The 108,960-nt window shown below is 33.7% G+C and overlaps 2 protein-coding genes and 1 long non-coding RNA gene across 7 annotated transcripts; 1 reads left to right on the top strand and 2 right to left on the bottom strand.

Moving 5' to 3' along the window:
* Positions 1–8,424: 8,424 nt before the first annotated feature.
* Positions 8,425–91,658, top strand: LOC111044651 (odorant receptor 10a). 5 transcript variants are annotated; one of them, XM_039437105.1, is made up of 10 exons: positions 8,425–8,595; positions 11,667–11,884; positions 43,659–43,773; positions 46,865–46,983; positions 64,774–64,996; positions 74,544–75,422; positions 76,747–76,846; positions 77,901–78,002; positions 86,249–86,404; positions 91,240–91,658. In XM_039437105.1, the coding sequence occupies exons 6-10, from the start codon at positions 74,845–74,847 to the stop codon at positions 91,291–91,293; spliced, it is 990 nt and encodes a 329-aa protein (XP_039293039.1). In that variant the 5' UTR covers positions 8,425–8,595; positions 11,667–11,884; positions 43,659–43,773; positions 46,865–46,983; positions 64,774–64,996; positions 74,544–74,844; the 3' UTR covers positions 91,294–91,658. The 5 variants fall into 5 exon arrangements, with proteins under 5 accessions (XP_039293039.1, XP_039293040.1, XP_039293041.1 ...); XM_039437106.1 differs by lacking the exon at positions 64,774–64,996; XM_039437107.1 differs by lacking the exons at positions 8,425–8,595; positions 11,667–11,884; positions 43,659–43,773; positions 46,865–46,983; positions 64,774–64,996 and adding an exon at positions 70,815–70,876.
* LOC120353421 lies at positions 61,443–62,792 on the bottom strand. Its single transcript, XR_005572389.1, has 2 exons — positions 62,762–62,792; positions 61,443–61,549 (listed from the first exon to the last, which is right to left on the bottom strand). It is a non-coding gene; the product is annotated as an uncharacterized LOC120353421 (long non-coding RNA).
* A 1,600-nt stretch (positions 91,659–93,258) lies between the features above and the next one.
* Positions 93,259–97,919, bottom strand: LOC111044652. The gene is made up of 3 exons (XM_022329855.2): positions 97,371–97,919; positions 95,030–95,256; positions 93,259–93,632 (listed from the first exon to the last, which is right to left on the bottom strand). Exons 1-2 carry the CDS (start codon positions 97,515–97,517, stop codon positions 95,032–95,034), a joined length of 372 nt encoding a protein of 123 aa, XP_022185547.2. The 5' UTR covers positions 97,518–97,919; the 3' UTR covers positions 93,259–93,632; positions 95,030–95,031.
* Between the last annotated feature and the right edge of the window lie 11,041 nt (positions 97,920–108,960).

The following is a 108,960-nucleotide window of genomic DNA, read 5'->3' as shown; positions in this document are numbered from 1 at the left end:
TATGTACAATATCATAATTATAGGACTACGCATAAAGACAGGACATCGTCAGCAGTAACTTCTACACACGAGATATAGTCCACTTCCTCGCCAGTTCCAAGGTTAGTGCAAATTAAAGACTTACTTTTGGGGTTGTCGACGTTTTCGTGAATTAAATCTTAACTGTACCCCAATCCATAGGTTTGGGGACAGGACGGGATTACCACGAACAATGCACGTTTCAGCAATAAAATTCCCAGTTTCGATTACGACATCAAGCTTAAATTCCAAATTAGAAATTCTCCGAACAGATGAAAGGCAGGCGGCTTTTTATTTCTCATTTTTTCGTGAATCAGATACGAGTTCACGCACTGTGAAATCGCTGACTCGACTTTTATGACTTGCCAGTGAATCACAAATAAAGCTGATAAAGCTTGAAAAACGATATGTTCTTATCGTGTTACTAGCAGCTAGTGTGACGTCACAATACTGAGGTTCTTCAGTCGGTTTCAATAGCCAACTTTGAATTGAAATTCGTGAAGTCGCTTGCGTGCGCACGGTCTTTGTGTGTTTGAAATTGAATTCTCGCTTTGACAAGTGAGGGAGTAACTGCAGACTGCAGATGCCGTAAAGACAGACAGACAGATGAGTGTCAAAATGAATTGGATTTCTTCTCGATCATACTGTAAATTACAGTCGGGATTGTTCTTCACAACAATACTAGATTACAATCAGCGTACTCGATATCAGTAGTGTGTACTATACCACTACCACACACACACACACACGTTTGATTGTATACAATTACAGCATTCATATATCACTAGAAGCGTTTTATTAGGGTTGTACATACACTAGTACTGTTAAATTGGAAAAAGCTCGGAAAACTCATGAGTCCCAATTCGTTTTCAAATCTCCCAGATCCAGCTTGTGAAAACAATAGGACAATTGTTGAGCGTACTTTTGTTGTTTTGGAACTATCCAGTTCAGTGATGAAATGGAATAAGTGCATTGTCAATTTCAAGCTGTATTGTGAGATAGAGTGCTGCTGATACAACACTGTGATGTCGTTAGGTGATTCTTGGCAATGAATGATGTTGTGTTGCCATGATGATGATCAATGATTGTGGGAAAATTGAAATTGGAAATGTTTCAGTTTTTTTCGGGTATTACGTTTTTTGTCCCAGCTTTGATTCAGTTTTGAACAAACTCGTAATGAAATTGAAGTACGCAATACCCAGTAAAATTGAATTCTGTGTTGGTATTATTGTTTTGAATATTGTTCAAAACTAGATGAATTGATATAGGTATTTTAATTTTTCATCTATAGAATTTCAAAAATATTCTTTATGTATAAATGATTGATTCAAAACATACTGGGAATAAAAACGTGAGATACATTCAGTGAGAAAAATGTGTGGCAACTTTTCAATTTTCAACTCTTACTGCTTATTATGCTGCAACTTTACCATGTAACAGCTTGCAAGCTGTACAAGGACTTAGAATTGAGTTTCTCGAAATTACATAGGAAGTCAGTTTCATTTTCCTTGATTGATTGAATTGGATTATTCTCTATCCTAATCATTTTCATTTTCTACAGTAACAGTGTCACTGGATGAGAGAATTTTCTATTACTTCAAGTAAGTAATTATCAGTTCCCAGGGATTCTTCAATGGTGAATTTTCATCTATACAGTATGATACTATTTCTCCCAGAGTTTCACTTGTATATTCAATTCAGTCCTTAGATAAAGTAATATTGAAAACATTATATGAAGAAACAGATCAACCAGGCATAATCAATACACTGAATCTGAAATTGAATTGTATAATCTCAAAAAAATTAGCACTCTAATCTGAATTGATTGGAAGATTACTATCTTTACTACAAGCTGAAGCTCTCACATAATCAATACAGTTCAAATCGATTTGAATTTTGAATACCTCGTAAATGATTGTGTACTAGGGTACAATTTTGTATCACTATAGTTGATTCAAATCATGCATAGAACTGTGTGTTACTAACCAGGTCTTACTTAATAATTCGTTAGAGAACAAGGAATGATAACAAATAGCTCTAGAAGCTAGAGAGTTGGTTCAATTAACACATAGCATCTTCTAGGATTTCTCACAGGGCACAAGTTAACAGAAGTCATCTTTCTCAATCCAGGCATAGCGATCCAAAGCATGAACAAGCTTATAACGGCTCTAGAGATTCACAAGTTCTTGGTAGCTTGCAACCGAGTGTTGCAAATGATCTAGTAGGCTTCCAATATTAACGTGTGGATTACCATTGTGTTCATTTTCAGTCCTATGGGAATCAATATGAGATATTTGTAGTAAACCTGAGTCAGATACAGCTCGGAATAAAGTATGTTTTCTTATTGATGTTAATTATGGTTGAAGATGAATTATCGTTTGGTTATCTTTCATAATAATTCTCATGACAATATGAATGACTCTATGATAGATTACTTGACTCAATTTGAACCATTTGGCGAAATGTTCCACGAATAAGATTTATACTGGAAGCATATTGTTTCTTCAATTGATAAAGATGAATGAAGTATAAATTTTACTGTTAATTGATGAACACGTGATTTACGAACAAAAATATTACTTTGATGATAACAAAAAATCATTTTCCAGATTACAGTGATGTGTGTGGTTGGATTTCATGAATTCTAGGAAATGTAATCGGTTTCACATTAACACATCATCATTCGATAGTGAGATATGAGGTTGACTTCAAACGTTCATTAATTCACGACACTCTTATTATGCTGCAACTTTACCATGTAACAGCTTGCAAGCTGTACAAGGACTTAGAATTGAGTTTCTCGAAATTACATAGGAAGTCAGTTTCATTTTCCTTGATTGATTGAATTGGATTATTCTCTATCCTAATCATTTTCATTTTCTACAGTAACAGTGTCACTGGATGAGAGAATTTTCTATTACTTCAAGTAAGTAATTATCAGTTCCCAGGGATTCTTCAATGGTGAATTTTCATCTATACAGTATGATACTATTTCTCCCAGAGTTTCACTTGTATATTCAATTCAGTCCTTAGATAAAGTAATATTGAAAACATTATATGAAGGAACAGATCAACCAGGCATAATCAATACACTGAATCTGAAATTGAATTGTATAATCTCAAAAAAATTAGCACTCTAATCTGAATTGATTGGAAGATTACTATCTTTACTACAAGCTAAAGCTCACACATAATCAATACAGTTCAAATCAATTTGAATTTTGAATACGAATATACCTCGAAAATGATTGTGTACTAGGGTACAATTTTGTATCACTATAGTTGGTTCAAATCATGCATAGAACTGTCTGTTACTAACCAGGTCTTACTTAATAATTCGTAAGCGAACAAGGAATGATAACAAATAGCTCTAGAAGCTAGAGAGTTGGTTCAATTAACACATAGCATCTTCTAGGATTTCTCACAGGGCACAAGTTAACAGAAGTCATCTTTCTCAATCCAGGCATAGCGATCCAAAGCATGAACAAGCTAATAACGGCTCTGGAGATTCACAAGTTCTCGGTAGCTGGCAACCGTGTGTTGCAAATGATCTAGTGGGCTTCCAATATTAACGTGTGGATTACCATTGTGTTCACTTTCAGTCCTATGGGAATCAATATGAGATATTTGTAGTAAACCTGAGTCAGATACAGCTTGGAATAAAGTATGTTTTCTTATTGATGTTAATTATGGTTGAAGATGAATTATCGTTTGGTTATCTTTCATAATAATTCTCATGACAATATAAATGACTCTATGATAGATTACTTGACTTAATTTGAACCATTTGGCGAAATGTTCCACGAATAAGTTTTATACTGGAAGCATATTGTTTCTTCAATTGATAAAGATGAATGAAGTATAAATTTTACTGTTAATTGATGAACACGTGATTTACGAACAAAAATATTACTTTGATGATAACAAAAAATTATTTTCCAGATTACAGTGATGTGTGTGGTTGAATTTCATGAATTCTAGGAAATGTAATCGGTTTCACATTAACACATCATCATTCGATAGTGAGATATGAGGTTGACTTCAAACGTTCATTAATTCACGACACTCTTAATAAACAGCATAAAAACTTTCCTTCCATACAAACAAATCCTAACAGTTTGAAATGTATTTCACTATACTAGAGTCTAGTCACCCCAAACGTCCTAGAGACTCGAAATGCTATCCCGATTTCCTGTTTGTAGTTTATTTGTCGTTTGCGGTTAGTTTGTAGTTGCCACTTTGGTGTTTGACTTGTCTGAGTGTCGTAAATAAATTGGTCACCAGCAATCGACAGCACTGGCTCTAGGAGGCCCTGAAAAACTCGCGCTCAGTCACTTCTAACTGTCAGCATTGATTGAATGTGAAACGCTAGTGTATATTCATAAGGAATGCTGACAAAATAGAGTGAATCACACTATAACAGATCTCGCTTCTTCTGGGAAATTTAAACGGACCCCAAGTACTGCCGACAAGATAAGTCCAGAATCAAGTTGTTTGTGAGGACTTTGGGGGTGGTCGTCCCTTTTCTCAGAAGCAGCTATCTCTGTTCCGCCTGGCTTAGCTCAGCCTCAATAATTAACTGACTTTTCCGGCACTTACATTGCTCTAAAGTTCATTCACACGTGTACAAAGATATTGCACAATTGTACCCCATGTGGAACTGACCAATAACCACCATACTATATGAATGAAGGCAATGTTTGCTATTTGTTGACTGAGCGAAGTGAGGCACATCTACAGGCTGAATTAATTGAATTAGATTATCAATATTGGATTATTATATTGTACGATTGTATAGTGGCAGATGAGTTGGAAATAATGCTGGCTACTACTTTGCTTTTACGATTCATATCTTATTGAATTGAAAACATCTTTATTAACAATAATGTACAGATACATAGCAATAAAGTTTAATGAATATTGATTAAGACTATTCATTAAGACTAATAAAACATAGAAAAAACTATAATTGAGAACAATCATAAAACTTCATACAGTCAAATCTGTAAACTCTTGAATGGAGTATAGAGATAATAAAACGAAGTATTCCTTGAGTTATAATTTCATTGTTTTAACATTTTCTGTTGATTGGATAGCATTGCAAAGTATGAGTAGCATTGATAGCATTGATAGTATGGGTAGCATTGCAAAGTATTTTCTTCTCATGTATAGTGTTTTTTCATATAAAACTAATCTTATGAGTCTAAAGTTTGTGAATTCATGGTTTTATAAGTTAGGATTAAATCCTAGCTACAAATTTTGTATTATGAGGATCAATTATTTAATTTTTACTGTCAAGCAATATAATAGGACTTTATAGTAAGTAAATTGACCGAAGCGAAGCTGAGGTCTTAGTTTCGACTCGATCGGCTTTTGTCTGTCTGTTTGTTTGTACCGCAGTTACAGTCGCAGTTATTGTCCGATTTGGATGAAATTTGGTATGCAAGTTCTTTGAAACAAGGCGCAGAAACGTATGTGTAACGAGTTTTGGTAAGACCTCCGGTTTTCTTTTTAATATTTTTTGAAAAACCGTAGAATAACCTCAAAATTATCTTTGAAGATACAGTACCTCATGTCCCTACTTTTTCGCAACCACTGCTACTAGGGATTGGTGTCAAAGGCGGTTAGAGCGTAGTTTATCACACTGTGGGACCCAGGTTTAAATCTTGTTCAGACCAGATTTTTTTTGCAGACGATACTAATTGTTTTATCTTATTCTAATAACTAGTAGGTAACCCGTGCTTCACAAGGGTCTATTTTAAAACTTTGCAAAATGAAAACTTGACATAATAAAAAATTTGATATTCGAAAATAGGCCTATAACCATCCTCGGTTAATGAAGAATCTTTATGCAAAATTTCAAATCAATCAGTCTAGTAGTTCAGACGTGATGATGTGTTAAACATAATTTTCCTACATCACATAAGTGTATGTGCCAGCTCTTTCCATTATTATGGTAAAGATGATGGATAGACGCATGATTTATCAGTATCTTTGAATGAGAATAACTTTTGAACGGTTTAAGAAATCGGTACGGTTTTGATGTGACAGAAAATCAGTTATTTTTATTCGAATAGGATCCCCAATCATACCTATCATCTAATGTCCCTTTTAAATGAAATGTTCAGCTGCTTCTATACAACAACTGGAAGCATGACAAATATTGAAAACTTGATGTAATGAAATCTTGAAGAACTGAAAATAGGCATAAATAACCATCCTCGGTTAGTTAAGAATCTATATGCAGAATTTCAAATTAATCAGTTGAGTATATTTCAGACGTGATTATGCGTCAAACATAATTCCCTATTCCTTATGTGTATAAGCACAGAGGAAAGAAACACTATGTATGCTTATTCCGTGGTATAAGCCAGTTCTTTCCTTTATTATAGTATAGAAAACTGAAGAAGACATAATACTTGAAAACCTCACAGAATCATATCGATTTTTCCAATACATCAATAAATTTTAGTATCGATTAGATTCTCCTCAATTTGAATCAGGCAGCCTTTTGTTTTCCCAATTCTAAACAAAATACCTAAAATACTCGTTTCACTGCGAATTCGTGTCTAATAGTACATTATAACTGAAGAATATAAATTATTACTTATTTTATTGTGATCTATTCATGTTTTTCATATGAAATTCAATGATAGGCCTACAGCATGAAGACTATGTCCATTTCATTTGTACTGGTGACAAAATGTTACATTAAAAAAAAATTATTGATAAAATCCAAGTTCAATTGTAATGAAAACAAATTCCTTCAAAAAATAATTGATAATAATACGTTTCGAGGGAAAAATTAAGAACAAAAAAAACTTGGGAAGAATCGGGATTCGAACTGAGGATCCATTGCTCCGTGAGCCAGCCTTTTACCGTTACGCTAGACAGGCGTTCGAAAATATGAGTCTTGTAACAGCATTATAACCTCCTCATAAAAATCACACACTTCTGAGCTGCAACAATGTAGCCTATGGAGCTTCATGAACGGTAGCATAGATTTGAACATTAATTCTGAAAAATCTAGAAGGAAAATTGAAATTTGGGCTTCCAGGTGCACGAGATTGATATTTTTAGAATCTATGTGCAAAATTTGGAGAACTAAATCATTTCCGTTTTTCCGGTATGCAATCCACAAGTTGACATGTTTTGATGCGAACAAACGAACACACACAACCCTACTCTCTCTTATATAGATAGTCTATATCATTATAAAATTATCATTATGACTATATAGAATAATAATATTAAATCACCTTATTATTATTGAATTGAATTGTCAAATTAATCGGGTAAATTATTTTTGAAAAATCTTTAATATCAATACATAAATAACTATTACTATCTATGTTACAGATAACTGAACTATTTTAGTTGTGGACAATTTTTATAATCATAAAAATGAATCAACTAATAAATCAGCAACTATTTTAGTTGTAGACAATATTTAACATTCATTTAATCTCCAACTTCTTTTATTCATAACTATCAAATATTATTCAAGTTTTTTTCAACTGAATTTTCAGTTTATCAGGTACAATAATCATTGTATTGTATGCATTTTTTGTGCATTTTTGTGTCGCTCTACAGTGTCAAGTCTTTTGTTTTCCTTTTGATATGAGATCGGAAACCGATTTGTGAGCCATTGAATCCACTTTTCATGAAAAACATCATTAGCAACCTCCTGTCATTGTCACCAACAAACCCATCTTATTTAGAATAATTTTCCATCTCACCATCGTCTGCGAGACGATTCATCATCTAAATAATTGCCTACTGCATATTCAATTTTTCCGTCTGTTGACCGATTTCTTATGATTAATTATTAGAAAAGTTGTAATATATGTTTATATTGTGAATATGGAGATGATATAAAGGTACCTCCTTGATAAGTCCGGTGTCCCTGCAAACAGTGTCTCTATAGTGCGGTCCACGTTATAACGGCAGTATTTTATTAACTTTTGTGTTGCTATCCTTGTCTATCATTTGACAAAACACATACCACTATCGTTTTCTAGCTCCACAACGTTGCCAAATCCATTTTTAACGATGAAGGAATATAATTAATCAAGGCAGACAAACGGCAATCTACTGCCATTATAACGTGGATCTCACTATAGCACTTTCAATGGAGAAAATAATAGATGACATGGCTAAATCTTCACAATAATATACTGTACTTACTGGCCATACTCATTAGATTGAGAGTTGTATTCATGAGCGAGGTCTACTATTCGCAGAACTACTAGTTAATAGTAATAATTATTTTTATTTTCCTCATGTTCTTGCTAAAAATAAATACCCGTACATTTAAAAATCGAGCCACCCCGATCTCACTGCAAGCATTTCAAAGTCACGAAATCAAGTCAGCCGCGTTCTTCTTTGAAAAAGTGAGGTTATCTTTTCACTTGCTTCTTCACACATGGAAGGAAGATGGAGTTGTCAAAACTGCAAAAACAAGAACATAGCAAATCGAACTTCCTCTTATTACTTGAAAATGTGGTTGATAGTTGATTAAGTGATCTATAAGTGTTATTATGCTATTTTTAACACTTGCAATTATAAATAACTCCGGTAAGTTAACTAAAATCTTATTTGTCGTTGCTCCCGACGTCACATTCAGCTGCTTTGTTTAATCCTCATAAAGTTTGAAAGTAATTCGCTATTTTCAGATAAAATATGTTAGATAGATTTATTGTCACTGAGAGACCTGATTAGCATAAAATATATTTGTAGGCTATGAACAATTTTATTTTTCCATAACTTTTTTTTTGCAATCATAAAAATTGTTGAAAGCTGTACGTATGCTTAACGTGTGCTTAGTGTCTGTAAGCTGTTAAATCGGATGATTTGTTTATCAGCTATAGTGAGGTTTACGTTATAATAGCAGTGAAAAAAGATAGAGGAACAGTGTTGTCAATTTTCTGCCTTGCCACTTCCTTTTAGAGAGACTATAGAGTATAGTTAATACCGGTATTTTTTTGTTTACTGAGAGTGAAGCCCACATGAACTCCAGGCTTGTGCGTGGGTAATGATGCGTATGATAATAAGTGATGAAAGGACCTAAAGTTTCGAGTGTGTTCCGAACACCGATAAGCAATTCTACAAGTCATGTAACCTACCATATTCGGAGGAGTTGGCTGAAGAGGTCACCCTTCCAAAGGAAGTAGCAGGCGAATGATTCTTAACTTATCTAAGCGATAGCTTATCAGCGAGTAAAATCGCTCTCCAATATTGATTTTTAATTCTATATTAAAATAATCAATCATATTTAATTCGCGTCAAGAAAATGCATTTTTCAATGATTAAAATATAGGCTGCATAATAGTTTTCATAATTGAGATTAAATATTTCCTTGACTAATTATATTTCTACATTGTTGAAAAACGGTCTGGCGACGGTGCAAAGCTAGAAAAAGGTAGCACTATCTGCAATGCTAATCAAATACTACTAGTATTCACACTACTACAAGTACTAAATACTATTCCCAAATAATGCTATTCTTAAATACTACTAGTACTTTACCATTATAACGTGAACCTCATTATTGGACTAATTTAGGACAATGTTATTGATAGCTATCAAAATAATGCTTATTACTTGGTACTTAATAGGATTCTATACTTTGATTTGATAGTCTCTCTAATTTCTGAAGCAGACATTGTGAATTTACATGACATGTAATGTAGGCTAGTAGCGTATTCATTAGCCGCGGTTGCCTTTCTATTCATTTATATCGATTCCCTTAGCTGCCCAGTTCTTTCTTGGGTCTCATCTCGAAAACCGCAAGCCACGTCTGGAATAGCACAATGCTTTTTTAGCGCTGACAAAAAGAATCGATCATAAATTGGCAACGCAAAGAAGAGAAGCGTACGAGATCAAAGAGCACGGTGGGGGAACGAACGTTAGCGGAAAAAGAAAGGTAATTTCTGTAAAAGGGTATCTTTGCAGGGATGAGGAAACAGTAGTAAGGGAAGCAGTAGACCCATTTGATAAGGCTGAATGACTCTAATCCAGGATCGGACTCATGTGTTGGCGGATTCTGTTGGAGTGCTCTCTCCCACTCGCACAAGCGAATATCTCCAATTCAGCTCAAATTGAGTTCTTCTCTGTCTTTTGTTTCAATAAATTGGAAATCATCTACTTCTCACTCAACACGAACTTGTAGTAAGCATTTACACTTTCTATTGGTTCTCAGTTGTTATCTGATTTCTGATTCAATTGAATAAGAATTTTTCGCTTGATAGGTCTAAATGTTATGAAAATTATATATTTCTGTATCTTGACTAGTTGAGACACAGAAGCTACAGTTTTCACATTTTTGGAATCCAGCTATAAACTTTCCACTTAGAGTGAAAATGTAGAGTAAATGTCGTATTTTTGCTTCCTGACTATTTAAAACAGATAAGCTGTAGCTTTCACGTGTTTCAACATTCATAATTATTATTAAACTATAATAGTGATATGATAATTACTAAGTCATATTATTCCTTCCATCTTTGTTCCCAATTTTATATAGTACAGGCTAGATGCTTGCTGTCTTAATGTGTTATGTCATAATAATTTACATCTCCAAATCATATTATATTGTAATTGTGATTGTTAATGGAATAAATATTATGAATTTGAATTATTCGCTGTAATATGTGTTTTTCCATGTTAGAATGTTGATTTGTAAGGTGAGCTATTCTTTAAAATTATTAGCTCCAAAATTTAAAATACGTCTTGATTTCGTCCAGTCTATGAATGTTGTAATTTGTGACTTCTGCCACTTTAATATCTCACTTCAGGAGAAAAGTGAAGGGCCTCTTACAATACTTTTAATAATCTCATCTAAATGCACTTCCCTTATCGACGTATATTAACTGGCCTGCAAACTTATGACTGTAAATATTAACAAATATTGTTCTTCATTATTCTATAGAATTACTATTTTATCACAATTCTCTCTGTTGTCAATATTTGCAATCGCACAAATCTTCAGGGTGTTTCATGGCCACCCTGGAGACATGGCTTCAGTAGGACTTCAAACTTCTTTTGGGCTTCTCATAGTTTATAGTTTTCAATGCTATTTCATGCACATTATCATTCAGTTCATTTATTTTTCAATTCTGAATCTTTCTCTCTTTTCCTATAATTTGTAGGTCTATTGACGTAAATCAGTGAGTTAGCACTCAAATCTTCTAGCAGAAAAAAATGTCGAACCATTCTGTAGAAGAAAGAGTCCTTGAGAATTCGCAACCACTATTAAGTGGTTGAATTGAGATCTTAAGAAAGAAACTAAAAGGGATGACGGAAATAGGTACTTATGAAATAAAAGCAGTTACGACGACCATAGGGAAAGTATAAAATGATCGGAAGGGCTGGAAAAGGGTTGATGACTGGAATAAGGGAAATTGATGAAGAGGAAGTGAATGTAAAGTGAGAGGAAGAGGGGATTGGCTCGATATAATCGCAGAAATTTCTTTCACTTAGATGAGTGGAAATAGGGGAGGGAAGATTGAGGGTGGTCTAGAGTGAGAAGATGATTTTTGGGCAGTGAAAAAATAATATATAGTCGAAAGGCAGACAGGTTTCCTTCCCTATCTTAGATCGACTCGGACTGGCTGAACGATTTTTGAAGTGATCAATTTTCTTTTTTTCAGAGATAATATTCGAGCTCGTTCCGAATTGACGCTTGACTAGCGCTGGTGAAAAGATTTATCCAATGAACTCGGATTACTCAGCGCTCGGTGTTCCAGTCGCTGACAATATTCCTCGCCTCCGAATTCAATGTGAATCATCAGATCTGTATGGCGTTATGCGATCGGCTCTCTTCAAGGTTGGTTCATCAGTCTGGTGATTTTTTCATCTGTAACTTGAGGTAAGAGGTTTTACATTCATATTATCATTTATATTTTCCTAAAAGGCATCTACTTAGGATTTAGAAAAATATAGAGTTTTTAGAAATATAGAAAAAATGGACCTAGGGCTATATCTGATGTCTGAGGTTCATATTTCAATCTATTTATAATAGATCTTGAGCATTTATGTACCAGATTCAACATAAATCTATGCTGAAGACATATATACTTCATCATGTTTGAAAAGATTTGAAAACAAACATAAGTTTGAATTTCATATTTAATCTTTTACAATTTAGATTCTATGAATATCTCATTTTCAAAATGAAGAGGAAACAATTTATTTTTCTTAAGCTCTAATGGTAGGCACTCTCATATTTTTTGCGGACACGTATTTATTGTTATAATATGTCTGTGGGTATTTTTTCCTAAAATATAGAGAAATATAAAATAATGGTAAGAGAATAATAAATTCCATTTGAAACGTGGGCTTACCAGTTACTTGTAATGATTTTCCGTATGAAAGGCATTCATTATTTAAGAGATGGTGGGAGAATCTTGGAATGACAGTGTCGCTTTTGGCCAAAATATATTCATTTACTGAGTAAACGCAAATTCCAAGAATTCAGAGTGGGCCATGAATTTGGATACAAGACAAAGCACTTAATGAACAGCAGGTTGGTGCTTCACTGAGAGATTGTGGCAAAGTAATGTCAGAGAGGAATTTCACACGTCATTCAAGATTTTCGTACTCATTTCATAGGGTTTGGTTGGAAATCGGAAAGGGCGAAATCATGCCAAAAGCGACACTGTCATTTCAAGATTCTTCCACCATCTCTTAAATAATGAATGCCATTCATATGGAAAAGTGCAAGAGGTTAAAGGGTGGATGGTCGAAAGAGAGAATCATAAATAAATTACAATTTATAAGTTGGGAGTGGTAGAAACTTTTCATTGATTGACTTCGTCAGATATTTTCCATCACATATTAAGCTATTTCAGATGACATTAATTCAAAAACATGGCTGTATTATACAAATATTTCTCATGCGTACTCAAGATAACAGGTCAAAGAAGACTAGTGTGAAATTCAATAGAATATAACAAATATTTTCAAATTAGGTCAAAGAGTAAGAAATTCAGTTCTTTGTCCTTGTATAGGCCTAGCATCCATTGTACATTAAATCGTACAATAGGTCTAAGAATACTCAACTGATTCCATTACAATAGACTATGCAGCGGAATAAATAGTAATAGAATAATGACGTTTTCCCGTCCTAATTTTGTTATTTTCTCAATATTTGAGCAGTTTAATAGCACCTCTAAAAACGATCCGTTATTCATCCAATTTCGATTATTGAATTGTAGACATTTGAAACATGAATATTATTGGGAGTGGTTGAATTATTTACTTACACAAATGTGGGTGGGCTACTTAAATTCCTATATCATTCTCAAGTTTGGGTGAAGATACAGACCATTCAAGAAACACTCCTATTAAAGTCCAGCTTCTTCAATTGGGATCAATAAATTGATGTGATGATGAATATAAGTTTATAGATAATTAATGTCTATAAAATATCTTATAGGAATAGATAACAACATGATTCAAGAAAAAGACGAAAGACGAAAAAACATGCAGTGTAATGATATATAAATATTTTTTTTCAATCTCTTTGATAGATTCAGGCCATAATTTTACAGATATAAATTCCAATATGAACATACTAAATTATGGTAATAAGAGTGGTAAACTGAATGTTAAAGAAGAATTTCATATTTATAAAGCGGCAAAATTAAACAGAGATAAAATAATAAACTTAATCCAATTAGACACCAATAACCCCATTTTACTAAGAGCCATTTTACTAAGATTGACCTTGAGAGGTTGTGAATGAAAGTACTACATAATTTCGCTCCTGGGTTTTGGAAGATTTTGTGTTATAAATAGTCACAGATAAGTACAAATTTTGTGTTTATTTCATTATTAATTGTTTCTTGATCACGTTTTATCATTTTGTTTTAGATTTTAATTCTTAATTCTATTTTAAAAAGCCAAACACCGTTTAGAGGTTAGTTTGAGGTTAGGTTTTTGAGATTTAAAAATAAACATAGATAGTTTACTTGACTAAAATTATAACCAAATTAAAATCCTATCATTTATAAATCAATTATTATTATTGCAAGTAATATAATTTCTTAGATAGGAAGATGAGCTCAAGTAAAACACCGAAGGTTAATAATAGAAATGTAAACATAGCGAGAGTACTTACGCGTTCCCAAAACCAAAATTCAAAAACGCCAAAACCAAAAACCCCAGTTCTTCAAACTACTTTAGCCGAAAAAGTTGCTCAACTACAAAGTAGCCACACTAATTTAAAAAACCAATTAGAAGTAACTTAAAAACGTCTGAGGAAGAAAGGTTAGGGATGGTAGAAGAAATTAAATCTTTGGAACTGATTATAAAATTACAAGATGAAGACCATAAAAAAGAAATACTAAATCTAAAAAATCAATGTAGTCTAATGTCGGAGGAAATAAAGAAACTAAAATCTAAATTTGATAATACTAAATGTATGATAGAACCTCCGTCCAAATGCAAAAAAATAGAATCTAACCTAAATGATGGGAAATGCTCTGAAAATGGTCGAAATAAAACGTACAGTGAGGTTTTGAAGACAGCAACCAAAAATATAGCTGAGGGAAATAAAGATAGGAAAGGGAGAGTTCTGCTACTGACATCCAGTCATGGACGTGATTGCAGTGATCTCCTTGATAAAAGATTAAAAAATAAATTTGATGTCCAATGTTTTTTCAAGCCAAGTGCATCAATTAATGCAGTTGTAGAGTCAGCTAGGGAACAAACTAAAGACTTTGATGAAAATGACTATCTAATTGTACTGGGTGGCTCAAATAATATAAATGAACCTAACTTGAATCATCTTCCTCAAGTAACAGAAAAAATCAAGGAAATTGTGCCACTCAGCAAAAAAACAAACTTAATAATAAGTACTATTCCTAATAGCTTTGATAGGCCAGAATTAAATGAAGCAATCAATTCGACAAACAAATCAATCCATAATACAATCAACAGCCTGAAAAATAAGAATTCTAAACAACTGGGGATTTGTTTTCTAAATGAAAGGCTGAAAAGACATAACTTCACTAATCATGGGTTGCATCTAAATCGATCTGGCAAAGTAATCTTTTGTAATAGATTGGCAGAGCTGATTGAAAGCCGTTTGCAATCCTCTGGTTTAAAAACAGTCAAAAAAACAAATAACGATTTTTTAGTAAATTGGCTCAAAACAGGGAAAGGGAAATAGCTACAAATGCTAGAGATAGAGTAGCACAAGATGGTAAGGTTTTTAGTATTTATCATCAAAATATTCAGTATCTTCGCAACAAAATTGACAGATTAGAAGTATTTCTTAAACAGGAGGATCCTGACATTGTTATTTTCACAGAGCATGGCTTAAAATAAAGGAAATAAATCAAGTTAGGATTCCAGGCTATTCACTGAGATCAGAATTTTGTAGAATAGCTCATAGAAGTGGTGGTGTATGTATATTCACTAGCAATGCTAAACATACCCAAACTTATGAACTGGATTTTGTTAAGAGATTTTCTGTTGAGATGGATTTAGAGGTGACGGGACTAAGGTTAAAAATTGATGATCGATTTGAGGTAGTAGTGTTAGGTATCTATAGGTCACCAAATGGAGACTGGCAAAAATTTTGTGAGCTGCTCCATACACTTTTGGAAATTACAACCGCTCGTTTCACAAATGTTATAGTAGTAGGAGATTTCAATACCGATTTTGCCAGGCACGATAAAATGACAGAGGATATTAGAGATATTATTAATATGAATAATTTAGAAATTAAGGTCCACGAATATACAAGAGTAACTCGAACTTCACAGACAATTATTGATAATATCCTCACAAATATAGAAGGTTGTAATGTCAGGTTAGGTAGCTCAGATCTATCAGATCATAACTATCAAATTTTAGATGTTAAGTTGCAGGGCCAGAATCCAAGCAGAAAAAAAACTTTTGTGAAAGAAATTCAGCAATATGAGCTAGGAAATATAAATTGTTTGAAGCAGGAACTGCTTCAAGAAAATTGGAGTAGTGTTTATAACAGTTGTAACCTAAATTACAAATATAAGCAATTCATTGATACTCTAAGATTTCACATTAGTGTATGCTGTCCGATAAAAAAAGTCAAAGTAAAAAGTAAATTAAACAAAGTAGATGAATGGATAACTGAAGATATCCTTACTCAAAGAAATATTGTTAGGGAAGCTTATGAGGAATTTAAATTAGTGAGGGATGTTCCGAGTGAGGTCAAATACAAATGTCTAAAGAAAAACTATGCAAAAGAAGTGAGGAAAGCTAAGTGTAAGAAAACAGCTGAAATATTAACAACTAGTACCAATTTTAACTCTGCTGTTTGGGAGGTAATTAATAGAAATAGGAGAGCAGCTCAAAAGGATACAGTTACTAATGTCCCTAGGATAATCGATGAACATGGAAATTATATGGATGATAGTATAGACATTTGTAACTTTTTCAATAAATATTATCAACAGGTTGCATATAATCTCCAAAAGTCACCGAACACTAATACTTATAATACAACTACATTAAATGCTGAGCCAATTGAAAAGGTATTTAAATTTCATCCATTATCAAGAGATGAGTTGTCAAGAATAATAAAAAATTTGAATAACAAAAAAACAGTAGGATTGGATGGGGTCTCAAGCAAAATTTTAAAAGAATGTGAAAATGAATTAATGGACCCTTTATTGCATCTCCTTAATACTTCACTAGAGCAGGGTATTTTCCCTGATGATCTGAAACAAGGAAAAATTTTGCCAATTTTCAAGAGCGGTGATTCTGAAAGAGTTGAAAATTATAGACCCATTAGTATTCTAAATGTAATAAGTAAAATTTTTGAAAGAGTAGTTTTAAATAGGTTATTGATGCACCTGGAAGAAATTAATTTCATATGTGATGAACAGCATGGGTTCCAGAAAGGGAAATCTACTAAGACTGCAATAGTATCCCTTGTTGAAAGACTAATAGATATAATAGATTCAGGTGAGAAGGCAGCCGCAATATTTCTTGATTTATCCAAAGCTTTTGATTGTGTGAACCATAGAATATTATTGGAAATACTAAAAACTGTAGGTGTGAATGGTATAGAACTAAAATGGTTTGAATCATATCTCATAGGTAGAAACCAGTGTGTTGAGCTTACCAAGGTGGATGGGAATGAAATAGTAAAAATTAAATCTCAAAAACTGGAGGTCCAGGCTGGAGTACCTCAAGGCTCAATTCTGGGTCCCTTACTGTTTCTGTTGTATGTGAACCAATTACCAAAAGAGTTAAAAGATCACAGAGCTCTGTTGTTTGCTGATGACACATCGCTTATCTTTAACAATTATTTATTAGATAGTCTAGAAATAAATGCTTTTACTGGAGTACAGTCAATTGTCCAATTCTTGAAGCAAAGGCAATTAACAATAAATAGTAAGAAATGTCAATTCCTACAATTCAAAAGTAAATATAATTCAGTAGAGGATAGAGAAATAAATGTGTTTGTAGAGGAAAATGAATTAGACCAAGAAGAGAAAGTAGCATTCTTGGGAATTTTATTGGACAGGAAATTAACATGGCATCCTTACATTGAGAGGATATGTAATAAGATATCATCTGGGGTATTTGTCCTGCGGCAGCTTGCTAGGCTGAATGATAAAAAACTACTGTTAACTGCTTACCATGGACTTATACTATCTCATATTAGGTATGCTATTTTAGTATGGGGTAATTCATCTCAACAAAATATGGACAGAGTGTTTAAGATTCAAAAGAAGGCACTCAGATGTATAGAGAAAGTGAATAGGTTAGACTCTTGTAGGCCTTTATTTAAAAAGCTTGGTCTATTAACTGTGCCATCTTTGTATGTATATGAAGTTGTAATGCATGTGAAAAAGAGTGGTGTGATCCAGAATTCAGATGTTCATGAGTATAATACGCGAAACAGAGCAGATTATCATATAATGGGTCACAATAGTAGGTTATTTGAACAAAAACCAGATTATATTGGTAGGAAATTTTATAACAAGCTACCTCAAATCTTGAAAAGTAATGATGATTTGAAGATTTTCAAAAAACAAATGAAAAAATATTTAGTTGATAAAGCTTTTTATAGTGTACAAGAATTCCTTTCAAACCTAAACTAGGTTGAACTACTTAGTGTTAGAATTATTATGTAATAACATGACTTGTCTTATACTCCATGACTGGAGTCTTTAGGACGTAATCTAAAAAAAAAAAAAAAAAAAAAAAAAATTGATAGAATCATGCGAATTTAAATCTATATATATATATAAAAGCGAAATGGCACTCACTCACTGATTGACTGACTGACTCACTCACTCACTCACTCGCATAACTAAAAATCTACTGGACCAAAAACGTTCAAATTTGGTAGGTATGTTTAGTTGGCCCTTTAGAGGCGCACTAAGAAATCTTTTGGCAATATTTTAACTCTGAGGGTTGTTTTTAAGGGTCTAAAGTTCGTCTTTTAGCATGTATATTCTTCTTCTCCCAATCTCTTAATTATAATTGAAATTTCCATATCATATGTTACTATAGAACTATAATCTAGATAGAGTACCTCTTCGAAACAGTTGTAAACTGGCAACTAAATTAATAATTTTGTCAGGTTGGCATTAAGTTGAGTTGACTTTGTTAGATTGGCACCAAGTTGAAGATTCAAATGCATTTATCGCGGAAAAATTGATTGGGCACTGCTACTTCAATCCTGGGAATATTATATTACTAGCAGTCAGGCTCGCTTCGCTCGCCATATCCGTTTAGCCAGCCGTTTAGTCTGGACCCCCGACTGGATTGTCCTAACATATGATAAAAATGCAGGCGAGCGAAGCGAGCCTGCTGATCTCATTCTTGGACGATTCAGTCGGGGGTCCAGGGGGCGGAGCCCCCTGGCTAGACGGATATGGCAAGCGAAGCGAGCCTGACGGCTAGTCCACAATATTTATAGTTTTAGTTCATAAAATCATATGAATACACTAACATATGATCAAAATAAGAATCTTCTATCAGAATTTATTTATTCAATTCATATCAATTGAAAATGGCATCAATGTCCGAAACATGTTGTGATTAAATATTTCAAAAAGAGTACTAAGATTTTTATTTTTCTTTCTATTTATAATTATATAAATAATTATACTGGTTGAATGGCTGTCAGATAGAAAGCAGGCAGCGAAATAAGAATACAAGTGATGAGAAAAATGTAATTCATTAGCACTGAGTGTTTAAAACGTAACTCCTGAACAAGCTTCTATAACTCCTTATCATGCATTCCAACTCTTACAACATGCAACTCCTTGACATTCTTCAATAATATCTGGACATGATCCTATAACTTCTGGGCAAAAATCTGAAGTTAGAATACTGTAGTGCTCAATAGTCATGCAAAGCTTGTATATTATAACATACAAAATAATTTATATAATAATTCAAAAAAGGATACTGAGATTTTTATTTCTATTTATATTGCAAGTAGCCCTAAACAGAAAAGAGACTTGTATATTAGTATTGTATATATCATATACAATATATACACTTTACCTTAATTATACAATCTAATAAACAGAGTGTCCTTTGAGGTTCTAGACGAATATAATACGTTAGAATAGTATACAGAGTAGACTATATGTTTTTAGATGGTAGTATACAGAGTAGACTATATGTTTTTAGATGGACAATGAGACAGAGAAATGAAAGTACAAGTCGAGGGAAAAATACAGTGGGCCATGTAGACAATAGACACAGAGTGGCCCCAAAAAGGTTGGCTAAACCTGTACAAGTAAGAAGATCATTGCTGTGAGAATGTTGACAGATGACGTGTGGACCCTCTACATCACACACCCGCCATTTCATTTCAGAGAAGTAGAATTTAGAGTGCTCAGCTGGCTGGAGAGATTTGCATGCTGCGACCTTTTAAAGCTTTGTAGCCGAATTCCTCTGTAGTGACATTCACTTCAAACTGTCATCATTGGCCAAATATGGGTAGCATTAGTGTTATTCATGAGGAATGATGACAGTTGGAAATAACTCTTCTATAGTGTGATTTACTTGGGAATTGTCAGCATTCCTAATGAATAGCATGAATGCTTCTAATTTCAACAATACTGACAGTTGAAATGAATGTGACTATAGTATACATGTATCGAATCCATGTAAGTTGGAGAAGACCACAGAGCAGTCTGTAGGGGGATCAATGCACAACTGAGGCCGTGCTACACTAGACTAGATCAGGTGGTAGTGTATAGTGCGGCCTCGGTTTAACCCATATACTCTATCCTCCTTGGTTTAACCTGATTGGGATGGATACATTACACCGGTGCTGGATGATGAAAGTGACTGGGAATGATGGAGGAGTAGCAGGATCAACTAAAGGAGGTGGTCGAATGGAAAGAAGCAGGAAAAGTGGAGAGTATTTGTCCATTTAAAGGAATTACAATCATCATATGTCTGATGTGACTCGTAAAAAGTCTTGTGCACATCACTTCCAATCGCATGTTGACAATGGGAGCGGGAGAATGTAGTTCTCAATTTCAAGCCGTGGTCAAGTAAATCAATCAATCAAATGATCAATAAATTAATGGTTGAAATTGTCGGCTAAGCCATTGCCGTTTTAGGGTAATCGTCCACTGGAACCATATTCAACCGATCCGTTCGGCCGTAGGATCATACGAATCTGCCGGCCGTTAATTTGGCCGAATATATGGCCGTCCATTGGAACCGTTTACGTCAGTCTAGTTCAGTAGTTGGCTGAACTATTGAATATTGAAGTAACTATTATCATAGCCACCAACATTTTTTATAAACATTGATTATATTGAGATTTTGAAAATTTAAGGAACAAATATCCACTAAATTAGTTATTCATTACAATAATCTTACCTTCCGATCCTATTGTTCAGCAATCTTTGTCCACAGATTCCTTTGAACATCACGACGATGATATCTTTTGTCTCGCATATCTCACAATGGAACATACTCTTGAACCAAACTTATCAACTCATTGTTCATAGTTACAACTTTATAAAACAGGACAACTTCAAAAAAACAAAAACAAACAAGACTGTGAAACAGTTTCAGGTTAGGAACACTTTGTTGTGTTCCTACCTAACCAGCTCGACTGGTTAGTTCGGCCGGATAGAGCCGGAAAATCCCATTCAATTCGGATCGGAAAATTGATCGGCCGGAGACGGCCGTGCACGGCCGTATGAACCTGTTGCAATGGACGAGCATATTATATTCCTTTCTTTGTTGGGGGATCGTTCGGTAGTTTTCGGACGAAAACGGTTCTAGTGGACGGCCCACCTTAGGGTATGATAATATTGGGTGCGTATATGGTTTTATCGTTCTCATTTAGTTACTTATTATTACGTTTTGGATTGATATGTGCAAGTGCACGCGTGGTCATGCATGACCGAGCACTCAGATGAGAAACAAAATTTGGAAAGAGCGATAGGAACACTCACGATGAACGTGTGTATTTTCTGGTTGGAGCAGCTACAGACAAGTTACAACGTGCTAAATGACTTTGCAGATTTTGTTTCTCGGCTCATGCATGATCTGACGTGCACTTACGAATACACGAATCCATTGTGATCATACCCTTACGATTCGCAGTGTTGTGCACAAGGATCAAGGAAGAATAGTCTGTGAAGAATGTAGGAAAATAATAAAGAGGATGGTTGGGAAAACAAAAACAGTATCGATAAAAGTATTGATAAAACATAAAAGTTGAAGACAATAAATTCGTGGAGGATGGAAATTGATGAGAAATTTGAAGAAGATATAGAATAAAAGAGATAGATTTTGAGGAATTCTCTAATATTTCTAATTCACGATGATCCTGAACTAGAATCCAAACTAGCTTACAGCCTCTTTCTCTCTAATAGTTCCATCATTGATTTTATTTTGACATTTTCTATCTCTAGACTTTTCTCTTTTCATTCTTTAAGTTCCTTTTCCTTCTCACCTCTCTTCCCTCACTTTCCTTCTCATCTCCCTACAGTCTATTCCTTTTCTTACTGCTTACAAAATCAAATCTTTATTTTTCCCAAAAAACATAATTACAATGACAAAAATGGTTATTAAAAAAGTAAAATACAATATAAAATGAAAAAATAAAAATACCATTAAATGGGATTATACATAACTATATTAAAAACGGGAAGTCCTTGCGAGGTTCGAGGAACCTGAGCGCAGAGGCTGAGTGTTCAATGCTCAACAGTACAAGAAAATGATAATGGGATATTATTGAGAAATAGGGAAGAGAAAAAGTGAGTGAGGAAGGGAAGAAAAAGAGCAGAGTGAAGGCGTACGGGAAAGTAGAGAATAGTTGTTGAAAATTACATAAAAATCATGAGAATTCTTTATACTAAGCTATGAGGAAATTACATTGCCAAAACTACATTGTTCGAGATTATCCATGTATGAATTCCAATTAGCAGTTTTCTATTAAATTTACTAGTGATAAAATGGTTATGATTAACATTGATGAGCTTTGATACCTGATATAAAAATTGCTTTCTACAAATTGATAAAACATTATCTGTGATATGAAAAGTTATAGATGAGGGGCGGAGGCTGAACGGTGAAACACGCAGGTTGAAAAGATTCATATGTTTATTTATGTAGATGATTAAATATTTTATGTATAGATGCCTGACAGTTAAAACATCTAGCTCACTAAACAGGTACTCACTTTGATAGAGTCTGAGTTTTCCCAATAAGGTGTTTATAAGGTGTTTTTGAATTACAAAAAGTTTTTCCAAGTAGTTTGAGCATGTTCCACCCCAAATTGTTACTCCATAATTGCAGAAATGATTGCAAAAAGGCAAAATATATTAGTCTTGAGATTTTTTGTTACTGACGTGGCTGATATTACGAAATTTACTTATTCAATGTCTGAGTTTGTTACATGTACTATTTATGTGAACACCCAACGCAAATGTTGATCAATCATTACACCCATAATTTAACATGATGTTCTCTATTAAGCTTTGAGCATGTACAATTCATCCAATCAGAATCGTTGCAATTTACATTATGGATTTTGATGTAATCCAAACCTTGCGGCTGGCCTATAGAATTCGGGGAGAAAGACATGAAATTACTTTTTTATGTTCAATGTTATGCTCATCAAACCAGGATTTTACTATTTTAAGCCCAGATTCTGCTGCTTCTTTAGTATCCTCCCAATTGGCTTCACTGAATAACAATGAAGTGTCACCTGCAAAAGGGATTGAAACACCATCTTCTAATTCTAACTTGAGAAGATCATCTATGTAGATTAGGAAGATAATCGCGGTGACATGACTGTTCCACGTGGAAGACCGTAATCAGTGAGTTATCAGTGGGCTTTCTCAACTTTATTAAGATTGTTTTCAGATTATTTTTCCTCACTCGTTCTAACTTTGTGTGTTTTCCCCTCACTCCCAACTCTTATATTCTTTTCTCACAATCTCATCTCATTTCAACACTCTCTTTGTCGAACACACTTTTTCTCTCTCTGCACTCCTCACTCTTCACTTTTAATACGTCCTACTCTCATAGCCTCTTCTCTCGGCTTCTAGCATATCTGTCAGCAGAGCCTTTCAAGGTCCGGAGACAGCCATCGGAAATTCACTGTCATCCGATCAAGGGTCTGCAATGTGACTGCTATATAATACTTCAGTTCAGCTCACTCCAACCTGTCAGCAACCCACACAAAATGACATCAATGCTTCCCCTTCCACTCATGCTGACAGTTTACAGTGAATTCCACTTATAGTAGCTTCACTTCCATCTTTCAGCACTTTTTATAAATAGCACCAAAGCTCCCCACTCAACTAATGCTGACATTTGAAAGTGATATCGAATTATTAAGGAGATATGCGGTACTTGGAAGAGTCAGCATTGAGTATTGACAACATGAATGCCTCCCGTCCAGCAAATGCTGACAGTTGAAAGTGAGTTGAGTGGTGCATGTAATGTGTGACAAAGTAGTGAGGCGTTCTGCACCAGCCATTACTCTATGCTAGAAGCTATTAGGACATGAGCGCGCAGCGATGTGCAAAATGCTAGATCCCCCCCCCCCTGACTGGACGGACGGCTTGTCTTGTGGTTAATGGTCGCATCAACTCAGCCTATCAGAATTAACGTTGCAAACAGTGTAGGCTGCCTAACTGTTTATGGTCACTTTCATCGATTGTCCCAAACATGGACACTGTCCGGAAAGTTATAAGTTTGTCAGTTCCATTCATAAACAATGTGAGCTCCATTGAATGGATAGTCTGGACACACTTGTGATATAAATACGTGGATACCGTCTGTGGAGTCACAATCGTAATTTTGTAAGTTTCATTCATAAAATACAGTATAATGTGAGCTTCAGTAAACGGATCTTGAGGACACACTTGTAATACAAATATATGAATACTGTCTGTAAAATTACAGTTGTGGGTGCCTTATAATGAATCTTTGAATCATATGTATGTGTGCTCCATTGAATGTTATTTGTAGACAAGGGATCAATTCATCAAATTACTGCTATTCCAATCAACGTTGCAAACATCATTGCCAAATCGTTTCCATTGATTGTTGTCTGCATAAATACTGTCACTGAAACTACGGTATGCTTCATTTACGGTAAGATTCATTGAATAGATGTATTATCTTTCACAAATGTTATTTCTATCTAATAGACTTGTAGACTAGGGGAGGAATTCGTCTAAATTATAGCTTCAAGAAACAACATTGCAAACACCATCAATAAACGGTTACTTTATTTCGATTGTAGTCTCCATTAATACTGACTGGAAAGTTATGTTTGTGAATGGAACATTAATCTGTGACATCAAATGTCATATAGGGTTAGTACCTAACAGTTATTAATCGTATTTTACATGGAATGAAATTTTTGAACGAACTTAATCCGTGACTAACTAATCTGTTCTTTTTGAACTAAAAAATTAATCTGTGACGTCAAATGTCATATAGGGTTAATACCCAACAGATATTAATCATATTTATTCATTTATTCATTTATCTATTTATTCTCTTTCACAATGAAGCACAGATCGGGTGAGAAAAACTAAGAATACCTTGTACTATTTCTCACCCAAATTTAGGTAACATTAATAAGTCCGAAATGAGGTTATGTCTTCTAGATTTCCACAAAATATTACATAAAATGAAATTTTTGAACGAACTCATAGTACAAATTGATCAATAAACACTGTCAGTGAAAACTACAGTTTAAGCTCCATCAAATGAACCTGAGGTTTTTATAAATGTAAGTTCCATCTAATTGAATAGACTTTAAAATAGATTTGTCCATTTGAAACTTTCATACATACTACAAGTTCCATGAATTATTTATTGAATTTGGAATTTATTCTAAATTAGCAATGATATTTGGATTGAAATATGGAGAAAATGTTGGAATTTTAGTTGAAAGAATCAGTTTTCTACTAGATACTGCTTATTATATTTCACGAGTAGATTGCATTTCTAATCTACTCCGACTATTATTTCTGACTTCCGATCACTTTCTCCCAAAAAATAAAGCAATATCAAGATCAACTTATCCATAAACAAAAAAATAATTTACGTCGCCAATTTTGAATTTGCCTGAAAATCTTATTATTGACGTACGATTGCAAATCATTCCAGCAGGTCTTAGGAATCAATACGGATAGCAAGAAACAATAACTGCTTGAAACTGCAAACTGGCTCTGGAAGAGATAAATGGGGACGAGCTATCTGATGGGTTCACTTTGTTCCTGGGAAATCGAGAAGAAAAGTTAGTTATATCTTGTTGAAATTACAACATAATAATAGTTTAGGACGCATTCCAATGCTCCATCTTCTGCGTATAGGTAGTACATTGATACTCACTGGAAGTGAGTTTGATTTTCTGTCAGTTGACATCATCAAACATAAATTTTATAGGACTTCTTGTGAATGTATTTGTAGTACATCCAAATAATCTTTTAAATCGGAATATACTTCTTTTAGAATTAATTTCAAGAAGATATTCTCGATTCTGGTTTTCAAGTTAGTTATAGAAAAGTCGTCATCAACTGTTTGTTTACTTATGTTCGATTATGGGATCGATTGATTTCCAATATTCTAAAGAAAACATTTCTATGTTTTTGGTTTTGATATAGTTTGATTGGAATAATGTATATGTGTTCACATTGCTGCTTTCCTCCTGAAAGTAACTTTTGATATCAATTCCAGGACGAAAGTGTTTCCATAATGTATCATTCACATTCGTTACTCCATAACTCTCAACTCCACAACAATTATTAGCTTAGCGCTATTTTGCACTCCTTCTCATTCCACTATTGTCATTCTTCATCCACCAAGTTCACAATGTATCTTTGCCGAGTTGACTGCTAAATTTAATACTTTTCCCTGTTAGTGCACTCACTCTTGAAGATTCTATTACAGTTATAGTGCAGACCTACTCAACACATCAAGAAGTGCACTAGAGTCGACAAAACACAGGATGAGGATTCTGGTGGATGTGAAAATCCAGCCGTCCCTTCACCACCCTGAGCACGTCTAGCACTGTTAGTAGCACAGCTGATATCGCTAGGCTATGTTGTAAATCTTCCATTTTCGCCATGCCCCTTCATGCACGTATGACCCCTTAATTTATTATTACGCCGCGTTCAAGAGAGCCCGAGAGAACTTTTGCCGGAAGATTCATAACTCAGATACGCCTCTCTCTTACACTCTCTTCTTCCCCCAATTCTCTCCCACTCTCTCCCTCATTGCTTCATTCCCTCCTCCGTTTCATTACTTTTGATGCATTCCTTTTTTATGCTCTTATCAGCTGCCGTCTACAAATTTCATCGTTCTTATCTTGTGCACATTCTTTAAATTTTATTTGTATGTTGGCATTGAGTTCAGTATTGATTAGTTTTAAAAGCTCCTGTTCCTTCTAATAGGAATTGACTTTGATACAGATTGGACTGAGTCTTCGATTTTCTCTTAGAATATAAGCCTTGAATCGTCTGGAGTGAGAAACAGTTGTTTTCAAACTTTTCATCGTCACTTAATCTCTCGTTCAATGAAGTTGAGTATACAAAATATCACGTGTATGAAAGTACTTACATGCTTTATAGAATCCGGACGCGTTCCATGACACTTGATCCCATCGTTAGCGTATATAGGGAAGATTCATACTCGCGATGGGTTAATCGATACTTCTTAGAGTACCAAGAGTATTACTCAAGGATCACAGTCTGAAGAGTAGTAGAGTATCAATCACTTGTGTCACAATAATTAAAACAAGATGAGAAAGTCAAAATTCATTTTCTCCGTCCTAAATCAAAATCAAAAAAGCATTAAAACTTATTGGCCCATATGAATAAAACCAGAGCAAATGTTCATGAGCAAAAGCATGGAGCATAAGGTTTTGCTCACGAGCAAAAGGTAGAAGCAAAAGCATTTGCTCATTTTTATATGAATAAGCTTTACCTTATACTCTTACCTTATGCTCCTGAACTCTGGAGCAAATGCTCACGTATTTTAAAGATTTTTCATCAGCTGATTCGCTTTTGTAGCCTTAATTTGTTTTTATAGCTTACGGAAGCTCTAAATATGCAAGTAGGGTGCATCGATTGTGTTTGCGTCGTCTGCTTTGTTTTCTATTTATGAATAGAGTTTTAGGTTAGTTGAGTTTAGAATTTTGATATAATAGCGTGAAAAAATGTCATCTCTATAATAATCTTCAGCATATTCTTTTAATATCAATAGCCTTCTTATAATCGTCTATACTCTCATCTTCATGCCTATTTCCTATTTTGTGATGGCTATCTTTATAACAGGTAGCTTTTGTATTCATTCTTTTGTTGGAATAATGGTGATATATATATCATAGTTGAATCTAAAAAGAGTTTTATAGTTCTCAACTATTGGTTGTGAACTAATCTGGTATAGTTTCCTCTTCCTCATACGAATTAGTTGAGCCATTCTACTATGAGCAAAAGGTGATAAGCTGCTCTAGTCTAGACTCACCTTTTTTGAAGCATTTGCTTCAAAAGTTGAGCAAATGCTCTAGTTTATTCATACAATTTTGAGCAAAAGCTTTTACTTTTGAGCAAATGTTCATTAACTATTTTTTTGATGAGTATGGGCAAAAGGTTTTGCTCACGTTTATTCATAGAAAATGAAGCAAATGCTCCATATTTTAGAAGTATGAGCAAATGCTCAACTTTATTCATATGACCCAATGGCATGAAAGAATAACATTTAGTTTCTGGTTCTCAAATATCAATTTATAGTTTCAAAATACAAATTTAACATATTATAGATAATTTAGGAGAAAATCATATAGAAATTTACTAAGTGGATATGAAACTAATTGAAACAATATTGCGAGATATCCAAGATACACAATTGCTCTATCGGATACAAGTCCACAGTTTCTTCTATACAATCAATACACCTTAAGGTTGTTTTATAACTTGAGAAGGGCAGAAGTGAGCCCTTCCTTCCACAAAACTATAAAATATTGTATAAAACAGACTAGTGACACTATACAAACACAAACAATAGCGGAATCCATTAAATGTGCAAACTATCTTATTTCTTTTGAACCCTGAACCACGGTTTCTACAAACTTGCAACCGCTCAATGTATCTTACAACCTATGCACTCTAGTCTTGTCTTCCCACGTTCTAAGCTGGATAATAATTGTTGCTTCACAGTAATTATAATTAGCTCCCAGCTAAAATAAGCTATGATACAAGCTGGAGTGGTGTCTCCTAGCTGTTGCTGTGTTCTTCAAGAGATGAAGTTTGTGACATAGTTAAGCTGAAGCAAGGCAACGTACCACAGGAATAACAAGTGCAGTGTATGTTATATCTTGAGACACGCTCGTAAAATTGACTCTGGTGCATTAATGGAGTGTTGGGGTGGAAGGGGTGGGGTTGAATGGAAGAGGGGGAGATGGGTAAGGTAGATGAGAAGTGGGAGGGGTGCTGTGGTAATTACTGCTACCAGTTAAGCTTATTACAAGTTATGGCACAGCCATGTGCTAAGATGAGCAACAGCAAGTACTTGTAAGAAATATTGTTGAAAAACTCCGGTTACTTTGTTCGCGACTAGAATTAATCTTCTCCTACATTATCACCACTTGATCTTTATTATGAGCTGAACTAATAAATCAAAGTAATATCCACCTCCTAGTTTAATTGAAGAATGTTAGTTTATTAGTGTAGATTCTACTAATTGAAACAATACTCTACAGCCTGTAGATTATAGTAGATGTGTTGTAGCACAGAAAAGAGAACAAGAATTTCTTCTGTTTGGTTGTTGTCCTTGTTCAATAGTAAATTCAAAATAAGATATTTTATAAGATGATATAATTTTATAAATAGAATATTCATGAGAGTAAATAAAAGTAAATTTAAAATAAAAATATAAATTTTAATATTGCACAATAATTAAAAGGATTTGAGTGGTACAATAAAACTGAATTATATTGCGACTTGGACTTATTTGCATATGAGAGGCACTCACTTGATGTTTGTGAGGATGTTTTTAGAATAAACTGAACTAACTAATGATGTTCACTTATGTATATCCATTCGTTAGATCAAGCAGAAAATGGATTGAGTTCACCGTTGCTAGGAAGAAAAGAAGTTTCATTGATCACTTCATTCATTTATTTTCCAAGATGACATTCTCTTGTCAATAGAATTTCTAAAGAAAAGTAATGAAAATAGCACTAATAGAAATATAAAAATCATAGTTATTATATATGTTTACAGAGTTCTAATGTATACTGTTCACAAACCATACAAGTTATTCATTTTTTTATCTCTCTTTTTTCAGCTTGCTGAACTTTTGAACCTTGTCGAAACGCGAGACGAGTGAATTGACTACGAATTGGAGAAATGTGGATAAGTTTGTAGAACGAGATACTGAGTGTCTTTAATAGTTCCAAGTGAGTTCTCATTTCAAGTAATCCCAGTCACTTCTCATTCAACTAATGAAGATGGTTTAAAGTTAGTCTCATGTAGATCCCAGTACTCCTTTAAGGATTCCAATGACCCATCTTAAATATGATCTCAAACGATTTGTTGCAGTCAAGTAGAATAGAATAGAATATGTTCTTATCTCACATAATAAAATACGATAATAGTATATAGTAATTATTTATAAAACTTAGCACATAATGAAACTATGTTTAACTAATAGACTTCCTAGCCGTATTTATAACTACTATGTATTACATTGAATTATTGGTTCAAAAAAGATTTTGTTAAACCTAATTACAAATAATGACAGTTAATTATTGAAGGTAGTTTGTACTTTCTTACCAGATTAACAAAGTGGAAATGTTAAGCTGGCTAAGTGTAGTTCACAATAAAATTTTATCCTTGAAATCGTTCTTCATGTTCACAGTATTAGAATATCTTATAGGGGAAATTAGACGTTCCTATTTATAGAATTGTTTGAAATACTATCATCAATAATTCATGTACCATCAGCATATTATATCTCAATCAATTTCCAATATTCAAATTGAATCAGTAACTTACGTGACTACTAACTCTCAGGTATTATCATATAATATTATTATATCTCAATTAATTTTCAATATTAAAATTGAACCAGTAACTTACGTGACTAGTAAATCTCATCTGCCATCATATTATATCTAAATTGATTTCCAATATTCAAACTGAACCAGTAATTTACGTGATTAGTAACTCTCATGTATCATCAAATTATACCTCAATCAATTTTCAATATTAAAATTGAACCAGTAACTTACGTGACTAGTAACTCTCATCCACCATTAAACTATATCTCAATTAATTTTCAATATTTAAATTGAACCAGTAACTTATATGACTAGTAACTCTCATCTACCATCATAGTATATATCAATTGATTTCCAATATTCAAATTGTAACTTACTGGTGACATGGATTCCATGTGAAAAGTAGTAGTCAAGCTCCTACTTTCCACATGAAATCCATGTCACAAAATTAATTTATAATAAAGTTTTTACAAATACTACTCTGTGAAACTAATCCATCCAATCACATTGTGTGCCCATACCTGCACAAAAGCTATCACAAATTTCGGATCTTGGTAGGAACATGCTATCAGTATTAGCCGCCTGGCCTGTGATCTCTTATTCAATGGCCTTTAATCCAGTAACAGCAGCACAGCAGCAGCCTGGCTCAGTAACAGGTAACAGGTCACACTGCACCGGCACCGGCACAATAAACATCTATTATTCAGACTCCATCACAGCATCCTATGGAGTATAGAGGCTACTGCCTCTGTCCCGCCATGTTGACAACATACACTACAACTGCTCCTGCCCTGCCCTGCCCCCAGGGTATCGTTATTTTCATCATTTTGGATTGACTACATTCAACAATTACGTTCGATAATAAACCTAGATTGTTGTAGTGACATTAATAATACATTTTTATGAATTTAGTTAAAAGGGAATGGATAATCCGCACCAATCAAGAGCTGCAAGAAATTTATAATTCTCTAGACATTTTAGCTGAAATAAAGGTCAGGCCATGTAGAGCGGATGAGTGACTTGACGAGTGCAAAGAAAGTCTACTGGATGAATCCAGGTGGGAGGAGATTGAGAGGAGACCAACAATTCGATGGATCAATAGAGGCTGACCTGAGGCAGATGGAAATCAGAGGATGGAGAAGGAAGGCACAGGATCGGGATGAATGGAGAGTCGTATTACGGGAGGCCAAGAACCTCATCAATGGGTTGTAGAGGCAAGGAGTAAATAGTTGAAAGGGTTTTAGATACGAGAGTTTAAAATCAATGAGTGAAATTAAATCAATATCAATCAAATTTGGTAGAGGAGATGGACGACATGAAAATATTCTTCAAGGGCCTGGACACACAGAGAGTGATCTACGAACAGAGCTGTCTTAGGTATTCCATACCCTCCTAATGAATTCTGATCGCAGATCGCTCTCTGTGTGTTCAGGCTCCAAGAGTATAAACATAGCTGCATAAAAACTCCAAATGAAAGTCATTCATATCTGTAATGAAATGAAGGGAAGAATCGACTTAAACATGTACGGGATAAGAAATACACGAATGATGCATCATTACGTCTGAACTACTGAACTGAATCGCGTTTGCAAAATCAGTCGATAAGATTCATGTTGCAAGTCAGTACCTGATTAACTATTCTGAAGTATTGAATGAATAAACATTGGTTTGCTAATCTCATCTGTCACTAGCCAAAGTAGCTCTATCCTTTTCCAAGTCTGCACCGTTGCCAAATCGTATGCAGGCTTTGTAGTAATGTAATTATTCACGAGAATACTCTCTCTCAATTATGAAAGTCTATTAATAAGTCATGACGAGATATTTTCCTCATGAATATGATACATTTGAGATAGAAATTAAGAATTTAGAATTAGCAATTATATTAATTCACATGTACCGGAATGAAAGCCGGTATTGAACTAGCCTACGTTCTACCATAATATGAGGGCTCTGACAGTTATAGTCTACAAAAGAAAAACGCAAATTTTCAAAAATGGCGATTTATTTATCAACATATTCTCTTTTCAACTCTATACACTTGATCCAGTGATGCTTCAACTTCTTCAACCAGTCTGAAAAAAATACGTTTTCTGGAGGTCTGCAAAGTAGGCCTCTGTGGCGGCAATAACCTTCTCATTCGACTCAAATTTCTGCCCGTCGAGTTATATTCTCAAATTCGAAAACAAAGAGAAGTCAAAATCTGGAAAATACGGTAGTTGTTCGTATTGTAGTAATACGACCAATTTGGCCGAGACGACGGCGGAGGTGAGCCAGTGCGTTGTCATGGTGGAAGAACACTGGCCTTTTTCTTCGCCATATGGGTCCATTTTTTCTACAATTTTAGCATTGAATCAGCCCAACTGTTCGGCATGGAATAGCCTATGACCGTTCTACCATAGAAAAACAATAGCATATCCCATGGTATAGGGCGTTAATGTCGCAACTTTTACTGTTATCTCAAGCCGATAGTCCACGTAGTTCTTTTCCGTGAAGCTCCATGACGCTGGTAGTCTCTCATATTGTGCCGTTCATACACTCTTACCCTGTCAAAACAGTGAAAATCGACAATAATCAACAGTAATCGGCTTGAGATAACAGTAAAAGTTGCGACATAAACGCCCTATACCATGGGATATCTACTTATGCGATTGTTTCTCTATGATTTTATTCTTCTCCAGGACTATTGTCACGTTGTCTGTCCTCCATGTTAGCCGTTTTTGAGGTACTTTGGGCGTAGCTCATCCAAAACTGACTTGCGACCACGTTGAAACTCATTCAATCAATTTTTGACGGTCACCATTGAAGGAGAAGAGTATCCGAGTGCCTATACACAATTGCTGCCAGTTTAATTCTAAGAGAGAGATTCTTTGTAAAAAAAAAATTGTTATGCAAAAGGAGAATAAATTTCATTTTCATTTTCTTTGATTTCGCTGCGCGATTTCCCTTCCAAAAACAATAGGCTAATCTGACCGATATTGCTTTTCTTCAATTTTCCAAAAATCCGCGTACACGTTCGTTTCCAATAAATCAAAATGATACTCTGATAGTTGATGTAACCAGATATTCTTACAGAATACTTAACAAGAAGTATAACTAGACTAAGTAAGAAATTATGACGAATTAGAGTTATCAATAAAAACGTATTATGATTTGTGCACACGATGTTTATTGCGCTAACTTGTTCTAGTGCGCGTAATCCTAGTATCACAACAGAAGATAATGAATAAGAAGTTAATTGCAGTTGAATGTAGATTCAATCTTGAATAATTGATACTGATTGATATCTGATAAATATATCAAATAAATTGATGATAGAAATGATAAATTGATCAAAATATATTGAGAGCAATAAATTTTCTGAGTAGTGGAGAAATGTAATACTGAAGCTAATAGGCTTCTTGAATAGTAATGAAAAGTAGTAAATTATTATCAAAATAAATGTAGGATACTTTGTTAATGACAATATACAACAGCTACTGTGACTGTTGTCAACCAATGTAAAATAATTTCTGCTAATGACAATATACAACAGCTACTGTGACTGTTGTCAAGCGTAGAAGGCGGTGAAAGGAAACGTGTCAACTATGCCTTCCTATAATGTTCACTGAATTCAAAAGGTGGATCTCACTATAGACACATGATACAGGAATATAGTAGACTCATGTGAGGAATAACCTGCCTACACACTACACGTATGCATCTGTTCCATACTTGCACGACTTATGTGTGCACAGCTTATTCTTGCTGCAGGTATGCTTTATACCGGTACGTTTAGTGAGTGGGAGTGAGCAGCTTTCCCCTGTTGTATCATCTCACACGAGTATGTTATGAGTGTCTCAACAATCGTCTCTCCTTATAAGTCTTCTATGATCGTAGATGGAAAGAATAGCTTAGTTATTGTTTCATAATAGTCCAGTCAATATAGACATAAAAAAAGGGGTGTGCTTGCATTTTATATTGTAGTTATGATTTTTAATATATTATTTGAGTACATAGGAGAAGTCCAGAACCAATTTCTTCATGCAAAATTTCCTTGTGCTAGATACAGGTGGCCCAAAAACCTCTGATTTTCGGCTCATTTTTCAGTTTTGAGCTATTTCTACCAAATCTCGTAATCGGACAGAAAAATTTGCTCTTGCCTTTTTTATAGATTATAGAATTCTGAATAAGATGAGATCATTCGGAACTCTCTATCTCCAATGAGTGCTGAGTTATGATTTTTCAAAAATGAATGAAATTTGAAGAAAAAATCAATTTTGATGAATTTTAGTTTTTGATCAACAATATCTTCCGATTGTTACCATTTAGATATATAATTAAAAATCCCTCTGGGTGTATTTTTGTGCTCTACAACCTGAGATCAGGTACAGCGCTCTATCTCATATAGATTTCCAGGTACACCTGACAACAATGCTCCTTGTATTGTGAAAAACACCTAATTTTCAGCTTCAACCATCTTCACCAACTACATTGTCACATTGATATTTCGCACAAATGACATAAGTTCATGAGATTATGTTCTATGAGAATCACCCGTTAGATGCACTTCATTTCAGTATTTCCTAGTGGAGAGGCGCACTTAAGGAAAACCTCAAGGATCAAAATTTCAAACACTTATAACTTCTGACAGAGTGCTCAGATTTCATCGTACTACACTTCATTCTTCTCGGCTCGTCAAGGCGGTCCAAAATCATGCATCATGAGTCAAATTCGGTCGAAAAGTGGAAAATGTATTGTTGAGTGTACTAAAGCCCATAGTAAAATAAATTCGTATGGCTTTTGTTGGTGGGGAGTCCCTTGCGGGAAGACCCATATTCCAATACAATCCCATATCCCATTGGTGATTGGAATTTGACATTGGTATAAGTACAAATTATGTATTGTATGAGGTTGAGTAGATTGATTATTAGCTATGAAATTAGAGAAGAAAATGTCATGTGTTTACGAGTTTCTTGACAGAACCTGTAATAGATTTATTGGCAGTGAAGTTTTCGTGAGAAAGCATGTTTCAGGAATATAAATTTTACAAGAGTGTATAAATCCAACTGAAACAATGATAACTATTATACATTAACAATTGATAATCTTACGAATCACAATTTTTACTACTACTACTACCACTTTTAAAATTGTTGAATAAATCAATATTTCAAGTTAGGATCAGTATACCTCATATTACATCAACAATAATTGTTTACCAAAGCTCTCAGCATAATAGACATCTCCATTGTTGTGCTAGATTGATAAGCTTAAACACGTTGAACTCTGAAACATTCACGTGGAAGTAGATCCTATTGACCCAAAATAGTGATCCGCACACAATGTGTAAAATAAATTCCAATTCCCATCTCAAGGGTAGGTGATGCTCTCACATGTTGTGAAGGATTTAGATTGAAACAGCTCTGCAACAATATGGAAAGTTGGAAATACTATACACCAGCGAATGTACCTGAGTATCAGTCGGCCATCGAATAATATGATTTCTGTACGAAATGAAAATTTTAATTAGCAGCAACCGAGCCGCTACACCTGAAGTGGATCTTGGTTGAGCGAGAGTGACTCGAGGGCTTTTCAACCAGGTAATATCTTTGGGATTGTAGTGACTGGTTGTCTCTCACTGAAAATCAGTTTAGAAAGATGAAGTTTCACGCTTTGTGAACGTTGTGGATGGTTTTGATCCAGGCAAATAGATTCTACTCAACTTTGTTGTAATGGAGGGAAATATTTTCTTGTCGATGGTCCGTGATTAGGTTGCTGGTCAAATTTTATAAAGATGGATGAAATGCAATTCGAGAGTGAAATAATATATCAATTCAAATTTGAAAAATTAATGTTGATTCCAATAGGTGTAATTGAATCGTTGTATTGATTATTCTTCCCAATTCCAAGAGATACTTTAGTAGTAGTAGTAGATGTGATTGCTATAAAATTATTGTCAGGCTTGCCTTCATACATGTTCAGCAATGTATTTTGAATGAGTAAAAAATTCATTTATTGAGAAGTTCGTTTGAACCATAACTGGACTCTCTATTGCATCCACTGATGGAAAATTACTTTTTTTATTGCGGATGCCCGCCCACATGAGCTTTGCTTGTGCGTTGGTAATAGGAAGTGCGAGGGTGAATTATGAGATGATTAAACGTCCTTGCCTATTCGATGGGATTCGGTGGGACTCGAACCCGTGACCAGTTAGCACTAGCAGACTGAAGGGTGTAACACCTTAGTCAACTCGGCTATCTGGCCGGCAGGCAAGAACTCCTCATTTATTTTCTTTGAACATTCCCAAATCACTTCGTTTTATCAAATCTGGAAATTATTTCATTCCCATTGCATTTCTCATAATAACATTTTCTTTTAATAATCTTACCATTCCGTCTCTACTTATCAGAACCTCAATATCGCAGTTCAATGAAATTTTATTTATTCTCGTTATTACTGGATCAAGTCTCCATGTCAATGATTGAAATTATTGTCTGTGACTATCTTCATGTCTGACTATGTGATCAGATATGAGGGTTCTCCAAATACTCAAGTCGATCATTGCAAATGAAATTATCCATGTCCTGGTCCTATTCCACGAGTATTCTCCTATTAGTTAGTATACAACAAGTGATCAGTGTTTTGGTATTATCAGAGACAAACAACTTAAGCTTATCCTTTCTCTATGGTATTATAGACTGATGAGAAAACTTCAGGTAGTATGTATTCAATAGCTTCTGATTATATTTATTCAGTCCAAGCAATAGATTGTAGACTTTTGATAGTCTACACTCCCAACCTCAATAGCCTGTACTCTCCATCATTCTCACGGTAGTCTACAGTGTATAACTTCCGAATGATCTTGTTGATTTGCGCATTCCAATCATTTGCTGCTGCACAATCGTAAGCAATGAAATCCATTCATTTTCGGCGACTGCTGCCAGTCGGGAATGAGAGAAGCAATTTTGCGGAATAAGCGAAATGTGAGGCTGGCTCTGGCTCTGGTCTTATCATCATCAATTAATTCCATCCGTCGTCGTCCTTTGTCGGCCATTGTTCTGTTCCTTCTGTCTGTTGTTCTCTTTGCTTTGCTTGCTGCGCCTATTAATTGCGATATCACGCGCTGCCAGTTGAATTGAAGAAGGAGTCACCGCCATCTTGCAAATTAATTTATTAGGCGATTAGTCATATTGCGTCTCGAGACTGCTGCAGGATATTGCTTCTTCGTTCACTGCTATGAATGCTAATCACTTTTTGTAGATAAGGTTTCTGAAAGGATTATTCCTTGGGAGAGTTTGATTGGATTTTTACTAAAGGGAAACTGCTATCTGACGTTATTTTATGTAATTTGTCCCAGTTTTTTTACTGTGATAAGACACTCTGGACGCTTCAAGTGTCCAGGTGTAAATTCACGTTTACGTTCACGCTTCAACTGTGAACAACAGTTCACAACAAACGAATAAGTTAATATGTGATTCACTTCTTAAAAAAGAATTCAACACATCGTTGGAAATTTACGTCAATAGCTGCCATAAAAATGACATCAACCATGTCAATAATTATTCGTATAGTCTTGCACATGTCAACATGGAATGAATGTGGGACGGGAGGGCGGAAGGATTCAAAAGATAATTTCGTGATGAAAATTATCCCGCACTAATTCCACGTTGGTGTACGTAAGGCGTAAGGAAATTGAGATATACTCCAGTAAAACAATGTGCTGGTTTTGTAGGCACATGGAAAACCAGCTCATAGTTTGTATTTGTGGAGTAGGGAAATCCAAGTGCAAATTAATCTTCATATATTGCGTTTAAATGAATTCCACTTCATAAAAGGCAAATTAGAAGTAAAAGTTTAATTTCAAATTTGGAAATTTTCCAAAATTATCTTTAATTTGAATTAATTATCTATTTTTTATCTATATAGAAAAATGTCCAAATTTAAAGTTGATCATTCACCTCTAATTTGCCTTTTATGAAGTACATTGATATGAATATTAATTTGTACTTGGATTTCCCTACTCCACTTTGTGTTTGGCAAAAGATTGATTTTATTGGCACATTTTGTGCTTGACAAATTCATCATTAATAGAACACATTTTGGAAAATTGACAAGTGTTTCTTCTCAAACAAGTACAAAAAAATCACGCAACAATTAAAGTTTTTTCAGTCTCCCTTCAAACCTTCTCTCTTCATTGTTTCACCTGTTTTTAATATTCGAAGGAATCTTTGCTCAATCCCCACCTCACATTTTTGTTTCTTCCAGTTCCTTTGACATGCACCCCTCTCATGTTTCAGCAGTTACTCACTCTGTCACATGCGTATGATTTTAATACAGGCTGGCAATGAAAGCACGCGTATAACGGGCACCAAGAATGCAGCTATTTGGGTAGAAGAAGGGAAATAGAGGAAGATTTTGTGTGGAATGGGATGAAAAATGGTGAAAGAGCGAAAGGATTGAGTTAGGCGTGAGAGAATCAAGAGAACTTTGAGCATTCAACCCCTTCAAAGAATACGAATTTAATTAAATTTCTTATTTAATACGACACTCAGCTATTCGTGAATGTCCCACACTTTCTCTCCTTCCTTTCCTTCTCGTTTTCCTCCCTCTCACTCCTCCCCAGTCGTTAATTCCTACCGTATATGTTTATGTAAATTTGTTTGAACGTTTCAAATCATCATCTCCACCAGCTATGTTGAATGTTAATTAAAACAGTTAAATCCAGAGTCCCTTGCAATGCTGTAGCTCTCTTCCTTTCCTCATAATATTCTCTTCTTCATAGTACATTGCTGTCGCCAGTATTCATTGGCATAACTTACTACTATGTTGACTCAACATAGAGAACTTGTCGTTGTTGCAATGAATTAATTTTAACTAATGAATATAATGGATGATAGATTGATTAAATCAAATATTATTTCATTAAGAATTATGATCCTCAGCTTGTTCGGGAGGTGACGATGAAATTGATTGCAAGAGATATCTGCTACATTTGAGACAATCGGAAGAGATGTCGCCTTATAAAATTGTCTGCTTTTATCTTACCATATGTATTTATTTATTATTCAGATTTTAAATAAATTCTCACTAAAATTTGGATCAATTCTGATGATATAATTAGACTTCTTAGTGTAAGATTGAATAAGTTTGCATTATGAATGCCCCTGTACTACTAAATTGGTGAATTCTCTTTGCAAAAGATCCGCACCAAAAATTATGTAAACGTAACGCTCTTAATTCTACAGGTACAATCACACTTGATCATAACTCTTCCAAATTCAAACATAATCATTTCATAGTATTTATAACAATTTATTCTTACTTTTCTACAAATTTAACCACAATATTATTAAATTTAGAGTTTTCCTCGTTCATTTCATAATGTCTCAAAAACGACCTCATGCTTATTTCAGCAGCTACAACTATTTCAAAAACGGTGAGCGTGGAAACCGATTTAAAAAAAAATACCTCACTGTTTCTCCATCGCTGACTTTTCTGTCCGTGATTTTCCGTGACCGTTTGTGAATGACGGAAAAGTGTTTTCGTTTGTGACGTGACGCGACGTGCCCAGCTTTCCCGGGCTTTCTCATGACAGGAAAAACAGAAAAGAAGTGAGCGATAATTCTCGCAATCAGCTTATACAAACGGAATAGCAATGACTTGCAGCGGTAACCTGAGGAATAATGTAGGTTGCTTTTCTGCTGCCTGACATTGTGAATCGTCGATTTTATTTTCCCCGAAAACACACAAATCGAACTTGTTTATCACGCTGTGATGCTACTTGTTATTCTCGTATATGATTCGTGCTGTAGATTGCTCGCGTTATGGGAGAATTTCTTATTGATTTTTCTGGTTTGCACTTATAGAATTGGAGCTGAATTAGATAAGTATGAGTATGTGAACTCAATCTTGAGTGCTATTCAAAATTATTGAAACAGTACCGTATTTACTTTGATATCCCTTCTACTACCAAGCGGGGTAATTGGACTACCCCAACCCACATTTTGTCAATTTTTTGTAGATAATGGTGATGTATTTCATTGAAACGTTTAGTACTTGTTAAAAACATATCACTTTAGTTATTTTATCTCATAGAATCTTTTCATTCCCTATATTTTTGGAATTATTAGCAGATATATCCTGGGGGTAACTCTATTACCCCACTTGGTATTCCATGTCATGCTATTTTTTGGTGTATCTTATCCATTATCAGAATAAATAAGAAATCAATTTTATGTTCCATTTCTTTTTTATTGCCAAACCTGATTCATAATGATAACTTGAAATCTAAATTAGAAAAAATTGCTTCGCTATAACCATAATTTAATCATTTGACAACATTTCCCCTACAACAATATAATAGAATGCTCAATTTTGTTGGCATGTCAGTTTTTAATTGAAATCCTATTTATCAACAGGAGAAACTTATTTTTAATATTTTAATAGATTTTGTAATGCATTTGATTGCTGAATTAATAGGAAAAATATAAAATAATTATATAAAACTGAAATCTTTTTGGGGTAACCCAGTTACCCCACTTGGTATTTCGTGTATGTGAAAAACGTTGGTAGTAAAAGGGATATAAATAAAATTAATTGAATTGATATTGAATATAATATAGTTGTCATGTTGCCGATTGCTCTTTATCAATAAAGTCAGGGGTCTATAGAAAAATTAACTCTTATCTAATTTTAATTGTTGATTCTTGTTGATATCAATCAATTTAAACTCAGATAATATTTCATTCTTCAGGAAAAAATCCTTTTATAATATATTGCATAATGAAAAAAAAACATCTGAGAATAGGGAATCAAAATTTTTATTTTGAAAAATCCAGCTCAGTGATAAAATCTATTCTAGTCATCCCGACTTATTCTCAAATTCGTGATGGCAGTCAAGGTAACCAAATATTTTTCTATAACCTTCATAATCATACATTTTTTTTGTGCAATTTGTATTGCTTTATAAATTCTATTCAATGAAACAAGGTGACAAAGAAACAGTAATTAGTGTGTTGAAGAAAAATAAAAACGATCAGCAAAAGAAAATGATATTTCTCGTAATATTTATTGAGGTTGAGCGTGAATATTTTGTTAGTTCATTAAATATTTTTTCCATAGCGCACAAACGATTCGGCAACGGTGCAGATTTAGAAAATTATCGAGCTAGGTTTATGTGCTTTGTCCAATGATAGACATGGATAGCAAATCAATGTTAATCAGGTGCTGACTTAATAACATGGATCTTACAATAGGAACATTATCGGGAGTTTCTCCTTCAAATTAAAAAGTAGTTTATTGGTTCAATTACTTTGTAATTTATCTGTATAATATTATTACAAAAATATTATTAATCGGTACTGTTTATTCTTTTCAAGCAAGTTATATAAAATAATAATTAAAATTATAATTTTGATAGAGCTCATAATGTTTGTAAATCAGTAAGCTAGTACTAAATTCCATGTCTTCAATTCATGCTGGAGCAGTGGCTTAACCCAAACAAATTAGCAGCTTATTCCCTAATAACAGTGTTGTATTCCTTGCCGGAGAGTAATATTGTATCCAAATGGAGCAATTCCCAAGTGGTCAACTTTGTTTGCAAGCATTACTGCCAGATAATAACCCAGAGATGCAACTTGGAAGTAATAAGTTTGAAGCTCCCAGTCAGTGCACAGCTACAGTAACATTCACTTGAAAGTGGCAGCATTGGCTGAATGTGTTGCATTGATACTATTTAAGAGGAATGCTGAAAGTCTAGATTGAATCACTATAACAACGAATATCCTCGATTAGGGAGGCACTGATTCAGAGTGGTGTTAGAATTAGAATAGCAGTTCCATCAACGACATTCAGGGTGGTTTAGGTGAAGAGAAAAGACATTTCGTGAAAGGAGGAGAAAAGTTTGGGGAATTTGAAATAACTTGATGAAAGGTTGTTAAGGATTTTCAAATTCTGAGAAGTTGAAATGAAAATATTATTGCATAATAAGACAACTCATTTTCGAATATTTAGTTCATTCATTTTCACTACAGCAACGTTAATAAACCTCGTACATAGATCACTACAGCAACGTTAATTTTAATTTTTAGTTTTTAAAACGTTAATTTTAGTTTTTTTTTAATTTTCACTACAGCAACGTTAAAATATATCTATATATCGATCTATATATCGGGCTATCTACCTACCTATCTATAGAACATAGATAGGGTACATTATTTAAGCTACATCTAAATCAGACTTCTCCAACGTATTTATGAACTACTTTACAATTTTCTATCTCCATTGCAGCTGAACAAATGAGCAAAAAATTAGCCGACCGGCAAAAACTTCATCGGATAAAGTCGACTGAGTGAAAACCGCACCGCTAAAAAGAGAGAGAGAGTTAGAGGAAGAAAGAGAGTGTGTGAGAGAGAGAGAGAGATATGTTGAGCCTGCAGCAGGAGCCAGCGTGTGTGCTTTTGGTCCAAAGGGTGTTGGGGCCACAATTCAATTCTGCGGAGAGGAAAAAATTTGGCCAACACAGTACTGAGCGAGAAGGGAAATATCCCAAATAATTCTATCCCTTTGAGAGATGAAAGGGCCTCAGCCACCGACGTTTGACCACACATCCCCAGGGATAGAAAAAATATAGGAAAGAAAAATATAAAAAGGTTTGTGTGGTAGGTAAGGAGTGGGGGGGGGGTTGGAAGCTAAAGAGAATGTCTTTCCAACAGTGAACATCATGTGAAGGTCAAAGGCGTGTTTTTCGTTTTGTGGCTGTGGGAAAAGTGCACACTGTTTCGGTTGGTGTGAGAGCGCAATTTTATCATTTTTCAGACCAGAATTTCATCAACTTGTGAAGGCGACTAGAGAACCAGTTGTTAAGATTACAGTTAAATTAGTTAATGTTATGTAAAAACATAGAATTAGGTACTCTATTTTAATTCCTTGCACTCACTTCTCATTTGCAGCTCATGTAGTGATAGTTTTTACACAAAGTTATTTTATAATTCTAAACAAAGGTATTTTCACACAGACAAAGGACATTTACACAAAGAAAGACATTGCAGGTAAATGAACGGGTAGACTTGGAGTACGCATTTTTCAATTAGGTAATTTTTCGGTTGTAGTGAAACAGAAATTTTACTTTGATTTCCACTTGTTCCAGATTTTGAAAACGAGAAACCTGGGATCATCTTTGAAAGCACTCTTCCAAACAAGGAAGGAAGTGAGATATAGGGAGGAATCCGAACACGGTATGAAGCGATCTTGAAGTTTAACTGGTAAGATAATTTTAGTAAAATATGGTCCTTAAGTACTGATTTTTCATACAAATTTAGTTTTGTAGAATCCACTTACTAGAACATTGTTAATTAAATAGCTTATATAGGATGTAGCCTAATCTAAGCTCTCGGTTGAATTGACTAAATTCGAATAGGAAATTATTAGGGAAAGTTTTGGTATTCAGCCTGCTGTTATTTCTTTCTGGAAGTGTTGTGATTGTACTTTGATATTGAATGAAAACCTAAATAAATTAAAGTAGCCTAGCAGTTACAATTTCCTTCGCAGTTAACTTTACTACTCTAATTGTGATTGACTTTTCAATCGAATCTACTATTTCTTTATTATGCTATGCACTACCTCAATTTTTCCAATTCTGACTTTCTACGACAAATCTTATCTACTACTCCAATAACTCGTGGAACTTATAACTTTAATTTGAATATCACATTGTGAAAACAAAAAAAAAATGAAATAGTGAACTAGTGAAATAGTGTTAAAAGAAAATAGATAACTTTTCACAGTTTGGAAATTGATCAAGAACATTATTCTCGTCCTCTTTTGTAGTGACGGGCTGCTCGATTTCACGATGAAAGCCAAAAATAATACAAGTTTAAAAGCCTAAGGTTGTATCTCGGTAAGAGCCGGAAGTAATGGATGATGGGACTGAGAGGGGAAGTGGAGAAAGTATTTCTGAAGGAAGATAGAGGATAAGAGAAAATAAGTGTTAGGAGAGGAAGAGGGAGAGAGAGAAATAGAGCATGTAGAAGAGAAGTTGGAGTAGTGGACGACAAAAAGAGAAAGAGAACGTTCAAGGTGGGGAAGAAAAGGAAAATAGACATAAAGGTGAACAATAAGATGGTGATGATGAGGAAGAACAAGATGAAAAGTGGAATTAAGAAAAGAAGTCAAGAAAGAAAATTTTGTTGACGATGAAGAGTGTGAGAATATGGAGTAGGAATAAGATTATTGGAGGAAAATTGAAAAAATAACAAGAGGGTGGAGGACGATATCGGTAGAAGGAGATAAGAGATTAAAAGGAGATAATGAGGAAAACAAGAAAATGGACGGAAATGAAGGTGGTAAAGAAAGTGGATAAGGCGGAGGAAGAACAATAAAAAAAGAGAAGGTGGAAGAAAAGAAATGAGGAAAAATAGAATTTGGAAGGAAAGTAATAGTAGAAGGTGAGAGAAAAGGAATGGAGAACGTGGAATGAAAGGGAACGGAGGAATGAAAGGGAAGAGAATGAGAAGGTGTATGAAAAAGGTAAGGATAGAGGAAGGGAAATAGAAGGAGAAAGATGAGCAGAAAGTGGTGGAGAAGAAGAAGGAAGTTGAATTAGAGAAAAGGATGAAGAATATGAAGAGAAGGAAGGGAAAGGTGATACGGAGGAAGTGAAATGAAGAAATAATTTTATAAGAATAATAAGTTGTAGGAAAAAGGAGCAGATGAGGAGATGAGTAGGAGGGGAAGGAGAACAGAAAGAATTAGTCTCATATTGATGATTAGATAAAAGAAGTGAATAAAGTGAAGAATATGGAAGTTGAAATGAAGAAATGGGAGAAAATGGAGAGGAAGAAGAATAAGTAAAAAGAAAAAAGAATTACCAGAAAATGAAATTAAGTAGAATTGGAACAAAAATAGGAAGAGCAGGGAAAGGAGGAGGAGTATTATGAAGGGGAGTCGATGACGGAAAATAAAAAGAGTATTGAGAATGGATGTAGAAACAGTAAAAGAATAAGACTGCACTGAAGGACCAATATGAAGACGGTTGGGAACAATAGGCTTCAGCAGTCTTGAGAGTACGAAGTAAGTGAAAGGGTAAGTAGGTAAGGAGGGAAGAAGATGAGAAAGATGAAGAAAAAGGCCTTCACAGAATAGCAGGGGGCTTTTCCTTTTATAGATTACCATTCTGTTCGATATTCTCAGTGAATGTAGTGGTGAGGGGGAAGAGTTGGAGAGGAGAGGACTGAGCTCTCAGCGAAATTAAGATGCTGAAAATTGAATGCAGATTTGTCGACGAAAAGAATCGTACTGATCAATGGAAACGTCTAGCTGGAATTTCGCTGTGAAACTGAGCTCGGCTTTTATATTGTGAAACGGGTATTGTTGCCATTTGATACGGATTCAAAGTTGACTTTGTAAGTTTAGATGTCATGTGATGTGGTTTTGATGTACAGCATCCAAATAACTCTTCAAAAGAAGTTCGGAGTTGTTTTTGAGTAATTTACATTCTAATGAATGTCGTATTTTAAATCAATGGAAGTTTATAATTGATTGTTGCTTACTGATATTTCAATAAATGTTATTCTTACACTTAACAGAATGATATATTCCAATTTTTGGTGCATCTTTTATTATAATATTAATTTTAGTGTTCGAAAATATATATACTCAATGTGTGTTTACAGTGAATACCTACTAATGAATGAACTATGATACAATTCCTTTTTAAACTTAGTTTGGAAATCGATCGTTTTCTATTCTGAAGCTACCTTTGAAAATATATTAAATATATTAAACACAAGAGGTTGCCTTTACCAATAGATAAACTAAACTATATATACTAAACTATGCTTTTAATCATCATGAGTTGTATTGTCTTTGTACATGAGTATGAAAAAATTATGTGTCTCAGTTCCTTTATGAAACAATATTCTACAAATCTCTGATGAAACAGTGCATCAATATCAATTCAATATTATTTTATAGGTCTAATGGTAGTAGAATAGCTCCTAATCTTTGGTCCACTAAATAATGCGGAGCAATTTAGATTTGGAATCGAATATAGCTTATAACGTCCTATCAAGAAGAAATGAGAAAAGTATTTTTCAAGACTGAAGTATGGAAATTAGCATTTGTATTATTTGAGCGCACTTGAAAAAAGAAGAGTCCCAAGATGCAATTTGATATGTACACCCCTACGGCTATTCCACTTCCTTATTGCTTTTCCATTAGATCGTTTTGCTATTCTAATTATGATGAGTGGCTTTGAAATACATTCACTCAAAATTCCTTTTCCTGATTTATCTAGGCTCAACGGAATATCATTTCAAATGGAGATAGCTTGAAATTCTTCTTTCTATTTTTCAGAAATGAATTTTGTAGAATAGTAGTGGAATTCATAATAAGCTACCATAATAATTGTGATGAGACTAGAAAATTGAAGAATCCAATTTTGAAATTTTCTCTCATCATCTCATCCAATTAGAGTGAGTATCAGGGGGCGAATAATCTCTGAATTTAATAATTTTATGCATGAAAAGCTGATGAAGAACTCTCAGAATTTCCATTTTTTCAAGATATCAACTTCATTACTATTATTGGATGAATTGAATCCTCAAGAAACTATTGCATAAAGCACTGTCATTTGAGTAATGAAATGGAAACACAGTATGAATTCACAAGGGATGATGTTGCCTCCAACATCATGAAAATGTTGTTGTGTCAATAAAACTATCCAAGTAAAAAGTCATCCTGTGTTTTTATTTCATTAAAAAACAATCGTACAGCATGTCTGATAACAGTGTTGAATTTAGTGAAATGGATACTTCAAATATTCATTGTTCAACGTACGCTAGTTATTTTGTCATCAGTGAATGCTCTAACAGATATTTTTATTTGAACTTTCATTTTTAGAACACTTTTGAAGTGGAAACACATACTTTTTACTTACCTGTATCACGTACCGTACTTGTTTTGACCTGTTGCTGGTCATCTTTAGACTGAGAAAACTGATAGCTTAACTTGCTTCAAGGTTATTAATGGTAGGTATGGAGTATAGGTGGAGTAATTGGTGGAGATGATAGGGTGGACTGGTGGATGTGCTGGTTGGACAGTATCAATGAATTATTGTGAACTATTTTATCAAAAAGTGTGTAAAATGAGAAATTTATTTGGTCATCTAGGATACTGTTTGAGATACATTGCTTAGTATGTTTGTAGATTTCATATTATTCTAGTTTTCTGTTTTTATGTGATATTTATTAATTTATCTATACATTGATAGATACAATATCATTCTCAACCACCTATTTTTGATTGGGAAAGGAACAACAGGCTTGAAGCCCAAAACTGTTCCTTTCCCACATTTGGATAGAAATTGTCCAAAAATATTTATGTTCCATACACTTGAATTCAGGTCCAATTTTCAGTCCAAATATTTGCTATGGAGGATTTCAAGATTGGCGGCTATGTCAGTCTGTGGTCTGTTGCTGTGGTCAGCAAGGTTTGAATGGCTAATGGTTTATCTATAGCTTACATTATTTTGATTGTGACATTCAATTTGAGAAAAAACATCTATCCCCCTTCTCTGTGGTTGCATTAATTCAGAATAAACCTCTATCTATAAAACAGTTGCTTTATTTGATATAACTTGCTTGATTTCATTACATAATATATAATGACTTATCATAAATAAGAAAATTGAAGAATCCCATATTTATAGTCTTACATACAGCCCGAAAATGTAATTCGATAATTGCAATCCGTTGACTTTGACATTTCCTCATCTCCAACTTAAACACTGAAATAATTTTGTGTACAATGATATGTTTTGTAATATAAAGGATTGTTTTCTCATACTATCCACTGTGAATTAAGAATATTATTTTCTATACCCTGATACTATTAGTTTCAATTTTTTAACCACTTATTTTTAGTATCAAATGTCATAGTTAGATTAGGAAGCTACAGAATATTATTATTAAAAATATTATTTTAGTAAATTTTTATCCTGAGACAATTCTATTCATACTACCTACTTTTCTCCAATGCATTCAACCTAAAAAGTTCAGATGAAGTTGGATTAAAGATTGAATAACAATAGATAATAATGTCCTTATAGATAATAATTATCTTATGTCCAAGTGATTTTCAAGCATAAATTAATTCTATATTTTTCTTCCAATTGAAAGCATTGAAACAATCCAACTTTTAAATAAATTATTATTCTAATAAGTTATCTTTGCACAATCAATCACAATACTGAAATGAAAAAGTTTCAAATTAAAATCTACATTGCTTAAGTATGGAGGTCACGGATTCAGTTAGCATCATCGTTTTATTGAATTCCCTTGAGTTGTTCTACGGAAAAGGAGTAAACGCAAACGAACCAAATATTATTCTTCATTTTGAACACTCGCGCGCTCAATGTCTTTGTGCATTCAAATGAAATTTAATTTCGCGATTCATGGGAATTTTCTTGAGTTTTTACTGTTCTATTCTATTTTATAATGAAGCTTGCTAAGCAGGATGGCAGCGCAAGTTGAAAAGTCCAGAGAAGATGCTAATAACGTTTGAAAACTTGAGGAAAACATTTGTAGGACGAGGAAACTGTTATTGCTTCATTCAAACAGAATAAATTCGTCTGAGAGGATTTCGCAATTTCAGTCTTACAAATTCCGGTCATTCAATGCTGTGTCCCAACTTCTTCATTCATTTTGGTGTCGTTATGAATGATAAATAAATATTGCAATAAGTTCGACTCCGGTAGCAATGAAGCCTTGGCGGGGGCCGTAGCGTCTGTGTAATCACTGCAATTCTTCGAGTTCTAAAAGTTCTGTTTAGAATCTGCTTATTGGGAAATTATGGCGTGAAATATTGTAATTGTATTACAACTAGCTCAAACTTTAAAATTATTGTTTTTTATGAGAAATGTTGAATCTACTTTTTAGTATAAAATATTGTAACTAGCTCAAACTTTAATTAAATATGTTGAAGCATCTTTATTGAATTAATGTAATAAAATATTGTCATTCTACTGGAACTAGTCCAAGTTTTTAACATTGTTTTGATAAGATATCTGAGTCTATTAGCATTCTTGCAAATTATTGTCTCTTGTTTCTCTGGGAATGTTGTGTCCATACTCTAAGTTACCTGCATGAAATTTAGTCTATTAATTTTATAAAAGTTCTATAACTTTGTAACGGATGGAGGTATTAATAACACTACCTCACACCTGACATTATTGTAACGGGTGGGAGGACAGGGGGACTTTGTTAGCATCCCATTCTGTAAAACGGAAAAAAATATAATAATTGCTTTTAAAATCTCCACTCAACTATCAACCTGTTTGTCTTTACAACTGTTTATTCCATATTCCATATTAAAATTACTGCCTTACTGTAAATCTTATCGTAGACAATTCGCTTCTCACTTTTTTCAATTTGATAGCAGAAATTTGCGTTTATTTTTGTCCAAATTTCAGTACCGTAAAATAGAACTTTTCCAATTTTGAAAATAGAATAGAATATATATATATGTTTTATTGTAACCGCTTCTGAGGTATTCAGAAGAATTACCTTCGTCACACTATACAATAGATCTCCTACATACATTATACAAAAATTAAAAAAAAAAACTGTTCTAAAAACAGTGAAATATATCAAATATCAAGATCCACTTATGGAAATGTCCAGATTAAGAAAACAGTGATATAGAATATATGATATCCTGGTCCTGGGACACAGAAAAAACAGAAAGAAAAAGGACAAACAAACAGTAGTTGATAACATAATGGGCTTAACATGTTAAGCATTTCACAAAGTCCTCTAGCCAGTTCATAGAACTCCTGAAAAGTGTATACATAAGTGTATATAAAGTGAATAGCATTAGATCATCATATAGGTAGGTGTTGTAGACAATACTCGCTTCTCACTTTTTTCAATTTGATAGCTGACATTTGTATTTCTTTCCAAATTTCATTATTTAGAATAGGAATTTTCCAAAAATAGAATAGCATGAGATCACCTCATGGGACTTGTAGCACTACCTCCGTAAACAGATAATGTTTACGGAGGTAGTGTTTGTAGGTACACCTGGAATTTTATCGGTTTTGTTGGATGCAATTATTCCCTATTTTCATTTTTATCTTCAAATTATCTCCATTGCAATATTCTTCTCCTATCTTTCAGCCTTCACTCCATCTCATTGCATCTTTTTCCATCCATTTTTATTTTCTAATTTCGCAATTAAATAGTAATTTTTACAAATACAATAGGTTTTTGAAGTCCTGGCAGGGAATAAAGAATTCGGGCTTGGCAAACAGAAATCGAATCCACAAATTGACTTACCATTGAATAATATAAATGACCATTTCGTTTCACACTCTAACCAACACTACGAAGTTGTCATTGCTAATCATATCGATGATCTTGAAGAGCAGGTTACAAACTTAGATTTACCAATCACTGATCAATTTCATTTCCATCCAATCTCAGAAGAAGACACTTTCAGAGCAATTCAACGTATTCATAGTAATGCTACGGGTGTAGACAAAATTCCTATTAAATTAATCAAGAAGATGTTATTTGCTGTTTTACCAACCATTACATACATTTTCAGCAAGTCACTTGAAGAAGGCATTTTCCCTGAAAACTGGAAGTTTGCTCTGGTTCGCCCTCTGAATAAAGTTCCATCACCCAATAAAGTTGAGGATTTTAGACCAATCAGTATTTTACCTGCATTGTCCAAAGTGCTAGAAAGACTCATTCATGCTTAAGTTGTAAAATTTCTAGACAACAATAGTAAGCTTCATAACTTTCAATCAGGCTTTAGAAAATTCCATTCAACTGAGACAGCTCTGCTTCGTGTCACTGATGATATAAGGTTAGCTATGGACCAAAGAAAATGCACCATCCTCACCATATTTGATTTTTCTAAAGCATTCGATACTGTTGATCATACAGTCCTTCTGAATAAGTTGGCTATTCTTGGTTTCAGTCACAACTCGTTAGTTTGGTTTAAATCCTATCTATTAAGTAGGAAACAATGTGTATCTGTCGGTGACAAAAAGTCAACTTGGAAAAACGTTATGCATGGAGTACCACAAGGTTCAATTTTAGGCCCTCTCCTCTTCACTTTGTATGCTAATGACCTTTCTTCCATTATCAAATTCTCCAGTTTCCATACTTATGCAGACGACCTTCAAATCTATTTAAGCTGTCCCATAACAAAAATTAATGAAACAGTTGGAATAATGAATCAGGATATCAATTCGATAGTGGAATGGACAAAGAAAAATGGCCTTAAGATTAATCCCATCAAAACACAACCCATTATAATTGGATATTCTCGTCTTATAAACAATATTGACCTTTAATCGATTCACAAAATTAGTGTAGACGGTAATGACATTCCTTACTGTAGCTCAGTTAAAAATTTAGGCATTATTATGAATAATACTCTTGACTGGTCAGAACAAATGAACAAAACTTGTAAAAAGGTATTCTCAGCCATGCATGCATTGAAGAAAATTCACGATATCCTCCCTAGAAACATTAAATTATTATTAGTTCAATCTCTCATCTTCCCACATTTAATGTATTGTTATTCTGTTCTTAACGATATGCAAGTCACTCTGAATGATAAACTACAGCGTTGCCAAAATTATTGTCTACGTTTCGTCTACTCTCTCCAACGCCATGATCATATCACCCCAGCCCACATTGCTAGTTCAACATTAAAGCTTCCCGATCAGAGGCTTTTTCGAATAGTCAAGCTTGTTAGAGATATCTTGAAATACGGTAATCCGAACTATTTTAAAGATGATTTCAAATTTGTCTCTGAAGGTAGGAGGATAGATGCTTCACATACTAGAACCGGAGAAAGTACTTTAAGGATACCCAATCATCGAACTACTATTTTCACAAAATCCTTCTTAGTCAGTGCCTGTCGTGCATGGAATGCACTTTCTGTTTCTATCAGGTCCATCGAGAGCCGAGCGAGCTTCATCCTAACTTTAAAAAACATCTTTTGAACAAATGACTGAAACTGTCCGGCCCTAGAACGATCACATGACATCCATCCCCCACCCATCCCACAAATACAAACCTTTAAACCATATTATAGAACGAATTATATATATATATATATATATATATATAATATATATATATATATATATATTAACTCATGTTATTTCAATTATCCACTGCATACTGCTGTATATTACTGAAAGTTGATAACCCTGATCTACTTTCAGCCTACTTCATTTTATTAATCAATTATTTGATCTTATCTACCTATATAATTATTTTACTCTATCAATTTTCTGTTTTATTCACTTTAATATTCATATTGATTAAAACTTTTACAATATTTCCATTAATAAATAAATCCTTAGTTTAAATAACGAAATTAACGTTTTGGTAGAGAGTTAGTGGGGAGGATATTTTTAATATTCTTTCCGAAGAATGGACATTGATATGTCCAAAGCTCCGCCAATTTATGTAGATGCATAACAATATGATTATTATCTATAGTTATTATATTACAAACTACTTTTTCATATCATATACAGTTCAATTATTTTCTTAGTCTATATTATGTAAATTCATCTATAATTTTGCTGTATTGTAAGCTATTGTATATAAGTGTATAAGCCAGTATATATTGTAATCTACATAAATAAAGTACTCAATCAATCAATTCTCACTCACACTTGTTGATCTTTTATATCTCTAATACACAATATACGGATTCTCTCTCCCATCAAATCAACTATCTCTCTCACTCTTTATCAGGTCAGTTTACTATTCCCAGCCTTGGCCGCTAGAATAACTCATCCGTAGAATAAAATTAAATTATTCTACACTCTTATATACTTCTTATTGATGGCCAATTTCCCTATCGCCCTCATGAGAGCCAACATAGTCGAAAATGCCTACAATCAAGAACTTCTAAAAGTGGGTACCCGATCATAACAGATAACACCAGTTCACCTCACTGTGTTATCTCTCTCTCATTGAATTTCCCGAATTCAATCTCACCTCGGAATTCCCGATTCCAAGTCTCGCTCTCCGTTCCTCTGAGTGATAAAAAAATCATATCTAACTACATTTTACGTTATTTACCGATTTCTGCCCAGAATAAACCGAAAACCTCAAAAATACAACCTACTCGATCCAGCCATATAGTGAGTATCCAGTTCAAACGGGTGGAAATAATACAATTCATTCATCATTGCTCCATATATCACTTCTCAATCTCTCGCAAAATAACAGGTTTTACTCTAAATAAAACTATATCTGAAATCAACTCTACACCTCCTTGGACTCTCTCTCACAAAACATAATTTTAAAAAAATTCCACACAACATTTCCAATGAAAAATGCGATGAGAACAATGAAAATTAGAGTAAAACAGTAAATCGCGATTATAATATTTTGTCAAGACTACAGAGAAACGAAAGTAGAAATTAAACTAAAGAAAAATAAGAAGAAAATGGAAAGTACTATGGAATAAACAGTTGTATAGACAAACAGGTTAATAGTTGAGTGGAAATTCTAAAAGCAATTATTTTTTTCCGTGTTACAAAATGGGTTGCTAACAAAGTCCCCTTTGGTCTCCCTCCCGTTACAATAATGTCAGGTATGAGGTAGTGTTATTAATACCTCCATCCGTTACAACTTCACACATAAAATAAATTTTACCGCATCTTTACTCACATACAATAAATATATTCTCAACACTCATTCAACACTGTTTTCACATAATATAATAATTATTTGTCTAGTATTACGTAGCTGTCTTTAAAAGTAGAATCAAACAAAGTTTTGTGTGTTCATTTTAACACACATCTAGTTCAAGTTGTTTTATAGAAACTTTAATATTCATCTAAATTTAAATTCCATCCACTTTATCGAAATACTTAGTATTAATGTTGAAAATTATTGACCGATATTCCGCAATGTATCCCCAAGATTGAACCAAAATATCAAGTTTTGGGCACTGCCTTGATACTTTGAGGATGATAACTTTCCACCATTAATACATTGAGTATGTGTGATTTTGGTGGTAATCCGATGATTTGTATTTGATCTGATATTATTTTCGAATGAACGTAGATTATTACTGTTACAACACATGTAGGTCTACTCATGTACTATAGTGAGACCCACGTGTTGCAGTCAGCACTTTATTAAAACTGCCTTACTATAAAATTACTGCCTTACTGTAAATCTTATCATAGACAATTCGCTTCTCACTTTTTCAATTTGATAGAGGAAATTTACGTTTATTTTTGTCCAAAATCCAGTACCGTAGAGTAGGACTTTTCCAATGTTGAAAATAGAATGGAATAGGATATCTATATGTTTTATTGTAACCGCTTCTGAGGTCTTCAGAAGCATTACCTTCGTCACACTATACAATTAATTTCCTACATACATTATACAAAAATTGAAAAAAAAACTGTTCTAAAAACAGTAAAATATATCAAATATCAAGATGCACTTATGGAAATGCCCAGATTAGGAAAAAGTTATATAGAATATATAATATCCTGGTCCTGGGACACAGAAAAAACAGAAAGAAAAAAGTCAAACAAACAGTAGTTGATAACATAATGGGCTTAACATGTTGAGCATTTCTCAAAGTCCTAGCCAGTTCATAGAACTCCTGAAAAGTGTATATAAAGTGTGCCGTGCTACCAATTTTTCCTTAAACGGTTGGAATAGCATTTAACACCTATCAACCTAAGGATAGTTGTCAGCTCCAATGAAATAGATTCTTGATAAATTGTGAATGGATCTATTGCCTATGAATGAGAAATCCAGTTTTCAGAGCAAATTAACTTATAATCTTCAGATGAATTTATACAAATACACAAAGAAAATATATATCTTAAGCCTAATTATTTCAGAGTTATTACGAACTAAAATACTTATCTAGTTTACAGTTGAAACACAGTGGCTATTGGCTTGAAAATACAAACAGCTATTTAATAACAAACTAGTACACAATAAACTTGTATAAAACTCAATTTAAAACATTAATAAATTCACTTAAACAGACAATAATTCAGAGCACAAAATTACACACACAACAGCCAGCCATGTTTTCAGAAGAAGAAATAACAGGCAAAAACCTAAGTTGCAAGTCACAAAGCCAACGCCTAGTTCAGTATCGATTTTTACAGACACGTCACCAAAAAATTATAACTTACAAGTTTAGAATTCACATTCTACATCTGTTCTCAATAAAACTTTATTTTGAAACTGTTATTTTAAATTTTTATATATATATTCTATTTAAATAAACTATTTATCTAGTAATTTGTTAACCCTGCCTCGGTGACACCATGGAACAATGCAACAAACATTTACGATAATAAATTCTCCGTCAAAAGTTTGTCCGTCTATTGATGACTCTGATATTTACTATAAAGTTTCATAGATCTCGAATTGAAGATTCGATTCAAATGTGAGAAAAAATGTAATATTATAAATACCCCCCTCTTGACATAAAAAATTTTACTGTTTGAAAATTTAAAGAAAAAATTTACATTGACTCTAATGAAAATTGTTGAAATTTAAATTTGAGAACAGTAACAATTTTTTCTAGAAAAACATTACATGTCATCCAAAAATATTGAAAATTATTATAAAAATCATCAATAGCGTTTGTTATATGTTTCCAAACAATATCTCAAAATATAGAATATCAATATTACTTTTGATTTAGCTTTATAATTAAAGAAAAATATCTCAACAGAAAGTTTAATATGTAAAGAATAGTTTTTTGAAATTGCATATAAATTTAATAGAGAGAAAAATTTAATTTTTTTTTTTTTTATTGCATAAAAAAAATTTAGTATGTTGAATAAAAAATTTATTATTATTATTATATATTTTTATTTTTAAATGAATTGATGAATTGTTACATTTAATTTTCACATAAAATTTCAATAAATCAAAAAATGTTCATTTCTTTCACTATTGACACGGTTGATTTTATTGATGCACATTTTGGAAAACAGTCCGTTAAGGCACTCAGTATGATTTTCAGTTAAGTGTGACTCCAATGTGATGACGTTAAGTGTTGGGCTGATCTGGATGCACGTAGTGTTGGGCTGATACTTGTAGTCGACTGATGCATATCAAACTCGATACAGGTGACATCTCAGTTAGCATTGCCTCATGCTTGTAGTAGACGGCTGCATACCAAACTCGATACAGGTGACATCTCAGTTAGCATTGCTTCATGTTGTAGTAGACGGCTGCATTCCAAATTCAATACAGAGTCACATAAATTTTGTATCATATTGTAATTATACAATGTACATTCCAGGCTTGAAATGACAATGTAATTCGTTTTTTGGAAAAGAGATAGACGCTGCATACAGGATTAATTTAGGTGAGGATTAATTTAGGTAAGGTTTGGTTTTTTGATATTTTCAGCTTTCAAGGTTTAGAGTTCTGCATACAGGAATAATTTAGGAGAGGATTTTTTGAATCAATTCTTTCATGATACTGTGACTGTTCTTCTGAATTCAAAGTTGTGAATGTGAACATGGATGGCAATTACCTCCAGGTAATGCAGTAGTGTTGAAGTTTGAGATACAAAGTCAGCAATAAGCGTTGGCATTGGCATTGGCGTATGCTTTGGTGTCGGCATTGATTTTGGCATTGGCATCAGCATTGGCACAGGCATAGGCATTGGTATCAGCATTGGCGCAGATATTGGCATTGGCGCAGGCATCGGCGTTGATTTTTGTTGTTGGCATCAGCATTGGCGCAGGTTTTGGCATTGGCGCAGGCATTGACATCAGCACAGGCATCGGCGTAGATTTTGGCATTTTGGCGTAGTTATTAGTGTTGATATTGGCGTAGTTATTAGTGTAGGCATCAGCATTGATTTTGGCGTAGTTATTGGTGTTGATATTGGTGTTGACATTGGCATAGTTATTGGCGTTGGCATTGGTGCAGCATTGATATCAGCACAGGCATCGGCGTAGATTTTGGCATTTTGGCGTAGTTATTAGTGTTGATATTGTTGTAGGTATTAGTGTAGGCATCAGCATTGGCACAGATTTTGGCATCAGCATTGGCGCAGATATTGGCTTCGGCGCAGGCATTGGCGTAGATATTGGCGTTGGCATCAGCACAGGCATCGGCGTAGATTTTGGCGTAGATATTGGCGTAGTTATGTCACACTAGTTCGAAAATCACCCAAATGTTCTTAACACTCTTCATGGCGTTCACTTGTTACTGATTTCGAGATTCACATGATAACTATTTCAATGTTAATGTCTGTGCTGTACCTGTTATCTTAAAATGCTTATAAACTAAAAAGAAAAACTTGATTAGGCTATCAATACAATCTAATACACATGAAAATTATTTAAGTATCTATGAAATTGAAATTTGTTAACATCTTATTATACAGTCAGCAATACATAAATTGTGAAATATGGACATATCAATGATAAATTTAAAAAAAATTCATTTTCATCTATTCACTGTTCAAATATCAACATTTTAATCCATTCTTCAAAATAGAAATAGAATTTCATAACACCCTGTATCATTATCAAAATTGTAAAAAACATCAGATCATCACAACAAAATTTAATTTCAATACATATTTCAATAATTTCAGACAATTGGTCTTCTATTCACAATCATTTCATAATATATCTGCATTTCATTATCATTTAATATAACATTTCATTTATAGCAAGTTCATTTCACATTTATGATTTATCATTCAGGGTTTCAAAATTATTTAGTTTTAATTTTGTTCAAAATTTGTATAAAAAGCAAATTATTTAATATTGTTAATCATCGTTTGTTGGATACTATAGTTTATTTCAACTCTTCAATGTTCTAAACACAAACTACATTTCATGACAAAACTTTACTATCAATCATTAAACAAGAAATCATTCAAAACATCAATAATATTTTGCTTCAAAGGCAAACAATATTCATAATTAATCATCATTTTGCATCTATGGCAATCAACATAATTAAGTAATCAACACAAAAAATATTATCTCATTACTGCCTCTCTAAGTCATAACCTCTGTTATTCCTTCTTTAGGCAATAATGGGTTTCCATCTCAAAAAACAATCACATACCAGCAAAATTCTAATCAACAAACCCCACTAAAAATTCTACATACACTCCAGCATCCATTTCAAACGATAATCAATCATATCAAAATTTATAGAACAAACAGTTTAAAATTTTGAAAAAGATATCAATCACAAAAAACTTATTTCAATTAATAATATAACAAAACGTTTTAAATTGAACCATTTATTTTTTTAAAATAATTTAAAATTTAAAGACTGTATAATAAGTACAAACATTTCAAGATTATAATACAAAGATGATCAAGATGAATAATGGGTAAATAAGTTCCCTAAAAAATACAAAAAAGAGAAAAAGAAAACTGGGTAAATAAATTCCCTAAAACAACACACATTTCAAAATAAGTGATACATGATGAAAAACTATACCACAAGCAAACAATTCTTTACACTACAATGGATAGATTTTGGAAAAGTTAAGTTTTATCAACAAATTAAAGATTAGGAAAATAAGCTACTATTTCAACTTCTAATATTATTTCAGAAGAATACAAATTTAAATGACTATGGACAAGATTGGTTAAGATATGCATCATAGAAGAAATTTACTGAATATTACACAAAGACAGGAAAGAATCGAAAATTGAAAAGATTAAGGGCCAAGAAAATAGGCTACAGGAAAGAAAAAAGACACAATTATGGACTCTTACCATACACTGTGTAGCGATTATGCTATTCTGAATCCCGGCATAACACAGGATTCCTAATCATTGTGTACTGGGGAATACCCTTTCATCATGTGATTCACTGTCATCATCTTGTACGGTAAGTAAGCAACTTGAAACAACCTTTGAATACTAACACATCAATGGTGACTTTGTGTTTTGTTTTCTTCAATAGCATGATTTTATTCATGGGTTCATTTGTTTCAACAAAGCCGTTTTGCTTGCAAAAGTTGGTCATGTTCACTTGAGAATGCATAGCATACACCTTTTCAATTCTCAGTTGAAAGTTGAACTCATCAACTTGACTCAAAGCAACATTCATTTTGTTCACATTATTCCTAACTTCCACAGAAACCTGTCTCATGTAATCATTCACTTTGTTTATAGTTTTCCTAACCTTCAATGTATCAATATTACTTTCATGATAGTTGACTTTTAGTGAAGACAACTCCCTACCTACTTCTTTACTCAATTCTACTGTCTCACTATGGTTGACTTTTTCAACAACAGTAACTAGGCCTACATTGTCAGAAACTTGAATGAGTTGATCTTGTAACTTAACACTACTATCATCCTGCTTCAATTTGTTTCCATCTTTCAATGTTTCATGTGCATTTTTCAATAGAAGGTTTATACTAACCTGCTCTAGTCTAATGCTAGTACATTCTTGCTTCATATCATCAAACCTAGCATTTTGATTTTTAAACATTTGGTCTAACTTAGCATTTTGCTTATCAAATTTAGCATTTTGCTCATCAAACTTTTGTGTTAAGAATGCTATAAGATTCAGATCATTTTTAATGTTTGCCATTTTGTACCCAGGTAGCACAGAAACGTTGAAATAACGTTACAAACACGTAATACCTTAACGTTGAAAAGACGTTGAAATTCAACGTTGAAAACACGAAAAAATGTCCGCCGTTTCCACGTTATTTTCAACGTTGAATAATAGTTGAAAAAACATTGTAACAACCATCATTTTCAACTATAGATAGACGTTGAAAGCACGTCGTGACAACCATTATTTTCAACTATAAATAGACGTTGAATTAGCCCATACTTTCGAACCGGTACCTTATCAATTTACATGGTAATATTTCTAAAATCATTTGAAAAGAGATGAAAATACGAAATCATATTTCCATGTATTTACATATGATTTCATGTAACAGAAATATTACCGTGCAATGTGGTACATTGGTAAGGTGACATTAAAAACACACAATAAAAACCATATTACTTCATCTCTTTTCTGTATAGGGCTACTTTTTATAGAACTAGAAAGAAAAATAAAAATCTCAGTACCCTTTTGAATTATTTAATCACTATTATTAATCATTATTTAAATGATTCAAAAAGGGTACTGAGATTTTTATTTTTCTTTCTATTTCCATATTACTTCAATTTTGATCCACAAAAATTAGTATGATAAAAGTTTGTTTAAAAAACTGAGATGGTTACAACCAGATTACCATGGTAATTTAATATACTCTGCCAAGCTCAAAAACATTTTATGTCTGTAAGAAACATACCTAACTTAAAACTATTATTTCAAGAATTCAGCAGTTGTTTAAAAATCTTGAATTTTTAGTATGATAATTTCACCTGTGGTGAGTAAAAATAGCTCAATTCTTTCTAGCAAATAATATAGATCATCTAAATTTTTACTTGACATTTAAATATGCCAGGTTTAAACTATGCCAATTGGCAAAACAATAATAATTGTCTTCTTAAACCGTCAGCTGATGTTGTCAATTAGTTTTTATTTAGTCATGCCTAGATGATGGTTTTAGAATTAAAAGATTCAATTGATAATTCACACCAGCTGTACGGTACATTTCAGAAGACAATATTATTATTGGCATAGTATAAACCCCCCTACATTTTAGTTTTCAGGTATGATGATTGTTTGTGATTTATGCAATAGCCAAACAAATATTTTATTACAGTGTTTCAATAGAAAGGAACTTTCAAAATAACTTTCCACTTTCATTTCATAATACTTTAATATTTTATTAAATATTTGTGTAAAATAAATATAAATATAAACATAAATATTAATGTGTTTAAATATTTTATTTTATACCTTGATATTTTAATTACCGACAAAATTAGATTGTTTTTTTCCTCCACTCAAAATACTCTGACTGTCGCATATTTTAGCCAATCCTTAATAGCGTCTTCAATTTGGGTCTTAATGCCCACAGTCGACCCACAAGATTGTTTGATAGAATCTGAAACATAAGGTAATATAAATTTTAATGAGAAATTCTATAAATATGAAGGCAGATGAAATTTTGCCACCACATAGGAGTTATTATTTGATACAGGTGTTGCATGGTTAAAAGGGACAAAAGGGATAAAGGGACAAGTACAAAAATTTTTCTCAAGTGCACATCTAATATTTTGTTATACACATTGATATTTTGAATCACAAGGCGAGGTGATGACTGTTTTTTAGATATTCGTTCAAACATTCAAATTGACTAAGAATAAAGTAAGAGTATTGGGTTTCCAAATTTTGTAGCATAGACAAATTTTAACTTGAAATACTCCTCTTTCATTAGGACTATAGAACTAAACAAATAAGGCTCTATATAAAAACAGTAAAAAATTTACTTTTTAGATCTATGAGTAAAATGTAATAGGTACATAGGTACCTATGATGTAGGTACATACTTAGTTTTATGAAAAAAAACAGTTGTATACCGATATTTTAACCATTTTTTATTGGCCTACTAAATTTTGTAAACCTAGACCAAAAGTTAAAATCACAATGAAATTAATCAAAAATATTCTTGACATATGAGTTGTAAACATTCATAAATTAATTGGAAATTAAATTTTAAAATGAACAAGTTTAAGCTAAATTTCGTCACCATGGAATGACGATATTTGGAAAATGTTAATATTTATGAGGTGAACTCTGGGCACCCGTTTCCAATTTCTTGGATCACCAAGTTAATTACCGGTACTGAACTTGTTAAAAGCAATCACTTTGATGTTAGCCTACATAGACAATTTATTAGTGCCATAGCAACAGACTTCCATTGTTTGCAGGTTAAATTGGGTTATGTTTTAAAAATTTATATTTTCATTATATTATTAAGTTTCATTCAATTTCTCAACACAAGCAGTCCTGTGACAAAAACAATACATAGATAGCATAATGAAAATATTTGTGTAGAAATCAAAGTAATTGTAATTTATTTGGAAGTTAAGTAGTAGGCTACATGTACAATACTTAAAACCAAGCTTATTGTATTATATTAATTTTTAATAGATTAAATTAGAGCCCACTAATTTAACAAATATACCTAACCCTAACCTCGAATGTAAACAAGTGTATTTACACTTGTACACACAATATTTGTTTTCAAGTTTAGACAATAAATCACCAAACAATCTCATTTTTTAAATAAAAATAATAAATTAAAGAAACTTACCAAGTCAAAGTGGAATGGGTAGACACTTCTACCAGTTCACAGCTTTCATCAACGTGATGAAAATAATTCTAAAATGAAATGGCGTCGATCGGTCGTTGACGAAAGTTTTTGTAAGGACTACATACTGTAGCGCTGTGAGTGGTGGAATTGGAAGCTCGTTTTCAACGTGTTTTTAACAATAGATCAACCGTTGAAAACAACGTTGTATTTAAAACGTTGAAAAATTCAACCGCTAATGGTTATTCAACCTCAACAACCAAATTTCAACGTTGGAAACACGTAGGTGTGCTACCTGGGTAATATGCACAGATTCATTAAAACTTGATCTCTCTTGAACTGACTTCCCACTCAGCAACAAACCATTCATAACCTATCAAGATATCTATCTACTAATAATTTTCTATAACCAGGGATTTCATGGTGTACCATTTGGGACATATTTATTTTGTAATTCTGTCCCACCACAGGGGTAACATTTGCTGTGCTACCAATTTTTCCTTAAACGGTTGGAATAGCATTTAACACCTATCAACCTAAGGATAGTTGTCGGCTCCAATGAAATAGATTCTTGATAAATTGTGAATGGATCTATTGCCTATGAATGAGAAAATCCAGTTTTCAGAGCAAATTAACTTATAATCTTCAGATGAATTTATACAAATACACAAAGAAAATATATATCTTAAGCCTAATTATTTCAGAGTTATTACGAACTAAAATACTTATCTAGTTTACAGTTGAAACACAGTGGCTATTGGCTTGAAAATACAAACAGCTATTTAATAACAAACTAGTACACAATAAACTTGTATAAAACTCAATTTAAAACATTAATAAATTCACTTAAACAGACAATAATTCAGAGCACAAAAGGACAAACAAACAGTAGTTGATAACATAATGGGCTTAACATGTTAAGCATTTCACAAAGTCCTCTAGCCAGTTCATAGAACTCCTGAAAAGTGTATACATAAGTGTATATAAAGTGAATAGCATTAGATCATCATATAGGTAGGTGTTGTAGGCAATATTCGCTTCTCACTTTTTTCAATTTGATAGCTGACATTTGCGTTTCTTTCTGTTCAAATTTCATTATTTAGAATAGGACTTTTTCAAAAATAGAATAGCATGAGATCACCTCATGGGACTTGTAGGTACACCTGGAATTTTATCGGTTTTGTTGGATGCAATTATTCCCTATTTTCATTTTTATCTTCAAATTATCTTCATTGCAATATTCTTCTCCTATCTTTCAGCCTTCACTCCATCTTATTGCATCTTTTTCCATCCATTTTTATTTTCTAATTTCGCAATTAAATAGTAATTTTTACAAATACAATAGGTTTTTGAAGTCCTGGCTTGTAATAAATAAATCAATTAATCAATCTTCTATCTCTCAGTTTTTCATCTCATTGCAATATTATTCTCCTATCTGTCAGTCTTCACTCCATTTCTTGCAAGTAGGCCTACTTATTCAACATGCTCGAAGTAGGCTATTATACCTCAAACATGTGACACAGCAAATGTCTCCGAGAGTTTTCTGCCGAGTGATGTCCAACTCATTGTGGCCAGCCATCCGCAGAAAAGGCTGCAAATAGGTGAGAACCGAATCCCATTTCGTCATCACCTCGGGCTTGCTGTAGTCAGACCCTCTTCAAACTGTCAGCATTGTTCGAATCAGAAGCATTGACGTTATACATAAGTAATACTGACAGTTTAAAGGTTATCTCACCACAGTCCGCCATTCTTTCTACAGTCAGATTCACTTTTAACTGTCAGCATTTGTTATGAACAACATCAATTGCTCACATTCAATCAATTCTGTCAGAATGAAGTGTGAATCTCACTAGAACTTTATTCGCTTCTTTCCTGTCTTTCAATTCTCCGCTTGCCACCGCTTGCCACCTTCAAAGCAGCACAATCATATTGAAATGCCTTAGGCTAATGGACGACTCGCTACCAATTGCTTCCCTGAACGTTTTCAACACTTCTGCCTTTTATTTCTGTTGTAGGGCGTCTTCTGTGGTGAAGGAAGCCTACTATGTAATGAAGAGCTCTATATGGAGAGATTATACGCTTGGATATTCGCGCTGAGGAGTTGCATAGAGAGATGTACAAGATTCAGAAATGAAATCCGATAGAATGATGGAACGTGTTTACGATCAGCATATTACCAATTTTGCAATATTCATTGCATGATTGAACCTGTTTTTCAGCTGAAAAGTGAAAGTTATGGTGAGTTACATCAATATTTATCTTTAATATTTTTCAATCATTCACTTATTCATTTATAACTACAGAATACAATCGTAGAGAAGAGATAGCTTTTCTATGCTAGATAGGAGATAGCTTCTATGCTAGCTTCTCTCTATGATACAATGCAATGTGGATGATTTAACAGGCGTTTGCGAATTTTCACTAAAGTAAATCAAATATACAAGCAAGTATTTTTCTTTCCACTTCAAGGTAATCTTCCTCAAATTGCTCACTTAGAGCAATACATGAAACTATTAAAATCATTGTCCAATCCTGAGAAAATTCTATAATCCAGACCTATCCGGTATAGGATATTATTTATTTATTCATTGGATAGAGAAAACAATACAGTAGTCGGAAAAGAAAAAACAGGCTATTGCTCAATTTCCTAATTTTGTCTTAAATTGTCCAAATACTATGTAGGCTATGCCCATTTCAATTTATTCACTAAATCATCAATCTGAATATACAAATCATAATAATACTGATTACTTTATTCTGATTCATAGTTTCAGATTGAAGATTTGGTGTTGAAATTGAAGTAAACATAACCTACATAATATTTGGATAATTTGTGACAAAATCAGGAAATTGAAAAAGTTTTGGGCAATAGCATGGTTTTTCTTTTCCGACTATTGTATTGTTTGCTCTATCTAATAAATAAATAAATACAAATAATTCCAAATTTAGATATATTATTAATAAAACTCCCGTAAAAACATACAACAAACTTCATATTAGGCCTACTCTTAAAATAAATGTGTAGACAACGTTTTTAAAATGAAATAAAATTTATAAAATAGAATAAATGTGTAGACAACGTTTTTAAAATTAATAAAATTTATCGAGTGAATTCCAAATCAACAACGTCGTCCTAGTTCTGCCAGTTCAATGAATTAGAATTCAACTTTTTATCAATTAGGTATCCAATTATTATGAGCTTTATTGATTAGGCTTTTGAGTAGGCCTAGGCCTATTTTGAAATATTAAATCAAAAAATTATGTTTGAATTTCACATTGTTCATGTCCAATCAAAAAATTTACATAAGATCAACTACCTAGTTTTACTCTTAAAATGGAGTTTTTATTGTATTTTACTAGTTTTTATTGTTGGGGCATCTCTATTGTTGAATTTGAGTGGCGTTGTACCCAGTGAGGATAGAATGTAACATTAAGAATATTACATATAAAGTGTTACATTCTATACAGTTATGAGTTGGAAGTACGGAACGGAACGGTTGTGCTGGCGGGTGCTCCCTTATCTACAAGTGCGATTAGATAGTGCAGAGTCATCTCATAGTGAAGTTACCTCGCATTGTGATTCGTATCAAGTTGAAACAGTGACTTTGAAAATCGCATTCAATTTATTTACTAGAAATTCTCTTGTGATGCTCACTAATATTCGCTGTGATTCGTATCCAGTCAAGAACTTTGCATTCAATCTATCGAATAGAAATTCACTTTTCTATTTAATTTGTTCGTCACATATCATTAAATAAACTCTCTAATAATGCCACCAAAAACGCGAAATACGTCTGATAGTGTCGATGATAGCGCTGTTACACTGTCCGACATTGCAGCTATGTTGAAGGAGCAGTATTCACGGAGGAGCACAGTTGAAATTTTTGGGATACCGCAGGAAAAAGATGAAATCTTGGAAGATGTAGTTAGCAGGTTGGGAGCAGCTCTGGATATGAACATCGATGAATCGATGATTGATGCGTGTCACCGACTCGGAAAGCGACAAGGAGTTGAAAGCCCCCCTGGAATAGTCCTCAGATTCGTCAGTCGGCGTTCGAAACAACTACTGTTGAAGAAAAGGAGGGAGAAGAGGAATTTGACAACGGCGTCCATGGGTCTCTCTGTAAGTAATCCAATTTACATAAACGATAGTCTCACGATTCGTAGAAGAAAACTTCTCATTGCTGCGCGAGAAGAAAAGAAAAAGAAGAAATATGCCTTTGTTTGGGTCCAGGATGGAAGGATATTGATGAGAAGGGAATCGACTGGCCCTATCATTCCAATAAACTGTCTAGAAGATATAGTAAAAAAATAGAGGTAGCCTGGGATTACTAGATCTTTTCTTGTCTTTATCATGTAGCCTTATTCTCAGATGTGAAAAATTATTGAACTTTATTATGTTTGCGAAAAAGTTAAATAATTTAGTTATTAATATTTATTTAAATTTCTTCTACTTCTATTATGGGGGATAATCATTATATTAATTCGTTTCTAAATCTATGTGAAGTAAATATGGATAATCTGATTATTGTTCATCAAAATATACGTAGTATGCGAGAGAACTTCCAATCTTTCATGAGTGAGTTTCTTGATGAGAATGTTCGTCCGCATATTTTTATCTTCTCAGAAGTATGGATAAAGGAACATGAAATTGATTTTTATAAATTGGATGGTTATAATGCTTACTATAAATGTAATGAAAATCACAGGGCAGGCGGAGTAATTGTTTTCATTACCAATAAATTCAAAAGTGAGTTAACTCAAGCAGATACAAGTACATTTGATGTGTTAAATATTAGTGTAGAATTAACTCCTAGGATTAAGTTTGCTCTGTTAGCTGTATATAGATTACAATCTTATAGTGTCACTGCTTCCACTAATGAATTACAAACATTCATGGAAAATATAAACGATAAAAATTTAATTATTTGTGGAGATCTGAATATATGTGTTAAGGAAGTAACTCGTGAAAATTATGAATATCTAACACTTATGGCTAGTTTTGGCCTTGAACAGCTGATAAATGCACCAACCAGAGTTAATAGAATGAGCTCCTCATCAATTGATCACATTTTCTATAGAACTCGAGATAACATGACATGTTCTGCTGGTATCGTTAAGATTGATGTGACCGACCATTACCTAATATTTACTGTCTCCTGGATATAGGTGACATAATAAATCCTAGCTCCCAAAACTCTTCTAGCCTAGTCAATTCTATTTCTAAATCTAGCTATGAAATTTTTTATGAACATGTGAAATGTATTGATTGGATGATACTAATGATGTGGATGTTGCTTATCAATTATTTCTCAACAAATTAATAACGGCTGCAGGAAGATCAAAGGTAGAGGCTCCCAAAAAACGCAGTTATAAACCACTACAACCGTGGATAACATATAATTTGTATCGACGCATAACTAAACGAAATCAACTATATGAAAAGACAATAAAGCATCCAAATAATAATGACCTTCTTAGTTACTATAAAGCTTACAAATCAAGTTTGGCTGCAGATTTAAAGTTTACGAAAAATTCTTACTATTATTCTTTATTTGAGAATAAAGCAAAGGACACAGCTGCACAATGGAAGTTAATAAATGATTTAACCGGTTGCCAGAAAAATAAAAATAAAGATATTGTTTTAGCCGAAGAAAATAATGTTGTATCAGATCCTTGTATAGTTGCTGATAAATTTAATAATTATTTTGTGAATATAGTAGATAAATTGAAAAATAATTCCGCTAACTGTATAACAGAACGAAATGAATATAAAAATTGGTTTCCAGAAGGAAATTATTTAAATTCTTTTTTTTTAAACCCTGTTTGTACAGATGAAATAGTTAGAGTTCTGAAAAGTTTTGATGATTGTAAGTCGTCTGGAATTGATGGAATTTCGGCGAAAGCAATAAAATTGGTCAGCGTATTAATAGCTCCCGTTTTAGCATATATAATAAATCTTAGTTTTGAGTTGGGTGTTGTCCCTGAACAATTAAAACAGGCAGTGGTCGTCCCGATATTTAAGAGGGGAGATAGCAAACAAATGGGTAATTATAGGCCAATATCTTTATTGCCTATTTTTGCTAAACTCATTGAAAAAATTTACAAAAGCAGACTGATTTTGTATTATAAGTTCACTTCTTATTCTAGTTCTAACCAATATGGATTTTTGGAAGGTAAGAGCACTGAAGACGCGCTTTTGGCGGTTTGCAATGCATTACATGAGGGAACTAACACTAGCAATGGTGTTGCTGGATTATTTATAGATATTTGTAAGGCATTTGACTGTGTTTCTCACGAGATAATTCTGAATAAGTTGTGGTTATCAGGAGTGAGAGGTGTCACACATAAATGGTTCCAGAGTTACTTATCAAACATGAGTCAGAGGGTTAGAATAGCTGATAAAATAAGTGAGCCTTTGGTTTTATCTTGTGGAGTCCCACAAGGCTCTGTTCTGGGTTCCATTCTTTTTTTGGTATATGTGAACGACCTCTGTAATGGAAAATTCATTGGAAAACTAACAGCATTTGCGGACGATACTGCCCTGACATATAACTTGCCCAGAGAGATTGACATTAGTCAGTGTATTTGCGATGATCTGATAAAATTGAAGTATTGGTTTGAATTAAATGACATGACTATCAGCAACAAAACAAAATTCATATCGTTCAATTCGAGAGGGGGAGATCAGGCAATTCTTGATATATTATATAAGTGTAATGAATGTGTAGCCTCACCCATTCAGCAGTCATGTAACAGGTGCATGCAAATTGAACAGTGTGATTCTATAAAGTATCTTGGTGTTGTTATTGATAAAAATTTGAATTGGAAAGAACATATTAAAAAAATAAAAGGTGAACTAATATCTACCCTGAGAAAATTCTATTTTCTACGCTATATATGCCCAATTAACGTCTTAAGAATGCTGTATTTTTCTCTGGTGGAGTCCAGACTTCAATACGGGCTGGTATGCTGGGGAGGTACCTATATAACTACAGTGAAACCGTTAATAATATCACAGAAAAAGCTTTTAAGAGTGATAATTGCACTGAAAAAACTAATGTGAGCATCATCCGCAATAAAAATATCATAAATAATTTATGATTCACTGATTCACCTTTCTAAAGTGACATAGAATTCGGACATTTCCAAAACAAAAAGCATTATTCAGCATGTTGTGTCCAAGTTGCTCATCCTTATTCAAAGTATGAGCCATCTTCCTCCTCCTTGTACAGTTCGACTTCAACTGAACATCGTTTCAAGATGGCAGATTGGTCACGTGTCTGGCCACTTGACTGGTGAAGTGTCAAAAGATGCATCCGCATTCAGACCTGTACAAGTTGAGAGTGCCCGCATAAAGGGTGACAGAGTAGTTCTTCCGTTATGGACAAAATATGCGCATCATCCACTTCAGTTCTCAAATGCACCCCTCCAATTTTATTTTTATGGAATAATGATTTGGGTATTTTTAAATATACTATAACATAGACCTACTACTACATATTATATAGAAAGTATGCCTCATAGTATAGCACACCATATATAAGAGCTATAAAATCCTAGTACCCTTTTCAACTTTATATTTTATAGTTCACGAATATTTTATAGTTCATGTTTCGAATTTAAAGTCATTTTTAACTTAATGACCGAAACAAATAATGAATAATGTTTATTTTGTAGTAATATAAAGTCGAAACATGCCGTGAAAAATAAAATAAGTTGAAAAGGGCACCTACTTTGATTTTTAATTGTTATGTAAATATATAAGTATGGCCCTCAAGAAAGTGAACATAGCTTACTATGTATGCCCACATATTTCATTATCATTATTCAGTACGTTCCAATATTATTATGCTTTACTTATAAAGCGTTTATTATGCAGATAATGGCGAATGAGTTGAACTGAATGAATACATTTTCATTCATAATATAATTATAATTATTTTGATTCCATTGTTTAATAGTCTCATAGGGTCTTAAAGATTTTTATTATTGAGAAGGAATTGTGAAATGAAAACTAATTTTGTTGTAGATCTTCAAAATTACTGTTCTATTGCGGAAGGTTTGTGAGGACACATAAGTTATATAACGCACGATTTTCTCCCTTACCTTGCTGAGGTAGGTATTTGTTTTTGATAAAAATGTAAATATCCTAATTTGCGTGAAAAACTGTCAACTGAACTTTGTTTCATTTATTCATTATTATTTACTATCATACAGTTCGATATCAAGTATAGGCTACATTGCCATATAGCAGAGTTGGAGCATAATAATAATTGCGATACATCCGGCAGGTGCAAAATATATCAAAATCATACGTTTAAATAAGTCTATATGAAACTTCATTGAAAAATCAGAAATGTTATGTATAACAAGAATATTCATTCCATAATCAAGATAAGCTTATTCATATTCTCATCATTTTTATTTTTGTTCATCTCATAATTTTTTTCTCATTTGTATTTGTAGGATTTTTACTGTAAAGGAGACATATTTGGGGAAACCCGTTGTCTTCATTGTGAATAAATAAATGAATAATCAAGAGTTTTATTGAATTGCGTTAAATCAGAGAAGATACAACCTGTAATTTCTCTCTTGGCTACTTTTTAAATAGATTTTGTGAGAATAAATTTGTTCCATAAACTATGATATTTCTTGATATTTCTCTAGGTCACGGAATAATTAGCAATCTTTGTGGAAATGTAACTTATTCCTATTAAGTTCCTATTAGTCAGGGTAGAGTTATGTGTATAGGTAGGTATAGGAATAAGTAATAGTTGTAAAACTAGAGAGATTCTCGATTCTCGGTGTATTTATTTTAGGTCAGGGAAGCTCATATTCAAATAATGTCTCAAAATTATAACAAAAATTTATTCTCCAGTTTCAATTATTAGAAAAAATTATTCTCCAGTTCCAACTGAATATTATTATCCAGTTCCAACTGAATATTATTATACATTTCTAAAATTTGGAGATGAATCCCCACAGATTGACTTATCTTGTCTATTGCATTGAAATTGAGTAAATACTCTATTACATTTTGCTGTTAGATTCTCATATTTCATTATTCAAATCGAAAGTAAATCCGTAATAAAGCCACTTTTCATAAAACGTAGGAGTCTAGCCAGACTCAAAATGAACTTCTAACTTCAACAAAATTTTTAATCGTGCAGATTACACCACTTTGGCTAGCTTCAACTAGCGATATAGGTAGTTGATTTATAGAAGAAAATTTAGATGTGCTATATACCATCTAGTAGTAATAGCTCAATATCTAGAATGCTTCTCATAGTTTATTTGTCAGCGCGAAGCCTTTTAAATCTCTTCAACTACATCTAGTTACTATCGGATACTAGTTCTATAGCTGCTATGCTGTATAGAGATATAATATAGGCTAATCTTCAAGGAACTGAACTCATTTTCATAGTTTATTTGTTAGCGCGTGCAGCCAATAGATCAAACGAGACATTTAGCTTGATCGAAAGTTGATTAAATAATAAACTTCAAGGAGCACTCCACGCTAGATCATCCTTCAATAATGAACTCAGTTTTTGAATTGAGGTTTTCATGGTCTTGTCAACTAAAGTCGGCGAATTATGGGAAACCACTGATAAAAATTAGATTAATTCGCATAAACGAATAATTAAACAAGGACGATTAAAGGTGTTTAGTTTCTCATTGTCTACCAGTCTCGTACTAGTGAAAGGTCAGAGGCACTTGAAGATTTTTTTCTGTTAGTTGTTTGCTTAACCCTCATCATAATGTTAAAATTCTTTACAGTGCTGAATAGAATTCAGTGTTGAAAATAAGATTTTATAATCAATCAATTGATCTTCCATTTATATACTCCGTTTACTATGTGAGTTAGAGTCTTACTCAATCGTATATTGAAATGGTTTATCTTTTAGGAGGAAAATTTTCAATTATTATGTTTGAAAAGCATTCAATTTTCAATTATTAGATCAAATTAAAATTAATTGAAATTTTCACAACATAAAAAATACAAAATGAAACTTTAAAACTTCCAATATTATACCATCTACGAGGAAACATAATGTGTGCAGATGGAGTTGCTAATATTACACAGATAAAATCATAAATAATCAATTGCCAAGGAAATGTTCATATAAAACTAATTGATAAAGGAAATACCCAAAAACATAGTCAAAGTAGTTAATGATTTGAGAATAGTGAATAAAGTTGATTGTAAGAATTTAAAATTAAATTGACACTATCATTGCACAGTACTGTAACTGTAAATAAAAATTTCTAATTCACAGATGAAATGAGAATTGGGCATTGAGAATCAATAATATAACTCTCTTCTGTTGATATTTTGTGCCAGAGTCTAATAAAAAAGAATTTTAAATTCACTTTCAATTCATGTGGTTATTTTTATATTATATAAAATATCCTATATATGGAAATTAATATATTTATAAACATCTTCAACATTCAAAATGCATACTGTTGTTAGTTCTTCTTTATTGAACAACATTCTCCTGTGATAGGTAGCCTACATCAATCTATCAATTTATGATATAAATATTATAAATGTAAATTTTGCCTATAAATGAACATATCATGTTCATCATTATAGGCAATCCTTTCTATGAACAACTGGTTCGCTTCCCGTTTTTTATTAAAACGACATACTGTACTTCGACTTATAATGTCATTTCAAGTGTCCTAAATTATTTATTCAATTATTTCGGAAAATGTTTAGTAGCCCTAATCCCTATGAGTAATTCTACTTGTATCTAAAATCAAATCAAATTATTTCTTACGTCACAAAAATAAAAATAGAATGAATGTAGGTACCAAAAACATCACATAAAAAGTAACTCCTCGAATCATTTTTTTTTTTTTGAAAATGCATTATCATACACGGCCTAGGCTTGTGCACAACGGTGCAAACGCGAGACGATTTAACCACGATTTCAAAATCCTCCAGCTGCTGTTTTTACTAGTGTGCGCTAGGCTTTGGTCTGATAAAAATATTCGACAATATTTTATAATTAACATTTATGTCATGATTGATCCAAGTATATGGTAATAATTTTTGTTCTATACCAACTAACTCTACAAGAACTGGAAGAGCAATGCATCTAACTCCTACTGTTTCATGTTTATCGGTATATTTTCTTTTTTGAAGCTTGAAATTTCCTTGCCTCAAGGATGTAGTTCGATGAAATCAAATAATCAATTTCAAATCATATCATTTTTAAGGGTGACTGTAGTGGAATAAAAATCTCAAGTCTTCAATTATAGAAAATAACTGGGCCTAGTACTCTTGTAATATTTTTCAATTAATCAAAATATAAGACAGACATATATAAGTACCAAAAATTCAAATGTTCTTGTCATTTGATGTAAGTTAACCACATAAATTATAAATAGCTCTCAATTAGTGCAAAATATAAAAGACAATAAATAAATAACAGAAAGTGCAATTTTGTTTAAGCACAGATACAAGTGTTAAATTGAAAAATATTACAAGAGTACTACTAGTTATTTTCTCCAATTGAACATTCAAATAGCCCTCTAAATACTTCATATCAAGCTTTATTCACAACTGCTACCATCCCTCGCTTCTTGCTTTGAGTACCTTTGATTGTCAATGCATTTCTTATCTCTTAGTCCTCTGGCTTGTTTCAGGGATACAACTTCATTATTCGCGAATTTTTTGTATGGAAAATCAAATTTGTCTGAATCTAATTCTTGTTCTCTATCAGTTGAGGAAAATAGATGTGATACATTTTTTCTCATTTAATTTTTGTTCCAGGGACGAACTGTATGAGGACACCGAAGAGAATTGGGAGAGCACATACCGAGGACTACACAAAACCCAGTATCTCTCTCTTATCAAAGTTGCCATCCTCATTGCACCAAAAGGCAGAGACTACCACACATCCGGCCTGATTCTACTGGTCTACTCTCTACTCATACAATATATTCTTCTTTACTGTGGTTTTATATCGTTATTCAAGGCCTCCAATGATCTAATACTATTCATAGAAATCGCACACTACTACTCAATACTAGTAGCAGTTCATATATTGTTCGTGGAGCATTACATTTGTAAAATGAAGAAGAACCGTCAGATATTCCAAGTGATGGACATTGATATCTACGATTATGGAACTGAATTCGATAGAAATGAGATGGAAAATAGTAGATTGAAAACCATCTACTATATGTCGTACATTAAAGTTGGCGTGACGGTGTCTCTCTTTGTGACAGGGACTGTTCTATCCCTTCTACCTTTTGTGCAGATGTTGAGAGGAGTTGAGAGGATGCGAGACGATATCCTTGTGATTCTTCCTGTTCCTTTTTGGTTCCCATTCAACACAGAAACGGCTCTCGGTTTTGGTCTAGCCTATTTTATTGAGTTGAATATGATAGTTTTCGTGATTTTCTATTTGGGCACCTACATTCCGTTCATTATACATATGATGGTTGAAATTATAAGTCATTTTCAGGTGCTCAATCATTCTATTCTGATAATTGAAGAGCGAACTTTAGCCATGTATAACACTTTCAAGCCACTTGATAAGGACTCGCCAAGCACCAGTCAGTTGATGGATATGGAGGATAGTCTGTATGATCGCTGCTACTCAGAATGTCTGAGGAAGAATATTTTCCACCACAAAGCATTATTAGAGTAAGTAAGTAGAACTGCAAGTCAATTATACTTTCTTAAAACTACTTTCAGTTCTATAAAATTTATTCAGTATGCCTACTAATAAAGTACTGGTGTCTTTTTCACTGGTTGTAGCTTGAAGCAAGATTATAGGCTCATTTATTAAAACAAATTTTATCAATACACTATCATATCCGCTTTTTATTTCAGCACTGGACTAAAGAGTTTTAATTGTTTGTTCGTTACATGTTATCTATGTTCGCTCAACTTATATAGGTTTGATTACGGAATCTCTCCGGAATTATCAATCATTGCTGTAGTTTGAGTCAAAAATATAATCTTTCCTCAGATGAAAAATTGAAATTCTTTTCAAGGATTGTTGTATCAATACCAAGTTCAAGAACCTAGGTGGAAAAGGAAGACATTTTCAGTACGATTTAAACCATTATCAAACATGTCACTGAAGCCTCCAGAAACCCCCCCCCCGCTAACTTTGGCCCGCGATCCCTTTGAATATATTGAGAATGTGGCCCTTGATTGAAAAAGGTTGGGAAACCCCGGTTTAGATTATCAGTGATTCAGTCAATTCTAGTTCAATAATTTGTATGATAAATAACACACTGCATTATGAACTTGGGAATTTAGGACTCTCTTCTCCAGCTACTCTTTGATATTCTCAATTTACAGGGAAAGTGACAAGAACAAATTTTCTGTTCAAGGACAAATTAGTATATTCGAGTATTCCAATTGAAACTGATAGAATACTGTAGCCTACATATAGTTTCAATGATAGTTGAGCCAACTTCTTCAAAACATAGCCTACTTATCGATATACTATAATGTACATCACAATATGTATTCTTGGCTATTTTACTACATAATTTTAATTTTTCAATAAGATTACTTTTGTTGAGCAATTTAATAGTTCTATTATTATGAATAACACGGGCTACCCTACTTCTAGTGAAATATAAAATGGAAATAGTACTACCTTTATTATTATACATCAACCCTTATAGTTTATAATATTATTGAATAGTATCACTAATACCCTTGTAAATTTTTTGGGGCATTTGATGATGTGATGAATACCCAAAACCGGTCGTGTTAGCAAAGAAAATTGATGATTGATACTATAATAAAATACATTTTTATTTAATGAAAGTATTGATTATATTTGACCAATCATTTTATTTCAATTATTGAATTGAACTTATTTCTTCCATTTCAATTCGCTTAGTAGATTATTAATATAATACATATTATAATATAGTTATTTATTCAATTCATTTTCATTCAATTCTTTTAAATATTTGCAATTTTTATACCGTAATGGATTTTCCAGCTTCGTAGATTTGTTCCAAGATGTGCATTCAACATTATTTGGTGTACTACTTGGAGCGAACATGTTAGTCATAGCAGCTATCACTATAGTCATAACAAAGGTAAGTTATTGGCAAAGCAGCAACTATAATAGTTCACGTTAAAATCTTCATTCGTTTTGATATTACTGTTCTGTGTGATTAAAAATCACTATCTTCGTGGTTGTAAATATTTATTCTGTTTGAAAATAGCATATAACAGCATAGAGTAGCATATTAGTGCTCTTTTTTGCAGTGGAACTATTGTTATAACGTAATTTGAGGTACCACACATTTAATGACGCTATATCAGAGTGTCACTATAAAAGAGCTTTCAAAATCTCAATTTAAAACCAAGGGAAAATTAAAAATTTTAGTTTCTATATAGAAAACACACATTTAATAAAGTTGATTCGCGAAATACTTACTTTAACAAATTGTATCTCTGAATCTCATCTAAAAATCAAAATATTCGTCTGGCTATATTGCCTTCTCTGTTTCCGGCCCAAATTTGTTGGCGTTATTTATAAGAGGTTTTATAATTTACTGACGATTAATCCGCGGTTTCCACAATGTAAATCACTTATAGTGTTTGGCGGGACCTATAAATAATGACGTTATATTAATGCTAACGCTATGGCCTAGGCCGCAATAACCATGTTACACTGTACTGAAACCTGTAAAGGTGCCTACAGATATAAGCGCCGTGAACATGAGCAATTCACTTTTAATCAGCTGATTATATCTGTATTTTTACAGAAACGGTAAGATACAGATATCAAAAGCGTGGCATCAACTGATTGAAAGTGAATTGCTCATGTTCGCGGCGCGTATATCTGTACGCACCTTTAGATAACGTGTATTTAACCTGTAAGATTCAAAGTAGAGCTGAAAAACTAATTATTTCCTCAAAATAAGAAAATATACCATACACCAGACCTCAATTTAATTTATACTCCATTCCCACTTTTGGAAAACCTTTAATATTTGAGCCTCAAATTCTTACAAAAAGACAAAAAATAAAGTAAGCATCACAAATTATGATCTTGATCACCATATTCGTAAACAGTCTTGAATTAATTATATTGCCAACATAAATAATAAACCAATAATCTGGATAAAAATAATATCTTTTTAGGTCGAGATGTCCATGGAAACTTCGAAATTTTATTTTATGATGTTTATTGAACTTGTCAATGTATTTATCTACTGCCTTCTTGGAACTCTTATTACAGAAGAGGTGAGTTTACTACTCTTGCCACATTGTTTTACTACTCTTGTCTCCAGTCACTGTTTTTAAGAACTACATTATTCAAGAATAAAATTATTGTTGTTAAATTCAAGCTATCTTCAAAACTTACTACTATCATAAATATTCATTATCCTATTCCATAAATTCTTATAAATAGTATTGCTTTTACATTGTAAAATAAAAGTGTCTAAGTTTTGTCTTTCATAAATAACTATTTGAAGAATGTGTGTACCGCTTATGATATATTGAAGATCATTTTCAAGGGGAAAAGCAAATGAATTTCATTATAAACGAGAATTTTTTTAAAATGCAAGCCAAATTGAATTGTAAATTCAAATTCAGATTCATTTATCTGCATGAAATACACAGTTGAATATACATAAAAATTAGTACAATTTTAAATGAATCAACATGCACTGTATAAGAGTTGTAGTCAATCACACTTGAACAATATAAGTACCGTATTCTACAATGTAAAAATAATAATCACATTCTACTAAACTGTGAAGAGAGAAAAAAATATGCATCTCATCCACGAAGGCTTAAGCCTGTGTGTGGAGAGGAGTCTGTTCTTTGTTCATACAATATATTCTTCTTTACTGTGGTTTTATATCGTTATTCAAGGCCTCCAATGATCTAATACTATTCATAGAAATCGCACACTACTACTCAATACTAGTAGCAGTTCATATATTGTTCGTGGAGCATTACATTTGTAAAATGAAGAAGAACCGTCAGATATTCCAAGTGATGGACATTGATATCTACGATTATGGAACTGAATTCGATAGAAATGAGATGGAAAATAGTAGATTGAAAACCATCTACTATATGTCGTACATTAAAGTTGGCGTGACGGTGTCTCTCTTTGTGACAGGGACTGTTCTATCCCTTCTACCTTTGTGCAGATGTTGAGAGGAGTTGAGAGGATGCGAGACGATATCCTTGTGATTCTTCCTGTTCCTTTTTGGTTCCCATTCAACACAGAAACGGCTCTCGGTTTGGTCTAGCCTATTTTATTGAGTTGAATATGATAGTTTTCGTGATTTTCTATTGGGCACCTACATTCCGTTCATTATACATATGATGGTTGAAATTATAAGTCATTTTCAGGTGCTCAATCATTCTATTCTGATAATTGAAGAGCGAACTTTAGCCATGTATAACACTTTCAAGCCACTTGATAAGGACTCGCCAAGCACCAGTCAGTTGATGGATATGGAGGATAGTCTGTATGATCGCTGCTACTCAGAATGTCTGAGGAAGAATATTTTCCACCACAAAGCATTATTAGAGTAAGTAAGTAGAACTGCAAGTCAATTATACTTTCTTAAAACTACTTTCAGTTCTATAAAATTTATTCAGTATGCCTACTAATAAAGTACTGGTGTCTTTTTCACTGGTTGTAGCTTGAAGCAAGATTATAGGCTCATTTATTAAAACAAATTTTATCAATACACTATCATATCCGCTTTTTATTTCAGCACTGGACTAAAGAGTTTTAATTGTTTGTTCGTTACATGTTATCTATGTTCGCTCAACTTATATAGGTTTGATTACGGAATCTCTCCGGAATTATCAATCATTGCTGTAGTTTGAGTCAAAAATATAATCTTTCCTCAGATGAAAAATTGAAATTCTTTTCAAGGATTGTTGTATCAATACCAAGTTCAAGAACCTAGGTGGAAAAGGAAGACATTTTCAGTACGATTTAAACCATTATCAAACATGTCACTGAAGCCTCCAGAAACCCCCCCCCCGCTAACTTTGGCCCGCGATCCCTTTGAATATATTGAAAATGTGGCCCTTGATTGAAAAAGGTTGGGAAACCCCGGTTTAGATTATCAGTGATTCAGTCAATTCTAGTTCAATAATTTGTATGATAAATAACACACTGTATTATGAACTTGGGAATTTAGGACTCTCTTCTCCAGCTACTCTTTGATATTCTCAATTTACAGGGAAAGTGACAAGAACAAATTTTCTGTTCAAGGACAAATTAGTATATTCGAGTATTCCAATTGAAACTGATAGAATACTGTAGCCTACATATAGTTTCAATGATAGTTGAGCCAACTTCTTCAAAACATAGCCTACTTATCGATATACTATAATGTACATCACAATATGTATTCTTGGCTATTTTACTACATAATTTTAATTTTTCAATAAGATTACTTTTGTTGAGCAATTTAATAGTTCTATTACTATGAATAACACGGGCTACCCTACTTCTAGTGAAATATAAAATGGAAATAGTACTACCTTTATTATTATACATCAACCCTTATAGTTTATAATATTATTGAATAGTATCACTAATACCCTTGTAAATTTTTTGGGGCATTTGATGATGTGATGAATACCCAAAACCGGTCGTGTTAGCAAAGAAAATTGATGATTGATACTATAATAAAATACATTTTTATTAATGAAAGTATTGATTATATTTGACCAATCATTTTATTTCAATTATTGAATTGAACTTATTTCTTCCATTTCAATTCGCTTAGTAGATTATTAATATAATACATATTATAATATAGTTATTTATTCAATTCATTTTCATTCAATTCTTTTAAATATTTGCAATTTTTATACCGTAATGGATTTTCCAGCTTCGTAGATTTGTTCCAAGATGTGCATTCAACATTATTTGGTGTACTACTTGGAGCGAACATGTTAGTCATAGCAGCTATCACTATAGTCATAACAAAGGTAAGTTATTGGCAAAGCAGCAACTATAATAGTTCACGTTAAAATCTTCATTCGTTTTGATATTACTGTTCTGTGTGATTAAAAATCACTATCTTCGTGGTTGTAAATATTTATTCTGTTTGAAAATAGCATATAACAGCATAGAGTAGCATATTAGTGCTCTTTTTTGCAGTGGAACTATTGTTATAACGTAATTTGAGGTACCACACATTTAATGACGCTATATCAGAGTGTCACTATAAAAGAGCTTTCAAAATCTCAATTTAAAACCAAGGGAAAATTAAAAATTTTAGTTTCTATATAGAAAACACACATTTAATAAAGTTGATTCGCGAAATACTTACTTTAACAAATTGTATCTCTGAATCTCATCTAAAAATCAAAATATTCGTCTGGCTATATTGCCTTCTCTGTTTCCGGCCCAAATTTGTTGGCGTTATTTATAAGAGGTTTTATAATTTACTGACGATTAATCCGCGGTTTCCACAATGTAAATCACTTATAGTGTTTGGCGGGACCTATAAATAAATGACGTTATATTAATGCTAACGCTATGGCCTAGGCCGCAATAACCATGTTACACTGTACTGAAACCTGTAAAGGTGCCTACAGATATAAGCGCCGTGAACATGAGCAATTCACTTTTAATCAGCTGATTATATCTGTATTTTTACAGAAACGGTAAGATACAGATATCAAAAGCGTGGCATCAACTGATTGAAAGTGAATTGCTCATGTTCGCGGCGCGTATATCTGTACGCACCTTTAGATAACGTGTATTTAACCTGTAAGATTCAAAGTAGAGCTGAAAAACTAATTATTTCCTCAAAATAAGAAAATATACCATACACCAGACCTCAATTTAATTTATACTCCATTCCCACTTTTGGAAAACCTTTAATATTTGAGCCTCAAATTCTTACAAAAAGACAAAAAATAAAGTAAGCATCACAAATTATGATCTTGATCACCATATTCGTAAACAGTCTTGAATTAATTATATTGCCAACATAAATAATAAACCAATAATCTGGATAAAAATAATATCTTTTTTAGGTCGAGATGTCCATGGAAACTTCGAAATTTTATTTTATGATGTTTATTGAACTTGTCAATGTATTTATCTACTGCCTTCTTGGAACTCTTATTACAGAAGAGGTGAGTTTACTACTCTTGCCACATTGTTTTACTACTCTTGTCTCCAGTCACTGTTTTTAAGAACTACATTATTCAAGAATAAAATTATTGTTGTTAAATTCAAGCTATCTTCAAAACTTACTACTATCATAAATATTCATTATCCTATTCCATAAATTCTTATAAATAGTATTGCTTTTACATTGTAAAATAAAAGTGTCTAAGTTTTGTCTTTCATAAATAACTATTTGAAGAATGTGTGTACCGCTTATGATATATTGAAGATCATTTTCAAGGGGAAAAGCAAATGAATTTCATTATAAACGAGAATTTTTTTAAAATGCAAGCCAAATTGAATTGTAAATTCAAATTCAGATTCATTTATCTGCATGAAATACACAGTTGAATATACATAAAAATTAGTACAATTTTAAATGAATCAACATGCACTGTATAAGAGTTGTAGTCAATCACACTTGAACAATATAAGTACCGTATTCTACAATGTAAAAATAATAATCACATTCTACTAAACTGTGAAGAGAGAAAAAAATATGCATCTCATCCACGAAGGCTTAAGCCTGTGTGTGGAGAGGAGTCTGTTCTTTGTTCAGAAAATATATTTTTGTAGTTTGAGAAAGATAATTAATATTCTTGAATGATAATGGATTCAATCATTATTTGACCGAGCGGAGTGAGGTCTAAGATTTAAGTCGACGGTTTGGCATGTTTAAATGTTTATATGTTGCGCATTTACGGCGAAACGCGGTATTAGATTTTCATGAAATTTGACAGGTATGTTCCTTTTTTAATTGCGAGTCGACGTATATACAAGGTTTTTGGAAATTTTGCATTTCAAGGATAATATAAAAGGAAAAAGGAGCCTCCTTCATACGCCAATATTAGAGTAAAAATCAGACTATATAGAATTATTTATCATAAATCAGCTGATAAGTGATTACACAGATGTGTGGAGAAGCCAGTCTATTGCTGTATTTCCATAAGGTCTATAGTTTAAATCAGGTACTTGTGGATGAGAATACTGCGTGAGGTCTAATGTTCACAGAACTACTAGTGAATATTACTGAGAGGATGATACACCTCGAAAGCACTGATGCAACCCAATGGAGAACCTGTCACTGGAAAAGTATAAGTTTTAAACAATGTATTATACTTGAAACTTTAAAACATTATATAATTTTATTTAGCGTATAAAAATGATAAAATGTACAAAAAAAGAATAATAAAGAAGAAATAAATGGATAGATAAATACTGTAATATAATTTGGCAACTAAAACTTTTCAATAACAAAATTTGATGATGTTTGTTTCGGATCACTATGCAGAGTGAGTCATATAGCCTATGTATGGGAACCCTTCAATAAGTTGAAGACTGTTGTAGAGAATATACCTTATAGTGTAACTAGCAGGATAAGTTGGTCGAATACTCTACCTTTTCACGTACAACTGAATTTCAACCTCTCATAAGGGGTTGAAACTCGAATATTTTAAATGTAAACACCCATTGTGTGGTACATCATTTTGGATACAAGTATCATAGAACATTTTTATCGAAGACATCTTGTTCCAAAAAGACCAAAATGATGTAACACAATGGGTGTTTACATTTAATATATTCGAGTCACCCCCTTATAAGGGGTTGAAAATCAGTTGTGCGTCAAAAGGTAGAGTATTCGACCAATAACTTATCCTGAAAGTTACAGCATTGAGGAAGTAAATATTACTTATTTTGTCTGTGGTTACAGTATTATATCTACAACAGTCTCCAACTTATTGAGGGGTTCCCATACATATGACTCACTCTGTATTATTACATGGCTAAGACATTATTATAGTAAAGGTTTATTCACACTAAGTGCAGATCACGGGATCTGAAGTTGATAATAAATTAATTGTAATTAGGATGAATTATGGCTGCTATGTTTTTCCTACCAATCTCCCCCAACCATATTTTGGTGTCTTTTTTATACGCATAAGGTGAACAGTTATGAGCATTACGAAGTGTGGAAGGAATATTTCTGTATAAAATGAGTGCAATATAGTGACTGTTTGTTGTTGAGTGAATTTTAATAAGTCTCGGAATTTCAATGCCAATGGAAAATGCTAAAGGTTTCAGAATTTATTTATACACGCTCCTCCCTAGGCTAAAACTCCGGCAGTAATAACAGATTGAACTTAAGCAAAATATACATTTCTTAAATCATCTTTTGATAGAAATTGACGTAAATTTAAGAAAATGTAGATGGATCTGCGTATTTTGTTTTTCAATTGGGTTATTTATGTTCTGACGACTTTAATTCATCATGAACTATAAGCCTAAATATTTATAAGAGCTTACTCTCTCAATGAACTCTCAATGTCATTGGATAGGCCTATTATTAGGACTTGAGTAAGAAAAGCTATTGAATCGATAGGAGGCTCCTGACTTTTTCGCAGTGAGACTTCAAAAATTTGGATTTTCCTATATTGAGTGTCAATATGTTTTTATTGAACCACGCCTTTAGCATGTGGAGGCTGCGGGATGCTTTTTCATACATTTCCTCTTTTATTTCTGCCTGTAACATGCAGCGCTGTATCATCAACAAATGAAAATAGATTGCCAGAGGTAGTTTTGCCAAATTATTAATATAGATGAGGAATAATGATTGTCCCAATGTGCTTCCTTGCATGTTTTTCAAGATTGATTTTATATTCTATGCCCATATCTTGCCAGGTGAAAAATCGAATACGATTTTAGAATCCCTTCATAGCAGTATGCTAGTTCATTTCTTACTGTTATTTCAATACCGTACTGTATTTCCATCATCCCCTGGACAAAAATTATAAGTCAATATTCATCAGTAGCCTATGCCTATTAATTTGGCTTCATAAAATATTATCATTACTCTCAATTCACGAAATTTAGTTTATTGTAGCCTTTTATATTATGCCTATATTTTAGGGCTTTAAATAATGATTTTTAGTTTGGCACCTACACCAAATAAAGTAGAAAATAAAAATGTAGCTTTGACCATTTTTTACTTTCCTTGCCCTACTACCATAGGTAAGGAAAGTATTGCTTTCCAAAAAAAATTAAGGTACCCCAATTTCAAGTTTTCTATACGTTTCAAGGTCCCCTGAGTCCAAAAACATGATTTTTGGGTATTGGTCTGTGTGTGTGTATGTGTGTATGTGTGTGTGTGTATGTCTGTGAACACGATAACTCCATTCCTAATTAACCGATCGACTTGAAATTTTAAACTTAAGGTCCCTATACCATGAGGACCCGACAATAAGAAATTCAATAAAATTCAATTCAAGATGGCGGAAAAAATGGCGGATAATTACTAAAAAACCATGTTTTTCACGTTTTTCTCGAAAATGGCTCTAACGATTTTCTTCAAATTTATATCATGGATAGCTATTTATAAGCCCTATCAACTAGCATAAGTCTCATTTCTGGGAAAATTTCAGGAGCTCCGTAATATTCTTGAGAAAAATGGCGGAAAATGACTAAAAAACCATGTTTTTCACGGTTTTCTCGAAAACTGCTCTAACGATTTACTTCAAATTTATACCATGGAGAGCTATTTTTAAGCACTATCAACTGGCATGAGTCTCATTTCTGGGAAAATTCCATGAGCTCCGTAATATTCTTGAGAAAAATGGCGGATAATGACCAAAAACCAGGTTTTTCACGGTTTTCTCGAAAACGGCTCTAACGATTTTCTTCAAATTCAAGCCATGGGTAGCTATTCATAAGTCCTATCAAATGACATGAGTTTTTTCCTTGGAAAATTGCAGGAGCTCCGTAATATTCTTGAGAAAAATGGCGGATAATTACTAAAAATCCATGTTTTTCACGATTTTCTCAAAATAACTTGACCGATTTTTTTCAAATTCATACTCTGTATAGTTATTTATCAGCTCTATTAACTGGCATGAGTCTCCTTTCTGGGAAACTAATGGGGGGTCCACCCCATCCTTGAGAAATGGACTTTGTAACCTCCTTCTCGTGCATGAGGTAGGTAGGTAGAGCAGTTCATAAAAAGAACACATAGTCGAGATATTTCATCTGTAGAACAGCTGTTTTGACGACTTTAAAAAAATGACGACTAAAAAAATCATTGAATTTCACAATTTACACAAAGGAAAAAGTACTCTAAAAACAATAATTATATATACAAATATACAAAATTCTGATCGAAGTTTCGAATATGAGCAAGGAAAGTTGTGTGAGTGTACCACACCAGATTTTTCATTATAGGACTACATCAATTTATTATTTATTTCAATGTTATAAAGGATATTATCTCAATAATTTATCTTTCAATTTTATTTCCTCATTCAAAATATTGTATTTTATTGGTTGCTTGTAGGCGAAAAGAGTTGGGGAAACTATTTATTGCACACCATGGACTTCAGCTTCTAATAAAAATCGAGGAATAGTAAAATTTATCCAACTAAGAGTGACACATGATGTAGTATTGAAAGGAAATGGGCTATTTTCGTTGAGTCTTCAGCTGTATATTCAGGTTGGTATTGGTATTTTGCCCTTCAATTTTTATCAATGTTGACATTGAACTTATTCTCTTTGAAGGTGCGTACAGACTTATACGCCACGAACACGTGCATTCCGCTTCTCATCAGCTGATGCTATGCTTATTATACAGCTATGTTTTACAATTCAATTCAATTATTATTCACAACAAAAATATAATGAGGAAAAGAATAAGAATGGTTTTATCAATGCATGAACAATGCCATCGGAAACGTCAAGCTCATAATAATACCGTACATAACTTCAGGTTTTAATATCACAATAATCAAATGTACATGATATAATAATTTGTCTATAGAAGGAATCATCAAATAGAATAAAAAATATACATTAAATCGGATGAAGAAATAATATAACATGATAATAGAATATGGTCCTTGAAAAATAGAATAAAGAATACATAAGAAACATAAAAACAGAAATATTGAGAACAGTCAAGAAAAAATTGATTTAAATAATTTTAAGATTAGAATTGAAAACGAATCGTGGGGGGAAACTATGTCAGAAAACAGTGCTAAAAAAGCCTTTACAATTTTCTTTGATACTATCATAAAACATTTTACATTATCAAAAAAAGTTTGTCATAGGGTTAGCAGTAGACAAACCCGACTTAAACCCTGGATCACATCAAGTTTAGTTAGATCTATAAGGACAAGGAACAAAATGACTATAAAAGCTAGAAGACAGCCGTTCAATGATGCACTTAAAGAGATTACAAATAGGAATCTAAAGAACCTTAATCGAGACAAAACATACAGGTATAAAGTAATTCCAGGAAATTGTAATTCATTCTTTTTTTACACCAGTCTCAGAAGAAGAAGTTATTAATACTATTTTCAGTCTGAAAAGAAGGGTAACTTCTGGCCCTGATGGAGTATATGCAAATTGCCTCATTGAAAATGCATATAATATTTCTAAACCTCTTGAGCATATAATTAATCTATGTTTTCAACAGGGCTACTTCCCTGACGAAATGAAACGGGCTATAGTCATTCCATTACATAAAGGAAAGGAGAAATCCAGTTTGAATAATTATCGTCCCATTTCCCTCTTATCTAGTATTAGTAAAATTATAGAAAAATGTGTAAAGTCGAGACTAATATCCTACTTAAATAAATATAAAATCTTAAATAGTTCGCAATTGGGTTTTCAAAGTGGCCTTAATACTTCTGATGCAATATTTAGAGTGAGTAGAGAAGTTATAAATCATTTAGATAGAGGAAAAAAGTGCTTGGGAATCTTTCTGGACTTCCAAAAGGCTTTCGACACAGTGGACCATGAACTCTTGCTAAATAAAATGGATATTATCGGTTTTAGAGGCATAGTTTTGAAATTTTTCAGGTCGTACTTAAACTTAAGGTCACAAGCCGTAAAAATTGATGATACAATTAGCAACGATAGGAGAGTTGAAGCTGGGATTCCACAAGGAACAGTGCTTGGCCCAATTCTATTCCTAATTTATATTAATGATTTATTAAATATTGATCTAGACTGTGGCTCTCTCTACTCATTTGCGGATGACACTGTAGCTCTGTTTCATGGAAATTCATGGATGGAAACATTTGAGAAAGCAAATAGTGGTATAGCAAAGATAAAACATTGGTGTGGCCACAATAAATTATGTATAAATAAAGATAAAACTGTGGTTCTACCATTTTACCTCACAATGGCTGGTAAGCCCTCTGAGGAGTACCAACTTAAAATTATTATTCATAAACCTGACTGTAATCAATCAGTCTTATTGCCAGTGTGTTCCTCTCTTTGTTCATGATTCTGTAAAATACCTAGGCATCATGATAGATTCTCGACTAAGGTGGGAGCCACATATTTCTTATGTTTGTAATAGATTAAGGAAAACATTTTATAAGTTTGTTCAATTGAGAAATATTCTTCCATTGTACCAGTTGAGGATGGTATTCCTTGCCCTAATCTCTTCTGTAATTGAATACGGCAATGTTGGATGGGGAGGTTGTGGATCTTCCATCTTACAACCCCTTATTTTACAGTATAAGAAAATTGTAAAAATATGTCTGAATAGACCAATTAGATATCCCACTAACCTAATCTATAAAGAATTCAAAGTTCTAAGCCCTGAGGATTTATATAAATTGAACTTATTAAAATATGTATTTGAACGACCATTAGATTTTCCAGTGACTCCTGAACATGGATATACAACTCGTGGTGAAGCCAGAGAGAAACTGTATGAGCCGAGATGTGTAACTGCATCTGCGGCTGGTCATGCAGCCTTTCAGGGTCCTCGTTTATTTAATGTTTTACCTTTCGATATTTCTAGAGAGTCCTCCTTATCGATTTTCTGTAGAAGGTTAAGACTGTATTTATCGGCTTCATAAATTGTTTCGTTTCGTTTTGTTTCATTGAAATATGTTTAACTTTATTCTGTAAACTAGGCTATATAAACTGAGCATTGTGATCAATTTGTTTCTTTTTGTGGAAGATGTGTATTTTTGTTTAGATTGCTTAATGGCATAAGATAATACTATTTATGTAAGTAGCTCTATATAGTACTTGAAGCAGCTGAATCGTTTTTCTTATATATTTTCTGTAATTCATAAGACGAACCACTCCTCGACGCAGGCCTAGCCTAATGAGGAGTGCACTTGATATTTTTTATGTTATTATGCTTTGTAAAATTGTACAATGAAGTGAATAAAAGTTATTATTATTATTATTATTATTAAATCTTGTGTAAGCATGTTCTGATCATATAAATAGTTGGTGTATCAGTGTGGATGTGCATAATATAGTCTGGGACGTCGTTCAGTTATAAATGTTATTTATTCTATTGATAAAATTTTTGTTCATTATTTGTTATTATATTCTTTAATTTCTTTATAAGTTTTGGAATTTTGAATTCTCAATTTGTTTTATTTTCACTTTTTTCATAAGTATTTGAAATCTTTGTATTTTTCATTTTTGAATTAGGTGGTATTTTTGTTGTTTGTATTATTTATTATTGCATAAGTTCATATTATTTTTATCATAATTTTCTTCTTTCATTTGTATCTGTCCAATTTTTATTATTAAGGAGACATATTTGGGGAGACCCGTTGTCTCCATTGTGAATAAATGAATAAGTAAATGAAATAAGTAAGTCATATTAGTGTTATTATATTATATTCCACCTGCTCCAATTGAAATTATTGTTAACTGGTAGATTAAAGAAATTTAGAAGCGATTATATTGGATTGTCTAATAGGAGGCGCTCTCATGTTCTGCTTATAATAAAATTATTGTAGTTGGTAGGCCTAGATTCCTGGCTATCATGGAGAATTTATTGAATAATTAAAAAGATAGGTGGTTTGGGCTAGTTGCTATCCTATCTAGTATATGGTACATCTATTTTTGACTTGTTTCTTGTGTTATGACTGTAAATGTCGATTCTGCAGCAGCCATTTGAGCCTAATTTTTTTTTTTTTTATTAGTTTGAAATCGACCATGCTGTACACTGTCATGATTTCCTCTTTTATAAATAATAAAGGCTTGCAAAGTTCCAGATACGCAGCATCTCATATAATTCTTATTGCCTTTTTCTGGAACAAGAATACTTTTTGAACCTCTGGGGCGCAGCCCTACAATACTAAACCATACTATACGTAGAAAGCTTTGGAAAAAGGCAAAGTAGCACATTCTCAAGTAATTTTAAGGAACGCAGTCCTTGAGACTACAAAAGAGATATATGACCCTACTTAATTTTGAGCAGACTCTTTCAATTTGGTATCCATGTAAGCTTCTGATCCAATTTTATGCCCAGAAGCTTAGCATTTTTAATTCACTCACTGATCTTTCTTAGTCCAAGCACCAAAGTTTACGTCTTGACACTATTTAAAAATAGGCGGCTTTTGCTCTAAACCAAGCTGAAGCTTCACCCTGACTGTTGGGACATTTTTCGTTGTAGAGCACTCAGATCAACATCGTTAGTAACCAATGATGAATCATCAGCTTAGAAAACAACTTCAGATGAAATATTTAATCCTATATCGTTCATCATCACTAGAAATAATAGTGGCCCAAGAATGGATCCCTGAGGTATACGTACTCCGTGTTGTACTTTAAATGGCTCAGAAAGACTTGAGTTCACACACACACTGTCATAAAATGTAATAAAAACAATATACACACATACTCGTACATAATATACAAATAGGCCTAAATGTATAATAAGCTTAGCATAATCTGATGAAAAGCGAGATGCGCGTGTTCGTGAGCATAAGTCTGTATGTACCTCAAAAAAAACTAGTTGATCCAGTAACAAAAACAATTAATTCTCAGCGTTGGAGTGTGCCAGAAAGAGCATGTAAGCCCGAATTTGAAAAATGAATAGCTCGAATACTTTTATATCATTTAGTTCTATAGACTTTAATGCTATTTCAGTTTAATCGAGTAAAACGTTCAATAATTTTATAACTTGTTTTTAACTATGTAGGTGCTTTGATTAATCAGCAGTAGGCTACATTCTGATTGCTGTATTCATAAAATTGTGTTTGTTCTGACAAATTTTAACAATTTACGTTACACATTGCGCATTAGTGTTATTAGACTACTTTTTTGGGGTTCAAATGAGATGAATGATGATTCAATAATTCTGAGGCTAAAAAGGAATCAAACCCACGGCCGTTCAACGGTAGTCAGCAAGTAATCAAGGGAAACTTGGCGGTCAAAGCGGTATTAGGAGGATATAAAAAAGACAACTGGAACTCAGAACACCTGACCGCTTGGTTTCATTTCATCTGAAGATTGAAATTAATATTACATCTTATGGCTTGAACGAAATTTGTTTGTTCACAGATCATGCAAACATCATATTCAATATTCAACCTTTTCAACTCAGTTGATACCTGAAAATTGTTACTTATCATCAAATCTTATTGCCAATAACTGGAGGGGACTAGCTAAATAATATTTACATGAATATAAACGCTCTTTCGAGCACAGACGAGATACATCTTAAAATTATAAAAATTACCGAACATTAAGTGAGTTAAACATACAAGTTACATGAATCAGTGTCATATGTTATAGAAGAAACGAAAACAGTTTTAAGTACATTTCAACCTTTACTACCGGTATTGAAATGTGTTGTCAGTGCTCAATGTGAAACTTGAATATGTGATGTGGTATTTTTGTATATGAACTCAAGTATTGTAAGATAACAAATTAATTTAGGTGGTTCAAATCAATGACTTTGAATTAATAACAAAATTCACTATAAATATTTTTAATATGGGAACTTCTACTTTAAAGTTTAATAGTTTTGTGGGAAATTAAAAATGGTTATATCTCACACCCAATCAATCAAAATTACTTTACCTTTCATCTGCTGAATGATCTTTATGCTAGATCTGTAATGTCCTTGATTCCATGCTTTTGCTTTCTATTAAGAGACCCCTCTCCTATCATATTGAACATCTTTTAAGCTGGTGAATAAATTGTACATCACCTACGAATAGATATTCCAAAGCAAATCCTAGGAAATTCCTAAAACATTTTAAAATTGTGTTATTCAACATAGATTTAAATAAATTTATTTGTCAAGGAAGTAACAAGCTTGAAAATTTAACATCAAACTTCCACGGTCATTTTTCTTTGCTGGAAGTATGTAATATCATAGAGAAACGATAGCATAAGTAGATATCCCATGGTATAGGGCGTTTATGTCGCAACTTTTACTGTTATCCCAAGCCGATAGTTCACGTAGTTATTTCCCATGCAGCTGTGTGACGCTGGTAGTCTCTCAAATTGTGCCGTTCTTACACTCTCACCCCAACAAAACAGTAAAAATTGACAATAATCGACAGTAATCGGCTTGAGATAACAGTAAAAGTTGCGACATAAATTCCCTATACCATATGGGATATCTACTTACGCTATTGTTTCTCTATGGTAATATCCACATAAGCTCTAGGCTTGTGCATGGAACGTGGAAAAATGGTTATGAGGGATGAAAATAAAACGTCTGGATCAATAAAGAATGTTTGTGAAAAATAGTTATTGAATTAACAGTAATTTTTCTGAATGTTTTCTTGGTAGCAATACATTTTTGTAAAAATTAGGAAAAGTTTCTTGTAGAACATTCGAAAATATTAATATAGATTTATTCTATTTTATTTTCTTGAGCTTTTCTAAGCATTTTTCAGTTAGGCAGGTAGAGCTTAAAGATATGCATTTATTTATTAATTGAATAATTGATATTATTTGAATTGATTAATGATTCATATTGATCAATCATTTCTATTGATTAATTGAGTTTTTAAATAATTTTGTGAATGACAATAATTTTATAAAATCGTCAGCATATTTTTCAACCTAAAATCTCTGCCATTATATTTTCAAATATTCTATAAATTCCTGTTCCATATATGAATAATTGATAGATATACATGCATTCAATCATTGGCTATTTAGTCCTATATGTAGGTTATATTTGGTTGATAATAATAATTGGTACCGTAGTAGGGAGATTATTGTTTTGGTGATAAAATTCTCAAACCAAGCCTAAAATCATCTTCACCATAATACACATTGAAAGTTTGAAAGTGATGTTGTTAAAAAAAACTTTCAACAAAGCTTATAGAATATATTTTATTGGAAAAGTTGTTTTAAACTGAAGTGAAATCTATAAAGGCAAAGTGCGTGCAACAAAAATTTTCTAACAAATTATTAAATATATTGGTAAGTAACGTACTCATATCTCTACTAATGTTTGGTAGACTCCATTTGTGCATGAAAAACGAACAAATGCTACAAAATCCACTCAAACTGGCACTTCAATAATGACTCACATTTCTTATCACATTCTCTTAGAAGTAGTGTATTCAAATTATAACATTTAATTTGTATTCAGAACACTAGTAGAACGTTAAAAGCACTATAATAATAATATTCGTATGCCTTTCATTGGTGGGGATTCCCCAATGGGAGTTCCAACTCGCTTCAGTAAGCCACCTATATAATTTAAGCCGTCAAAAGCAGAATATTATAGTCTTTTATAATGCAATAAGGTATGTATAATCATCAAATAATTTAACTAAGCAACTTAGTGAATATTTCAATCAATTAAATAATATATAATCCTGTGGATTCACATGAGATTCAAATCGGATTGTGATTGATGTTTTTCAATGAAGGAATCAGCATTTCATATTTGTTACAGGATGCAGTCACTCTGTGAGTATCGGCACCTGTAATCAAAAATAAGGAGTTATTATATTAAGTGTTCAACATTGAGAATTGAAGTTTTCAAATTTTAAATGTTGATTACAATTTTTTAAATAATTACAAACTAGATGAAATCAAGATGGAAGAGAGCAGATTTTAAAATGGAAAATTTCTGAAAGGGAAAAAATTGTATAAAATGTAATATAATTATTAAATGAAAAAACATGCTTGTTCTGGAACGACTGAGAAACACAATGTAAGGCTATTTATCGAAAAACATTACCTAATGAGAGACCTTATTGTATTAGATATGACTAATTAGCATAGCCACCTCTAATACAGCCACCTGTATTAGAGGTGGCTATGCTATTAGCCTACCGGTATTACTAAAAATTTAATAGAATCAAAAGAAGTAAGATTTCACGAGGAAAAGGAAAAAGAGGGTAAATTGAAGGATGCAGAATGAAGTTGAAGTGTTTATGGTTGAGTTTGTGTTTAGCAGAACACAAAATTCCACTAAAATACTAGAAGGACTAGAACTAAATTTGACTTATTTTCATTATTACTAAACATTTTATGGTATTCTTCTTATTGTAATAAGTGAAATGTAATACGTACTATGGAAGTAGAATGTATTCTAGGTACATTGAGTACGACATACACTCAGCTTATTACAGTTAATTTAAAATGAGGTTGAAATAAAACATTCAATATTATTCTTCACTCGCTTCTATTTGTGACTCAAAAACATTGATTATTGAGTGTTGTTGATAATTCTGTGATGTGACGTACACCCTTCACTTCTAATGTTGCTCACACTAATTTTAGTCTTGTGTGTGAGCTATGAGTTGAGAAATACTGTGATACTATAGATGCTTAATGACAGTTAGACATGACATGGAATCAAATCCTTGATCATAGCAAACTGATATTGCAACAGTTGCCAACAGTTTGGAATTGAATAATCACATTTTCTCTAATTTCAAGCTTATTTTCAATTTTAGGTGAAAATGTTAATGAGCATTAATTGTAGAGATTTTCAATCTTTTCCTCTTGAAATGTTTTATTTAAATTGTATATGAAGCCTGATAATAATAATAATTATTATTTTAATTATTGGGAATCTAAAATCAACCCACTGGGCTCACTTGAGTTAAACACAACATTAGCATAGTAACCACCTAATGGCGATCGCACATAGCAACAGAAATACGCATGAAAAATAAAACTGTCTGTGCAGTTTACATGAACCAGTTTCATACGCATACAAGCTTTATTATTGACCCTCCTATGAATAGACTTTATTATTTTGGAGCATCAAGACACAATAATAAAAATTTTATAAGTATTGTATAACTCATAATTTATGAATTCTAAGCTTTTTCAAATCATGGTTTAAGGTTTAATTAAATCTATTCACCTTCAATGATACCCATTGTATCTGTAGCCCCTGTATGGAATGATGGAGTCGGTGTAGAGTCTCTTGTTGTACAATTCAATGTCCCTATGACCAGGTACATCCTGCTCGATGCATTTCAGACTACGTTTCCAAACCCCTCTATTACTCAACGTCCAGCAATTCTGTTCTGTGTTCACAAAAACGTACACATTATTTCCGTCGAACCTTCTTCCATCCTTGTAGGTAGCCTGAAATAGCAAAACCATAATAATTAGAACGAAATTATAATGGAAAATATTATTACCGTACTATAGAATTAATTATCAAAGAAAATTACTAAAAGGCCTTCCCTCTTCATGTTTTTATATTATAACACAACTAGTTTCGAGCACTTTTCAAGTGTCAAATGTGCATGGGTGCTCAGAACTAGTTGTGCTTAAACAAGGTGTTTACGCGAACTCCCTATCAATACTCCAGGGCATTGCTCCTGAGTAAAAAAATATCTTATATCTCAGTTAATATTGGCTCAATCTTGAAAATTCTGGTACCAATCGATAGATCATTAAATTTACTGAAAAAAGCTATTTTTTAAAGTTTTTATAAAACTATCGGTTTCTCAGTTATTCAAGAAACAAAATTTCAAATGGTCGCCATTTTGTTTTATGAATTTAAAAAATTATCATAATTTTTTGGAGCTTTGTCTAGTTGGTATAAATGATTGTGCAAAGTTTCAATTTCGCATGTTCAACCATTATTTAGAAAAAAGTGAAAAAAGCAAAATGACCGCTGTGTCATTTAACTGAAGACTTCCGGACAAATTAAATATGATATTTAGATATGTTTTTTACCCAGGAACAATGCCCTACAGTATTGGTAGGCAGTTCGTAAACATCCTGTATAAAAAATATAAAGAGGGTAACTTACTAGCAGTTTTCTGTAATAATTAAACATTCAAGTAGTCCATTTAAATAGGTAGGCCTACTCTTCTAGAATCACTGAAATAAAAAGTGAGTATATTTTCTGTTGAGCCTCAACTTGTGACAAGGTATTTGTATAACTTCATTTGTCCTTATAAGTGTATAGATTGAAAATCTCTATATAGGGTTCTTTGATTTGTGTGAGATGATTGTGATTCAAATGACCGACTACAGTATTATCGTATATATTCCAATATTCATAATGAGATCGGGAGATATCGAGGATAGTTTTCACAATACTTGTTCATATATTGATAGGATCGAATAAATTATACATGACTCGAGAATAAGTTAGTACCAGTGAAGTATTTACTGAATTGTACGTGAAGTATATACCTATAGGTACTATATCTATGGGTCTATTGCACTGAATGACATTGCACCTTATTACCAAATGTAACTTATTTTTCCTTCTATAAAAAAATTATAATACAATTAATGTACGAGTAAATTAACAGTGCAATAATTTTGTATAGAGGATAATATGTTCTCTCTATTCTCTTTAAATCAAGCTTATCTTATGATTCCTAAACATGATTAATTTGATTCAATATCCTCCCTTTTAGGATTATCTAAAAAAGTCATTCGAAACTTCCCACAGAACGGTAAACGATTAAACTTATAACTTTTATCAGCATTTCTCAATTCTTTGCTTGTTTTTATCGTTTATATTCAATGAAAGGATTTTTTTAATGATTACCTACCTATCAGAATCTATGAGGAGGTATAGGTACTAACTTATTGCAGGGTGATGTGCTCACATATAATAGTTAATTGATTTTTTTCAGTAATAAATCGAGCTAGACTTAAGAAGTAATTTTACTATAAATAATGATTTCCCCTTCAATAAAAAGTTAAAATGAGGAGAATTGAAAGATTCATTCCCTAAATAACAACTACCGTACCTATCCTTTTATAATGAAATTATTTTTCAATATGCAACATTTCATTGTGCATTAGAAATAGGGAGCAAGGGCAATGCCTGTTTTTTCTTGCACTACATATTTATGTCATCAAATGAAATGAAATGACCCTAGTTAATAAATAGGCCTGGATAATAATATATTTCATAGATTACGGTTCTCTTTTTTCTTCGAAATTAACTCTATTTTTCTCAACAAAAAAAAGTGAACTAAGATGTTGCTCTTATAGAAAAATATTCATACTTTTGATAATTGAAATTATTCATAATAATTTATTGTTTGAAATAACTAGTAATACCTATATCTTTAATTATTTTCAAATGTAATTATTTATTCAAGACAATTTTTAGCTAGTTGTTTTTCTATTGAGGGTAGGCCTACACTGTACTGTAGCTATTTTAATATATAGAGTAGAACTAAGAAAAATGATAAAAAATATAATTTAAATTCAATTTTACGAACCTGAACCATCAACATCACATCACTAAAAGTTGCATTGTTGCCCATATTGGTTCTGAAACTTCCTTCAGTTACCAAATTACAAGTTTCTAGCAAAATGCTTACTGAACTGACACAAAATAGCAATCTAGACACAGAAACCACAAACATTTTCACAGGTTTTCTCCAATAGTTTCGAAGTCTAACCACCTTTAAATTTTTTCTACTAATTTAAATGTTAAACTATCTCTACACAATTTTTCAACTCTTGCGATGATTACCTCATCTATCAAGATTTGTTTAGCACTTTTAAACTACTCTGGTCCTAATTGAAAACAGTTTTACACAATTTCTGCTTATCAAACGCGGTATTTATCTCTCAAGTGCTATACCGTACACTAAAAGCTCTCTGATGACTAATGATCATACACTTCTAAAATTGCAAATTGTACTGGGATATGAGTGTTGTTAATAAAATCGAGAACCTGGTTTGTATCAACTATCAATCTCACACAGGACCTTCAACTGTTTGTGCGTCTCTAAGCGCGCTTATTTCTTAGGAAGCGCTCGACAAGTACAATGCACTCCAGATAAAACGCGTGCTACAGCAGTAAAATCGTTAACTTCTCATCAGATATTTTCTCAGGCTGTTGAGGAGTTGTACAAATAGGCCTACTCATGCGAAGCATTACTATTCTAATGCTAGGCATTTTGTGCATTATGTGATGAAATAAGGAAGATAAGGTGTACGTTAGTTGGATACTTGACTATAAACTGAAATGAATGTGCTTGTAATTATAATGAGATAGAAAGATCATAACATCTAGTCTGTAACAATCGACTTATTCATCTTTTGTGAAAATGTATTCTCCGTTTTCAATCAATCTCGTATGTACGTTAATTAAACTATTGTGGCACTTATAAATTAATGACAATGAATTATATTTATTTTCTTCTTTAAAGTAAGAAGTTTATGAAAAATATTTTATTTCAAAACGTAGGCTACCATCATATAAGAAAATCAAGCAATTCAGTGTCTTTTTTCAAGAATGGTGCATAATTTTGAAATGAAATAAATATAATTATACGACTCATTAGATTACTCTGATAGAATACTGTGATTCGAAAAGAAAGGTAGCATGGTGGTATGGAATTTAATTCTCTCCTAAAAACTTTGTAATTTTTCATTTATTGGTTCATAATTTATAATTCCGTATAATTATTATGATTTAGTATTGGAGAGTCAGGGAAATACCACAAGAATGCAATGATAAAACTCTAACTTAATCTAAACTGATAGATTAATCTCTGATTTCCATCTTTTTACGCCAATCTCTGTCTATAAACAGTTGTTATTAATGTAAAATAAACGTAATATTCAAAATGATATCAACTTCCAGATTTACATATTATTTCGTTAATAACAATACCGTACCACAGCTCTAGCAGCCTGATAATATTGATCTTTAATAGGCCTATTCTACATAAAATAAACTATAAATTAATGATAAACCTGGGTACTTCATGATGAACACTTTTTCTGTTGAACAATTCATTTTCCAATATTTATTAATTCTGCAAAACATTTATATTTTTCCAAATGTTTGATAATGAGAGCATGTAACTTACATTTTCTCCAAATATTTTATGAGTTATAAGCCTAATGGTTCTTAAAGGATGTATCTTGTAATGTTAGAAAAAATAATGAAAAATGTTACACTAAATATTATCAGTTAACTTGAGAGAGAATTGATTTTGTAGTTCAAACTTGTCAATCTCGTACCGCCAAAACAAAATTTTAAACTTGCCGCCTTTTAATGTCAATAAATCAGGTTGAATAAATGAACTCGTTTGAATTGTAACAATAGTTTATTTAATTTTTTATAAAGTTTTGACAGTGTACAAATTAAATAACCAGATTATAACTTAAAATTTAACTTTTATTTGGTTGATACATTGAATTATATAACTCAGATTTCAGTAGCATTGAGATTTATTTGCTCTAGGTAAAGGAAGTTTATAAGGTGGGTACCCACTCGGACGACAAACCACTCGGACGACATTGTAAACAAAGGTATTATACGTCATCACTAGGCATTCGGTCGACATAGAACGTCATCATTTTATATATAGCATATACACTAGATCCGTGACGTTTTGAAGATTGATACTAGCGCTGCCTATAACATTCTTGCCAGCTTTGTCTCTCTACATTTTTCTACTTCTTTCTATAAATTAAACTAAATTATTATCTTCAAAAACAAAGCAATGGGTTTCTTGCTTGTTGATCTTCAATAAATTGCTGCTTGCTGGAACCGTTAAACCCAAAGCTTTGATGTTATATTTTATTAAAATTTCAAGTTGAAAATTAGCTTTCATAGTTTAGTAATATACCAAAAAACATTTTGGCTTTTTATGTGGTTAACATAACTACATAGTGCAATAAGGTAAGTCAGGGTTATTCATTTATTCATTTATTGTATAAAACACTATAATCATAATACAATTATGTCATTGGAGGAAAAACTAGGCTAAGCCTGTATTATTTCTCTCCAAAAATTTTGATGAAATGTTAATGTTGTCCAAAAGTTGAGGTTATGTGATCACACACTGCTTTGGCACTAACTTGATTTTCAGTCCAGGAATAATGATTTGAATATTTGAAGATTGAATTTATACTCTAAATGAATCACAGAATATATCACAATAAATTAAAAACTCAAGAGATACTGCACTTATTTGAAAAATTTGAATGAATCAAAAACCTACTCACTATTAGTTATTTACAGCTTAGGTTAGGATAGAAATTTGTAAGCTACTGTTCTGTAAAATAACTCAATTTATAATGTAATTATACAAAAAATTAGACATGAAACATGGTTAAACTATTTCTCAAGTAATTTGTCAAATGATGATATTGACATATTGTACACTGATGACTAGGCTACAGTACTCTTTTAAAAACGAATAAGTACGGTAGGTCGTATGCATTAGCCTACGGCCTTATTTTACAATATCTTGGCAACATATTTTGAGTAGACCTAAATTTTGTTATTATAATATGTTCCTTTATTAAAATTTAAAGTTGAAAATAGGTTTCCATTAATAAGTCTGTTTGATAGTCAGATTATTGCTATAGGTTAGGCCTATTTCTGATATGCTATGCAGTACAGGCTGAGTAGTATTGGCTTACACAGGCCTCTCCGACTACCCTATAGGCCTATAGTGAGGTCCATGTTATAATGGTATTAAAGAAATATAGCGGAACAGCATTGCCGATTCTCAGCCTTGCAACTGACTTCTATAGTCGATAGTTAGCCTAATACTGGTATATCAACTGTTCATTCTTGTTTCAAATAATAAATTATATTTTATTCGTCAAGATAATATAGTTTTCAATGATTATTTCAATTCGGTAATTTATAAATTTTTATGATTGAGATTAAATATTTTGTTTATTAATTATACTTCCACATTGTTGAAAAACCATTTGGCAACATTGCGGAGCTAGAATGGAATAGCGGCCGTAGTGCTATCTGCTTTTTCGAATGATAAACAATGATAATAGCAACGCCATTGCTAATCAAACACTGCTATTACAACGTGGACCTCACTTTTTTAGATTTTTGTTGTCAACTATTGTTGGCCTAGCCCACCTTCAGGGATCCTACTGTCCATATTATAGACAATGGCTTTTAGAAATTTTGCTGATAAAAATATCTCTTTGCACCATCAATGCAGGGATTTATTACTGTTCTTTATTTTCAAACTACTAAAATCAATTTTCCGATTGTGGTGGAGATAGCCTACAAACTTTTTATTTAAAATGTTTGCTGTGATACAATTCAATTAATTTTATTATTTGTCACAGGCTAAACAACAGTCAGCATTGACAATAGTCATATACATTAAAAACATGAAAATTTTAACTTCCATATACAAAGTTGGACTTTAAGAAGTAATAAATAATATATCAGTTACATAATTATACATTTTAGAAAGATTCGAAAAATTGCTTTGGTTAATGAGTTACTTTGTGTTACCTAAACTTAATTATTATTCTTTAACTGTATATTATATCATGGTCAATCTTATTTTAAGAATACATACAAGATGTATCTGGCATAGGCTACATAGAATTAAATAATTGAGTTTGAAGATTTTGTGTGTTTGTGTCATTATTGTAATGTAAGGCCTATTGAAACAGTGGTGAGACACAGCTCAAGAAATTTTATATTTGTATAGAAGCTACAAATTAAAATGTTTTTTTTTTCAGGTCCACCTTGTATTATGTGATGATCAGAGTAAGTAATATTTGAGGAGACTTTATTATGCTTTTCTTACAATTATTATCAACTGTTACTATTAACTGTGAGTTAGTTATAGTTATCAATAGTAATTAGTAACAATTACTATTAACTATTAGGCTAGAGCCACACGAGTGCACATAGTGCGTCCGTTGCAACTTACTTTTTGCGGCCGTCGCCAATGACACCACACGAGCGTTGAGTGTGGTGTGTCAACGTCAGTTGGCTTTACGCAATTGAACCAGACGAAGTAATAACTTTGCATGTCTCGACGTGCATTGTAACATTTCGACGCAGTTCAAAAATCACCGTCCGTTACGACTTCCGTTACTTGGTATGCACGTACCTCGTGTGTTGTCACCAATTCACTTCTATGTATTTCTACAACAGACGTCAAAAAGTAAGTTGCAACGGACGCACTTTGTGCGCTCATGTGGCCCTAGCCTTAATGGCCGGCCTATCGAGCAGCATACTGAAACTAATAAGAACGAAATTGTCACAAAGTGAATTTTTGTGACGGATAGAGAGCCGTCGTCCAGCATAAAATTAGCGAAATTATTCTATTTTAGAATAGGAATAGGATCGTCTGCCTGATATATTTTGTTAGATTTGTAGTTGTGTATACATTATCACTATCGCCGTCAACCCCTTTAAATTAGCAGCATTCGTATCATCTAAACGATAAGCGGCTACCGAGTCGGGCCAGTATCGCTCTTCATGAAATTTCTGGAATAGAAATATTGTTTACCGGCCTGAATTAGTGTAGTAATTAGTATCAGTGTCGTCATTAGCTGCACCCTTATCATCAGCACTAGTGGATTCAAACCCTGTCACATGACTAGTGGCATGATCGTCTTTTCAGACTCCCATTGGTCAGCAAGCCCCTTTTCCCCCGGCCTCCTAACTTTCAGCGACCCGGTGTGGCTTCAAGGAGACCTGGGAGAGAGTCAGTTGTTCGGTGGTTGAGCGTGAGATCGGGTCGCGAATCTCCTCTCCTTACGACGTTACCGACACTAATTATTATTCTATCTTGTGTTAACGTAGAATATTGTAGGTCGAGTTCCGAACAACTCGGAGTTAGAATTCCCTTGTGGGTTTTTCTTTCTTGTCAGCTATTTTTTTCCCGAATTCGTATCACTGGGGGTGAACGAATTATTCTTGGTTTTGAAACCTGTAAGGGATCTCAAGTTTGAGCTACAAACAGTTGAGTGGGGAAATTTAGCTAGGCTCTTAAGCAAATTATTTTTGAGGGCTTAATTCTTAAGTCTCGACTCTGTCGCTTCACGACGTTTAAGTTTAGTGCGGGAATTTGTTTGCTATTCTCCGTATTTAATTCTGCAGTGATTCAGGTAACTGTATGTTAGGACTGGTCACTTGTGTGCATTTCCTCTTCTGTAATAAGGTAATCTCAGTTTTTAGGGGTGTATTTTCCTTATTAATTTTCATACTATAGAGTGGCCCTGTATTTTAAATTCGCTTAGCAGTTTCTGACTTGCTGTAATTCCAAGTAGGAAAAGCCCAATCCTTTTCCTAGAGAACTCAGGTGCAGCTTGAGCTCGTCCTCGTCGAAGTTTCTAGACTGCGACATCCTTTCTCTTTCTCTCTCTTAACTTTTCCTATTCTATAACCCTTCTAGCTCTCAGGTACAGCTTGAGGACTTCCTCGCCGAAGTTTCTAGACTGCGGCAACCTTTCTCTTTCTCTCTCTTCACTTTCCCTATTCTATAATCCTTCTGCTCTCAGGTACAGCTTGAGAACGTCCTGTCGAAGTCACAGACTGCAACGCCTCCTGCTCTCAGTGCAGCTTGAGAACGTCCTTGTTGAAGTCACAGACTGCAACGCTTCCTGCTCTCAGGTACAGCTTGAGAACGTCCTCGCCGAAGTCCCCAGACTGCGGCATCCTTTCTCTTACTTTCTCTTCACTTTCCTATTCTATAATCCTCTAGCTCTCAGGTACAGCTTGAGAACGTCCTCGCCGAAGTTCTAGACTGCGGCAACCTTTCTCTTTCTCTCTCTTCACTTTCCTATTCTAAAATCCTTCCTGCTCTCAGGTACAGCTTGAGAACGTCCTTGTCGAAGTCACAGACTGCGACGCTCCTGCTCTCAGGTACAGCTTGAGAACGTCCTTGTCGAAGTCACAGACTGCGACGCTTCCCACTCTCAGGTGCAGCTTGAGAACGTCCTTGTCGAAGTCACAGACTGCGACGCTTCCTGCTCTCAGGTGCAGCTTGAGAACGTCCTTGTCGAAGTCACAGACTGCGACGCTTCCTGCTCTCAGTGCAGCTTGAGAACGTCCTTGTCGAAGTCACAGACTGCGACGCTCCTGCTCTCAGGTACAGCTTGAGAACGTCCTTGTCGAAGTCCCCAGACTGCGGCATCCTTTCTCTTACTTTCTCTTCACTTTCCTATTCTATAGTCCTTCTGCTCTCAGGTGCAGCTTGAGAACGTCCTTGTCGAAGTCACAGACTGCGACGCTTCCCACTCTCAGGTGCAGCTTGAGAACGTCCTTGTCGAAGTCACAGACTGCGACGCTTCCTGCTCTCAGGTACAGCTTGAGAACGTCCTTGTCGAAGTCACAGACTGCGACGCTTCCTGCTCTCAGGTACAGCTTGAGAACGTCCTTGTCGAAGTCACAGACTGCGACGCTTCCTGCTCTCAGGTGCAGCTTGAGAACGTCCTTGTCGAAGTCACAGACTGCGACGCTTCCACTCTCAGGTGCAGCTTGAGAACGTCCTTGTCGAAGTCACAGACTGCGACGCTCCTGCTCTCAGGTACAGCTTGAGAACGTCCTTGTTGAAGTCACAGACTGCAACGCTTCCTGCTCTCAGGTGCAGCTTGAGCTCGTCCTCGTCGAAGTTTCTAGACTGCGACATCCTTTCTCTTTCTCTCTCTTAACTTTTCCTATTCTATAATCCTTCTAGCTCTCAGGTACAGCTTGAGGACTTCCTCGTCGAAGTTTCTAGACTGCGACATCCTTTCTCTTTCTCTCTCTTCACTTTTCCTATTCTATAATCCTTCTAGCTCTCAGGTACAGCTTGAGGACTTCCTCGCCGAAGTTTCTAGACTGCGGCAACCTTTCTCTTTCTCTCTCTTAACTTTTCCTATTCTATAATCCTTCTAGCTCTCAGGTACAGCTTGAGAACGTCCTCGCCGAAGTCCCCAGACTGCGGCATCCTTTCTCTTCACTTTCCCTATTCTATAGTCCTTCTGCTCTCAGGTACAGCTTGAGAACGTCCTCGCCGAAGTCCCCAGACTGCGGCATCCTTTCTCTTCACTTTCCCTATTCTATAGTCCTTCTGCTCTCAGGTACAGCTTGAGAACGTCCTCGCCGAAGTCCCCAGACTGCGGCATCCTTTCTCTTACTTTCTCTTCACTTTCCCTATTCTAAAATCCTTCCTGCTCTCAGGTACAGCTTGAGAACGTCCTCGCCGAAGTCCCCAGACTGCGGCATCCTTTCTCTTACTTTCTCTTCACTTTCCCTATTCTAAAATCCTTCCTGCTCTCAGGTGCAGCTTGAGAACGTCCTTGTTGAAGTCACAGACTGCAACGCCTCCTGCTCTCAGGTGCAGCTTGAGAACGTCCTTGTCGAAGTCACAGACTGCGACGCTTCCTGCTCTCAGGTGCAGCTTGAGAACGTCCTTGTCGAAGTCACAGACTGCGGCGCTTCCCACTCTCAGGTGCAGCTTGAGAACGTCCTTGTCGAAGTCACAGACTGCGACGCTCCTGCTCTCAGGTACAGCTTGAGAACGTCCTTGTTGAAGTCACAGACTGCGACGCTTCTGCTCTCAGGTACAGCTTGAGAACGTCCTTGTCGAAGTCACAGACTGCGACGCTTCCTGCTCTCAGGTACAGCTTGAGAACGTCCTTGTCGAAGTCACAGACTGCGACGCTTCCTGCTCTCAGGTACAGCTTGAGAACGTCCTTGTTGAAGTCACAGACTGCAACGCTTCCTGCTCTCAGGTACAGCTTGAGAACGTCCTTGTCGAAGTCACAGACTGCGACGCTTCCTGCTCTCAGGTACAGCTTGAGAACGTCCTTGTTGAAGTCACAGACTGCAACGCTTCCTGCTCTCAGGTACAGCTTGAGAACGTCCTTGTCGAAGTCACAGACTGCGACGCTTCCTGCTCTCAGGTACAGCTTGAGAACGTCCTTGTCGAAGTCCCAGACTGCGACGCTTCCTGCTCTCAGGTACAGCTTGAGAACGTCCTTGTTGAAGTCACAGACTGCAACGCTTCCTGCTCTCAGGTGCAGCTTGAGAACGTCCTTGTTGAAGTCACAGACTGCAACGCTTCCCGCTCTCAGGTACAGCTTGAGAACGTCCTCGCCGAAGTCCCCAGACTGCGGCATCCTTTCTCTTACTTTCTCTTCACTTTCCTATTCTATAATCCTTCTAGCTCTCAGGTACAGCTTGAGAACGTCCTCGCCGAAGTCCCAGACTGCGGCATCCTCTCTCTTCCTTCCTCTTAATTTTTCCTACCCTGTATAGTGCGAGATCTCAGTTCCAGACTCGAGATCGTTCCCGTCGCGGTCCTCAGACCAGCGAGAGGTGTAGGAAACCTTATGTAGAGCAGGATCTCAGTCACAGATTAGAGATCGACCCAGTCGCGGTTCTCAGACCAGCGAGAAGCTTAGGAGAATCCTTGTAAACCTTTCCCCATCCTCTCATAATAGTCGACATACTGACTATTAATTTAAAAGCGTTTCGGACGATTGAGAGTGATTCCCATACCCTTAAGGGCAGTTACAGATTGGCCCTTAATAACCGGCGCGCTGTCATCAGATCAGCGCGGAAATCCTGTTTAGCAGTTTCAGAATTGCTGAAAATCCTTTCGCAGCTGCAGGCTCGCGATTCAGAAATCCGACACCCGAAACCTCATCCATTGAGCTTTAGTTATCATAAAATTGTAATTGATATACTGTATTTAGCTAGCAGGTTCAGCTTGCTGAGAACTATATCGCGATTCACAGATCGCGAGTTATTGAACAAAACCCCATTAGTTACAGGAAGGAACAATCCTATTAACGAATCTCCATTTCCAAGCCCGATAAAATATTCCCTATACCTCAAACTCGGTATACCATATCCTGTACCTTATACCTCTTACGCCCTCCAATCATATTGATCTAATACCGGGTGCGCAGATTCAGTCTGCACACCGACAGCCCGCAGTCTCAGATTGCGAAAACCGTAACAAAAATTCTATATCATTCCTTGTTAAACTCCATCCCGAGTTCCTCCACCTACAACCTTTATTCCGGGCTTGCAGGTACAGCTTTGCTCGCCGTCAACTCGCAGTTGGTTCAGATTGCGTACTACCTTTACAAATATAATTATTTGTGGGGATCTGATATCCGGATCCGTATCCTTGGTTAAGGTTACCTCAATTCTCCCTAACACCCAACCTGAATTCCAAGAGCCGAGGGCCGAATCGGCCAACAACGGCACGGGCACACACACTTCCCTTCAAATTAAATACCTCCCGCCAAAGACAGAGGGTAAAGAATCAGGACAGGGGGAGAAGTGTAGGTCCAGTATCTCCACCAGTCAATACGGTCACCGACCCCGACCCATACCCGGCTGTAGCTAGTCCGCGTCGTAGCAATACTTCGCAATTATTAGAAAACCTAGAGGGTGGAATAGGACATTCTAATAAAACTGACGTCTCCCAACGTGGGCTAAGACGTCTGGCGCCCAAGTAGATCGTGAGCAAAGGTTAAGTAAACCCCAGTGCACGATGTCGGAACGGGGAGAGGAGTCTACACTCCAAGAGTACGAGGAGGACCAGGGAGATCACGAGACAGACACCACGGAGCGAGAAACCGACCCTCGAGTGTCGTGGGTGTACCGGCTGAGTAAGGAGGAAGCGGTCAGCTACCTGGAGAGTCTTGGCCTGTCGGCAGTGGGGACTCTGACGGAGCTGAGGAGGAGGATGGTTGAACACCATCGGTCCCGGACCGCTGCGACCTCTCAGACTCGCCGGGACGATGCTATCCCAGGCACAAGCCGTGTCTACTCCGAGCCGTCCCTCCACAACAGAGTGAATCGACCAACAGGTATAGAGCCGGCACCACACCGCTCTTCAGGCACGTATAGTCAGGGCGCTGTATGTGATAAGGTAAGAAGTTGGAATTTACGTTTTGATGGTGTATCAGATGCTCCCAGTTTTATCGAGAGGCTCACTGAACTTCAGTGCGCATATGGGATATCCGGGGAACAATCTCTTATAGCCCTACCAGAGCTGATGGAGAGAGGGGCCCTACTCTGGATGCGGAATCGTCGCTCCCAGTGGAGGACGTGGGCTGACTTTGTAGAGGCGTTTAAACTCCGATACTATCCCCATACTTATAGTGACGATCTTGAAAGTCAAATCATTGCAAGGAAGCAGAGGGAGGGCGAACCGGCTGATGAGTATGCCGAAGCCCTACTCACTTTAATGAGGAGATTAGGAAGTTACGACGGGGATAGGATATATCAGAGGGTGTATCAGAATTTATTACCCAGATATAAGTTACATGTCCGAAGTGTAGGAGCCCAAAACATAGACCAACTGTTAGATATAACTAGGGAATATGAGGCAATCCGTGCTGAGGAAAAACACTCTAGGTTGTCCTCACGGAATACTAAAATCGAGGACAATAAACGGGGAGAAAATTCAGCTAAGGCAACTACTAAACCACGGGAGACTAAAGTGATAGAAGAGAGTAGTACTAGTCAGGGTCCTGTGTGCTGGAATTGTAAAAAGACAGGACATTGGAGGTCAACTTGCCCCGAGCTTTCTAAGTGTAAGGAATGTGGGAAAAATCATGATCAGTGTAACTGTAAGTCCCAGAGTAAAAGATCGTCGGGAAATTCAGTAATTCATTCAACAAAGATTTTAAGCCCCAGAACCGTGTCAGGAGATACACGGACTTTCATTGATGTGAGTTTGGCGAACCAGAAATTTGTCGCTTTGATTGATACAGGATCGGAAAAATCCTACATCAGTACACAAGTTCTGAGAGCATTAGAACGTGAGGGGTCAGTAAAGAAAGAAAACTGCACACATAAAGCGATACTCGCTGATGGGAAGTCTGCTCTCCTCTCGATAAAAGTTGTTACCCAATTGAAAATAGAAAATATTTCTGTTTCTTTCCAGGCTGTAGTGATGGAAGGCCTTAAGCCTGACGTGTTGCTAGGAGTGTCATTTATGATTCAGCATAATTTAACTATCAATATGAGGCATAATAGAGTAGAATGGGAACCAGAGATAGTGGGAGCTATACGTGGTAGTAAGAGTTCAGCGAATACTTCTAAGGTGTCGACTGTAG

Source organism: Nilaparvata lugens, chromosome 10 (assembly GCF_014356525.2).
Source record: "Nilaparvata lugens isolate BPH chromosome 10, ASM1435652v1, whole genome shotgun sequence".
Lineage (NCBI taxonomy): Eukaryota > Metazoa > Arthropoda > Insecta > Hemiptera > Delphacidae > Nilaparvata > Nilaparvata lugens.
This window is presented reverse-complemented; position numbering and strand designations above follow the sequence as displayed.

Bases quoted from the DNA above. Each gene is read 5' to 3' on its own strand.
- LOC111044652 (XM_022329855.2), bottom strand. From the start codon at position 97,517: ATGTTTGTGGTTTCTGTGTCTAGATTGCTATTTTGTGTCAGTTCAGTA. The intron at 95,257-97,370 runs GTTCGTAAAATT...TTGCTATTTCAG, and splicing joins ATGTGATGTTGATGGTTCAG to GCTACCTACAAGGATGGAAG.
- LOC111044651 (XM_039437106.1), top strand. From the start codon at position 74,845: ATGAAGAAGAACCGTCAGATATTCCAAGTGATGGACATTGATATCTAC. The intron at 76,847-77,900 runs GTAAGTTATTGG...ATATCTTTTTAG, and splicing joins TCACTATAGTCATAACAAAG to GTCGAGATGTCCATGGAAAC. The intron at 86,405-91,239 runs GTTGGTATTGGT...GTTTGTTCACAG, and splicing joins GTCTTCAGCTGTATATTCAG to ATCATGCAAACATCATATTC.